This window comes from Gasterosteus aculeatus, unplaced genomic scaffold, assembly GCF_964276395.1.
Source record: "Gasterosteus aculeatus unplaced genomic scaffold, fGasAcu3.hap1.1 HAP1_SCAFFOLD_34, whole genome shotgun sequence".
Taxonomy (NCBI): domain Eukaryota; kingdom Metazoa; phylum Chordata; class Actinopteri; order Perciformes; family Gasterosteidae; genus Gasterosteus; species Gasterosteus aculeatus.
The window spans coordinates 1-124,793 of NW_027554892.1; the positions used below are offsets into that span (position 1 = coordinate 1).

A 124,793-nucleotide genomic window follows, 5' to 3' on the forward strand; every position below is an offset into this window, starting at 1 on the left:
ATCGGACCCAGATCTCTCGCATGGGAAGCGAGAATTCTACCATTGAACCACCAATGCTCATAAAACAATGTTGTGGGCAGGGGATTTAAAAATGGCCACCCATGGTCATGTTGACATTTTGGAATGATCTAAATAAAATATTCTAAATGTCATTCTTTGGGCAGAATTCTACTGCACTGGCTGGGAATCGGACCCAGATCTCTCGCATGGCAAGCGAGAATTCTACCATTGAACCACCAATGCTCATAAAACAATGTTGTGGGCAGGGGATTTAAAAATGGCCACCCATGGTCATGTTGACATTTTGGAATGATCTAAATAAAATATTCTAAATGTCATTTTTCAGGCAGAATTCTACTGCACTGGCTGGGAATCGGACCCAGATCTCTCGCATGGGAAGCGAGAATTCTACCATTGAACCACCAATGCTCATAAAACAATGTTGTGGGCAGGGGATTTAAAAATGGCCGCTTATGGTCAAGTTGAAATTTAGGAATGATTTAATTACATTATTCTAAATGTCATTTTTTAGACAGAATTCTACTGCAGTGGGTGGGAATAGGTCCCAGATCTCTCGCATGGCAAGCGAGAATTCTACCATTGAACCACTAATGCTCATAGAACTCCAATGTGGGAAGGGGATTTAAAAATGGCCGCTTATGGTCAAGTTGAAATTTTGGAATGATTTAATTACAATATTCTAAATGTCATTTTTTGGGCAGAATTCTACTGCACTGGCTGGAAATCGGACCCAGATCTCTCGCATGGGAAGCGAGAATTCTACCATTGAACCACCAATGCTCATAAAACAATGTTGTGGGCAGGGGATTTAAAAATGGCCACCCATGGTCATGTTGACATTTTGGAATGATCTAAATAAAATATTCTAAATGTCATTCTTTGGGCAGAATTCTACTGCACTGGCTGGGAATCGGACCCAGATCTCTCGCATGGCAAGCGAGAATTCTACCATTGAACCACCAATGCTCATAAAACAATGTTGTGGGCAGGGGATTTAAAAATGGCCACCCATGGTCATGTTGACATTTTGGAATGATCTAAATAAAATATTCTAAATGTCATTTTTCAGGCAGAATTCTACTGCACTGGCTGGGAATCGGACCCAGATCTCTCGCATGGGAAGCGAGAATTCTACCATTGAACCACCAATGCTCATAAAACAATGTTGTGGGCAGGGGATTTAAAAATGGCCACCCATGGTCATGTTGACATTTTGGAATGATCTAAATAAAATATTCTAAATGTCATTTTTCAGGCAGAATTCTACTGCACTGGCTGGGAATCGGACCCAGATCTCTCGCATGGGAAGCGAGAATTCTACCATTGAACCACCAATGCTCATACAACAATATTGTAGGCAGGGGATTTAAAAATGGCCACCTATGGACATGTTGATATTTTGGAATGATCTAAATAAAATATTCTATATGTCATTCTTTGGGCAGAATTCTACTGCACTGGCTGGGAATCGGACACAGATCTCTCGCATGGCAAGCGAGAATTCTACCATTGAACCATCAATGCTCATAGAACTCCAATGTGGGCAGGGGATTTCAAAATGGCCGCTTATGGTCAAGTTGAAATTTAGGAATGATTTAATTACATTATTCTAAATGTCATTTTTCAGACAGAATTCTACTGCACTGGGTGGGAATAGGTCCCAGATCTCTCGCATGGCAAGCGAGAATTCTACCATTGAACCACTAATGCTCATAGAACTCCAATGTGGGAAGGGGATTTAAAAATGGCCGCTTATGGTCAAGTTGAAATTTTGGAATGATTTAATTACAATATTCTAAATGTCATTTTTTGGGCAGAATTCTACTGCACTGGCTGGAAATCGGACCCAGATCTCTCGCATGGGAAGCGAGAATTCTACCATTGAACCACCAATGCTCATAAAACAATGTTGTGGGCAGGGGATTTAAAAATGGCCACCCATGGTCATGTTGACATTTTGGAATGATCTAAATAAAATATTCTAAATGTCATTCTTTGGGCAGAATTCTACTAAACTGGCTGGGAATCGGACCCAGATCTCTCGCATTGCAAGAGAGAATTCTACCATTGAACCACCAATGCTCATACAACAATATTGTAGGCAGGGGATTTAAAAATGGCCACCTATGGTCATGTTGACATTTTGGAATGATCTAAATAAAATATTCTAAATGTCATTCTTTGGGCAGAATTCTACTGCACTGGCTGGGAATCGGACCCAGATCTCTCGCATGGCAAGCGAGAATTCTACCATTGAACCACCAATGCTCATACAACAATATTGTAGGCAGGGGATTTAAAAATGGCCACCTATGGACATGTTGATATTTTGGAATGATCTAAATAAAATATTCTATATGTCATTCTTTGGGCAGAATTCTACTGCACTGGCTGGGAATCGGACACAGATCTCTCGCATGGCAAGCGAGAATTCTACCATTGAACCCCCAATGCTCTTAGAACTCCAATGTGGGCAGGGGATTTCAAAATGGCCGCTTATGGTCAAGTTGAAATTTAGGAATGATTTAATTACATTATTCTAAATGTCATTTTTCAGACAGAATTCTACTGCACTGGGTGGGAATAGGTCCCAGATCTCTCGCATGGCAAGCGAGAATTCTACCATTGAACCACCAATGCTCATAGAACTCCAATGTGGGAAGGGGATTTAAAAATGGCCGCTTATGGTCAAGTTGAAATTTTGGAATGATTTAATTACAATATTCTAAATGTCATTTTTTGGGCAGAATTCTACTGCACTGGCTGGGAATCGGACCCAGATCTCTCGCATGGGAAGCGAGAATTCTACCATTGAACCACCAATGCTCATAAAACAATGTTGTGGGCAGGGGATTTAAAAATGGCCACCCATGGTCATGTTGACATTTTGGAATGATCTAAATAAAATATTCTAAATGTCATTTTTCAGGCAGAATTCTACTGCACTGGCTGGGAATCGGACCCAGATCACTCGCATGGGAAGCGAGAATTCTACCATTGAACCACCAATGCTCATTGAACTCCCATGTGGGCAGGGGATTTAAAAATGGCCGCTTATGGTCATGTTGAAATCTTGGAATGATTTAGATACATTATTCTAAATGTCATTTTTCAGGCAGAATTCTACTGCACTGGCTGGGAATCGGACCCAGATCTCTCGCATGGCAAGCGAGAATTCTACCATTGAACCACCAATGCTCATAGACCTCCAATGTGGGAAGGGGAGTTAAAAATGGCCGCTTATGGTCAAGTTGAAATTTTGGAATGATTTAATTACAATATTCTAAATGTCATTTTTCAGGCAAAATTGTACTGCACTGGCTGGGAATCGGACCCAGATCTCTCGCATGGCAAGCGAGAATTCTACCATTGAACCACCAATGCTCATAGAACTCCAATGTGGGCAGGGGATTTAAAAATGGCCGCTTATGGTCATGTTGAAATCTTGGAATGATTTAGATACATTATTCTAAATGTCATTTTTCAAGCAGAATTCTACTGCACTGGCTGGGAATCGGACCCAGATCTCTCGCATGGCAAGCGAGAATTCTACCATTGAACCACCAATGCTCATAGACCTCTAATGTCGGAAGGGGATTTAAAAATGGCCGCTTATGGTCAAGTTGAAATTTTGGAATGATTTAATTACAATATTCTAAATGTCATTTTTCAGGCAAAATTCTACTGCACTGGCTGGGAATCAGACCCAGATCTCTCGCATGAGAAGCGAGAATTCTACCATTGAACCACCAATGCTCATAGAACTCCAATGTGGGAAGGGGAGTTAAAAATGGCCGCTCATGGTCAAGTTGAAATTTTGCAATGATTTAATTACAATATTCTAAATGTCATTTTTCAGGCAGAATTCTACTGCACTGGCTGGGAATCGGACCCAGACCTCTCGCATGGCAAGCGAGAATTCTACCATTGAACCACCAATGCTCATAGACCTCCAATGTCGGAAGGGGATTTAAAAATGGCCGCTTATGGTCAAGTTGAAATTTTGGAATGATTTAATTACAATATTCTAAATGTCATTTTTCAGGCAAAATTCTACTGCACTGGCAGGGAATCGGACCCAGATCACTCGCATGGGAAGCGAGAATTCTACCATTGAACCACCAATGCTCATTGAACTCCCATGTGGGCAGGGGATTTAAAAATGGCCGCTTATGGTCATGTGGAAATCTTGGAATGATTTAGATACATTATTCTAAATGTCATTTTTCAGGCAGAATTCTACTGCACTGGCTGGGAATCGGACCCAGATCTCTCGCATGGCAAGCGAGAATTCTACCATTGAACCACCAATGCTCATAGACCTCCAATGTGGGAAGGGGAGTTAAAAATGGCCGCTTATGGTCAAGTTGAAATTTTGGAATGATTTAATTACAATATTCTAAATGTCATTTTTCAGGCAAAATTCTACTGCACTGGCTGGGAATCGGACCCAGATCTCTCGCATGGCAAGCGAGAATTCTACCATTGAACCACCAATGCTCATAAAACTCCAATGTGGGAAGGGGAGTTAAAAATGGCCGCTTATGGTCAAGTTGAAATTTTGGAATGATTTAATTACAATATTCTAAATGTCATTTTTCAGGCAAAATTCTACTGCACTGGCTGGGAATCGGACCCAGATCTCTCGCATGGCAAGCGAGAATTCTACCATTGAACCACCAATGCTCATAGAACTCCAATGTGGGCAGGGGATTTAAAAATGGCCGCTTATGGTCATGTTGAAATCTTGGAATGATTTAGATACATTATTCTAAATGTCATTTTTCAGGCAGAATTCTACTGCACTGGCTGGGAATCGGACCCAGATCTCTCGCATGGCAAGCGAGAATTCTACCATTGAACCACCAATGCTCATAGACCTCCAATGTCGGAAGGGGATTTAAAAATGGCCGCTTATGGTCAAGTTGAAATTTTGGAATGATTTAATTACAATATTCTAAATGTCATTTTTCAGGCAGAATTCTACTGCACTGGCTGGGAATCGGACCCAGACCTCTCGCATGGCAAGCGAGAATTCTACCATTGAACCACCAATGCTCATACAACAATATTGTAGGCAGGGGATTTAAAAATGGCCACCTATGGTCATGTTGACATTTTGGAATGATCTAAATAAAATATTCTAAATGTCATTCTTTGGGCAGAATTCTACTGCACTGGCTGGGAATCGGACCCAGATCTCTCGCATGGCAAGCGAGAATTCTACCATTGAACCACCAATGCTCATAGAACTCCAATGTGGGAAGGGGATTTAAAAATGGCCGCTTATGGTCATGTTGACATTTTGGAATGATCTAAATAAAACATTCTAAATGTCATTCTTTGGGCAGAATTCTACTGCACTGGCTGGGAATCGGACCCAGATCTCTCGCATGGCAAGCGAGAATTCTACCATTGAACCACCAATGCTCATAGAGCTCCAATGTGGGAAGGGGATTTAAAAATGGCCGCTTATGGTCATGTTGAAATTTTGGAATGATTTATTTACAATATTCTAAATGTCATTTTTCAGGCAGAATTCTACTGCACTGGGTGGGAATAGGACCCAGATCTCTCGCATGGCAAGCGAGAATTCTACCATTGAATCACCAATGCTCATAGAACTCCAATGTGGGAAGGGGAGTTAAAAATGGCCGCTTATGGTCAAGTTGAAATTTTGGAATGATTTAATTACAATATTGTAAATGTCATTTTTCAGGCAGAATTCTACTGCACTGGCTGCGAATCGGACCCAGATCTCTCGCATGGCAAGCGAGAATTCTACCATTGAACCACCAATGCTCATACAACAATATTGTAGGCAGGGGATTTAAAAATGGCCACCTATGGTCATGTTGACATTTTGGAATGATCTAAATAAAATATTCTAAATGTCATTCTTTGGGCAGAATTCTACTAAACTGGCTGGGAATCGGACCCAGATCTCTCGCATTGCAAGAGAGAATTCTACCATTGAACCACCAATGCTCATAAAACAATATTGTAGGCAGGGGATTTAAAAATGGCCACCTATGGTCATGTTGACATTTTGGAATGATCTAAATAAAATATTCTAAATGTCATTCTTTGGGCAGAATTCTACTGCACTGGCTGGGAATCGGACCCAGATCTCTCGCATGGCAAGCGAGAATTCTACCATTGAACCACCAATGCTCATAGAACTCCAATGTGGGAAGGGGATTTAAAAATGGCCGCTTATGGTCATGTTGACATTTTGGAATGATCTAAAAAAAATATTCTAAATGTCATTCTTTGGGCAGAATTCTACTGCACTGGGTGGGAATAGGTCCCAGATCTCTCGCATGGCAAGCGAGAATTCTACCATTGAACCACTAATGCTCATAGAACTCCAATGTGGGAAGGGGATTTAAAAATGGCCGCTTATGGTCAAGTTGAAATTTTGGAATGATTTAATTACAATATTCTAAATGTCATTTTTTGGGCAGAATTCTACTGCACTGGCTGGAAATCGGACCCAGATCTCTCGCATGGGAAGCGAGAATTCTACCATTGAACCACCAATGCTCATAAAACAATGTTGTGGGCAGGGGATTTAAAAATGGCCACCCATGGTCATGTTGACATTTTGGAATGATCTAAATAAAATATTCTAAATGTCATTCTTTGGGCAGAATTCTACTGCACTGGCTGGGAATCGGACCCAGATCTCTCGCATGGCAAGCGAGATTTCTACCATTGAACCACCAATGCTCATAGAACTCCAATGTGGGAAGGGGATTTAAAAATGGCCGCTTATGGTCATGTTGAAATTTTGGAATGATTTATTTACAATATTCTAAATGTCATTTTTCAGGCAGAATTCTACTGCACTGGGTGGGAATAGGACCCAGATCTCTCGCATGGCAAGCGAGAATTCTACCATTGAATCACCAATGCTCATAGAACTCCAATGTGGGAAGGGGAGTTAAAAATGGCCGCTTATGGTCAAGTTGAAATTTTGGAATGATTTAATTACAATATTGTAAATGTCATTTTTCAGGCAGAATTCTACTGCACTGGCTGGGAATCGGACCCAGATCTCTCGCATGGCAAGCGAGAATTCTACCATTGAACCACCAATGCTCATACAACAATATTGTAGGCAGGGGATTTAAAAATGGCCACCTATGGTCATGTTGACATTTTGGAATGATCTAAATAAAATATTCTAAATGTCATTCTTTGGGCAGAATTCTACTGCACTGGCTGGGAATCGGACCCAGATCTCTCGCATGGCAAGCGAGAATTCTACCATTGAATCACCAATGCTCATAGAACTCCAATGTGGGAAGGGGAGTTAAAAATGGCCGCTTATGGTCAAGTTGAAATTTTGGAATGATTTAATTACAATATTGTAAATGTCATTTTTCAGGCAGAATTCTACTGCACTGGCTGGGAATCGGACCCAGATCTCTCGCATGGCAAGCGAGAATTCTACCATTGAACCACCAATGCTCATACAACAATATTGTAGGCAGGGGATTTAAAAATGGCCACCTATGGTCATGTTGACATTTTGGAATGATCTAAATAAAATATTCTAAATGTCATTCTTTGGGCAGAATTCTACTAAACTGGCTGGGAATCGGACCCAGATCTCTCGCATTGCAAGAGAGAATTCTACCATTGAACCACCAATGCTCATACAACAATATTGTAGGCAGGGGATTTAAAAATGGCCACCTATGGTCATGTTGACATTTTGGAATGATCTAAATAAAATATTCTAAATGTCATTCTTTGGGCAGAATTCTACTGCACTGGCTGGGAATCGGACCCAGATCTCTCGCATGGCAAGCGAGAATTCTACCATTGAACCACCAATGCTCATACAACAATATTGTAGGCAGGGGATTTAAAAATGGCCACCTATGGACATGTTGATATTTTGGAATGATCTAAATAAAATATTCTATATGTCATTCTTTGGGCAGAATTCTACTGCACTGGCTGGGAATCGGACACAGATCTCTCGCATGGCAAGCGAGAATTCTACCATTGAACCCCCAATGCTCTTAGAACTCCAATGTGGGCAGGGGATTTCAAAATGGCCGCTTATGGTCAAGTTGAAATTTAGGAATGATTTAATTACATTATTCTAAATGTCATTTTTCAGACAGAATTCTACTGCACTGGGTGGGAATAGGTCCCAGATCTCTCGCATGGCAAGCGAGAATTCTACCATTGAACCACCAATGCTCATAGAACTCCAATGTGGGAAGGGGATTTAAAAATGGCCGCTTATGGTCAAGTTGAAATTTTGGAATGATTTAATTACAATATTCTAAATGTCATTTTTTGGGCAGAATTCTACTGCACTGGCTGGGAATCGGACCCAGATCTCTCGCATGGGAAGCGAGAATTCTACCATTGAACCACCAATGCTCATAAAATAATGTTGTGGGCAGGGGATTTAAAAATGGCCACCCATGGTCATGTTGACATTTTGGAATGATCTAAATAAAATATTCTAAATGTCATTTTTCAGGCAGAATTCTACTGCACTGGCTGGGAATCGGACCCAGATCACTCGCATGGGAAGCGAGAATTCTACCATTGAACCACCAATGCTCATTGAACTCCCATGTGGGCAGGGGATTTAAAAATGGCCGCTTATGGTCATGTTGAAATCTTGGAATGATTTAGATACATTATTCTAAATGTTATTTTTCAGGCAGAATTCTACTGCACTGGCTGGGAATGGGACCCAGATCTCTCGCATGGCAAGCGAGAATTCTACCATTGAACCACCAATGCTCATAGACCTCCAATGTGGGAAGGGGAGTTAAAAATGGCCGCTTATGGTCAAGTTGAAATTTTGGAATGATTTAATTACAATATTCTAAATGTCATTTTTCAGGCAAAATTGTACTGCACTGGCTGGGAATCGGACCCAGATCTCTCGCATGGCAAGCGAGAATTCTACCATTGAACCACCAATGCTCATAGAACTCCAATGTGGGCAGGGGATTTAAAAATGGCCGCTTATGGTCATGTTGAAATCTTGGAATGATTTAGATACATTATTCTAAATGTCATTTTTCAGGCAGAATTCTACTGCACTGGCTGGGAATCGGACCCAGATCTCTCGCATGGCAAGCGAGAATTCTACCATTGAACCACCAATGCTCATAGACCTCCAATGTCGGAAGGGGATTTAAAAATGGCCGCTTATGGTCAAGTTGAAATTTTGGAATGATTTAATTACAATATTCTAAATGTCATTTTTCAGGCAAAATTCTACTGCACTGGCTGGGAATCAGACCCAGATCTCTCGCATGAGAAGCGAGAATTCTACCATTGAACCACCAATGCTCATAGAACTCCAATGTGGGAAGGGGAGTTAAAAATGGCCGCTCATGGTCAAGTTGAAATTTTGGAATGATTTAAATAAAATATTCTAAATGTCATTCTTTGGGCAGAATTCTACTAAACTGGCTGGGAATCGGACCCAGATCTCTCGCATTGCAAGAGAGAATTCTACCATTGAACCACCAATGCTCATACAACAATATTGTAGGCAGGGGATTTAAAAATGGCCACCTATGGTCATGTTGACATTTTGGAATGATCTAAATAAAATATTCTAAATGTCATTCTTTGGGCAGAATTCTACTGCACTGGCTGGGAATCGGACCCAGATCTCTCGCATGGCAAGCGAGAATTCTACCATTGAACCACCAATGCTCATACAACAATATTGTAGGCAGGGGATTTAAAAATGGCCACCTATGGACATGTTGATATTTTGGAATGATCTAAATAAAATATTCTATATGTCATTCTTTGGGCAGAATTCTACTGCACTGGCTGGGAATCGGACACAGATCTCTCGCATGGCAAGCGAGAATTCTACCATTGAACCCCCAATGCTCTTAGAACTCCAATGTGGGCAGGGGATTTCAAAATGGCCGCTTATGGTCAAGTTGAAATTTAGGAATGATTTAATTACATTATTCTAAATGTCATTTTTCAGACAGAATTCTACTGCACTGGGTGGGAATAGGTCCCAGATCTCTCGCATGGCAAGCGAGAATTCTACCATTGAACCACCAATGCTCATAGAACTCCAATGTGGGAAGGGGATTTAAAAATGGCCGCTTATGGTCAAGTTGAAATTTTGGAATGATTTAATTACAATATTCTAAATGTCATTTTTTGGGCAGAATTCTACTGCACTGGCTGGGAATCGGACCCAGATCTCTCGCATGGGAAGCGAGAATTCTACCATTGAACCACCAATGCTCATAAAATAATGTTGTGGGCAGGGGATTTAAAAATGGCCACCCATGGTCATGTTGACATTTTGGAATGATCTAAATAAAATATTCTAAATGTCATTTTTCAGGCAGAATTCTACTGCACTGGCTGGGAATCGGACCCAGATCACTCGCATGGGAAGCGAGAATTCTACCATTGAACCACCAATGCTCATTGAACTCCCATGTGGGCAGGGGATTTAAAAATGGCCGCTTATGGTCATGTTGAAATCTTGGAATGATTTAGATACATTATTCTAAATGTTATTTTTCAGGCAGAATTCTACTGCACTGGCTGGGAATCGGACCCAGATCTCTCGCATGGCAAGCGAGAATTCTACCATTGAACCACCAATGCTCATAGACCTCCAATGTGGGAAGGGGAGTTAAAAATGGCCGCTTATGGTCAAGTTGAAATTTTGGAATGATTTAATTACAATATTCTAAATGTCATTTTTCAGGCAAAATTGTACTGCACTGGCTGGGAATCGGACCCAGATCTCTCGCATGGCAAGCGAGAATTCTACCATTGAACCACCAATGCTCATAGAACTCCAATGTGGGCAGGGGATTTAAAAATGGCCGCTTATGGTCATGTTGAAATCTTGGAATGATTTAGATACATTATTCTAAATGTCATTTTTCAGGCAGAATTCTACTGCACTGGCTGGGAATCGGACCCAGATCTCTCGCATGGCAAGCGAGAATTCTACCATTGAACCACCAATGCTCATAGACCTCCAATGTCGGAAGGGGATTTAAAAATGGCCGCTTATGGTCAAGTTGAAATTTTGGAATGATTTAATTACAATATTCTAAATGTCATTTTTCAGGCAAAATTCTACTGCACTGGCTGGGAATCAGACCCAGATCTCTCGCATGAGAAGCGAGAATTCTACCATTGAACCACCAATGCTCATAGAACTCCAATGTGGGAAGGGGAGTTAAAAATGGCCGCTCATGGTCAAGTTGAAATTTTGGAATGATTTAATTACAATATTCTAAATGTCATTTTTCAGGCAGAATTCTACTGCACTGGCTGGGAATCGGACCCAGACCTCTCGCATGGCAAGCGAGAATTCTACCATTGAACCACCAATGCTCATAGACCTCCAATGTCGGAAGGGGATTTAAAAATGGCCGCTTATGGTCAAGTTGAAATTTTGGAATGATTTAATTACAATATTCTAAATGTCATTTTTCAGGCAAAATTCTACTGCACTGGCTGGGAATCGGACCCAGATCACTCGCATGGGAAGCGAGAATTCTACCATTGAACCACCAATGCTCATTGAACTCCCATGTGGGCAGGGGATTTAAAAATGGCCGCTTATGGTCATGTGGAAATCTTGGAATGATTTAGATACATTATTCTAAATGTCATTTTTCAGGCAGAATTCTACTGCACTGGCTGGGAATCGGACCCAGATCTCTCGCATGGCAAGCGAGAATTCTACCATTGAACCACCAATGCTCATAGACCTCCAATGTGGGAAGGGGATTTAAAAATGGCCGCTTATGGTCAAGTTGAAATTTTGGAATGATTTAATTACAATATTCTAAATGTCATTTTTTGGGCAGAATTCTACTGCACTGGCTGGAAATCGGACCCAGATCTCTCGCATGGGAAGCGAGAATTCTACCATTGAACCACCAATGCTCATAAAACAATGTTGTGGGCAGGGGATTTAAAAATGGCCACCCATGGTCATGTTGACATTTTGGAATGATCTAAATAAAATATTCTAAATGTCATTCTTTGGGCAGAATTCTACTGCACTGGCTGGGAATCGGACCCAGATCTCTCGCATGGCAAGCGAGATTTCTACCATTGAACCACCAATGCTCATAGAACTCCAATGTGGGAAGGGGATTTAAAAATGGCCGCTTATGGTCATGTTGAAATTTTGGAATGATTTATTTACAATATTCTAAATGTCATTTTTCAGGCAGAATTCTACTGCACTGGGTGGGAATAGGACCCAGATCTCTCGCATGGCAAGCGAGAATTCTACCATTGAATCACCAATGCTCATAGAACTCCAATGTGGGAAGGGGAGTTAAAAATGGCCGCTTATGGTCAAGTTGAAATTTTGGAATGATTTAATTACAATATTGTAAATGTCATTTTTCAGGCAGAATTCTACTGCACTGGCTGGGAATCGGACCCAGATCTCTCGCATGGCAAGCGAGAATTCTACCATTGAACCACCAATGCTCATACAACAATATTGTAGGCAGGGGATTTAAAAATGGCCACCTATGGTCATGTTGACATTTTGGAATAATCTAAATAAAATATTCTAAATGTCATTCTTTGGGCAGAATTCTACTAAACTGGCTGGGAATCGGACCCAGATCTCTCGCATTGCAAGAGAGAATTCTACCATTGAACCACCAATGCTCATACAACAATATTGTAGGCAGGGGATTTAAAAATGGCCACCTATGGTCATGTTGACATTTTGGAATGATCTAAATAAAATATTCTAAATGTCATTCTTTGGGCAGAATTCTACTGCACTGGCTGGGAATCGGACCCAGATCTCTCGCATGGCAAGCGAGAATTCTACCATTGAACCACCAATGCTCATACAACAATATTGTAGGCAGGGGATTTAAAAATGGCCACCTATGGACATGTTGATATTTTGGAATGATCTAAATAAAATATTCTATATGTCATTCTTTGGGCAGAATTCTACTGCACTGGCTGGGAATCGGACACAGATCTCTCGCATGGCAAGCGAGAATTCTACCATTGAACCACCAATGCTCATAAAACTCCAATGTGGGAAGGGGAGTTAAAAATGGCCGCTTATGGTCAAGTTGAAATTTTGGAATGATTTAATTACAATATTCTAAATGTCATTTTTCAGGCAAAATTCTACTGCACTGGCTGGGAATCGGACCCAGATCTCTCGCATGGCAAGCGAGAATTCTACCATTGAACCACCAATGCTCATAGAACTCCAATGTGGGCAGGGGATTTAAAAATGGCCGCTTATGGTCATGTTGAAATCTTGGAATGATTTAGATACATTATTCTAAATGTCATTATTCAGGCAGAATTCTACTGCACTGGCTGGGAATCGGACCCAGATCTCTCGCATGGCAAGCGAGAATTCTACCATTGAACCACCAATGCTCATACAACAATATTGTAGGCAGGGGATTTAAAAATGGCCACCTATGGACATGTTGATATTTTGGAATGATCTAAATAAAATATTCTATATGTCATTCTTTGGGCAGAATTCTACTGCACTGGCTGGGAATCGGACACAGATCTCTCGCATGGCAAGCGAGAATTCTACCATTGAACCACCAATGCTCATAAAACTCCAATGTGGGAAGGGGAGTTAAAAATGGCCGCTTATGGTCAAGTTGAAATTTTGGAATGATTTAATTACAATATTCTAAATGTCATTTTTCAGGCAAAATTCTACTGCACTGGCTGGGAATCGGACCCAGATCTCTCGCATGGCAAGCGAGAATTCTACCATTGAACCACCAATGCTCATAGAACTCCAATGTGGGCAGGGGATTTAAAAATGGCCGCTTATGGTCATGTTGAAATCTTGGAATGATTTAGATACATTATTCTAAATGTCATTATTCAGGCAGAATTCTACTGCACTGGCTGGGAATCGGACCCAGATCTCTCGCATGGCAAGCGAGAATTCTACCATTGAACCACCAATGCTCATAGACCTCCAATGTCGGAAGGGGATTTAAAAATGGCCGCTTATGGTCAAGTTGAAATTTTGGAATGATTTAATTACAATATTCTAAATGTCATTTTTCAGGCAAAATTCTACTGCACTGGCTGGGAATCGGACCCAGATCTCTCGCATGGGAAGCGAGAATTCTACCATTGAACCACCAATGCTCATAAAACAATGTTGTGGGCAGGGGATTTAAAAATGGCCACCCATGGTCATGTTGACATTTTGGAATGATCTAAATAAAATATTCTAAATGTCATTCTTTGGGCAGAATTCTACTGCACTGGCTGGGAATCGGACCCAGATCTCTCGCATGGCAAGCGAGATTTCTACCATTGAACCACCAATGCTCATAGAACTCCAATGTGGGAAGGGGATTTAAAAATGGCCGCTTATGGTCATGTTGAAATTTTGGAATGATTTATTTACAATATTCTAAATGTCATTTTTCAGGCAGAATTCTACTGCACTGGGTGGGAATAGGACCCAGATCTCTCGCATGGCAAGCGAGAATTCTACCATTGAATCACCAATGCTCATAGAACTCCAATGTGGGAAGGGGAGTTAAAAATGGCCGCTTATGGTCAAGTTGAAATTTTGGAATGATTTAATTACAATATTGTAAATGTCATTTTTCAGGCAGAATTCTACTGCACTGGCTGGGAATCGGACCCAGATCTCTCGCATGGCAAGCGAGAATTCTACCATTGAACCACCAATGCTCATACAACAATATTGTAGGCAGGGGATTTAAAAATGGCCACCTATGGTCATGTTGACATTTTGGAATGATCTAAATAAAATATTCTAAATGTCATTCTTTGGGCAGAATTCTACTAAACTGGCTGGGAATCGGACCCAGATCTCTCGCATTGCAAGAGAGAATTCTACCATTGAACCACCAATGCTCATACAACAATATTGTAGGCAGGGGATTTAAAAATGGCCACCTATGGTCATGTTGACATTTTGGAATGATCTAAATAAAATATTCTAAATGTCATTCTTTGGGCAGAATTCTACTGCACTGGCTGGGAATCGGACCCAGATCTCTCGCATGGCAAGCGAGAATTCTACCATTGAACCACCAATGCTCATACAACAATATTGTAGGCAGGGGATTTAAAAATGGCCACCTATGGACATGTTGATATTTTGGAATGATCTAAATAAAATATTCTATATGTCATTCTTTGGGCAGAATTCTACTGCACTGGCTGGGAATCGGACACAGATCTCTCGCATGGCAAGCGAGAATTCTACCATTGAACCCCCAATGCTCTTAGAACTCCAATGTGGGCAGGGGATTTCAAAATGGCCGCTTATGGTCAAGTTGAAATTTAGGAATGATTTAATTACATTATTCTAAATGTCATTTTTCAGACAGAATTCTACTGCACTGGGTGGGAATAGGTCCCAGATCTCTCGCATGGCAAGCGAGAATTCTACCATTGAACCACCAATGCTCATAGAACTCCAATGTGGGAAGGGGATTTAAAAATGGCCGCTTATGGTCAAGTTGAAATTTTGGAATGATTTAATTACAATATTCTAAATGTCATTTTTTGGGCAGAATTCTACTGCACTGGCTGGGAATCGGACCCAGATCTCTCGCATGGGAAGCGAGAATTCTACCATTGAACCACCAATGCTCATAAAATAATGTTGTGGGCAGGGGATTTAAAAATGGCCACCCATGGTCATGTTGACATTTTGGAATGATCTAAATAAAATATTCTAAATGTCATTTTTCAGGCAGAATTCTACTGCACTGGCTGGGAATCGGACCCAGATCACTCGCATGGGAAGCGAGAATTCTACCATTGAACCACCAATGCTCATTGAACTCCCATGTGGGCAGGGGATTTAAAAATGGCCGCTTATGGTCATGTTGAAATCTTGGAATGATTTAGATACATTATTCTAAATGTTATTTTTCAGGCAGAATTCTACTGCACTGGCTGGGAATCGGACCCAGATCTCTCGCATGGCAAGCGAGAATTCTACCATTGAACCACCAATGCTCATAGACCTCCAATGTGGGAAGGGGAGTTAAAAATGGCCGCTTATGGTCAAGTTGAAATTTTGGAATGATTTAATTACAATATTCTAAATGTCATTTTTCAGGCAAAATTGTACTGCACTGGCTGGGAATCGGACCCAGATCTCTCGCATGGCAAGCGAGAATTCTACCATTGAACCACCAATGCTCATAGAACTCCAATGTGGGCAGGGGATTTAAAAATGGCCGCTTATGGTCATGTTGAAATCTTGGAATGATTTAGATACATTATTCTAAATGTCATTTTTCAGGCAGAATTCTACTGCACTGGCCGGGAATCGGACCCAGATCTCTCGCATGGCAAGCGAGAATTCTACCATTGAACCACCAATGCTCATAGACCTCCAATGTCGGAAGGGGATTTAAAAATGGCCGCTTATGGTCAAGTTGAAATTTTGGAATGATTTAATTACAATATTCTAAATGTCATTTTTCAGGCAAAATTCTACTGCACTGGCTGGGAATCAGACCCAGATCTCTCGCATGAGAAGCGAGAATTCTACCATTGAACCACCAATGCTCATAGAACTCCAATGTGGGAAGGGGAGTTAAAAATGGCCGCTCATGGTCAAGTTGAAATTTTGGAATGATTTAATTACAATATTCTAAATGTCATTTTTCAGGCAGAATTCTACTGCACTGGCTGGGAATCGGACCCAGACCTCTCGCATGGCAAGCGAGAATTCTACCATTGAACCACCAATGCTCATAGACCTCCAATGTCGGAAGGGGATTTAAAAATGGCCGCTTATGGTCAAGTTGAAATTTTGGAATGATTTAATTACAATATTCTAAATGTCATTTTTCAGGCAAAATTCTACTGCACTGGCTGGGAATCGGACCCAGATCACTCGCATGGGAAGCGAGAATTCTACCATTGAACCACCAATGCTCATTGAACTCCCATGTGGGCAGGGGATTTAAAAATGGCCGCTTATGGTCATGTGGAAATCTTGGAATGATTTAGATACATTATTCTAAATGTCATTTTTCAGGCAGAATTCTACTGCACTGGCTGGGAATCGGACCCAGATCTCTCGCATGGCAAGCGAGAATTCTACCATTGAACCACCAATGCTCATAGACCTCCAATGTGGGAAGGGGAGTTAAAAATGGCCGCTTATGGTCAAGTTGAAATTTTGGAATGATTTAATTACAATATTCTAAATGTCATTTTTCAGGCAAAATTCTACTGCACTGGCTGGGAATCGGACCCAGATCTCTCGCATGGCAAGCGAGAATTCTACCATTGAACCACCAATGCTCATAAAACTCCAATGTGGGAAGGGGAGTTAAAAATGGCCGCTTATGGTCAAGTTGAAATTTTGGAATGATTTAATTACAATATTCTAAATGTCATTTTTCAGGCAAAATTCTACTGCACTGGCTGGGAATCGGACCCAGATCTCTCGCATGGCAAGCGAGAATTCTACCATTGAACCACCAATGCTCATAGAACTCCAATGTGGGCAGGGGATTTAAAAATGGCCGCTTATGGTCATGTTGAAATCTTGGAATGATTTAGATACATTATTCTAAATGTCATTTTTCAGGCAGAATTCTACTGCACTGGCTGGGAATCGGACCCAGATCTCTCGCATGGCAAGCGAGAATTCTACCATTGAACCACCAATGCTCATAGACCTCCAATGTCGGAAGGGGATTTAAAAATGGCCGCTTATGGTCAAGTTGAAATTTTGGAATGATTTAATTACAATATTCTAAATGTCATTTTTCAGGCAAAATTCTACTGCACTGGCTGGGAATCGGACCCAGATCTCTCGCATGGCAAGCGAGAATTCTACCATTGAACCACCAATGCTCATAGAACTCCAATGTGGGAAGGGGAGTTAAAAATGGCCACTCATGGTCAAGTTGAAATTTTGGAATGATTTAATTACAATATTCTAAATGTCATTTTTCAGGCAGAATTCTACTGCACTGGCTGGGAATCGGACCCAGACCTCTCGCATGGCAAGCGAGAATTCTACCATTGAACCACCAATGCTCATACAACAATATTGTAGGCAGGGGATTTAAAAATGGCCACCTATGGTCATGTTGACATTTTGGAATGATCTAAATAAAATATTCTAAATGTCATTCTTTGGGCAGAATTCTACTGCACTGGCTGGGAATCGGACCCAGATCTCTCGCATGGCAAGCGAGAATTCTACCATTGAACCACCAATGCTCATAGAACTCCAATGTGGGAAGGGGATTTAAAAATGGCCGCTTATGGTCATGTTGACATTTTGGAATGATCTAAATAAAACATTCTAAATGTCATTCTTTGGGCAGAATTCTACTGCACTGGCTGGGAATCGGACCCAGATCTCTCGCATGGCAAGCGAGAATTCTACCATTGAACCACCAATGCTCATAGAGCTCCAATGTGGGAAGGGGATTTAAAAATGGCCGCTTATGGTCATGTTGAAATTTTGGAATGATTTATTTACAATATTCTAAATGTCATTTTTCAGGCAGAATTCTACTGCACTGGGTGGGAATAGGACCCAGATCTCTCGCATGGCAAGCGAGAATTCTACCATTGAATCACCAATGCTCATAGAACTCCAATGTGGGAAGGGGAGTTAAAAATGGCCGCTTATGGTCAAGTTGAAATTTTGGAATGATTTAATTACAATATTGTAAATGTCATTTTTCAGGCAGAATTCTACTGCACTGGCTGCGAATCGGACCCAGATCTCTCGCATGGCAAGCGAGAATTCTACCATTGAACCACCAATGCTCATACAACAATATTGTAGGCAGGGGATTTAAAAATGGCCACCTATGGTCATGTTGACATTTTGGAATGATCTAAATAAAATATTCTAAATGTCATTCTTTGGGCAGAATTCTACTAAACTGGCTGGGAATCGGACCCAGATCTCTCGCATTGCAAGAGAGAATTCTACCATTGAACCACCAATGCTCATAAAACAATATTGTAGGCAGGGGATTTAAAAATGGCAACCTATGGTCATGTTGACATTTTGGAATGATCTAAATAAAATATTCTAAATGTCATTCTTTGGGCAGAATTCTACTGCACTGGCTGGGAATCGGACCCAGATCTCTCGCATGGCAAGCGAGAATTCTACCATTGAACCACCAATGCTCATAGACCTCCAATGTCGGAAGGGGATTTAAAAATGGCCGCTTATGGTCAAGTTGAAATTTTGGAATGATTTAATTACAATATTCTAAATGTCATTTTTCAGGCAAAATTCTACTGCACTGGCTGGGAATCGGACCCAGATCTCTCGCATGGGAAGCGAGAATTCTACCATTGAACCACCAATGCTCATTGAACTCCCATGTGGGCAGGGGATTTAAAAATGGCCGCTTATGGTCATGTTGAAATCTTGGAATGATTTAGATACATTATTCTAAATGTCATTTTTCAGGCAGAATTCTACTGCACTGGCTGGGAATCGGACCCAGATCTCTCGCATGGCAAGCGAGAATTCTACCATTGAACCACCAATGCTCATTGACCTCCAATGTGGGAAGGGGAGTTAAAAATGGCCACCTATGGTCATGTTGACATTTTGGAATGATCTAAATAAAATATTCTAAATGTCATTCTTTGGGCAGAATTCTACTGCACTGGCTGGGAATCGGACCCAGATCTCTCGCATGGCAAGCGAGAATTCTACCATTGAACCACCAATGCTCATAGAACTCCAATGTGGGAAGGGGATTTAAAAATGGCCGCTTATGGTCATGTTGACATTTTGGAATGATCTAAATAAAATATTCTAAATGTCATTCTTTGGGCAGAATTCTACTGCACTGGCTGGGAATCGGACCCAGATCTCTCGCATGGCAAGCGAGAATTCTACCATTGAACCACCAATGCTCATAGAACTCCAATGTGGGAAGGGGATTTAAAAATGGCCGCTTATGGTCATGTTGAAATTTTGGAATGATTTATTTACAATATTCTAAATGTCATTTTTCAGGCAGAATTCTACTGCACTGGGTGGGAATAGGACCCAGATCTCTCGCATGGGAAGCGAGAATTCTACCATTGAACCACCAATGCTCATAAAACAATGTTGTGGGCAGGGGATTTAAAAATGGCCACCCATGGTCATGTTGACATTTTGGAATGATCTAAATAAAATATTCTAAATGTCATTTTTCAGGCAGAATTCTACTGCACTGGCTGGGAATCGGAGCCAGATCTCTCGCATGGGAAGCGAGAATTCTACCATTGAACCACCAATGCTCATAAAACAATGTTGTGGGCAGGGGATTTAAAAATGGCCACCCATGGTCATGTTGACATTTTGGAATGATCTAAATAAAATATTCTAAATGTCATTTTTCAGGCAGAATTCTACTGCACTGGCTGGGAATCGGACACAGATCTCTCGCATGGGAAGCGAGAATTCTACCATTGAACCATCAATGCTCATAGAACTCCAATGTGGGCAGGGGATTTCAAAATGGCCGCTTATGGTCAAGTTGAAATTTAGGAATGATTTAATTACATTATTCTAAATGTCATTTTTCAGACAGAATTCTACTGCACTGGGTGGGAATAGGTCCCAGATCTCTCGCATGGCAAGCGAGAATTCTACCATTGAACCACCAATGCTCATAGAACTCCAATGTGGGAAGGGGATTTAAAAATGGCCGCTTATGGTCAAGTTGAAATTTTGGAATGATTTAATTACAATATTCTGAATGTCATTTTTTGGGCAGAATTCTACTGCACTGGCTGGAAATCGGACCCAGATCTCTCGCATGGGAAGCGAGAATTCTACCATTGAACCACCAATGCTCATAAAACAATGTTGTGGGCAGGGGATTTAAAAATGGCCACCCATGGTCATGTTGACATTTTGGAATGATCTAAATAAAATATTCTAAATGTCATTCTTTGGGCAGAATTCTACTGCACTGGCTGGGAATCGGACCCAGATCTCTCGCATGGCAAGCGAGAATTCTACCATTGAACCACCAATGCTCATAGAACTCCAATGTGGGAAGGGGATTTAAAAATGGCCGCTTATGGTCATGTTGAAATTTTGGAATGATTTATTTACAATATTCTAAATGTCATTTTTCAGGCAGAATTCTACTGCACTGGGTGGGAATAGGACCCAGATCTCTCGCATGGCAAGCGAGAATTCTACCATTGAATCACCAATGCTCATAGAACTCCAATGTGGGAAGGGGAGTTAAAAATGGCCGCTTATGGTCAAGTTGAAATTTTGGAATGATTTAATTACAATATTGTAAATGTCATTTTTCAGGCAGAATTCTACTGCACTGGCTGGGAATCGGACCCAGATCTCTCGCATGGCAAGCGAGAATCCTACCATTGAACCACCAATGCTCATACAACAATATTGTAGGCAGGGGATTTAAAAATGGCCACCTATGGTCATGTTGACATTTTGGAATGATCTAAATAAAATATTCTAAATGTCATTCTTTGGGCAGAATTCTACTAAACTGGCTGGGAATCGGACCCAGATCTCTCGCATTGCAAGAGAGAATTCTACCATTGAACCACCAATGCTCATACAACAATATTGTAGGCAGGGGATTTAAAAATGGCCACCTATGGTCATGTTGACATTTTGGAATGATCTAAATAAAATATTCTAAATGTCATTCTATGGGCAGAATTCTACTGCACTGGCTGGGAATCGGACCCATATCTCTCGCATGGCAAGCGAGAATTCTACCATTGAACCACCAATGCTCATTGAACTCCCATGTGGGCAGGGGATTTAAAAATGGCCGCTTATGGTCATGTTGAAATCTTGGAATGATTTAGATACATTATTCTAAATGTCATTTTTCAGGCAGAATTCTACTGCACTGGCGGGGAATCGGACCCAGATCTCTCGCATGGCAAGCGAGAATTCTACCATTGAACCACCAATGCTCATAGACCTCCAATGTGGGAAGGGGAGTTAAAAATGGCCGCTTATGGTCAAGTTGAAATTTTGGAATGATTTAATTACAATATTCTAAATGTCATTTTTCAGGCAAAATTCTACTGCACTGGCTGGGAATCGGACCCAGATCTCTCGCATGGCAAGCGAGAATTCTACCATTGAACCACCAATGCTCATAGAACTCCAATGTGGGAAGGGGATTTAAAAATGGCCGCTTATGGTCAAGTTGAAATTTTGGAATGATTTAATTACAATATTCTAAATGTCATTTTTTGGGCAGAATTCTACTGCACTGGCTGGGAATCGGACCCAGATCTCTCGCATGGGAAGCGAGAATTCAACCATTGAACCACCAATGCTCATAAAACAATGTTGTGGGCAGGGGATTTAAAAATGGCCACCCATGGTCATGTTGACATTTTGGAATGATCTAAATAAAATATTCTGAATGTCATTTTTCAGGCAGAATTCTACTGCACTGGCTGGGAATCGGACCCAGATCTCTCGCATGGCAAGCGAGAATTCTACCATTGAACCACCAATGCTCATAGACCTCCAATGTGGGAAGGGGAGTTAAAAATGGCCGCTTATGGTCAAGTTGAAATTTTGGAATGATTTAATTACAATATTCTAAATGTCATTTTTCAGGCAAAATTCTACTGCACTGGCTGGGAATCGGACCCAGATCTCTCGCATGGCAAGCGAGAATTCTACCATTGAACCACCAATGCTCATAGAACTCCAATGTGGGAAGGGGATTTAAAAATGGCCGCTTATGGTCAAGTTGAAATTTTGGAATGATTTAATTACAATATTCTAAATGTCATTTTTTGGGCAGAATTCTACTGCACTGGCTGGGAATCGGACCCAGATCTCTCGCATGGGAAGCGAGAATTCAACCATTGAACCACCAATGCTCATAAAACAATGTTGTGGGCAGGGGATTTAAAAATGGCCACCCATGGTCATGTTGACATTTTGGAATGATCTAAATAAAATATTCTGAATGTCATTTTTCAGGCAGAATTCTACTGCACTGGCTGGGAATCGGACCCAGATCTCTCGCATGGGAAGCGAGAATTCTACCATTGAACCACCAATGCTCATAAAACAATGTTGTGGGCAGGGGATTTAAAAATGGCCACCCATGGTCATGTTGACATTTTGGAATGATCTAAATAAAATATTCTAAATGTCATTCTTTGGGCAGAATTCTACTGCACTGGCTGGGAATCGGACCCAGATCTCTCGCATGGCAAGCGAGAATTCTACCATTGAACCACCAATGCTCATAGACCTCCAAAGTCGGAAGGGGATTTAAAAATGGCCGCTTCTGGTCAAGTTGAAATTTTGGAATGATTTAATTACAATATTCTAAATGTCATTTTTCAGGCAAAATTCTACTGCACTGGCTGGGAATCGGACCCAGATCTCTCGCATGGGAAGCGAGAATTCTACCATTGAACCACCAATGCTCATAGAACTCCAATGTGGGAAGGGGAGTTAAAAATGGCCGCTTATGGTCAAGTTGAAATTTTGGAATGATTTAATTACAATATTCTAAATGTCATTTTTCAGGCAGAATTCTACTGCACTGGCTGGGAATCGGACCCAGACCTCTCGCATGGCAAGCGAGAATTCTACCATTGAACCACCAATGCTCATACAACAATATTGTAGGCAGGGGATTTAAAAATGGCCACCTATGGTCATGTTGACATTTTGGAATGATCTAAATAAAATATTCTAAATGTCATTCTTTGGGCAGAATTCTACTGCACTGGCTGGGAATCGGACCCAGATCTCTCGCATGGCAAGCGAGAATTCTACCATTGAACCACCAATGCTCATAGAACTCCAATGTGGGAAGGGGATTTAAAAATGGCCGCTTAGGGTCATGTTGAAATTTTGGAATGATTTATTTACAATATTCTAAATGTCATTTTTCAGGCAGAATTCTACTGCACTGGGTGGGAATAGGACCCAGATCTCTCGCATGGCAAGCGAGAATTCTACCATTGAATCACCAATGCTCATAGAACTCCAATGTGGGAAGGGGAGTTAAAAATGGCCGCTTATGGTCAAGTTGAAATTTTGGAATGATTTAATTACAATATTGTAAATGTCATTTTTCAGACAGAATTCTACTGCACTGGGTGGGAATAGGTCCCAGATCTCTCGCATGGCAAGCGAGAATTCTACCATTGAACCACCAATGCTCATAGAACTCCAGTGTGGGAAGGGGATTTAAAAATGGCCGCTTATGGTCAAGTTGAAATTTTGGAATGATTTAATTACAATATTCTAAATGTCATTCTTTGGGCAGAATTCTACTAAACTGGCTTGGAATCGGACCCAGATCTCTCGCATTGCAAGAGAGAATTCTACCATTGAACCACCAATGCTCATACAACAATATTGTAGGCAGGGGATTTAAAAATGGCCACCTATGGTCATGTTGACATTTTGGAATGATCTAAATAAAATATTCTAAATGTCATTCTATGGGCAGAATTCTACTGCACTGGCTGGGAATCGGACCCATATCTCTCGCATGGCAAGCGAGAATTCTACCATTGAACCACCAATGCTCATACAACAATATTGTAGGCAGGGGTTTTAAAAATGGCCACCTATGGACATGTTGATATTTTGGAATGATCTAAATAAAATATTCTATATGTCATTCTTTGGGCAGAATTCTACTGCACTGGCTGGGAATCGGACACAGATCTCTCGCATGGCAAGCGAGAATTCTACCATTGAACCACCAATGCTCATAGAACTCCAATGTGGGTAGGGGATTTCAAAATGGCCGCTAATGGTCAAGTTGAAATTTAGGAATGATTTAATTACATTATTCTAAATGTCATTTTTCAGACAGAATTCTACTGCACTGGGTGGGAATAGGTCCCAGATCTCTCGCATGGCAAGCGAGAATTCTACCATTGAACCACCAATGCTCATAGAACTCCAATGTGGGAAGGGGATTTAAAAATGGCCGCTTATGGTCAAGTTGAAATTTTGGAATGATTTAATTACAATATTCTAAATGTCATTTTTTGGGCAGAATTCTACTGCACTGGCTGGGAATCGGACCCAGATCTCTCGCATGGCAAGCGAGAATTCTACCATTGAACCACCAATGCTCATAAAACAATGTTGTGGGCAGGGGATTTAAAAATGGCCACCCATGGTCATGTTGACATTTTGGAATGATCTAAATAAAATATTCTAAATGTCATTTTTCAGGCAGAATTCTACTGCACTGGCTGGGAATCGGACCCAGATCTCTCGCATGGGAAGCGAGAATTCTACCATTGAACCACCAATGCTCATTGAACTCCCATGTGGGCAGGGGATTTAAAAATGGCCACTTATGGTCAAGTTGAATTTTTGGAATGATTTAATTACAATATTCTAAATGTCATTTTTCAGGCAAAATTCTACTGCACTGGCTGGGAATCGGACCCAGATCTCTCGCATGGCAAGCGAGAATTCTACCATTGAACCACCAATGCTCATACAAAAATATTGTAGGCAGGGGATTTAAAAATGGCCACCTATGGTCATGTTGACATTTTGGAATGATCTAAATAAAATATTCTAAATGTCATTCTTTGGGCAGAATTCTACTGCACTGGCTGGGAATCGGACCCAGATCTCTCGCATGGGAAGCGAGAATTCTACCATTGAACCACCAATGCTCATTGAACTCCCATGTGGGCAGGGGATTTAAAAATGGCCACTTATGGTCAAGTTGAATTTTTGGAATGATTTAATTACAATATTCTAAATGTCATTTTTCAGGCAAAATTCTACTGCACTGGCTGGGAATCGGACCCAGATCTCTCGCATGGCAAGCGAGAATTCTACCATTGAACCACCAATGCTCATAGAACTCCAATGTGGGCAGGGGATTTAAAAATGGCCGCTTATGGTCAAGTTGAAATTTTGGAATGATTTAATTACAATATTCTAAATGTCATTTTTCAGGCAAAATTCTAGTGCACTGGCTGGGAATCGGACCCAGATATCTCGCATGGCAAGCGAGAATTCTACCATTGAACCACCAATGCTCATAGAACTCCAATGTGGGCAGGGGATTTAAAAATGGCCGCTTATGGTCAAGTTGAAATTTTGGAATGATTTAATTACAATATTTGAAATGTCATTTTTCTGGCAGAATTATACTGCACTGGCTGGGAATCGGACCCAGATCTCTCGCATGGGAAGCATGAATTCTACCATTGAACCACCAATGCTCATAGATCTCCAATGTCGGCAGGGGATTTGAAAATGGCCACCTATGGTCATGTTGAAATTTTGGAATGATTTAATTACAATATTCTAAATGTCATTTTTCAGGCAGAATTCTACTGCACTGGCTGGGAAGCGGACCCAGATCTCTCGCATGGCAAGCGAGAATTCTACCATTGAACCACCAATGCTCATAGAACTCCAATGTGGGTAGGGGATTTCAAAATGGCCGCTTATGGTCAAGTTGAAATTTAGGAATGATTTAATTACATTATTCTAAATGTCATTTTTCAGACAGAATTCTACTGCACTGGGTGGGAATAGGTCCCAGATCTCTCGCATGGCAAGCGAGAATTCTACCATTGAACCACCAATGCTCATAGAACTCCAATGTGGGAAGGGGATTTAAAAATGGCCGCTTATGGTCAAGTTGAAATTTTGGAATGATTTAATTACAATATTCTAAATGTCATTTTTTGGGCAGAATTCTACTGCACTGGCTGGGAATCGGACCCAGATCTCTCGCATGGCAAGCGAGAATTCTACCATTGAACCACCAATGCTCATAAAACAATGTTGTGGGCAGGGGATTTAAAAATGGCCACCCATGGTCATGTTGACATTTTGGAATGATCTAAATAAAATATTCTAAATGTCATTTTTCAGGCAGAATTCTACTGCACTGGCTGGGAATCGGACCCAGATCTCTCGCATGGGAAGCGAGAATTCTACCATTGAACCACCAATGCTCATTGAACTCCCATGTGGGCAGGGGATTTAAAAATGGCCGCTTATGGTCAAGTTGAATTTTTGGAATGATTTAATTACAATATTCTAAATGTCATTTTTCAGGCAAAATTCTACTGCACTGGCTGGGAATCGGACCCAGATCTCTCGCATGGCAAGCGAGAATTCTACCATTGAACCACCAATGCTCATAGAACTCCAATGTGGGCAGGGGATTTAAAAATGGCCGCTTATGGTCATGTTGAAATCTTGGAATGATTTAGATACATTATTCTAAATGTCATTTTTCAGGCAGAATTCTACTGCACTGGCTGGGAATCGGACCCAGATCTCTCGCATGGCAAGCGAGAATTCTACCATTGAACCACCAATGCTCATAGAACTCCAATGTGGGAAGTGGAGTTAAAAATGGCCGCTTATGGTCAAGTTGAAATTTTGGAATGATTTAATTACAATATTCTAAATGTCATTTTTCAGGCAAAATTCTAGTGCACTGGCTGGGAATCGGACCCAGATATCTCGCATGGCAAGCGAGAATTCTACCATTGAACCACCAATGCTCATAGAACTCCAATGTGGGCAGGGGATTTAAAAATGGCCGCTTATGGTCAAGTTGAAATTTTGGAATGATTTAATTACAATATTCTAAATGTCATTTTTCTGGCAGAATTATACTGCACTGGCTGGGAATCGGACCCAGATCTCTCGCATGGGAAGCATGAATTCTACCATTGAACCACCAATGCTCATAGATCTCCAATGTGGGCAGGGGATTTGAAAATGGCCACCTATGGTCATGTTGAAATTTTGGAATGATTTAATTACAATATTCTAAATGTCATTTTTCAGGCAGAATTCTACTGCACTGGGTGGGAATAGGTCCCAGATCTCTCGCATGGCAAGCGAGAATTCTACCATTGAACCACCAATGCTCATAGAACTCCAATGTGGGAAGGGGATTTAAAAATGGCCGCTTATGGTCAAGTTGAAATTTTGGAATGATTTAATTACAATATTCTAAATGTCATTTTTTGGGCAGAATTCTACTGCACTGGCTGGGAATCGGACCCAGATCTCTCGCATGGGAAGCGAGAATTCTACCATTGAACCACCAATGCTCATAAAACAATGTTGTGGGCATGGGATTTAAAAATGGCCACCCATGGTCATGTTGACATTTTGGAATGATCTAAATAAAATATTCTAAATGTCATTTTTCAGGCAGAATTCTACTGCACTGGCTGGGAATCGGACCCAGATCTCTCGCATGGCAAGCGAGAATTCTACCATTGAACCACCAATGCTCATAGAATTCCAATGTGGGTAGGGGATTTCAAAATGGCCGCTTATGGTCAAGTTGAAATTTAGGAATGATTTAATTACATTATTCTAAATGTCATTTTTCAGACAGAATTCTACTGCACTGGGTGGGAATAGGTCCCAGATCTCTCGCATGGCAAGCGAGAATTCTACCATTGAACCACCAATGCTCATACAACAATATTGTAGGCAGGGGATTTAAAAATGGCCACCTATGGTCATGTTGACATTTTGGAATGATCTAAATAAAATATTCTAAATGTCATTCTTTGGGCAGAATTCTACTGCACTGGCTGGGAATCGGACCCAGATCTCTCGCATGGCAAGCGAGAATTCTACCATTGAACCACCAATGCTCATAGAACTCCAATGTGGGAAGGGGATTTAAAAATGGCCGCTTAGGGTCATGTTGAAATTTTGGAATGATTTATTTACAATATTCTAAATGTCATTTTTCAGGCAGAATTCTACTGCACTGGGTGGGAATAGGACCCAGATCTCTCGCATGGCAAGCGAGAATTCTACCATTGAACCACCAATGCTCATAGAACTCCAGTGTGGGAAGGGGATTTAAAAATGGCCGCTTATGGTCAAGTTGAAATTTTGGAATGATTTAATTACAATATTCTAAATGTCATTCTTTGGGCAGAATTCTACTAAACTGGCTTGGAATCGGACCCAGATCTCTCGCATTGCAAGAGAGAATTCTACCATTGAACCACCAATGCTCATACAACAATATTGTAGGCAGGGGATTTAAAAATGGCCACCTATGGTCATGTTGACATTTTGGAATGATCTAAATAAAATATTCTAAATGTCATTCTTTGGGCAGAATTCTACTGCACTGGCTGGGAATCGGACCCATATCTCTCGCATGGCCAGCGAGAATTCTACCATTGAACCACCAATGCTCATACAACAATATTGTAGGCAGGGGTTTTAAAAATGGCCACCTATGGACATGTTGATATTTTGGAATGATCTAAATAAAATATTCTATATGTCATTCTTTGGGCAGAATTCTACTGCACTGGCTGGGAATCGGACACAGATCTCTCGCATGGCAAGCGAGAATTCTACCATTGAACCACCAATGCTCATAGAACTCCAATGTGGGTAGGGGATTTCAAAATGGCCGCTAATGGTCAAGTTGAAATTTAGGAATGATTTAATTACATTATTCTAAATGTCATTTTTCAGACAGAATTCTACTGCACTGGGTGGGAATAGGTCCCAGATCTCTCGCATGGCAAGCGAGAATTCTACCATTGAACCACCAATGCTCATAGAACTCCAATGTGGGAAGGGGATTTAAAAATGGCCGCTTATGGTCAAGTTGAAATTTTGGAATGATTTAATTACAATATTCTAAATGTCATTTTTTGGGCAGAATTCTACTGCACTGGCTGGGAATCGGACCCAGATCTCTCGCATGGCAAGCGAGAATTCTACCATTGAACCACCAATGCTCATAAATCAATGTTGTGGGCAGGGGATTTAAAAATGGCCACCCATGGTCATGTTGACATTTTGGAATGATCTAAATAAAATATTCTAAATGTCATTTTTCAGGCAGAATTCTACTGCACTGGCTGGGAATCGGACCCAGATCTCTCGCATGGGAAGCGAGAATTCTACCATTGAACCACCAATGCTCATTGAACTCCCATGTGGGCAGGGGATTTAAAAATGGCCACTTATGGTCAAGTTGAATTTTTGGAATGATTTAATTACAATATTCTAAATGTCATTTTTCAGGCAAAATTCTACTGCACTGGCTGGGAATCGGACCCAGATCTCTCGCATGGCAAGCGAGAATTCTACCATTGAACCACCAATGCTCATACAACAATATTGTAGGCAGGGGATTTAAAAATGGCCACCTATGGTCATGTTGACATTTTGGAATGATCTAAATAAAATATTCTAAATGTCATTCTTTGGGCAGAATTCTACTGCACTGGCTGGGAATCGGACCCAGATCTCTCGCATGGGAAGCGAGAATTCTACCATTGAACCACCAATGCTCATTGAACTCCCATGTGGGCAGGGGATTTAAAAATGGCCACTTATGGTCAAGTTGAATTTTTGGAATGATTTAATTACAATATTCTAAATGTCATTTTTCAGGCAAAATTCTACTGCACTGGCTGGGAATCGGACCAGATCTCTCGCATGGCAAGCGAGAATTCTACCATTGAACCACCAATGCTCATAGAACTCCAATGTGGGCAGGGGATTTAAAAATGGCCGCTTATGGTCAAGTTGAAATTTTGGAATGATTTAATTACAATATTCTAAATGTCATTTTTCAGGCAAAATTCTAGTGCACTGGCTGGGAATCGGACCCAGATATCTCGCATGGCAAGCGAGAATTCTACCATTGAACCACCAATGCTCATAGAACTCCAATGTGGGCAGGGGATTTAAAAATGGCCGCTTATGGTCAAGTTGAAATTTTGGAATGATTTAATTACAATATTTGAAATGTCATTTTTCTGGCAGAATTATACTGCACTGGCTGGGAATCGGACCCAGATCTCTCGCATGGGAAGCATGAATTCTACCATTGAACCACCAATGCTCATAGATCTCCAATGTGGGCAGGGGATTTGAAAATGGCCACCTATGGTCATGTTGAAATTTTGGAATGATTTAATTACAATATTCTAAATGTCATTTTTCAGGCAGAATTCTACTGCACTGGCTGGGAAGCGGACCCAGATCTCTCGCATGGCAAGGGAGAATTCTACCATTGAACCACCAATGCTCATAGAACTCCAATGTGGGTAGGGGATTTCAAAATGGCCGCTTATGGTCAAGTTGAAATTTAGGAATGATTTAATTACATTATTCTAAATGTCATTTTTCAGACAGAATTCTACTGCACTGGGTGGGAATAGGTCCCAGATCTCTCGCATGGCAAGCGAGAATTCTACCATTGAACCAACAATGCTCATAGAACTCCAATGTGGGAAGGGGATTTAAAAATGGCCGCTTATGGTCAAGTTGAAATTTTGGAATGATTTAATTACAATATTCTAAATGTCATTTTTTGGGCAGAATTCTACTGCACTGGCTGGGAATCGGACCCAGATCTCTCGCATGGCAAGCGAGAATTCTACCATTGAACCACCAATGCTCATAAAACAATGTTGTGGGCAGGGGATTTAAAAATGGCCACCCATGGTCATGTTGACATTTTGGAATGATCTAAATAAAATATTCTAAATGTCATTTTTCAGGCAGAATTCTACTGCACTGGCTGGGAATCGGACCCAGATCTCTCGCATGGGAAGCGAGAATTCTACCATTGAACCACCAATGCTCATTGAACTCCCATGTGGGCAGGGGATTTAAAAATGGCCGCTTATGGTCAAGTTGAATTTTTGGAATGATTTAATTACAATATTCTAAATGTCATTTTTCAGGCAAAATTCTACTGCACTGGCTGGGAATCGGACCCAGATCTCTCGCATGGCAAGCGAGAATTCTACCATTGAACCACCAATGCTCATAGAACTCCAATGTGGGCAGGGGATTTAAAAATGGCCGCTTATGGTCATGTTGAAATCTTGGAATGATTTAGATACATTATTCTAAATGTCATTTTTCAGGCAGAATTCTACTGCACTGGCTGGGAATCGGACCCAGATCTCTCGCATGGCAAGCGAGAATTCTACCATTGAACCACCAATGCTCATAGAACTCCAATGTGGGAAGTGGAGTTAAAAATGGCCGCTTATGGTCAAGTTGAAATTTTGGAATGATTTAATTACAATATTCTAAATGTCATTTTTCAGGCAAAATTCTAGTGCACTGGCTGGGAATCGGACCCAGATATCTCGCATGGCAAGCGAGAATTCTACCATTGAACCACCAATGCTCATAGAACTCCAATGTGGGCAGGGGATTTAAAAATGGCCGCTTATGGTCAAGTTGAAATTTTGGAATGATTTAATTACAATATTCTAAATGTCATTTTTCTGGCAGAATTATACTGCACTGGCTGGGAATCGGACCCAGATCTCTCGCATGGGAAGCATGAATTCTACCATTGAACCACCAATGCTCATAGATCTCCAATGTGGGCAGGGGATTTGAAAATGGCCACCTATGGTCATGTTGAAATTTTGGAATGATTTAATTACAATATTCTAAATGTCATTTTTCAGGCAGAATTCTACTGCACTGGGTGGGAATAGGTCCCAGATCTCTCGCATGGCAAGCGAGAATTCTACCATTGAACCACCAATGCTCATAGAACTCCAATGTGGGAAGGGGATTTAAAAATGGCCGCTTATGGTCAAGTTGAAATTTTGGAATGATTTAATTACAATATTCTAAATGTGATTTTTTGGGCAGAATTCTACTGCACTGGCTGGGAATCGGACCCAGATCTCTCGCATGGGAAGCGAGAATTCTACCATTGAACCACCAATGCTCATAAAACAATGTTGTGGGCAGGGGATTTAAAAATGGCCACCCATGGTCATGTTGACATTTTGGAATGATCTAAATAAAATATTCTAAATGTCATTTTTCAGGCAGAATTCTACTGCACTGGCTGGGAATCGGACCCAGATCTCTCGCATGGCAAGCGAGAATTCTACCATTGAACCACCAATGCTCATAGAACTCCAATGTGGGTAGGGGATTTCAAAATGGCCGCTTATGGTCAAGTTGAAATTTAGGAATGATTTAATTACATTATTCTAAATGTCATTTTTCAGACAGAATTCTACTGCACTGGGTGGGAATAGGTCCCAGATCTCTCGCATGGCAAGCGAGAATTCTACCATTGAACCACCAATGCTCATAGAACTCCAATGTGGGAAGGGGATTTAAAAATGGCCGCTTATGGTCAAGTTGAAATTTTGGAATGATTTAATTACAATATTCTAAATGTCATTTTTTGGGCAGAATTCTACTGCACTGGCTGGGAATCGGACCCAGATCTCTCGCATGGCAAGCGAGAATTCTACCATTGAACCACCAATGCTCATAAAACAATGTTGTGGGCAGGGGATTTAAAAATGGCCACCCATGGTCATGTTGACATTTTGGAATGATCTAAATAAAATATTCTAAATGTCATTTTTCAGGCAGAATTCTACTGCACTGGCTGGGAATCGGACCCAGATCTCTCGCATGGGAAGCGAGAATTCTACCATTGAACCACCAATGCTCATTGAACTCCCATGTGGGCAGGGGATTTAAAAATGGCCACTTATGGTCAAGTTGAATTTTTGGAATGATTTAATTACAATATTCTAAATGTCATTTTTCAGGCAAAATTCTACTGCACTGGCTGGGAATCGGACCCAGATCTCTCGCATGGCAAGCGAGAATTCTACCATTGAACCACCAATGCTCATACAACAATATTGTAGGCAGGGGATTTAAAAATGGCCACCTATGGTCATGTTGACATTTTGGAATGATCTAAATAAAATATTCTAAATGTCATTCTTTGGGCAGAATTCTACTGCACTGGCTGGGAATCGGACCCAGATCTCTCGCATGGGAAGCGAGAATTCTACCATTGAACCACCAATGCTCATTGAACTCCCATGTGGGCAGGGGATTTAAAAATGGCCACTTATGGTCAAGTTGAATTTTTGGAATGATTTAATTACAATATTCTAAATGTCATTTTTCAGGCAAAATTCTACTGCACTGGCTGGGAATCGGACCCAGATCTCTCGCATGGCAAGCGAGAATTCTACCATTGAACCACCAATGCTCATAGAACTCCAATGTGGGCAGGGGATTTAAAAATGGCCGCTTATGGTCAAGTTGAAATTTTGGAATGATTTAATTACAATATTCTAAATGTCATTTTTCAGGCAAAATTCTAGTGCACTGGCTGGGAATCGGACCCAGATATCTCGCATGGCAAGCGAGAATTCTACCATTGAACCACCAATGCTCATAGAACTCCAATGTGGGCAGGGGATTTAAAAATGGCCGCTTATGGTGAAGTTGAAATTTTGGAATGATTTAATTACAATATTTGAAATGTCATTTTTCTGGCAGAATTATACTGCACTGGCTGGGAATCGGACCCAGATCTCTCGCATGGGAAGCATGAATTCTACCATTGAACCACCAATGCTCATAGATCTCCAATGTGGGCAGGGGATTTGAAAATGGCCACCTATGGTCATGTTGAAATTTTGGAATGATTTAATTACAATATTCTAAATGTCATTTTTCAGGCAGAATTCTACTGCACTGGCTGGGAAGCGGACCCAGATCTCTCGCATGGCAAGCGAGAATTCTACCATTGAACCACCAATGCTCATAGAACTCCAATGTGGGTAGGGGATTTCAAAATGGCCGCTTATGGTCAAGTTGAAATTTAGGAATGATTTAATTACATTATTCTAAATGTCATTTTTCAGACAGAATTCTACTGCACTGGGTGGGAATAGGTCCCAGATCTCTCGCATGGCAAGCGAGAATTCTACCATTGAACCACCAATGCTCATAGAACTCCAATGTGGGAAGGGGATTTAAAAATGGCCGCTTATGGTCAAGTTGAAATTTTGGAATGATTTAATTACAATATTCTAAATGTCATTTTTTGGGCAGAATTCTACTGCACTGGCTGGGAATCGGACCCAGATCTCTCGCATGGCAAGCGAGAATTCTACCATTGAACCACCAATGCTCATAAAACAATGTTGTGGGCAGGGGATTTAAAAATGGCCACCCATGGTCATGTTGACATTTTGGAATGATCTAAATAAAATATTCTAAATGTCATTTTTCAGGCAGAATTCTACTGCACTGGCTGGGAATCGGACCCAGATCTCTCGCATGGGAAGCGAGAATACTACCATTGAACCACCAATGCTCATTGAACTCCCATGTGGGCAGGGGATTTAAAAATGGCCGCTTATGGTCAAGTTGAATTTTTGGAATGATTTAATTACAATATTCTAAATGTCATTTTTCAGGCAAAATTCTACTGCACTGGCTGGGAATCGGACCCAGATCTCTCGCATGGCAAGCGAGAATTCTACCATTGAACCACCAATGCTCATAGAACTCCAATGTGGGCAGGGGATTTAAAAATGGCCGCTTATGGTCATGTTGAAATCTTGGAATGATTTAGATACATTATTCTAAATGTCATTTTTCAGGCAGAATTCTACTGCACTGGCTGGGAATCGGACCCAGATCTCTCGCATGGCAAGCGAGAATTCTACCATTGAACCACCAATGCTCATAGAACTCCAATGTGGGAAGTGGAGTTAAAAATGGCCGCTTATGGTCAAGTTGAAATTTTGGAATGATTTAATTACAATATTCTAAATGTCATTTTTCAGGCAAAATTCTAGTGCACTGGCTGGGAATCGGACCCAGATATCTCGCATGGCAAGCGAGAATTCTACCATTGAACCACCAATGCTCATAGAACTCCAATGTGGGCAGGGGATTTAAAAATGGCCGCTTATGGTCAAGTTGAAATTTTGGAATGATTTAATTACAATATTCTAAATGTCGTTTTTCTGGCAGAATTATACTGCACTGGCTGGGAATCGGACCCAGATCTCTCGCATGGGAAGCATGAATTCTACCATTGAACCACCAATGCTCATAGAACTCCAATGTGGGCAGGGGATTTAAAAATGGCCGCTTATGGTCATGTTGAAATCTTGGAATGATTTAGATACATTATTCTAAATGTCATTTTTCAGGCAGAATTCTACTGCACTGGCTGGGAATCGGACCCAGATCTCTCGCATGGCAAGCGAGAATTCTACCATTGAACCACCAATGCTCATAGAACTCCAATGTGGGAAGTGGAGTTAAAAATGGCCGCTTATGGTCAAGTTGAAATTTTGGAATGATTTAATTACAATATTCTAAATGTCATTTTTCAGGCAAAATTCTAGTGCACTGGCTGGGAATCGGACCCAGATATCTCGCATGGCAAGCGAGAATTCTACCATTGAACCACCAATGCTCATAGAACTCCAATGTGGGCAGGGGATTAAAAATGGCCGCTTATGGTCAAGTTGAAATTTTGGAATGATTTAATTACAATATTCTAAATGTCATTTTTCTGGCAGAATTATACTGCACTGGCTGGGAATCGGACCCAGATCTCTCGCATGGGAAGCATGAATTCTACCATTGAACCACCAATGCTCATAGATCTCCAATGTGGGCAGGGGATTTGAAAATGGCCACCTATGGTCATGTTGAAATTTTGGAATGATTTAATTACAATATTCTAAATGTCATTTTTCAGGCAGAATTCTACTGCACTGGGTGGGAATAGGTCCCAGATCTCTCGCATGGCAAGCGAGAATTCTACCATTGAACCACCAATGCTCATAGAACTCCAATGTGGGAAGGGGATTTAAAAATGGCCGCTTATGGTCAAGTTGAAATTTTGGAATGATTTAATTACAATATTCTAAATGTCATTTTTTGGGCAGAATTCTACTGCACTGGCTGGGAATCGGACCCAGATCTCTCGCATGGCAAGCGAGAATTCTACCATTGAACCACCAATGCTCATAAAACAATGTTGTGGGCAGGGGATTTAAAAATGGCCACCCATGGTCATGTTGACATTTTGGAATGATCTAAATAAAATATTCTAAATGTCATTTTTCAGGCAGAATTCTACTGCACTGGCTGGGAATCGGACCCAGATCTCTCGCATGGGAAGCGAGAATTCTACCATTGAACCACCAATGCTCATTGAACTCCCATGTGGGCAGGGGATTTAAAAATGGCCGCTTATGGTCAAGTTGAATTTTTGGAATGATTTAATTACAATATTCTAAATGTCATTTTTCAGGCAAAATTCTACTGCACTGGCTGGGAATCGGACCCAGATCTCTCGCATGGCAAGCGAGAATTCTACCATTGAACCACCAATGCTCATAGAACTCCAATGTGGGCAGGGGATTTAAAAATGGCCGCTTATGGTCATGTTGAAATCTTGGAATGATTTAATTACAATATTGTAAATGTCATTTTTCAGGCAGAATTCTACTGCACTGGCTGGGAATCGGACCCAGATCTCTCGCATGGCAAGCGAGAATTCTACCATTGAACCACCAATGCTCATAGAACTCCAATGTGGGAAGTGGAGTTAAAAATGGCCGCTTATGGTCAAGTTGAAATTTTGGAATGATTTAATTACAATATTCTAAATGTCATTTTTCAGGCAAAATTCTAGTGCACTGGCTGGGAATCGGACCCAGATATCTCGCATGGCAAGCGAGAATTCTACCATTGAACCACCAATGCTCATAGAACTCCAATGTGGGCAGGGGATTTAAAAATGGCCGCTTATGGTCAAGTTGAAATTTTGGAATGATTTAATTACAATATTCTAAATGTCATTTTTCTGGCAGAATTATACTGCACTGGCTGGGAATCGGACCCAGATCTCTCGCATGGGAAGCATGAATTCTACCATTGAACCACCAATGCTCATAGATCTCCAATGTGGGCAGGGGATTTGAAAATGGCCACCTATGGTCATGTTGAAATTTTGGAATGATTTAATTACAATATTCTAAATGTCATTTTTCAGGCAGAATTCTACTGCACTGGGTGGGAATAGGTCCCAGATCTCTCGCATGGCAAGCGAGAATTCTACCATTGAACCACCAATGCTCATAGAACTCCAATGTGGGAAGGGGATTTAAAAATGGCCGCTTATGGTCAAGTTGAAATTTTGGAATGATTTAATTACAATATTCTAAATGTCATTTTTTGGGCAGAATTCTACTGCACTGGCTGGGAATCGGACCCAGATCTCTCGCATGGGAAGCGAGAATTCTACCATTGAACCACCAATGCTCATAAAACAATGTTGTGGGCAGGGGATTTAAAAATGGTCACCCATGGTCATGTTGACATTTTGGAATGATCTAAATAAAATATTCTAAATGTCATTTTTCAGGCAGAATTCTACTGCACTGGCTGGGAATAGGTCCCAGATATCTCGCATGGCAAGCGAGAATTCTACCATTGAACCACCAATGCTCATAGAACTCCAATGTGGGCAGGGGATTTAAAAATGGCCGCTTATGGTCAAGTTGAAATTTTGGAATGATTTAATTACAATATTCTAAATGTCATTTTTCTGGCAGAATTATACTGCACTGGCTGGGAATCGGACCCAGATCTCTCGCATGGGAAGCGAGAATTCTACCATTGAACCACCAATGCTCATTGAACTCCCATGTGGGCAGGGGATTTAAAATGGCTGCTTATGGTCATGTTGAAATCTTGGAATGATTTAGATACATTATTCTAAATGTCATTTTTCAGGCAGAATTCTACTGCACTGGCTGGGAATCGGACCCAGATCTCTCGCATGGCAAGCGAGAATTCTACCATTGAACCACCAATGCTCATAGAACTCCAATGTGGGAAGGGGATTTAAAAATGGCCGCTTATGGTCATGTTGAAATTTTGGAATGATTTATTTACAATATTCTAAATGTCATTTTTCAGGCAGGATTCTACTGCACTGGGTGGGAATAGGACCCAGATCTCTCGCATGGCAAGCGAGAATTCTACCATTGAATCACCAATGCTCATAGAACTCCAATGTGGGAAGGGGAGTTAAAAATGGCCGCTTATGGTCAAGTTGAAATTTTGGAATGATTTAATTACAATATTGTAAATGTCATTTTTCAGGCAGAATTCTACTGCACTGGCTGGGAATCGGACCCTGATCTCTCGCATGGCAAGCGAGAATTCTACCATTGAACCACCAATGCTCATACAACAATATTGTAGGCAGGGGATTTAAAAATGGCCACCTATGGTCATGTTGACATTTTGGAATGATCTAAATAAAATATTCTAAATGTCATTCTTTGGGCAGAATTCTACTGCACTGGCTGGGAATCGGACCCAGATCTCTCGCATGGCAAGCGAGAATTCTACCATTGAACCACCAATGCTCATAGAACTCCAATGTGGGCAAGGGATTTAAAAATGGCCGCTTATGGTCATGTTGAAATTTTGGAATGATTTATTTACAATATTCTAAATGTCATTTTTCAGGCAGAATTCTACTGCACTGGGTGGGAATAGGACCCAGATCTCTCGCATGACAAGCGAGAATTCTACCATTGAACCACCAATGCTCATAGAAGTCCAATGTGGGAAGGGGAGTTAAAAATGGCCGCTTATGGTCAAGTTGAAATTTTGGAATGATTTAATTACAATATTGTAAATGTCATTTTTCAGGCAGAATTCTACTGCACTGGCTGGGAATCGGACCCAGATCTCTCGCATGGCAAGCGAGAATTCTACCATTGAACCACCAATGCTCATAGAACTCCAATGTGGGAAGGGGATTTAAAAATGGCCGCTTATGGTCATGTTGAAATTTTGGAATGATTTATTTACAATATTCTAAATGTCATTTTTCAGGCAGAATTCTACTGCACTGGGTGGGAATCGGACCCAGATCTCTCGCATGGCAAGCGAGAATTCTACCATTGAACCACCAATGCTCATAGAACTCCAATGTGGGAAGGGGAGTTAAAAATGGCCGCTTATGGTCAAGTTGAAATTTTGGAATGATTTAATTACAATATTGTAAATGTCATTTTTCAGGCAGAATTCTACTGCACTGGCTGGGAATCGGACCTAGATCTCTCGCATGGCAAGCGAGAATTCTACCATTGAACCACCAATGCTCATACAACAATATTGTAGGCAGGGGATTTAAAAATGGCCACCTATGGTCATGTTGACATTTTGGAATGATCTAAATAAAATATTCTAAATGTCATTCTTTGGGCAGAATTCTACTGCACTGGCTGGGAATCGGACCCAGATCTCTCGCATGGGAAGCGAGAAATCTACCATTGAACCACCATTGCTTATTTAACTCCAATGTTGGAAGGGGATTTAGAAATGGCCGCTTATGGTCAAGTTGAAATTTTGGAATGATTTAATTACAATATTCTAAATGTCATTTTTCAGGCAGAATTCTACTGCACTGGCTGGGAATCGGACACAGATCTCTCGCATGGCAAGCGAGAATTCTACCATTGAACCATCAATGCTCATAGAACTCCAATGTGGGCAGGAGATTTCAAAATGGCCGCTTATGGTCAAGTTGAAATTTTGGAATGATTTAATTACATTGTTCTAAATGTCATTTTTCAGACAGAATTCTACTGCACTGGGTGGGAATAGGTCGCAGATCTCTCGCATGGCAAGGGAGAATTCTACCATTGAACCACCAATGCTCATAGAACTCCAATGTGGGAAGGGGATTTAAAAATGGCCGCTTATGGTCAAGTTGAAATTTTGGAATGATTTAATTACAATATTCTAAATGTCATTTTTTGGGCAGAATTCTACTGCACTGGCTGGGAATCGGACCCAGATCTCTCGCATGGGAAGCGAGAATTCTACCATTGAACCACCAATGCTCATACAACAATATTGTAGGCAGGGGATTTAAAAATGGCCACCTATGGTCATGTTGACATTTTGGAATGATCTAAATAAAATATTCTAAATGTCATTCTTTGGGCAGAATTCTACTGCACTGGCTGGGAATCGGACCCAGATCTCTTGCATGGCAAGCGAGAATTCTACCATTGAACCACCAATGCTCATAGAACTCCAATGTGGGCAAGGGATTTAAAAATGGCCGCTTATGGTCATGTTGAAATTTTGGAATGATTTATTTACAATATTCTAAATGTCATTTTTCAGGCAGAATTCTACTGCACTGGGTGGGAATAGGACCCAGATCTCTCGCATGGCAAGCGAGAATTCTACCATTGAATCACCAATGCTCATAGAACTCCAATGTGGGAAGGGGAGTTACAAATGGCCGCTTATGGTCAAGTTGAAATTTTGGAATGATTTATTTACAATATTCTAAATGTCATTTTTCAGGCAGAATTCTACTGCACTGGGTGGGAATAGGACCCAGATCTCTCGCATGGCAAGCGAGAATTCTACCATTGAATCACCAATGCTCATAGAACTCCAATGTGGGAAGGGGAGTTAAAAATGGCCGCTTATGGTCAAGTTGAAATTTTGGAATGATTTATTTACAATATTCTAAATGTCATTTTTCAGGCAGAATTCTACTGCACTGGGTGGGAATAGGACCCAGATCTCTCGCATGGCAAGCGAGAATTCTACCATTGAACCACCAATGCTCATAGAAGTCCAATGTGGGAAGGGGAGTTAAAAATGGCCGCTTATGGTCAAGTTGAAATTTTGGAATGATTTAATTACAATATTGTAAATGTCATTTTTCAGGCAGAATTCTACTGCACTGGCTGGGAATCGGACCTAGATCTCTCGCATGGCAAGCGAGAATTCTACCATTGAACCACCAATGCTCATACAACAATATTGTAGGCAGGGGATTTAAAAATGGCCACCTATGGTCATGTTGACATTTTGGAATGATCTAAATAAAATATTCTAAATGTCATTCTTTGGGCAGAATTCTACTGCACTGGCTGGGAATCGGACCCAGATCTCTCGCATGGGAAGCGAGAAATCTACCATTGAACCACCAATGCTCATAAAACAATGTTGTGGGCAGGGGATTTAAAAATGGTCACCCATGGTCATGTTGACATTTTGGAATGATCTAAATAAAATATTCTAAATGTCATTTTTCAGGCAGAATTCTACTGCACTGGCTGGGAATAGGTCCCAGATATCTCGCATGGCAAGCGAGAATTCTACCATTGAACCACCATTGCTTATTTAACTCCAATGTTGGAAGGGGATTTAGAAATGGCCGCTTATGGTCAAGTTGAAATTTTGGAATGATTTAATTACAATATTTTAAATGTCATTTTTCAGGCAGAATTCTACTGCACTGGCTGGGAATCGGACACAGATCTCTCGCATGGCAAGCGAGAATTCTACCATTGAACCATCAATGCTCATAGAACTCCAATGTGGGCAGGAGATTTCAAAATGGCCGCTTATGGTCAAGTTGAAATTTTGGAATGATTTAATTACATTGTTCTAAATGTCATTTTTCAGACAGAATTCTACTGCACTGGGTGGGAATAGGTCGCAGATCTCTCGCATGGCAAGGGAGAATTCTACCATTGAACCACCAATGCTCATAGAACTCCAATGTGGGAAGGGGATTTAAAAATGGCCGCTTATGGTCAAGTTGAAATTTTGGAATGATTTAATTACAATATTCTAAATGTCATTTTTTGGGCAGAATTCTACTGCACTGGCTGGGAATGGGACCCAGATCTCTCGCATGGGAAGCGAGAATTCTACCATTGAACCACCAATGCTCATAAAACAATGTTGTGGGCAGGGGATTTAAAAATGGCCACCCATGGTCATGTTGACATTTTGGAATGATCTAAATAAAATATTCTAAATGTCATTTTTCAGGCAGAATTCTACTGCACTGGCTGGGAATCGGACCCAGATCTCTCGCATGGGAAGCGAGAATTCTACCATTGAACCACCAATGCTCATAGAACTCCAATGTGGGAAGGGGAGTTAAAAATGGCCGCTTATGGTCAAGTTGAAATTTTGGAATGATTTAATTACAATATTGTAAATGTCATTTTTCAGGCAAAATTCTACTGCACTGGCTGGGAATCGGACCCAGATCTCTCGCATGGCAAGCGAGAATTCTACCATTGAACCACCAATGCTCATACAACAATATTGTAGGCAGGGGATTTAAAAATGGCCACCTATGGTCATGTTGACATTTTGGAATGATCTAAATAAAATATTCTAAATGTCATTCTTTGGGCAGAATTCTACTAAACTGGCTGGGAATCGGACCCAGATCTCTCGCATTGCAAGAGAGAATTCTACCATTGAACCACCAATGCTCATACAACAATATTGTAGGCAGGGGATTTAAAAATGGCCACCTATGGTCATGTTGACATTTTGGAATGATCGAAATAAAATATTCTAAATGTCATTCTTTGGGCAGAATTCTACTGCACTGGCTGGGAATCGGACCCAGATCTCTCGCATGGCAAGCGAGAATTCTACCATTGAACCACCAATGCTCATACAACAATATTGTAGGCAGGGGATTTAAAAATGGCCACCTATGGACATGTTGATATTTTGGAATGATCTAAATAAAATATTCTATATGTCATTCTTTGGGCAGAATTCTACTGCACTGGCTAGGAATCGGACACAGATCTCTCGCATGGAAAGCGAGAATTCTACCATTGAACCATCAATGCTCATAGAACTCCAATGTGGGAAGGGGAGTTAAAAATGGCCGCTTATGGTCAAGTTGAAATTTTGGAATGATTTAATTACATTATTCTAAATGTCATTTTTCAGGTCGAATTCTACTGCACTGGCTGGGAATAGGTCCCAGATCTCTCGCATGGCAAGCGAGAATTCTACCATTGAACCACCAATGCTCATAAAACAATGTTGTGGGCAGGGGATTTAAAAATGGCCACCCATGGTCATGTTGACATTTTGGAATGATCTAAATAAAATATTCTAAATGTCATTTTTCAGGCAGAATTCTACTGCACTGGCTGGGAATCGGACCCAGATCTCTCGCATGGGAAGCGAGAATTCTACCATTGAACCACCAATGCTCATACAACAATATTGTAGGCAGGGGATTTAAAAATGGCCATCTATGGACATGTTGATATTTTGGAATGATCTAAATAAAATATTCTATATGTCATTCTTTGGGCAGAATTCTACTGCACTGGCTGGGAATCGGACCCAGATCTCTCGCATGGCAAGTGAGAATTCTACCATTGAACCACCAATGCTCATAGAACTCCAATGTGGGAAGGGGATTTAAAAATGGCCGCTTATGGTCATGTTGAAATTTTGGAATGATTTATTTACAATATTCTAAATGTCATTTTTTAGGCAGAATTCTACTGCACTGGGTGGGAATAGGACCCAGATCTCTCGCATGGCAAGCGAGAATTCTACCATTGAACCACCAATGCTCATAGAACTCCAATGTGGGCAGGGGATTTAAAAATGGCCGCTTATGGTCATGTTGAAATCTTGGAATGATTTAGATACATTATTCTAAATGTCATTTTTCAGGCAGAATTCTACTGCACTGGCTGGGAATCTGACCCAGATCTCTCGCATGGCAAGCGAGAATTCTACCATTGAACCACCAATGCTCATAGAACTCCAATGTGGGAAGTGGAGTTAAAAATGGCCGCTTATGGTCAAGTTGAAATTTTGGAATGATTTAATTACAATATTCTAAATGTCATTTTTCAGGCAAAATTCTAGTGCACTGGCTGGGAATCGGACCCAGATATCTCGCATGGCAAGCGAGAATTCTACCATTGAACCACCAATGCTCATAGAACTCCAATGTGGGCAGGGGATTTAAAAATGGCCGCTTATGGTCAAGTTGAAATTTTGGAATGATTTAATTACAATATTCTAAATGTCGTTTTTCTGGCAGAATTATACTGCACTGGCTGGGAATCGGACCCAGATCTCTCGCATGGGAAGCATGAATTCTACCATTGAACCACCAATGCTCATAGAACTCCAATGTGGGCAGGGGATTTAAAAATGGCCGCTTATGGTCATGTTGAAATCTTGGAATGATTTAGATACATTATTCTAAATGTCATTTTTCAGGCAGAATTCTACTGCACTGGCTGGGAATCGGACCCAGATCTCTCGCATGGCAAGCGAGAATTCTACCATTGAACCACCAATGCTCATAGAACTCCAATGTGGGAAGTGGAGTTAAAAATGGCCGCTTATGGTCAAGTTGAAATTTTGGAATGATTTAATTACAATATTCTAAATGTCATTTTTCAGGCAAAATTCTAGTGCACTGGCTGGGAATCGGACCCAGATATCTCGCATGGCAAGCGAGAATTCTACCATTGAACCACCAATGCTCATAGAACTCCAATGTGGGCAGGGGATTAAAAATGGCCGCTTATGGTCAAGTTGAAATTTTGGAATGATTTAATTACAATATTCTAAATGTCATTTTTCTGGCAGAATTATACTGCACTGGCTGGGAATCGGACCCAGATCTCTCGCATGGGAAGCATGAATTCTACCATTGAACCACCAATGCTCATAGATCTCCAATGTGGGCAGGGGATTTGAAAATGGCCACCTATGGTCATGTTGAAATTTTGGAATGATTTAATTACAATATTCTAAATGTCATTTTTCAGGCAGAATTCTACTGCACTGGGTGGGAATAGGTCCCAGATCTCTCGCATGGCAAGCGAGAATTCTACCATTGAACCACCAATGCTCATAGAACTCCAATGTGGGAAGGGGATTTAAAAATGGCCGCTTATGGTCAAGTTGAAATTTTGGAATGATTTAATTACAATATTCTAAATGTCATTTTTTGGGCAGAATTCTACTGCACTGGCTGGGAATCGGACCCAGATCTCTCGCATGGCAAGCGAGAATTCTACCATTGAACCACCAATGCTCATAAAACAATGTTGTGGGCAGGGGATTTAAAAATGGCCACCCATGGTCATGTTGACATTTTGGAATGATCTAAATAAAATATTCTAAATGTCATTTTTCAGGCAGAATTCTACTGCACTGGCTGGGAATCGGACCCAGATCTCTCGCATGGGAAGCGAGAATTCTACCATTGAACCACCAATGCTCATTGAACTCCCATGTGGGCAGGGGATTTAAAAATGGCCGCTTATGGTCAAGTTGAATTTTTGGAATGATTTAATTACAATATTCTAAATGTCATTTTTCAGGCAAAATTCTACTGCACTGGCTGGGAATCGGACCCAGATCTCTCGCATGGCAAGCGAGAATTCTACCATTGAACCACCAATGCTCATAGAACTCCAATGTGGGCAGGGGATTTAAAAATGGCCGCTTATGGTCATGTTGAAATCTTGGAATGATTTAATTACAATATTGTAAATGTCATTTTTCAGGCAGAATTCTACTGCACTGGCTGGGAATCGGACCCAGATCTCTCGCATGGCAAGCGAGAATTCTACCATTGAACCACCAATGCTCATAGAACTCCAATGTGGGAAGTGGAGTTAAAAATGGCCGCTTATGGTCAAGTTGAAATTTTGGAATGATTTAATTACAATATTCTAAATGTCATTTTTCAGGCAAAATTCTAGTGCACTGGCTGGGAATCGGACCCAGATATCTCGCATGGCAAGCGAGAATTCTACCATTGAACCACCAATGCTCATAGAACTCCAATGTGGGCAGGGGATTTAAAAATGGCCGCTTATGGTCAAGTTGAAATTTTGGAATGATTTAATTACAATATTCTAAATGTCATTTTTCTGGCAGAATTATACTGCACTGGCTGGGAATCGGACCCAGATCTCTCGCATGGGAAGCATGAATTCTACCATTGAACCACCAATGCTCATAGATCTCCAATGTGGGCAGGGGATTTGAAAATGGCCACCTATGGTCATGTTGAAATTTTGGAATGATTTAATTACAATATTCTAAATGTCATTTTTCAGGCAGAATTCTACTGCACTGGGTGGGAATAGGTCCCAGATCTCTCGCATGGCAAGCGAGAATTCTACCATTGAACCACCAATGCTCATAGAACTCCAATGTGGGAAGGGGATTTAAAAATGGCCGCTTATGGTCAAGTTGAAATTTTGGAATGATTTAATTACAATATTCTAAATGTCATTTTTTGGGCAGAATTCTACTGCACTGGCTGGGAATCGGACCCAGATCTCTCGCATGGGAAGCGAGAATTCTACCATTGAACCACCAATGCTCATAAAACAATGTTGTGGGCAGGGGATTTAAAAATGGTCACCCATGGTCATGTTGACATTTTGGAATGATCTAAATAAAATATTCTAAATGTCATTTTTCAGGCAGAATTCTACTGCACTGGCTGGGAATAGGTCCCAGATATCTCGCATGGCAAGCGAGAATTCTACCATTGAACCACCAATGCTCATAGAACTCCAATGTGGGCAGGGGATTTAAAAATGGCCGCTTATGGTCAAGTTGAAATTTTGGAATGATTTAATTACAATATTCTAAATGTCATTTTTCTGGCAGAATTATACTGCACTGGCTGGGAATCGGACCCAGATCTCTCGCATGGGAAGCGAGAATTCTACCATTGAACCACCAATGCTCATTGAACTCCCATGTGGGCAGGGGATTTAAAATGGCTGCTTATGGTCATGTTGAAATCTTGGAATGATTTAGATACATTATTCTAAATGTCATTTTTCAGGCAGAATTCTACTGCACTGGCTGGGAATCGGACCCAGATCTCTCGCATGGCAAGCGAGAATTCTACCATTGAACCACCAATGCTCATAGAACTCCAATGTGGGAAGGGGATTTAAAAATGGCCGCTTATGGTCATGTTGAAATTTTGGAATGATTTATTTACAATATTCTAAATGTCATTTTTCAGGCAGGATTCTACTGCACTGGGTGGGAATAGGACCCAGATCTCTCGCATGGCAAGCGAGAATTCTACCATTGAATCACCAATGCTCATAGAACTCCAATGTGGGAAGGGGAGTTAAAAATGGCCGCTTATGGTCAAGTTGAAATTTTGGAATGATTTAATTACAATATTGTAAATGTCATTTTTCAGGCAGAATTCTACTGCACTGGCTGGGAATCGGACCCTGATCTCTCGCATGGCAAGCGAGAATTCTACCATTGAACCACCAATGCTCATACAACAATATTGTAGGCAGGGGATTTAAAAATGGCCACCTATGGTCATGTTGACATTTTGGAATGATCTAAATAAAATATTCTAAATGTCATTCTTTGGGCAGAATTCTACTGCACTGGCTGGGAATCGGACCCAGATCTCTCGCATGGCAAGCGAGAATTCTACCATTGAACCACCAATGCTCATAGAACTCCAATGTGGGCAAGGGATTTAAAAATGGCCGCTTATGGTCATGTTGAAATTTTGGAATGATTTATTTACAATATTCTAAATGTCATTTTTCAGGCAGAATTCTACTGCACTGGGTGGGAATAGGACCCAGATCTCTCGCATGACAAGCGAGAATTCTACCATTGAACCACCAATGCTCATAGAAGTCCAATGTGGGAAGGGGAGTTAAAAATGGCCGCTTATGGTCAAGTTGAAATTTTGGAATGATTTAATTACAATATTGTAAATGTCATTTTTCAGGCAGAATTCTACTGCACTGGCTGGGAATCGGACCCAGATCTCTCGCATGGCAAGCGAGAATTCTACCATTGAACCACCAATGCTCATAGAACTCCAATGTGGGAAGGGGATTTAAAAATGGCCGCTTATGGTCATGTTGAAATTTTGGAATGATTTATTTACAATATTCTAAATGTCATTTTTCAGGCAGAATTCTACTGCACTGGGTGGGAATCGGACCCAGATCTCTCGCATGGCAAGCGAGAATTCTACCATTGAACCACCAATGCTCATAGAACTCCAATGTGGGAAGGGGAGTTAAAAATGGCCGCTTATGGTCAAGTTGAAATTTTGGAATGATTTAATTACAATATTGTAAATGTCATTTTTCAGGCAGAATTCTACTGCACTGGCTGGGAATCGGACCTAGATCTCTCGCATGGCAAGCGAGAATTCTACCATTGAACCACCAATGCTCATACAACAATATTGTAGGCAGGGGATTTAAAAATGGCCACCTATGGTCATGTTGACATTTTGGAATGATCTAAATAAAATATTCTAAATGTCATTCTTTGGGCAGAATTCTACTGCACTGGCTGGGAATCGGACCCAGATCTCTCGCATGGGAAGCGAGAAATCTACCATTGAACCACCATTGCTTATTTAACTCCAATGTTGGAAGGGGATTTAGAAATGGCCGCTTATGGTCAAGTTGAAATTTTGGAATGATTTAATTACAATATTCTAAATGTCATTTTTCAGGCAGAATTCTACTGCACTGGCTGGGAATCGGACACAGATCTCTCGCATGGCAAGCGAGAATTCTACCATTGAACCATCAATGCTCATAGAACTCCAATGTGGGCAGGAGATTTCAAAATGGCCGCTTATGGTCAAGTTGAAATTTTGGAATGATTTAATTACATTGTTCTAAATGTCATTTTTCAGACAGAATTCTACTGCACTGGGTGGGAATAGGTCGCAGATCTCTCGCATGGCAAGGGAGAATTCTACCATTGAACCACCAATGCTCATAGAACTCCAATGTGGGAAGGGGATTTAAAAATGGCCGCTTATGGTCAAGTTGAAATTTTGGAATGATTTAATTACAATATTCTAAATGTCATTTTTTGGGCAGAATTCTACTGCACTGGCTGGGAATCGGACCCAGATCTCTCGCATGGGAAGCGAGAATTCTACCATTGAACCACCAATGCTCATACAACAATATTGTAGGCAGGGGATTTAAAAATGGCCACCTATGGTCATGTTGACATTTTGGAATGATCTAAATAAAATATTCTAAATGTCATTCTTTGGGCAGAATTCTACTGCACTGGCTGGGAATCGGACCCAGATCTCTTGCATGGCAAGCGAGAATTCTACCATTGAACCACCAATGCTCATAGAACTCCAATGTGGGCAAGGGATTTAAAAATGGCCGCTTATGGTCATGTTGAAATTTTGGAATGATTTATTTACAATATTCTAAATGTCATTTTTCAGGCAGAATTCTACTGCACTGGGTGGGAATAGGACCCAGATCTCTCGCATGGCAAGCGAGAATTCTACCATTGAATCACCAATGCTCATAGAACTCCAATGTGGGAAGGGGAGTTACAAATGGCCGCTTATGGTCAAGTTGAAATTTTGGAATGATTTATTTACAATATTCTAAATGTCATTTTTCAGGCAGAATTCTACTGCACTGGGTGGGAATAGGACCCAGATCTCTCGCATGGCAAGCGAGAATTCTACCATTGAATCACCAATGCTCATAGAACTCCAATGTGGGAAGGGGAGTTAAAAATGGCCGCTTATGGTCAAGTTGAAATTTTGGAATGATTTATTTACAATATTCTAAATGTCATTTTTCAGGCAGAATTCTACTGCACTGGGTGGGAATAGGACCCAGATCTCTCGCATGGCAAGCGAGAATTCTACCATTGAACCACCAATGCTCATAGAAGTCCAATGTGGGAAGGGGAGTTAAAAATGGCCGCTTATGGTCAAGTTGAAATTTTGGAATGATTTAATTACAATATTGTAAATGTCATTTTTCAGGCAGAATTCTACTGCACTGGCTGGGAATCGGACCTAGATCTCTCGCATGGCAAGCGAGAATTCTACCATTGAACCACCAATGCTCATACAACAATATTGTAGGCAGGGGATTTAAAAATGGCCACCTATGGTCATGTTGACATTTTGGAATGATCTAAATAAAATATTCTAAATGTCATTCTTTGGGCAGAATTCTACTGCACTGGCTGGGAATCGGACCCAGATCTCTCGCATGGGAAGCGAGAAATCTACCATTGAACCACCAATGCTCATAAAACAATGTTGTGGGCAGGGGATTTAAAAATGGTCACCCATGGTCATGTTGACATTTTGGAATGATCTAAATAAAATATTCTAAATGTCATTTTTCAGGCAGAATTCTACTGCACTGGCTGGGAATAGGTCCCAGATATCTCGCATGGCAAGCGAGAATTCTACCATTGAACCACCATTGCTTATTTAACTCCAATGTTGGAAGGGGATTTAGAAATGGCCGCTTATGGTCAAGTTGAAATTTTGGAATGATTTAATTACAATATTTTAAATGTCATTTTTCAGGCAGAATTCTACTGCACTGGCTGGGAATCGGACACAGATCTCTCGCATGGCAAGCGAGAATTCTACCATTGAACCATCAATGCTCATAGAACTCCAATGTGGGCAGGAGATTTCAAAATGGCCGCTTATGGTCAAGTTGAAATTTTGGAATGATTTAATTACATTGTTCTAAATGTCATTTTTCAGACAGAATTCTACTGCACTGGGTGGGAATAGGTCGCAGATCTCTCGCATGGCAAGGGAGAATTCTACCATTGAACCACCAATGCTCATAGAACTCCAATGTGGGAAGGGGATTTAAAAATGGCCGCTTATGGTCAAGTTGAAATTTTGGAATGATTTAATTACAATATTCTAAATGTCATTTTTTGGGCAGAATTCTACTGCACTGGCTGGGAATGGGACCCAGATCTCTCGCATGGGAAGCGAGAATTCTACCATTGAACCACCAATGCTCATAAAACAATGTTGTGGGCAGGGGATTTAAAAATGGCCACCCATGGTCATGTTGACATTTTGGAATGATCTAAATAAAATATTCTAAATGTCATTTTTCAGGCAGAATTCTACTGCACTGGCTGGGAATCGGACCCAGATCTCTCGCATGGGAAGCGAGAATTCTACCATTGAACCACCAATGCTCATAGAACTCCAATGTGGGAAGGGGAGTTAAAAATGGCCGCTTATGGTCAAGTTGAAATTTTGGAATGATTTAATTACAATATTGTAAATGTCATTTTTCAGGCAAAATTCTACTGCACTGGCTGGGAATCGGACCCAGATCTCTCGCATGGCAAGCGAGAATTCTACCATTGAACCACCAATGCTCATACAACAATATTGTAGGCAGGGGATTTAAAAATGGCCACCTATGGTCATGTTGACATTTTGGAATGATCTAAATAAAATATTCTAAATGTCATTCTTTGGGCAGAATTCTACTAAACTGGCTGGGAATCGGACCCAGATCTCTCGCATTGCAAGAGAGAATTCTACCATTGAACCACCAATGCTCATACAACAATATTGTAGGCAGGGGATTTAAAAATGGCCACCTATGGTCATGTTGACATTTTGGAATGATCGAAATAAAATATTCTAAATGTCATTCTTTGGGCAGAATTCTACTGCACTGGCTGGGAATCGGACCCAGATCTCTCGCATGGCAAGCGAGAATTCTACCATTGAACCACCAATGCTCATACAACAATATTGTAGGCAGGGGATTTAAAAATGGCCACCTATGGACATGTTGATATTTTGGAATGATCTAAATAAAATATTCTATATGTCATTCTTTGGGCAGAATTCTACTGCACTGGCTAGGAATCGGACACAGATCTCTCGCATGGAAAGCGAGAATTCTACCATTGAACCATCAATGCTCATAGAACTCCAATGTGGGAAGGGGAGTTAAAAATGGCCGCTTATGGTCAAGTTGAAATTTTGGAATGATTTAATTACATTATTCTAAATGTCATTTTTCAGGTCGAATTCTACTGCACTGGCTGGGAATAGGTCCCAGATCTCTCGCATGGCAAGCGAGAATTCTACCATTGAACCACCAATGCTCATAAAACAATGTTGTGGGCAGGGGATTTAAAAATGGCCACCCATGGTCATGTTGACATTTTGGAATGATCTAAATAAAATATTCTAAATGTCATTTTTCAGGCAGAATTCTACTGCACTGGCTGGGAATCGGACCCAGATCTCTCGCATGGGAAGCGAGAATTCTACCATTGAACCACCAATGCTCATACAACAATATTGTAGGCAGGGGATTTAAAAATGGCCATCTATGGACATGTTGATATTTTGGAATGATCTAAATAAAATATTCTATATGTCATTCTTTGGGCAGAATTCTACTGCACTGGCTGGGAATCGGACCCAGATCTCTCGCATGGCAAGTGAGAATTCTACCATTGAACCACCAATGCTCATAGAACTCCAATGTGGGAAGGGGATTTAAAAATGGCCGCTTATGGTCATGTTGAAATTTTGGAATGATTTATTTACAATATTCTAAATGTCATTTTTTAGGCAGAATTCTACTGCACTGGGTGGGAATAGGACCCAGATCTCTCGCATGGCAAGCGAGAATTCTACCATTGAACCACCAATGCTCATACAAGAATATTGTAGGCAGGGGATTTAAAAATGGCCACCTATGGTCATGTTGACATTTTGGAATGATCTAAATAAAATATTCTAAATGTCATTCTTTGGGCAGAATTCTACTGCACTGGCTGGGAATCGGACCCAGATCTCTCGCATTGCAAGAGAGAATTCTACCATTGAACCACCAATGCTCATAGACCTCCAATGTCGGAAGGGGATTTAAAAATGGCCGCTTATGGTCATGTTGAAATCTTGGAAAGATTTAGATACATTATTCTAAATGTCATTTTTCAGGCAGAATTCTACTGCACTGGGTGGGAATAGGTCCCAGATCTCTCGCATGGCAAGCGAGAATTCTACCATTGAACCACCAATGCTCATACAACAATATTGTAGGCAGGGGATTTAAAAATGGCCACCTATGGTCATGTTGACATTTTGGAATGATCTAAATAAAATATTCTAAATGTCATTCTTTGGGCAGAATTCTACTAAACTGGCTGGGAATCGGACCCAGATCTCTCGCATTGCAAGAGAGAATTCTACCATTGAACCACCAATGCTCATACAACAATATTGTAGGCAGGGGATTTAAAAATGGCCACCTATGGTCATGTTGACATTTTGGAATGATCGAAATAAAATATTCTAAATGTCATTCTTTGGGCAGAATTCTACTGCACTGGCTGGGAATCGGACCCAGATCTCTCGCATGGCAAGCGAGAATTCTACCATTGAACCACCAATGCTCATACAACAATATTGTAGGCAGGGGATTTAAAAATGGCCACCTATGGACATGTTGATATTTTGGAATGATCTAAATAAAATATTCTATATGTCATTCTTTGGGCAGAATTCTACTGCACTGGCTAGGAATCGGACACAGATCTCTCGCATGGCAAGCGAGAATTCTACCATTGAACCATCAATGCTCATAGAACTCCAATGTGGGAAGGGGAGTTAAAAATGGCCGCTTATGGTCAAGTTGAAATTTTGGAATGATTTAATTACATTATTCTAAATGTCATTTTTCAGGTCGAATTCTACTGCACTGGCTGGGAATAGGTCCCAGATCTCTCGCATGGCAAGCGAGAATTCTACCATTGAACCACCAATGCTCATAAAACAATGTTGTGGGCAGGGGATTTAAAAATGGCCACCCATGGTCATGTTGACATTTTGGAATGATCTAAATAAAATATTCTAAATGTCATTTTTCAGGCAGAATTCTACTGCACTGGCTGGGAATCGGACCCAGATCTCTCGCATGGGAAGCGAGAATTCTACCATTGAACCACCAATGCTCATACAACAATATTGTAGGCAGGGGATTTAAAAATGGCCATCTATGGACATGTTGATATTTTGGAATGATCTAAATAAAATATTCTATATGTCATTCTTTGGGCAGAATTCTACTGCACTGGCTGGGAATCGGACCCAGATCTCTCGCATGGCAAGTGAGAATTCTACCATTGAACCACCAATGCTCATAGAACTCCAATGTGGGAAGGGGATTTAAAAATGGCCGCTTATGGTCATGTTGAAATTTTGGAATGATTTATTTACAATATTCTAAATGTCATTTTTTAGGCAGAATTCTACTGCACTGGGTGGGAATAGGACCCAGATCTCTCGCATGGCAAGCGAGAATTCTACCATTGAACCACCAATGCTCATACAAGAATATTGTAGGCAGGGGATTTAAAAATGGCCACCTATGGTCATGTTGACATTTTGGAATGATCTAAATAAAATATTCTAAATGTCATTCTTTGGGCAGAATTCTACTGCACTGGCTGGGAATCGGACCCAGATCTCTCGCATTGCAAGAGAGAATTCTACCATTGAACCACCAATGCTCATAGACCTCCAATGTCGGAAGGGGATTTAAAAATGGCCGCTTATGGTCATGTTGAAATCTTGGAAAGATTTAGATACATTATTCTAAATGTCATTTTTCAGGCAGAATTCTACTGCACTGGGTGGGAATAGGTCCCAGATCTCTCGCATGGCAAGCGAGAATTCTACCATTGAACCACCAATGCTCATAGAACTCCAATGTGGGAAGGGGATTTAAAAATGGCCGCTTATGGTCAAGTTGAAATTTTGGAATGATTTAATTACAATATTCTAAATGTCATTTTTTGGGCAGAATTCTACTGCACTGGCTGGGAATCGGACCCAGATCTCTCGCATGGGAAGCGAGAATTCTACCATTGAACCACCAATGCTCATTGAACTCCCATGTGGGCAGGGGATTTAAAAATGGCCGCTTATGGTCATGTTGAAATCTTGGAATGATTTAGATACATTATTCTAAATGTCATTTTTCAGGCAGAATTCTACTGCACTGGCTGGGAATCGGACCCAGATCTCTCGCATGGCAAGCGAGAATTCTACCATTGAACCACCAATGCTCATAGACCTCCAATGTCGGAAGGGGATTTAAAAATGGCCGCTTATGGTCAAGTTGAAATTTTGGAATGATTTAATTACAATATTCTAAATGTCATTTTTCAGGCAAAATTCTACTGCACTGGCTGGGAATCGGACCCAGATCTCTCGCATGGGAAGCGAGAATTCTACCATTGAACCACCAATGCTCATTGAACTCCCATGTGGGCAGGGGATTTAAAAATGGCCGCTTATGGTCAAGTTGAAATTTTGGAATGATTTAATTACAATATTCTAAATGTCATTTTTCAGGCAAAATTCTACTGCACTGGCTGGGAATCGGACCCAGATCTCTCGCATGGGAAGCGAGAATTCTACCATTGAACCACCAATGCTCATAGACCTCCAATGTCGGAAGGGGATTTAAAAATGGCCGCTTATGGTCAAGTTGAAATTTTGGAATGATTTAATTACAATATTCTAAATGTCATTTTTCAGGCAAAATTCTACTGCACTGGCTGGGAATCGGACCCAGATCTCTCGCATGGCAAGCGAGAATTCTACCATTGAACCACCAATGCTCATTGAACTCCCATGTGGGCAGGGGATTTAAAAATGGCCGCTTATGGTCATGTTGAAATCTTGGAATGATTTAGATACATTATTCTAAATGTCATTTTTCAGGCAGAATTCTACTGCACTGGCGGGGAATCGGACCCAGATCTCTCGCATGGCAAGCGAGAATTCTACCATTGAACCACCAATGCTCATAGACCTCCAATGTGGGAAGGGGAGTTAAAAATGGCCGCTTATGGTCAAGTTGAAATTTTGGAATGATTTAATTACAATATTCTAAATGTCATTTTTCAGGCAAAATTCTACTGCACTGGCTGGGAATCGGACCCAGATCTCTCGCATGGCAAGCGAGAATTCTACCATTGAACCACCAATGCTCATAGAACTCCATTGTGGGAAGGGGATTTAAAAATGGCCGCTTATGGTCAAGTTGAAATTTTGGAATGATTTAATTACAATATTCTAAATGTCATTTTTTGGGCAGAATTCTACTGCACTGGCTGGGAATCGGACCCAGATCTCTCGCATGGGAAGCGAGAATTCAACCATTGAACCACCAATGCTCATAAAACAATGTTGTGGGCAGGGGATTTAAAAATGGCCACCCATGGTCATGTTGACATTTTGGAATGATCTAAATAAAATATTCTGAATGTCATTTTTCAGGCAGAATTCTACTGCACTGGCTGGGAATCGGACCCAGATCTCTCGCATGGGAAGCGAGAATTCTACCATTGAACCACCAATGCTCATAAAACAATGTTGTGGGCAGGGGATTTAAAAATGGCCACCCATGGTCATGTTGACATTTTGGAATGATCTAAATAAAATATTCTAAATGTCATTCTTTGGGCAGAATTCTACTGCACTGGCTGGGAATCGGACCCAGATCTCTCGCATGGCAAGCGAGAATTCTACCATTGAACCACCAATGCTCATAGACCTCCAAAGTCGGAAGGGGATTTAAAAATGGCCGCTTCTGGTCAAGTTGAAATTTTGGAATGATTTAATTACAATATTCTAAATGTCATTTTTCAGGCAAAATTCTACTGCACTGGCTGGGAATCGGACCCAGATCTCTCGCATGGGAAGCGAGAATTCTACCATTGAACCACCAATGCTCATAGAACTCCAATGTGGGAAGGGGAGTTAAAAATGGCCGCTTATGGTCAAGTTGAAATTTTGGAATGATTTAATTACAATATTCTAAATGTCATTTTTCAGGCAGAATTCTACTGCACTGGCTGGGAATCGGACCCAGACCTCTCGCATGGCAAGCGAGAATTCTACCATTGAACCACCAATGCTCATACAACAATATTGTAGGCAGGGGATTTAAAAATGGCCACCTATGGTCATGTTGACATTTTGGAATGATCTAAATAAAATATTCTAAATGTCATTCTTTGGGCAGAATTCTACTGCACTGGCTGGGAATCGGACCCAGATCTCTCGCATGGCAAGCGAGAATTCTACCATTGAACCACCAATGCTCATAGAACTCCAATGTGGGAAGGGGATTTAAAAATGGCCGCTTAGGGTCATGTTGAAATTTTGGAATGATTTATTTACAATATTCTAAATGTCATTTTTCAGGCAGAATTCTACTGCACTGGGTGGGAATAGGACCCAGATCTCTCGCATGGCAAGCGAGAATTCTACCATTGAATCACCAATGCTCATAGAACTCCAATGTGGGAAGGGGAGTTAAAAATGGCCGCTTATGGTCAAGTTGAAATTTTGGAATGATTTAATTACAATATTGTATATGTCATTTTTCAGGCAGAATTCTACTGCACTGGCTGGGAATCGGCACAGATCTCTCGCATGGCAAGCGAGAATTCTACCATTGAACCACCAATGCTCATACAACAATATTGTAGGCAGGGGATTTAAAAATGGCCACCTATGGTCATGTTGACATTTTGGAATGATCTAAATAAAATATTCTAAATGTCATTCTTTGGGCAGAATTCTACTGCACTGGCTGGGAATCGGACACAGATCTCTCGCATGGCAAGCGAGAATTCTACCATTGAACCACCAATGCTCATACAACAATATTGTAGGCAGGGGATTTAAAAATGGCCACCTATGGACATGTTGATATTTTGGAATGATCTAAATAAAATATTCTATATGTCATTCTTTGGGAAGAATTCTACTGCACTGGCTGGGAATCGGACACAGATCTCTCGCATGGCAAGCGAGAATTCTACCATTGAACCACCAATGCTCATAGAACTCCAATGTGGGCAGGGGATTTCAAAATGGCCGCTTATGGTCAAGTTGAAATTTAGGAATGATTTAATTACATTATTCTAAATGTCATTTTTCAGACAGAATTCTACTGCACTGGGTGGGAATAGGTCCCAGATCTCTCGCATGGCAAGCGAGAATTCTACCATTGAACCACCAATGCTCATAGAACTCCAGTGTGGGAAGGGGATTTAAAAATGGCCGCTTATGGTCAAGTTGAAATTTTGGAATGATTTAATTACAATATTCTAAATGTCATTCTTTGGGCAGAATTCTACTAAACTGGCTTGGAATCGGACCCAGATCTCTCGCATTGCAAGAGAGAATTCTACCATTGAACCACCAATGCTCATACAACAATATTGTAGGCAGGGGATTTAAAAATGGCCACCTATGGTCATGTTGACATTTTGGAATGATCTAAATAAAATATTCTAAATGTCATTCTTTGGGCAGAATTCTACTGCACTGGCTGGGAATCGGACCCATATCTCTCGCATGGCAAGCGAGAATTCTACCATTGAACCACCAATGCTCATACAACAATATTGTAGGCAGGGGTTTTAAAAATGGCCACCTATGGACATGTTGATATTTTGGAATGATCTAAATAAAATATTCTATATGTCATTCTTTGGGCAGAATTCTACTGCACTGGCTGGGAATCGGACACAGATCTCTCGCATGGCAAGCGAGAATTCTACCATTGAACCACCAATGCTCATAGAACTCCAATGTGGGTAGGGGATTTCAAAATGGCCGCTTATGGTCAAGTTGAAATTTAGGAATGATTTAATTACATTATTCTAAATGTCATTTTTCAGACAGAATTCTACTGCACTGGGTTGGAATAGGTCCCAGATCTCTCGCATGGCAAGCGAGAATTCTACCATTGAACCACCAATGCTCATAGAACTCCAATGTGGGAAGGGGATTTAAAAATGGCCGCTTATGGTCAAGTTGAAATTTTGGAATGATTTAATTACAATATTCTAAATGTCATTTTTTGGGCAGAATTCTACTGCACCGGCTGGGAATCGGACCCAGATCTCTCGCATGGCAAGCGAGAATTCTACCATTGAACCACCAATGCTCATAAAACAATGTTGTGGGCAGGGGATTTAAAAATGGCCACCCATGGTCATGTTGACATTTTGGAATGATCTAAATAAAATATTCTAAATGTCATTTTTCAGGCAGAATTCTACTGCACTGGCTGGGAATCGGACCCAGATCTCTCGCATGGGAAGCGTGAATACTACCATTGAACCACCAATGCTCATTGAACTCCCATGTGGGCAGGGGATTTAAAAATGGCCGCTTATGGTCAAGTTGAATTTTTGGAATGATTTAATTACAATATTCTAAATGTCATTTTTCAGGCAAAATTCTACTGCACTGGCTGGGAATCGGACCCAGATCTCTCGCATGGCAAGCGAGAATTCTACCATTGAACCACCAATGCTCATAGAACTCCAATGTGGGCAGGGGATTTAAAAATGGCCGCTTATGGTCATGTTAAAATCTTGGAATGATTTAGATACATTATTCTAAATGTCATTTTTCAGGCAGAATTCTACTGCACTGGCTGGGAATCGGACCCAGATCTCTCGCATGGCAAGCGAGAATTCTACCATTGAACCACCAATGCTCATAGAACTCCAATGTGGGAAGTGGAGTTAAAAATGGCCGCTTATGGTCAAGTTGAAATTTTGGAATGATTTAATTACAATATTCTAAATGTCATTTTTCAGGCAAAATTCTAGTGCACTGGCTGGGAATCGGACCCAGATATCTCGCATGGCAAGCGAGAATTCTACCATTGAACCACCAATGCTCATAGAACTCCAATGTGGGCAGGGGATTTAAAAATGGCCGCTTATGGTCAAGTTGAAATTTTGGAATGATTTAATTACAATATTCTAAATGTCATTTTTCTGGCAGAATTATACTGCACTGGCTGGGAATCGGACCCAGATCTCTCGCATGGGAAGCATGAATTCTACCATTGAACCACCAATGCTCATAGATCTCCAATGTGGGCAGGGGATTTGAAAATGGCCACCTATGGTCATGTTGAAATTTTGGAATGATTTAATTACAATATTCTAAATGTGATTTTTCAGGCAGAATTCTACTGCACTGGGTGGGAATAGGTCCCAGATCTCTCGCATGGCAAGCGAGAATTCTACCATTGAACCACCAATGCTCATAGAACTCCAATGTGGGAAGGGGATTTAAAAATGGCCGCTTATGGTCAAGTTGAAATTTTGGAATGATTTAATTACAATATTCTAAATGTCATTTTTTGGGCAGAATTCTACTGCACTGGCTGGGAATCGGACCCAGATCTCTCGCATGGCAAGCGAGAATTCTACCATTGAACCACCAATGCTCATAAAACAATGTTGTGGGCAGGGGATTTAAAAATGGCCACCCATGGTCATGTTGACATTTTGGAATGATCTAAATAAAATATTCTAAATGTCATTTTTCAGGCAGAATTCTACTGCACTGGCTGGGAATCGGACCCAGATCTCTCGCATGGGAAGCGAGAATTCTACCATTGAACCACCAATGCTCATTGAACTCCCATGTGGGCAGGGGATTTAAAAATGGCCGCTTATGGTCAAGTTGAATTTTTGGAATGATTTAATTACAATATTCTAAATGTCATTTTTCAGGCAAAATTCTACTGCACTGGCTGGGAATCGGACCCAGATCTCTCGCATGGCAAGCGAGAATTCTACCATTGAACCACCAATGCTCATAGAACTCCAATGTGGGCAGGGGATTTAAAAATGGCCGCTTATGGTCATGTTTAAATCTTGGAATGATTTAATTACAATATTGTAAATGTCATTTTTCAGGCAGAATTCTACTGCACTGGCTGGGAATCGGACCCAAATCTCTCGCATGGCAAGCGAGAATTCTACCATTGAACCACCAATGCTCATAGAACTCCAATGTGGGCAGGGGATTTAAAAATGGCCGCTTATGGTCATGTTGAAATCTTGGAATGATTTAATTACAATATTCTAAATGTCATTTTTCAGGCAAAATTCTAGTGCACTGGCTGGGAATCGGACCCAGATATCTCGCATGGCAAGCGAGAATTCTACCATTGAACCACCAATGCTCATAGAACTCCAATGTGGGCAGGGGATTTAAAAATGGCCGCTTATGGTCAAGTTGAAATTTTGGAATGATTTAATTACAATATTCTAAATGTCATTTTTCTGGCAGAATTATACTGCACTGGCTGGGAATCGGACCCAGATCTCTCGCATGGGAAGCATGAATTCTACCATTGAACCACCAATGCTCATAGATCTCCAATGTGGGCAGGGGATTTGAAAATGGCCACATATGGTCATGTTGAAATTTTGGAATGATTTAATTACAATATTCTAAATGTCATTTTTCAGGCAGAATTCTACTGCACTGGGTGGGAATAGGTCCCAGATCTCTCGCATGGCAAGCGAGAATTCTACCATTGAACCACCAATGCTCATAGAACTCCAATGTGGGAAGGGGATTTAAAAATGGCCGCTTATGGTCAAGTTGAAATTTTGGAATGATTTAATTACAATATTCTAAATGTCATTTTTTGGGCAGAATTCTACTGCACTGGCTGGGAATCGGACCCAGATCTCTCGCATGGGAAGCGAGAATTCTACCATTGAACCACCAATGCTCATAAAACAATGTTGTGGGCAGGGGATTTAAAAATGGTCACCCATGGTCATGTTGACATTTTGGAATGATCTAAATAAAATATTCTAAATGTCATTTTTCAGGCAGAATTCTACTGCACTGGCTGGGAATCGGACCCAGATCTCTCGCATGGGAAGCGAGAATTCTACCATTGAACCACCAATGCTCATTGAACTCCCATGTGGGCAGGGGATTTAAAATGGCTGCTTATGGTCATGTTGAAATCTTGGAATGATTTAGATACATTATTCTAAATGTCATTTTTCAGGCAGAATTCTACTGCACTGGCTGGGAATCGGACCCAGATCTCTCGCATGGCAAGCGAGAATTCTACCATTGAACCACCAATGCTCATAGAACTCCAATGTGGGAAGGGGATTTAAAAATGGCCGCTTATGGTCATGTTGAAATTTTGGAATGATTTATTTACAATATTCTAAATGTCATTTTTCAGGCAGGATTCTACTGCACTGGGTGGGAATAGGACCCAGATCTCTCGCATGGCAAGCGAGAATTCTACCATTGAATCACCAATGCTCATAGAACTCCAATGTGGGAAGGGGAGTTAAAAATGGCCGCTTATGGTCAAGTTGAAATTTTGGAATGATTTAATTACAATATTGTAAATGTCATTTTTCAGGCAGAATTCTACTGCACTGGCTGGGAATCGGACCCTGATCTCTCGCATGGCAAGCGAGAATTCTACCATTGAACCACCAATGCTCATACAACAATATTGTAGGCAGGGGATTTAAAAATGGCCACCTATGGTCATGTTGACATTTGGGAATGATCTAAATACAATATTGTAAATGTCATTCTTTGGGCAGAATTCTACTGCACTGGCTGGGAATCGGACCCAGATCTCTCGCATGGCAAGCGAGAATTCTACCATTGAACCACCAATGCTCATAGAACTCCAATGTGGGCAACGGATTTAAAAATGGCCGCTTATGGTCATGTTGAAATTTTGGAATGATTTATTTACAATATTCTAAATGTCATTTTTCAGGCAGAATTCTACTGCACTGGGTGGGAATAGGACCCAGATCTCTCGCATGGCAAGCGAGAATTCTACCATTGAACCACCAATGCTCATAGAAGTCCAATGTGGGAAGGGGAGTTAAAAATGGCCGCTTATGGTCAAGTTGAAATTTTGGAATGATTTAATTACAATATTGTAAATGTCATTTTTCAGGCAGAATTCTACTGCACTGGCTGGGAATCGGACCCAGATCTCTCGCATGGCAAGCGAGAATTCTACCATTGAACCACCAATGCTCATAGAACTCCAATGTGGGAAGGGGATTTAAAAATGGCCGCTTATGGTCATGTTGAAATTTTGGAATGATTTATTTACAATATTCTAAATGTCATTTTTCAGGCAGAATTCTACTGCACTGGGTGGGAATCGGACCCAGATCTCTCGCATGGCAAGCGAGAATTCTACCATTGAACCACCAATGCTCATAGAACTCCAATGTGGGAAGGGGAGTTAAAAATGGCCGCTTATGGTCAAGTTGAAATTTTGGAATGATTTAATTACAATATTGTAAATGTCATTTTTCAGGCAGAATTCTACTGCACTGGCTGGGAATCGGACCTAGATCTCTCGCATGGCAAGCGAGAATTCTACCATTGAACCACCAATGCTCATACAACAATATTGTAGGCAGGGGATTTAAAAATGGCCACCTATGGTCATGTTGACATTTTGGAATGATCTAAATAAAATATTCTAAATGTCATTCTTTGGGCAGAATTCTACTGCACTGGCTGGGAATCGGACCCAGATCTCTCGCATGGGAAGCGAGAAATCTACCATTGAACCACCATTGCTTATTTAACTCCAATGTTGGAAGGGGATTTAGAAATGGCCGCTTATGGTCAAGTTGAAATTTTGGAATGATTTAATTACAATATTCTAAATGTCATTTTTCAGGCAGAATTCTACTGCACTGGCTGGGAATCGGACACAGATCTCTCGCATGGCAAGCGAGAATTCTACCATTGAACCATCAATGCTCATAGAACTCCAATGTGGGCAGGAGATTTCAAAATGGCCGCTTATGGTCAAGTTGAAATTTTGGAATGATTTAATTACATTGTTCTAAATGTCATTTTTCAGACAGAATTCTACTGCACTGGGTGGGAATAGGTCGCAGATCTCTCGCATGGCAAGGGAGAATTCTACCATTGAACTACCAATGCTCATAGAACTCCAATGTGGGAAGGGGATTTAAAAATGGCCGCTTATGGTCAAGTTGAAATTTTGGAATGATTTAATTACAATATTCTAAATGTCATTTTTTGGGCAGAATTCTACTGCACTGGCTGGGAATCGGACCCAGATCTCTCGCATGGGAAGCGAGAATTCTACCATTGAACCACCAATGCTCATACAACAATATTGTAGGCAGGGGATTTAAAAATGGCCACCTATGGTCATGTTGACATTTTGGAATGATCTAAATAAAATATTCTAAATGTCATTCTTTGGGCAGAATTCTACTGCACTGGCTGGGAATCGGACCCAGATCTCTCGCATGGCAAGCGAGAATTCTACCATTGAACCACCAATGCTCATAGAACTCCAATGTGGGCAAGGGGATTTAAAAATGGCCGCTTATGGTCAAGTTGAAATTTTGGAATGATTTAATTACAATATTCTAAATGTCATTTTTTGGGCAGAATTCTACTGCACTGGCTGGGAATCGGACCCAGATCTCTCGCATGGGAAGCGAGAATTCTACCATTGAACCACCAATGCTCATAAAACAATGTTGTGGGCAGGGGATTTAAAAATGGCCACCCATGGTCATGTTGACATTTTGGAATGATCTAAATAAAATATTCTAAATGTCATTCTTTGGGCAGAATTCTACTGCACTGGCTGGGAATCGGACTCAGATCTCTCGCATGGCAAGCGAGAATTCTACCATTGAATCACCAATGCTCATAGAACTCCAATGTGGGAAGGGGAGTTACAAATGGCCGCTTATGGTCAAGTTGAAATTTTGGAATGATTTATTTACAATATTCTAAATGTCATTTTTCAGGCAGAATTCTACTGCACTGGGTGGGAATAGGACCCAGATCTCTCGCATGGCAAGCGAGAATTCTACCATTGAATCACCAATGCTCATAGAACTCCAATGTGGGAAGGGGAGTTAAAAATGGCCGCTTATGGTCAAGTTGAAATTTTGGAATGATTTATTTACAATATTCTAAATGTCATTTTTCAGGCAGAATTCTACTGCACTGGGTGGGAATAGGACCCAGATCTCTCGCATGGCAAGCGAGAATTCTACCATTGAACCACCAATGCTCATAGAAGTCCAATGTGGGAAGGGGAGTTAAAAATTGCCGCTTATGGTCAAGTTGAAATTTTGGAATGATTTAATTACAATATTGTAAATGTCATTTTTCAGGCAGAATTCTACTGCACTGGCTGGGAATCGGACCCAGATCTCTCGCATGGCAAGCGAGAATTCTACCATTGAACCACCAATGCTCATAGAACTCCAATGTGGGAAGGGGATTTAAAAATGGCCGCTTATGGTCATGTTGAAATTTTGGAATGATTTATTTACAATATTCTAAATGTCATTTTTCAGGCAGAATTCTACTGCACTGGGTGCGAATCGGACCCAGATCTCTCGCATGGCAAGCGAGAATTCTACCATTGAACCACCAATGCTCATAGAACTCCAATGTGGGAAGGGGAGTTAAAAATGGCCGCTTATGGTCAAGTTGAAATTTTGGAATGATTTAATTACAATATTGTAAATGTCATTTTTCAGGCAGAATTCTACTGCACTGGCTGGGAATCGGACCTAGATCTCTCGCATGGCAAGCGAGAATTCTACCATTGAACCACCAATGCTCATACAACAATATTGTAGGCAGGGGATTTAAAAATGGCCACCTATGGTCATGTTGACATTTTGGAATGATCTAAATAAAATATTCTAAATGTCATTCTTTGGGCAGAATTCTACTGCACTGGCTGGGAATCGGACCCAGATCTCTCGCATGGCAAGCGAGAATTCTACCATTGAACCACCAATGCTCATAGAACTCCAATGTGGGAAGGGGATTTAAAAATGGCCGCTTATGGTCATGTTGAAATTTTGGAATGATTTATTTACAATATTCTAAATGTCATTTTTCAGGCAGAATTCTACTGCACTGGGTGCGAATCGGACCCAGATCTCTCGCATGGCAAGCGAGAATTCTACCATTGAACCACCAATGCTCATAGAACTCCAATGTGGGAAGGGGAGTTAAAAATGGCCGCTTATGGTCAAGTTGAAATTTTGGAATGATTTAATTACAATATTGTAAATGTCATTTTTCAGGCAGAATTCTACTGCACTGGCTGGGAATCGGACCTAGATCTCTCGCATGGCAAGCGAGAATTCTACCATTGAACCACCAATGCTCATACAACAATATTGTAGGCAGGGGATTTAAAAATGGCCACCTATGGTCATGTTGACATTTTGGAATGATCTAAATAAAATATTCTAAATGTCATTCTTTGGGCAGAATTCTACTGCACTGGCTGGGAATCGGACCCAGATCTCTCGCATGGGAAGCGAGAAATCTACCATTGAACCACCATTGCTTATTTAACTCCAATGTTGGAAGGGGATTTAGAAATGGCCGCTTATGGTCAAGTTGAAATTTTGGAATGATTTAATTACAATATTCTAAATGTCATTTTTCAGGCAGAATTCTACTGCACTGGCTGGGAATCGGACACAGATCTCTCGCATGGCAAGCGAGAATTCTACCATTGAACCATCAATGCTCATAGAACTCCAATGTGGGCAGGAGATTTCAAAATGGCCGCTTATGGTCAAGTTGAAATTTTGGAATGATTTAATTACATTGTTCTAAATGTCATTTTTCAGACAGAATTCTACTGCACTGGGTGGGAATAGGTCGCAGATCTCTCGCATGGCAAGGGAGAATTCTACCATTGAACCACCAATGCTCATAGAACTCCAATGTGGGAAGGGGATTTAAAAATGGCCGCTTATGGTCAAGTTGAAATTTTGGAATGATTTAATTACAATATTCTAAATGTCATTTTTTGGGCAGAATTCTACTGCACTGGCTGGGAATCGGACCCAGATCTCTCGCATGGGAAGCGAGAATTCTACCATTGAATCACCAATGCTCATAGAACTCCAATGTGGGAAGGGGAGTTAAAAATGGCCGCTTATGGTCAAGTTGAAATTTTGGAATGATTTAATTACAATATTGTAAATGTCATTTTTCAGGCAGAATTCTACTGCACTGGCTGGGAATCGGACCCAGATCTCTCGCATGGCAAGCGAGAATTCTACCATTGAACCACCAATGCTCATAGAACTCCAATGTGGGAAGGGGATTTAAAAATGGCCGCTTATGGTCATGTTGAAATTTTGGAATGATTTATTTACAATATTCTAAATGTCATTTTTCAGGCAGAATTCTACTGCACTGGGTGGGAATAGGACCCAGATCTCTCGCATGGCAAGCGAGAATTCTACCATTGAACCACCAATGCTCATAGAACTCCAATGTGGGAAGGGGAGTTAAAAATGGCCGCTTATGGTCAAGTTGAAATTTTGGAATGATTTAATTACAATATTGTAAATGTCATTTTTCAGGCAGAATTCTACTGCACTGGCTGGGAATCGGACCTAGATCTCTCGCATGGCAAGCGAGAATTCTACCATTGAACCACCAATGCTCATACAACAATATTGTAGGCAGGGGATTTAAAAATGGCCACCTATGGTCATGTTGACATTTTGGAATGATCTAAAAAAATTATATTTTAAATGTCATTCTTTGGGCAGAATTCTACTGCACTGGCTGGGAATCGGACCCAGATCTCTCGCATTGCAAGAGAGAATTCTACCATTGAACCACCAATGCTCATACAACAATATTGTAGGCAGGGGATTTAAAAATGGCCACCTATGGTCATGTTGACATTTTGGAATGATCTAAATAAAATATTCTAAATGTCATTCTTTGGGCAGAATTCTACTGCACTGGCTGGGAATCGGACCCAGATCTCTCGCATGGCAAGCGAGAATTCTACCATTGAACCACCAATGCTCATAGAACTCCAATGTGGGAAGGGGAGTTAAAAATGGCCGCTTATGGTCAAGTTGAAATTATGGAATGATTTAATTACAATATTCTAAATGTCATTTTTCAGGCAAAATTCTACTGCACTGGCTGGGAATCGGACCCAGATCTCTCGCATGGCAAGCGAGAATTCTACCATTGAACCACCAATGCTCATAGAACTCCAATGTGGGAAGGGGATTTAAAAATGGCCGCTTATGGTCATGTTGAAATTTTGGAATGATTTATTTACAATATTCTAAATGTCATTTTTCAGGCAGAATTCTACTGCACTGGGTGGGAATAGGACCCAGATCTCTCGCATGGCAAGCGAGAATTCTACCATTGAACCACCAATGCTCATAGAACTCCAATGTGGGAAGGGGAGTTAAAAATGGCCGCTTATGGTCAAGTTGAAATTTTGGAATGATTTAATTACAATATTGTAAATGTCATTTTTCAGGCAGAATTCTACTGCACTGGCTGGGAATCGGACCTAGATCTCTCGCATGGCAAGCGAGAATTCTACCATTGAACCACCAATGCTCATACAACAATATTGTAGGCAGGGGATTTAAAAATGGCCACCTATGGTCATGTTGACATTTTGGAATGATCTAAAAAAATTATATTTTAAATGTCATTCTTTGGGCAGAATTCTACTGCACTGGCTGGGAATCGGACCCAGATCTCTCGCATTGCAAGAGAGAATTCTACCATTGAACCACCAATGCTCATACAACAATATTGTAGGCAGGGGATTTAAAAATGGCCACCTATGGTCATGTTGACATTTTGGAATGATCTAAATAAAATATTCTAAATGTCATTCTTTGGGCAGAATTCTACTGCACTGGCTGGGAATCGGACCCAGATCTCTCGCATGGCAAGCGAGAATTCTACCATTGAACCACCAATGCTCATAGAACTCCAATGTGGGAAGGGGAGTTAAAAATGGCCGCTTATGGTCAAGTTGAAATTATGGAATGATTTAATTACAATATTCTAAATGTCATTTTTCAGGCAAAATTCTACTGCACTGGCTGGGAATCGGACCCAGATCTCTCGCATGGCAAGCGAGAATTCTACCATTGAACCACCAATGCTCATAGAACTCCAATGTGGGCAGGGGATTTAAAAATGGCCACCTATGGTCATGTTGACATTTTGGAATGATCTATATAAAATATTCTAAATGTCATTTTTCAGGCAGAATTCTACTGCACTGGCTGGGAATCAGAACCCAGATCTCTCGCATGGCAAGCGAGAATTCTACCATTGAACCACCAATGCTCATCGAACTCCAATGTGGGCAGGGGATTTAAAAATGGCCGCTTATGGTCAAGTTGAAATTTAGGAATGATTTAATTAAATTATTCTAAATGTCATTTTTCAGACAGAATTCTACTGCACTGGCTGGGAATCAGACCCAGATCTCTCGCATGGGAAGCATGAATTCTACCATTGAACCACCAACGCTCATAGATCTCCAATGTGGGCAGGGGATTTGAAAATGGCCACCTATGGTCATGTTGACATTTTGGAATGATCTATATAAAATATTCTAAATGTCATTTTTCAGGCAGAATTCTACTGCACTGGCTGGGAATCGGACCCAGATCTCTCGCATGGCAAGCGAGAATTCTACCATTGAACCACCAATGCTCATAGAACTCCAATGTGGGAAGGGGAGTTAAAAATGGCCGCTTATGGTCATGTTGAAATTTTGGAATGATTTAATTACAATATTCTAAATGTCATTTTTCAGGCAGAATTCTACTGCACTGGCTGGGAATCGGACCCAGATCTCTCGCATGGCAAGCTAGAATTCTACCATTGAACCACCAATGCTCATAGAACTCCAATGTGGGAAGGGGATTTAAAAATGGCCGCTTATGGTCATGTTGAAATTTTGGAATGATTTAATTACAATATTCTAAATGTCATTCTTTGGGCAGAATTCTACTGCACTGGCTGGGAATCGGACCCAGATCTCTCGCATGGCAAGCGAGAATTCTACCATTGAACCACCAATGCTCATAGATCTCCAATGTGGGCAGGGGATTTGAAAATGGCCACCTATGGTCATGTTGACATTTTGGAATGATCTATATAAAATATTCTAAATGTCATTTTTCAGGCAGAATTCTACTGCACTGGCTGGGAATCGGACCCAGATCTCTCGCATGGGAAGCGAGAATTCTACCATTGAACCACCAATGCTCATACAACAATGTTGTGGGCAGGGGATTTAAAAATGGCCACCCATGGTCATGTTGACATTTTGGAATGATCTAAATAAAATATTCTAAATGTCATTTTTTGGGCAGAATTCTACCGCACTGGCTGGGAATCGGACCTAGATCTCTCGCATGGGAAGCGAGAATTCTACCATTGAACCACCAATGCTCATAGAACTCCAATGTGGGAAGGGGATTTAAAAATGGCCGCTTATGGTCAAGTTGAAATTTTGGAATGATTTAATTACAATATTCTAAATGTCATTTTTTGGGCAGAATTCTACTGCACTGGCTGGGAATCGGACCCAGATCTCTCGCATGGGAAGCGAGAATTCTACCATTGAACCACCAATGCTCATACAACAATATTGTAGGCAGGGGATTTAAAATTGGCCACCTATGGTCATGTTGACATTTTGTAATGATTTAAATAAAATATTCATCTCATTTTTTGGGCAAAATTCTACTGCACTGGCTGGGAATCGGACCCAGATCTCTCGCATGGCAAGCGAGAATTCTACCATTGAACCACCAATGCTCATAGAACTCCAATGTGGGCAGGGGATTTAAAAATGGCCGCCTACGGTCAAGTTGAAATTTTGGAATGATTTAAATACATTATTCTAAATGTTTTTTTTCAGGCAGAATTCTACTGCACTGGCTGGGAATCGGACCAGAGGCTGCCTTGGAGAACCGGTCAACCACAGTCAGTATAACGGTGTTGCCTTCCGAGGGGGGTAAGCCAGTGATGAAATCGACCACCACATGCGACCACGGGCGGTGAGGGATGGGAAGGGGGTGCAGCAATCCGGCGGGGGCCTGGTGTGAGGCCTTACTCCGGGCGCAGACGGAACAGGCAGCGACGAATCCCCTGGTATCCGTTGTCATGGAAGGCCACCAGAACCGTTGTTGCAGGAGAGCCAGTGTTCTACAAAAACCAGGATGGCAGGCAATCCGGGAGGCGTGTCCCCATTGCAGGACAGGAGACCTCACCACCTCTGGAACAAACAACCGGCCCGGAGGACAACCCTGTGGAACCGGCTGGTCCCCCTGGGCCCCCTGGACCACACCCTCGATCTCCCACCCGGCTACTCCAACCACACAGGCCGACGGCAGGATGGTGCTTCCAGCGGTGTCCTCAACTGGGGGAGCAAACTGACGTGACAGTGCATCCGGGTTGATGTTCTTGGATCCTGGACGATAGGTGAGGGTGAATTGAAATCGCCTCAGGAACAAAGCCCATCGGGACCGGCGTAAGTTGAGCTTCCGAGCCGATCTGAGGTAGGAGAGGTTCTTGTGATCCGACCACACAATGAAAGGATGAGTGGATCCCTCCAGCCAGTGCCTCCACCCCTGCAGAGCTAGGATGACCGCCAGCAGCTGCCGATTCCCCACGTCATAGTTCCTCTCTGCTGGGGAGAGCTGGCGGGAGAAAAAGGCACTAGGGTGCTGCTTCTGATCAGCCGAGGAGCGCTGTGAAAGTACAGCTCCCACCCCAGAGTCGGAAGCATCCACCTCCACAATAAACTGTAGCGCGGGGTCAGGGTGAATAAGGACAGGTGCAGAAGAAAATAACAATTTCAATTTAGCAAACGAGGCCTCTGCCACAGGGGACCACACAAATGGGACTTTAACAGAAGTCAATTGCGTAAGGGGTGTGGCAACTCTGCTATAGTCCCAGATGAACCTGCGGTAGAAATTGGCAAACCCGAGAAACCTCTGTAGTTGCTTCCTTGATGTAGGAGTAGGCCAGTCGGCCACTGCCATAACCTTGGCAGGGTCGGTCTTGATTTGCCCCTTCTCCACAATGAAACCCAAAAAACTCACAGAAGACACATGAAACTCACACTTCTCCGCCTTAACATATAAACGATTCTCCAGGAGTCTCTTCAGGACTAAACTAACATGTTGCACATGTTCCTGGAGATTGCGCGAGAAAATCAAAATATCGTCTAAATAAACAAACACAAAACAGTTCAACATGTCCCGTAGCACGTCATTGATCAGGTTTTGGAAAACCGCAGGTGCATTTGTGAGACCAAAGGGCATCACCAAGTACTCGAAATGTCCCAGAGGTGTGTTAAACCCAGTCTTCCACTCGTCTCCTTTCTTGATCCTCACTAGGTGGTAAGCGTTTCGGAGGTCCAACTTCATAAAGATAGAGGCCTCATGGAGGGGTCCGAACGCCGAGTCTATAAGCGGGAGGGGGTATCTGTTCTTAACAGTAATGTCATTTAGGCCCCGAAAGTCAATACAAGGGCGCAGCGACTTGTCCTTTTCCACAAAAAAAAACCCCTGCCCCTAGCGGAGAAGACGAAGGTCGAATTAGTCCAGTGGCCAAGGAGTCAGAAATATATGTCTCCATGGCCACTCTTTCCGGCTTAGATGAGTTATACAGCTTACTGGAAGGATAAGGAGCGTCCGGAACTAAATCAATGGAGCAGTCATAAGGTCTGTGAGGGGGGAGAGAGAGCGTGGTCCTTACTAAACACCTCCCGGAGGTGGTGATAGACTGCGGGCACAGAGCTGACATCCACTGATTGGGGGGGTGGCGGTGTTGAAGACATGGTTGACGGAATGGCAGAATGTAAACAATGAGAATGACAGAAAAGACTCCAGTTGAAAATGGAGACGGAGGGCCAGTCAATTTGAGGGTTATGCAACTGCAACCAAGGAAGCCCTAGCACTACAGGGGAAGCCGGAGAAGGAATTAAAAAAAAAAAGGAAATAATCTCCCGGTGGTTACCGGATAGCATCAGGTTCACGGGCGCCGTGCGGTGGGTGACCTGAGCTAACAGCCTGCCATCTAAAGCAAAAACCCTATTAGGGTGAGAAAGCAGCTGGCAGGTGATACCTGCCCGAGAAGCAAAACTAGAGTCAATAAAATTGTCATCGGCCCCTGAGTCCACTAAAATGGACAGGGAACGGGAGGACTGATCCCAAGACACAGTCCCCTTAATTGTCAACCGGGAAGGAGACGAACAAACAGAGGAAAGGCTCACCAACGCTCCTCCCGAAATTGGTGAGCCCCCCCTTTTGGCAGCAGCGGGCAGTGCATTTGCAGATGTCCATCCTGCCCGCAGCAAAGACAGAGGCCAAGGCGCCGGCGACGTTGATGCTCCCGTGGAGTGAGTCTGGTCCTTCCAAGCTGCATGGGTTCATCGGGAACGGAGGGAGGAAACGCGGTCTGGGAAAACCTCCTGTCGGGACAAGGAGGAGGCACAAGTCCACACTGGGGAGGATTCACGCTCTGAGTCACGGGAGGGGTGAGACTAACTCTCCCTAGTCTCTCCCTGCGGCGCTCGTAAGGACGAGAATCTAAACAAATAGCTAACAAAATTAACTAATCTAGAGAGGATGTCTCATCCTGAGAAGCCAATTCGTCCCTCAACTCCTCTCTCAATCCCCGGAGAAAAACCCCCTGCAACGCTCTTTCATCCCACCCGGTCTCAAGCGCTAGAATCCAAAAATTCACTGAGTGCTTAGCTACGGAGTCCCCTCCTTGCCGTAGCGACAGGAGCCGGCTGCTAGCCTCCTTGCTACGCAGCGGGTGGTCAAACACTTTAAGAAACTCCTCGGAGAAGGAGGAAAAGGAAAAACAAACCGGGGACTGGCTAAACGAGAGCGCTACAGCCCAAGACGCGGCTTTCTCCGATAGGAGACTCATAACAAACGCTACCCGTGATTTGTCGGTAGCGTAAGTGAGGGGCTGTTGTTCAAAAACAAGATTACATTGAAAAAGGAATTCTCTACCTGACCCTGACTGACCCGAAAACCTAGCGGGTGTGGGGACGACGGGTTCCCGGGGTTGAGTGGAGGAAGAGCTCGGCGGAGCCGCTGGGGGTGGTGGAGCAAGATCCGGAGCTGGAGTGGGAGACGAAGCAGTCAGCGTGAAGAGGTGAGTAGACACTTTGCGTAGATTTGCGCCACTGTGGAGGTAAGCCTGTTGAGCGTCTCCATCACCTCGTCTAAGGCTGCCTTATGCTGCCCCACTCGTCTGCCTTGGGAGGAAAGCGCCAGTCTGAATCTCTCCACGTCTGCGGGGTCCATGTTATGGCCAGATTATTCTGTTAGGTTTAGGTGAAGGTTCGGACCCCAAAGCAGACACGGAGAGGTTAGTGATTGGATATACGGACAAAAGTTTATTGGCTGGCAAGGATCCTGGCGACGGGGAGGACGAAGAGCCGGGCGGTGACGCACACGAGCGTTCATAGTAGACTGAATAATCTGGCGTCGCCGCGATGAGACGCCCAGGTTTATATGGAGGAGGATGATTGGATGCAGGTGTGTCTCGTCCAGTCCAGTTGCCGCCAACAGCCAGCCACACCCCCTGCCGCACACAAACACAAGAGAACACAGCCAAAACCCAAACAAACAGAAACACAATCACCAACAAGATCTAATTTTCAAAGATATTTTATGCATACACACAAAATAAAGAAAGGTTGAATCAGTTGGACTATATTTCCGAAATGAATATATATTTTTTGTGCACTTGTCTTAAAAGAAACCTCAGTGAGGTTTCCTGTTAGTTTATTTTGGGATTGAAGAAGTTCAGTGGAAGTAAATTTTCTATATTACTTTAAAATGTTTGTCAATTTAATAATTTTTCAGGATTGAGCGGCTGTGGAGAGACTTGTGGGTTGCTGTAACAAGCATCCACTACGATGTTCTCCACTACCTTGAAGAAGAGGGTTTCCTCAGCATCGACAACGCTACACACCTCTTCTGCTGCCACTTTGTGTTCCTCCCACGCCTGCAGGATGACCTCAATACTTTTCGCAGTGGTTGGGACGATCATCTGATAAGAACTGAGAGCCAGATGACCCCTAACCAGTTGTGGGTGCTGGGTCGTGCACATCACCCTGTCATACATGTTGGTGAAGTTTGTGTTTGTGTCCCGTCTTACGTCTGATTTTGAGACTTCCTGTTTTATTGTGGCGTCTAAACCCCCTCTCGTTTCAGGTGTCTTGCCCTTCCTCAGGTGTCTCCTGTCGATTGTCTCCCCTGATTCCTAATTGTCTCCACCTGTTCCCTCACCTCCCTCATGGATACTTATTGTCTGCGTCTCCCTTTGTCCTGTGCCAGTGTGTCTTGTAGTTTTGCATGTTCACCCGCGTTAGTATTGTGATGTGAAAAGGATCGTTGTTATTAGATATATGATATTATTTGAATAAATCTCCTGCAGTCAAGCCTCTCTGCGTCCTTGTCCTCCTCCCCGGCTCCGGCCCGACTGACACACCCAATTCCTGGGCCAGATAACACAGAGGTATGTGCAAAGTATAATGTGATTTTAATAAGTAATGTGGTTCACATGTGTAAGCAATGAAATTAGAAGTCAAATTTGAAAATGTGCCTACTGTTTATCCAGATAATACTGCATGTAATTCAAAAATTGTTCTGTTGTAGGATATGGACATTCCAGATATTGAGTGGGAAAACTGGACTTCCCCATGATGACCACTCAAGCAGCATTGACCCAGATGCAGATTGCCCACTGACTGATGAACAAATGACATCATTAGGAGATGCAGTTAACCCAGGAGCTGCATCCCAGTCCTTTGGCTGTGATATTTACATTGCTACTGTTCAGTTCTGTGAGCAATTTCTTTCTCTGTAAAAGAACTGAATTGAGAGTTGCACAGAGACATCAACCCACACTCAAACAAGCCAAATGCATGTTGTTAAAGCTTTGATGTGAGCACTGATTTAGAGAAGAAACCCTTAATGGCTGGGCTTCATTAGCCACTAAAGACTGAGTCAGCAAGAGAAAGAGAATTACCTCTGCAACCGTACCTCCACAAATCAAAGTAATATCTTGCAATATATTGTATCCTGTGTTTCGAGCTGTTAAAAAGGAAACAAGATACAAAAGATTCAAAATGACTTAGCTACAGTATTAAGCTTTAAACTATTTTAGACTCTCAAAGGGAATTTGAATTGTCACATTTCATTTCATTCTAGATATTTTATGCTGTTATTTGTACACCAGAGTTTTATGTGAAAGCTGAAAATTGAAATTTATTTTGTAATACAGCTTAAGATTTCAAGTCTTTGCAGTAACAGTGAAACCAGTACAGTCATGTCCACATAACTCCTAGATTAAGTATTTATTTCAGTGCACAGATTGTTTACAGTGAACATCCATATCTGTTGCATAACAGTTAACATTTTGAACAGCCAACAAACAAAGTTAGATCAACGTTTAGTACAAATCTAGTCTCTCACACAAGGCCAAATCCTGTTTGGCAAGAGCAAATACAGGCCTAAATATCACTTTGAAAAGATTGATAATCCTTGTAATGCCCTGGGATGCGCAACATCTCAAAGCAGGTGGAGGCTGTGGGGTATCTGCCCATGACCACCTCTACAGAGGGGCTCGTTGGGAGAATCTCCCACCCGGTCCAGAATTTGACCAGATTGGTCAATTCAGTTGGTGTTGCTATGGAGGAGATGAAAAAACAATGAAACAAATCAAATGACCCAAAAAAATCTAATTTGACTTTACCATCATCAGGATAAATAGCAGAGTCTGGCACTAACAGCTTGCACTCAATAGAAGAGAAGACTAACCCGCAATGTGAAGTTAACGTTGAACATTTAAACAGCCAAGTAGACAAATTATAATTTAATAGCACTTTCAAATGTATTTTGTAAACCTACCATTCACAATGAACTGTCGAAATAGCCTGACATGCGGCATCTGGTGTCAACTGAAAAATCATCGTCATCATCTTCATCCTCACGGGGCCATGTGATTCGCTGAAGAAGTACCTGCATTGAAAATAACATGGGAGAGCATTTTTCTATTAAGGGTTACCACACATTTGTCCCAGTGAAAAACCCCGTAAGAAGGATATTACAAATCAGTAGTACACGTATAATATACATGATTTTAAAATAATCAGACAGGCAATATCCTTTGTACTAAGTTTGGCTACAGCACCAGAATCATATCCAGCATGAACTTAGCGGCCAGGGCATTCTTCTGATAATTGATCCATGCTGTAGGTGGTACGGGACACCTTACCCAGGATATAGTCGGAGTTCTCATAACCCGGTTACTACCTTCACGCACGTGGTTACCAGACCAAGAGAACTCCATCAGTACCCCGGTTATTCCTGCATGTACTGTCGGGGTTATGCGTCTGCACACGCGCCGCTAAAGCCGCTGCCCCCCCACTACGCTGCAGCGGCTCCTATGCTCTACAAGCGCGTTCCTGGTTTCAAAACTCCGCCAATCACTCCTAATAGCTTGTCGAAGCATCACAGCATCATTAACTTTATTCAAAACTAGAAGAAAATGTGTAGTTCATGTCCTATGCAGTCTGTTAATGTACAAATGTTAGCTGTCTATTACTGAACCTTACAGACACAAACCACACTGATGGCATAAAGTCATAAAGTTAAAGTTAAAACACTCACCGAAGCTCCATTGTTAACGGACATGGCTAAAATCCCATTATCATTCTAGCCGACAGCCGAAGTTGTGTTGGGGCGCTCGCTCCTTTTGCTTGACGCACGCTCCCGATCTTGACTCTAGAATCGATTGCTTTTCCTTGGGTTCCCGGATGTTGCGGTTGAATTTTTTTGCATTGAATTATTTGCGGTTGAATATTTTAACGTTGAAAAACATTCAGATACATGATTTCAATGCATAAATATTCAGTGCTGGCAATTCAATCACCTTTTTCTTTCAAAATCCGATGACACAGATTTACTTCCATACATCTTCCTAATCCTTTAAAATTTGTCAAAAGATTTGGAGTTTTGATTATCAAAAGGAGTCACTTTCTAATGCATTCTCGATTTCTTCCAGAGAGAGAAATGAAAAAGCTTACGGCACCTGGGATTCCCAGGCGGTCTTCCATCCAGATACTAACCAGGTCCTACTCTGCTTAGCTTCTGAGATTAGATGAGATCAGGCGGAGCCAGAGAGGTATGGCCGTAAGCAACTTTTTAGCTTCTTCGTAATCCTTTAAAATTTGTCAAAAGATTTGGAGTTTTGATAATCAAAAGTCACTTTCTAATGCTTTCTCGATGTCTTTCAGAGAGACACTGCATGAAAAGTGGGATTTTCGGCAGTATGCGGCACTGTAAATTGTCGTGGAATTTCAGGTTTGCGGCAATTTGCGGGCAACGCCGAAAACTGGCGTAAATTGTCAGAAATTGATGTGGGCCTCCCTTGGCAGTTGTCCCCCCATAACCCTCCTCCTCCTAATTCTAGGGGAGGCTTTGACATGTACATGAAAATGCTGTGAGCTATACAAATGCAAATCAGGGTCGCAGAGGGAGTTTTAGCCCAGGTGACATTTTTTTAAAAGGTAAGAAAATCTCTGGTACAAATAGATCAGGCTCAGTAGCCTAATTATAGACTCTTACATTTTAGCTAGAATTGATTTATTTAATTCAAATATGCTAGATTACTGTGTACGCCATTAGCAATGGCAAATGTTATGTAAAAGTGTGTTTTCTTTGCCGTGTCGTCCCTCCCTCACTGAGAGCAAAACACTCGACTAGGTCTCGACTCTTTGCTGTCCTTGCGCCGAAATGGTGGAACGCGCTCTCTGAAGACATCAGGACCGCAGAGAGCCTTCACATCTTCCGCCGCAAACTAAAGACACACCTCTTCAGACTCTACCTCGACTAAACACTAACGAATTATAGCACTTAAATTGTACTTGTAACGTCACTCATCTATAGCAAATTGTAAATTCGCTTATTTGAGGAAATTGCACTTTCTTGTTTCTTGTTCTCCTGAGTTTGTACCCTATGGTTGAATGCACTTATTGTACGTCGCTTTGGATAAAAGTGTCAGCTAAATGACATGTAAAAAAAAATGTAATGTAAAAAAGATACACAAAATAACTTCTTTAAAAAATTAGTTTTACTCAAGGTAAAATGAGCATTCCATGCAAACAACATTTGAATCAGCATGAGGGGTCTGCAGAGATCACAGTCTCCTAGAGCTCAACTACAGTGCATAGTGGCAGGACTACAGTGACCTTTTCTTTGGTCTTACTTAAATGCACAGAGGATGTATTACCCACACATCTTCTAGCAATGCGCTCAACTGGCAGAAATGATGCTGGGTATGACGTGTCTGTTCCCTGCAAGCCCCAAACTTCTATTGGCTTTCCATAAAAATGTCTGTCCGGGTGGAGATGAAGCCAGGAAACTTGTGCAAGAACATGTTTAAATGCCGTACCCTTTGACCCAACATTAACAACTATAAACTGCTTTATAATGGCTGGTCGTAGTTCTGCTAGAGGGTCAAGGACGGGTTCCTCAAAACTGTTAGCGTTTCCACACCACTTAGCATGAACACATGCTGACCTTTATGCTCTGCATCTATCGATTGAGTAAGTTACATTCATATATGTTACCCGTTTACATGTCATGGCAAAACATTCAACCTCCGTGACACAAGGGTACATGTGATGATACATTGTCAACATTGCACGTATGTCAGACTCAAGAGTGTCTGGTGGAATGGATAAAGAGGCACCACTGTACAGTTTTCTAGGGAAAATCGTTCTGCTGACACCAAAACAACCATTTGTCTTCCTAAAATACTGGTCCTTCCGTATAACAATAACCTCGTATGTGATTGGAGGACCCTTAGACTCCTCGTCCAATCACGTGTGAGGTCATAGGCATGACTGATACAGCAGTACTTGCAAGACGAGCACACAAACAGACACGTGTGTTACTATATTCAGAAGAACTGTATCTCCAGTTCCTTTGTTTGGTTTTTGCTGCTTCGTGAATAATGGCGGGACGACGTCTCGCGTTCAACTCGCCTTCAACTCCTCTCCGCGGTCACCAACGTTCGGCCAGTCCGCAGACAGACAGAAGAAGCTGCTGAAAGCTCTCAGTGGATCGTCTCGTCAACTCCAACAACAAACTGTCGATATCAACGAGCGGTTCCCTGCACTGGAGCGTTCGGGACTCTGCGGGTTTCTGTCCATGGAGGAGAGGAACTGACTCAAAGAAGAGGAGACGGGCGCACAATCCAAAGATAGCGGTAAGAATATGTTCGATGACTGTAAGCTAAGCTAAGAGTAGCGTAGCCTCAAGCTAAGCTAAGAGTAGCCTAGTAGCCTTACAAGTGAGCAGAAACAGCTTTATTAAAGTGTGTTTTCTTTGCCGTGTCGTTTACAGGAAGCGGTACATTTTGTTTTCACAGACTATTCTCGCCTCATAATGAGGTGGTGACCTCGTATTTGCTCCGGGAAAAGTCCAGATTTAGACGACGTCATTGTGTGTAAGTGACACTGTTTCTCCTTCCTTGTTAAATGTTACTGTGACTTGATTTTGATTTTTTTTTGTATTCATACCACACTCATTTAATTGTTTTCCAGCCGCCTGTGAGACGTATTGTGAGACGGGACGCAGGAGCTGCGAAGGATTCAGCGCGGAGTCGAGCGAGAAGAAAGAGGGTCAGAGTTTATTTGCTGACTTGTTTCAGGTGCATTGATCGATGTGTTGTGTCCGTACGCATCGCACAGTACTGATTCATTGTTGTTTTTACAGCTGCTGGAATCGAGACAAAGTGTGCTGGCTGATGACGAGGTAGAAATCCGCCACCGTGGAGCTCACGTCGGACGGAGGGGACGGCGTTGTTGGCGGGGTCTCGGGGTGGATTGTACGGTCGCCACACACACGAGGCGCCTGCACAACAGACCTGCCTCGGAAAATACGGCGCCAGTGACGGTCTACGACCCCGAGGAGGCAAACGGACAGTTTACTGAGCTGTAGTTTTTAAACCGCCGTTACCCAAGTGTGGGCAGATCCTCACTTTGTATGTAGTAGTTGTTTGTGTGTTGTTAATAAAGCTCTTTCTTTGCATAAACATGTGGCAAATGTTCATTTTCTCTATAAATTCATTGATGTCCTGGTTGGTATCCTAATAATAGTGTAGTAGCCTACATAGGATAACCATGAAATGAATATACAGCATAATATGAATATATAAATAAAATGAGGCGGGTGACCAATAGCGACAGATCTGCCAACCAATCACGAGTGATTGAAAGTTGTGGTTTCATCCAATGATGAACAAGGAAACTCAAGCCTGGCCTGCCCACGTGTGGTTTTGCTGCCAATCACGAGTGATTTTATTTGTTAGTAAGTTGTGGTTTCCTCCAATAAGGAGTAAGGATGTTCAAGCCCACTCGGCTCGGCCACCCGCGGTTTCGCTGCATTCATATGCTAATTCGGGCCATTCGCACCTCCGCCAGCTCTCCGCCTACGTCATGGTTCGTTTCCAACAATTTGTGGCACAGACAAACGCGACGTGCGCGGGTTGCAAATTGTCGGAAATTAGAGAGATTTCCGGGCGTTTACGGGGACGAAAATCTCACTTTTCATGCAGTGAGAGAAATGAAAAAGCTTACGGCACCTAGGGTCTCAGGCGGTCTTCCATCCAAGTACTAACCAGGCCCTACTTTAGCTTCTGCAATCAGACGAGATCAGGCGGAGCCAGAAAGGTATGGCCGTCTGCAAATTTTGGGATTCTTCCTAATCCTTTAAAATTTAAAAATTATTTTTATTTAACCAGGTAAAAGTCCGATTGAGATCGAGATCTCATTTTCAAGGGCGACCTGGCCAAGAGGGCAGCAGCACACGTCGTTAAAAAACAGCCATAAAATACATATAGATGACATGAGTAAAACCACAATACAAATTAAGTTAAAAACTAAAATACAAAGAAAAAATGGTCAAAAGCAGAGGCACCGTTCAATTGATTTTTGTTGTCTGTCCATTTGGAGACGTCGGAAAACATTAAAAGATACAAGTTGAGGCAATTTCAGTTCAGCCTTGAGATTGTTCCATGTTGATGGGGCGGCAAAACTGAATGCTTTTTTCCCCAATTCAGTCCGCACTCGTGGAATGTACAAGCAGTAAATGTCGCTGGACCTTAAAGCGTACCGGTTTTCTGCTCCACGGAGGAGTGAACATAGATAAGATGGGACCATATAGAGCCTTGTAGATCAAGGACAACCAGTGAGTTTCTCTCCGAGTGCTCAAAGATGCAGACATCATATAAAGCTTATTTTAGGGAGTAAACTCCTGACATTATGTGGATAATCCCAAATCCAGACCGTGCCCTAAATTCATCAGGTGTATCAATAGTATTTAATTGAGGGCCTGGGTTTGGCTGGATGTTGCCTGATAATAAGAGTAGAAGTAGAATAAAACACTTCACCTCTTAACCACTGATGTTTTAACAGTAGCCTCATTATCTGGTTTGGTGAGATTAATAATTGAGGATTCTGTAGGTCTAAAATTATTTTCCAGAACTGAAAGGCACAACAAACGAACAGGGCAAATGTCAATTAAAACCAGCACATAATGGGACTTCAACATTTGACTGGTCAAGTCAGTAGAAGTCAAGGATGTGGTGGAAGACTTTGCACAGACAATCGTTAAGTAAGAATCAAAGGCTCTGAGTCAAGTATGTCTTTTCTCCGTTTATTTCCTTGCAAGGGAAAAAGGGTCACAACAGCTACGTGGTCAGTAGACTGTCAACAACCTCCTTTTCTTCCCAACACATCGAGGCAGTTCTTATACCTAAACTTAGATATCGGTGGCGTCAACAGAAACCGTTAACCATCTTGTTGAGTCTCTACAGCCAGGGTACTGGGAACACCTTGTCAATGTGAGACACATCAGTTCTTTGACCGTGTCCTTGCTCTCCCAACATGCTTAAACAAAGGTGGTCATAGACATAACAAACACTTTGTTCAGTCTCTACAGCTATGCCGCTGGAAACATCTAATCCAAGTGGGAGACATCAGTTCGTATGTCAGGGCCTTTGTGACCTAAGCACTTGCAACTAATAAACTGGTTATACGAATGAAGCATTTAAAAGGGTCACATATCATTTTCCCATTACAAGGACCAGATGAGCGTCTCTGTCCTGAGTGAACCAAGAGGGAGGCGTGGCACATCGCTGTGTGCACTGCCAGAGTTCTGGAGTACAGGTCCACACGACCAGTGCAAGAATGACAGGAGTAAGGCAAAGAGAAGCTTCATTGTCAAACGGTTCGTAAGTTTGAGGACCCCTAAGAAGACCCTCAGCCGCTGCTCTCCAGGAATGCGCGAGACGCCACACGCGGCTAATGGCAGCGGCTGGCGGCAGATAGAGCTAACGGCTAGTAGCCAGTGATTGTGGTACTGACTATTTCCCAATAGCCAATAAATTACTGCTGTTAGCGCATTCCAGTGAAATTATTGCATTTAGTGGTTGAAACTTCCAAGATATTTGTAAGAAGTCTTTCATCAGGTATAAGCATCGTTGCTCCCAACAAAATTTACTTCCATTATATTTGAATTGATTATTTTCACCCTCTATTGTAATGGGTAAATTAAAGGTGATAGGCACTCACAATTGACAATTATTTACTGCCTACATTTTAGAAGTTCTTATTTGGCATGAAATCTTGATTTACTGTTGTTGGAAAAAATCAAGAGAAAAGGGCTGGTTAGCTCAGATGGTCAGAGTGTGGTGCTAATAACGCCACTGTCACGAACAGGAGACAGGAAACAGCCGTGAGGTGAGTTAGATGGTTTATTGACACTATAATGGAAGCAGACGGAGATATGAGGAATAGGCAGGCAGAAGATCAGGATGGGACGTTAACAGGAGGGTTGTCAGAGTTCCCGGTTACGGACTGGAGGAGAGTCTCTTGGATCAGCCAGTAGGGATTTCAGGAACGTTGCTTGGAGTCTGTGGTGTCCTGTAGAGACGAGACCAGACACTGAGTGAGTGAGGAGGAGCCAAATATAAAGGGAGGTGAGCTTATTAGGTGCAGGTGACGATGATTAGAATTCAGGGGACTGTGAACGAGTGGGAGGAGTGATTGAAGCTGGTGGGATCCTGACAGTACCCCCCTCCTCCGAGGCGGCTCTTGACGCCCAAGAAGAGGGGCGAACACGGCGCCGAGGTCTACCACGACCCCTGGGAGCAGGGCGACCCGGATGGTCGGCGTGAAACTGAGTAAGGAGGGACGGATCCAGGATGTCATTGCGGGGGACCCACGACCGTTCCTCTGGACCATAATCCTCCCAGTCGACCAGGTATTCCACCCGTGGACCTCGACGCCGTGAGTCCATGATGGTGTGGACTCTAAAGATGGGCTCTGGTTCGAATGGAACTGGAGGAGGTCTGTCATCCGGAACGGTTTCTGAGGGAGGAGCAGAGACAGGTTCAATGAAGGGTTTCAACAGTGACACATGAAAAGATGGTGAAATCCTGTATTCTGGAGGAAGAGCCAGCCTGTAGGTTACTTCGTTCAGCTGCTTCTGCACAGGGAACGGACCAGTGTATCGGGGACTTAGCTTACGGCTGGGCAGACGAAGACCCATGTCCCGGGTTGAAAGCCTCACCTTTTGTCCAGGCTGGTACTGTGGAGGGTCAGCACGGCGACGATCCGCTTGGTCTTTGTGCCTTCGCACTGCCTGCTGGAGGTGCACCTGAGCCAAATCCCATGCCCTTTTGCTCTGATGGAACCAGTAATCGACAGCCGGGACCTCTGCGGGATCACCGGACCACGGAAAGAGTGGAGGTTGATAACCCAGGACACACTGAAAGGGGGTGAGCCCCGTGGTAGACCGCTGAAGGGAGTTCTGGGCGTACTCTGCCCAGGGGAGGAACTGGCTCCAGCTGTCCTGGTGCTGGTGGCAGTAGGTTCGGAGATAGCGACCAATCTCCTGAATCTTCCACTCAGTCTGACCGTTTGTCTGGGGGTGGTATCCGGAAGATAGGCTGACAGTGACCCAGAGGAGTTTGAAGAACGCCCGGCAAACCCTAGAGATGAACTGAGGACCTCTGTCCGACACAATGTCCTCAGGGATGCCGAAGTTTCGGAAGACGTGATTAAAAAGGGCCTCCGCGGCCTCAAGTGCAGTGGGAAGCCTCTGCAAGGGGCTCAGTTTGCAAGCCTTTGAAAAGCGATCCACAACGACGAGGACACAAGTGTGGTTACTGGATCTGGGAAGGTCCGTCATGAAGTCAATTCCAATGTGGGACCACGGTTGTTGTGGGATTGGAAGTGGCACAAGCTTGCCCTCCGGAAGTCCCCTCGGGGTGTTGGAGATGGCGCAGACCGAGCATACCCGAACGAACCGGGAAACATCCTGCGCGATGGACGGCCACCAATACCGATTTCTGAGGAGCGAGAGGGTACGCCTGCTACCTGGATGTCCGGAGCTTGAACACCCCCTATTATTTTTCTTCTTTCATCCTTTCAGCCTCCCATCTCTGTTTTTCTTTCTCAAAGAAAGCAGACCCCTGGAACCCTCTCCCTGTCATTTCCTTGTCTATGCCCTGGTTTTTATATAGTGAAAAGACTTTAGCGGGGCAGGAAATGTACTTCCCTGTTACTCCAGGGAACCCAGTGTGAATGTGACGACTGTTTGGGCCGTGCTTCAGTTCTATCTTACAACTCACACTTGCGACCTGTGGACTGGGAATCAGTTCTCTTCCTCTTCTGATGTCCTTTCTCTGCCACCTTTTCCTGTGTGGCATCCAGTTCTAGCTGAAAGAACTTTGTCTCAGCAAAATCTACAAACGGCATTTTGGGGTTTGTCAGACCTTCAGCACCATAAGTTTTAAAAACTTAAGTGGAGCAGTAGAAATATCGGACCGGGCCCTGCTGGTAGAAGAAATGGATTAAAGAACCATTCACAGCATGGTACGTGAGCACCAATGTTTTGAACTGGATGCGGGCGGCCACCGGTAGCCAGTGAAGAGGGCGGAGGAATGGAGCAGTGTGGGAGAACTTAGGAAGATTAAAGACCAGTCGAGCTGCTGCATTCTGAATGAGCTGCAGAGGTCGAATGGCGGTGGCAGGGAGACCTGCCAGGAGGGAGTTGCAGTAGTCCAGGCGGGAGATGACAAGAGCCTGAATCAGTACCTGGGCGGCCTTTTGAGTGAGAGGGGGACGTATTCTCCTGATGTTGTAGAGCGTGTATCTACAGGATTGTGTTGTTGCAGTAATGTTGGGAGTCAGGGAGAGTTGGCTGTCGAGTGTGACGCCGAGGTTCCTAGCGGTCAAAGTGGGCGTTAGCAAGCAGTTTCCAAAGTTGACCGTCAGGTCCTGGGTCGGAGAATCTTTTCCCGGTAAGAGAAGTAGTTCAGTCTTTTTGGGGTTGATTTTCAGATGGTGGGCGGACATCCACTGAGAGATGTCAGTTAGACAGGCAGAGATCCGTGCCGCCACCTAGGTGTCCGAGTGAGGGAAGGAGAGAATTAGTTGGGTGTCATCGGCATAGCTGTGGTAGGAGAAGCCATGCGAGCAAATGACAGCGCCGAGAGAGTTGGTGTTGAGCGAGAAGAGGAGGGGACCCAGGACGGAACCCTGAGGAACTCCAGTAGTAAGAGGACATGGTTCCGACACGGATCCTCGCCAGGTTACCCGGTAGGTGCGGCTGTCAAGGTAGGACGAGAGAAGGGAGAGAGCAGAGCCTGAGACACCAAGTTCCTGAACCGAAAAAATAAGGATCTGGTGGTTGACTGTGTCATATGCAGCAGAGAGGTCCAGAAGGATGAGGACAGAGAGGCAGGTCTAGCAGTGTGGAGTTGCTCTGAGACAGCAAGGAGAGCCGTCTCTGTGGAATGGCCTGCCTTGAAGCCTGACTGGTGGGGGTCAAGGAGGTTGTTACGGTGGAGATAGGAGGAGAGTTGGTTAAAGATTGCACATTCAAGAGTTTTGGACAAAAAGGGATGAAGAGAGACCGGTCTGTAGTTTTCTTCAGAAGGGTTGAGGGTAGGTTTCTTCAGGAAGAAGGTCAGGTGCGATAGATTGTAGAAGATGTGATGGAATGGGGTCAAGAGGGCAGGTGGTCGGATGGGCAGAGGTTACTAGGGTAAGAATTTGGTTAGGAGACAGGGGGGTGAAAGAGGAAAGTGAGGGCGATAGAGGTGAAGCCAGTGGGACGCAAGAAGTAGGATGTGGGTTTGAGAAAGAGGAGCATATGTCAGCTATTTTCAGAGAGAGTAGAGAGTCTAGAGAGGAGGAAAGAGTTGAGAGGACTCTCTGCAGCAGCGTTCGGATGCAAGAGTGAGAAGGAGTCAGTAGGGAAAGCTGATAGAATAGAGGAGGCCAGAAGGCCATTTTCAGGGAAGTTGGAGAGGAGAATGTCCAGTTCTTTCAAGAAATGACCATAGGAGCCTGGCGGACGGTAAAGGACAACAATGGTTAATTGCACCGGGTGAGTAACTGTTACAGCATGGGATTCGAAAGCCAGTGGCGTGGACGGTGGAAGAGGGTAAATAGAAAAGCTCCATTTGGGTGAAATGACTAGACCTGTGCCACCACCCCTACCAGTGGGCCTGAGTGTATGGCTGAAGGAGAAGGCGGAGCAGAGAGCTACTGGGGTGGATGTGTTCTCAGGTGTGATCCAGGTCTCGGTGAGAGCGAGGATGTCAAGCGACTGCTGGATAGGGAAGCCGGAGATGAAGTCTGCCTTGCAAGTAGCTGACCGGCAGTTCCAGAGGCCTCCTGTGTAGAGGTGCTGGACGTGTGTGGAGCGGGTGGGATTGGTGAGAGGAGAGCGGATCTAGCCCGAGGCCTGTAGTATCTGCGGGAAGAGATTCGAACAGGTACAGGTAAAGGGGTCAAACACATTATTGAAAATAGCAGAAGGAGGCGCCGCATTCAGCCGCCCCGAAGACTCCCACGAAAGACTCCCTGGTCTTTGTCCTGCTCGTCTTCGTGCTGCGAGATTATGCTAACGCATCACTCAACCTGTAGTTACAGTAAGTACTTCCTCGTTAGTGGAAGTCAGCGACGGCAGCCCTGACCACTCCCCCGTCGTTTAGGAGACAAAAGGTTGATTGCCCTCGACAGAAACACCTCAAATTGCAAAACACCAATTGGTTGACACCCTAAATCAGTGAACAATCCCCATGTGGTGTTTTGACAAACAGAGTTTAAGGATTCAAGTCTTATTTGATTCAGAAGAGAAGGCAAAACAGACTTAGATCAGGTCAAACCCAGCAGAGTTAGGAGGGCACACTGGCAGTTAACTTAATAGTACAGTCTAGGACACCAACTGGCACTAAAAAAGTGAGCTTAAGCTCACTTAAGAGCTTAAAAGCTTAAGCAAACTAGCAACCAAGATAACTTCAAACAGATATAACTGGCAGTAAAACGGCAAGAACTAAAGCAAATCAGCAATCAAATTAACTTAAGCCACTAGAATCAACAACAAATTTAGCAGACTAGCTTGGTTTAAAGTCCCAGCTGATCCAGTTCCACAGGAGGAGGCAACCATCACCCTTTTTAACGCATTGAGACTCAGGGGTTACTCGAGGCGCTTCCTTAGAACGATCAAGGTGGAGGTTGCCGAATCCTTCAGGAGCGGCAGCAGCAACCTACGACCATCAACCCAGTCCCTCGTCCCTTTTAACATAGAACAGTTGCACACACAACTTTTTTAAATACTATTAAACAGAACTTTCAGGGGACGAGGGGACACTGTCCCGCCCTGGAGGACACTCGAGTGATCTCCGCCTTTCGTCAAAACAAGAACCTCAAAGACATCCTGGTCCACACCAACTTAAACGAGAGAACAGAAAGGAAGCTCTTCGAGATCTGCTTTATTCGTCTCCCCCACATTTTTAACCACCAATCTAGAATCGGTTATAACATTGGGCAGGTCCTGCGACAGGACCTTTAGCAGACGCTTTTATCCAAAGCGACTTACATTACACTTTAAACCCATGGCTTTTTCACATTTTTGCCCGGGGAGCAATGACCGTTTATGGCACTCATTCTTAACCCAGTGTTCCCTACGCTTGCATATTTTCTTACCCCCTCCACCTTTTCAGCACTTATTTTATTTATTTACAGATTACAAATTTTCATTTTTAAGATGTGGTGTATTTATATTCATGTATTTTTTTAAGGGAACACCGGTGTTTCACTTCGTCTATCTTTTTCCCATCCCACTTTTATTCTTTATCCTACCAAAACGTCCAGATTCCCCCGTTCCCCCCACCTTTTGTTTGAACTATTTCCTTTAATTTTCTACCGCTCAATTTGTTTTCCCTCTCCTCCTGCCCTGCCATCACTGCCCTGCCATGCCACGGTCCTTTTTAACCTCCATCTAAATCAGGGGTGGGCAATTATTTTTCCCAGGGGGCCAAATGAGAAACTAAGAACTCAATTATGCGTAATATACATTTTATTTCTATATAAAAATCAGAAAATGGCATTCTTTTGACCGCTAGTAAGAGTGTATGTTATTATTTGGCAATTAAAAGGTGAGGTTAGCTTTCAAAAATATAGTTTATAATTTAAACAATGTGAAACATTTGACTCATTTTCAGAATCAACCCGCGGGCCATACAATGCCCAGGTCTGATCTAAAATGATTCAAATTTATTTTACCTCCTTGTTTTATACCTTTTTGTTTTAGGTTTTTAAACCATCCTTTAATCACAGTCCCCCTTGTGCCAGTACCCCCGTGGCCCTCTTCACCATATAACCTAACCCTTTTTGTTTATTTATTAATATATATTTGTGTGTGTGCATGTATATATTTTTTGGAATAATTGTACCGTTGGACTATACGGTTTTGATTATTGTGACGTCATTATACTGGAGATTGGGACGGGTGTTTATAACCGCTTGATCGACTTATTTCATCTGTGTATCCTACCGTAAATTATGGCGCAGGGATTGGTCACGCCCGCCATCTTTGCTACCGCTAAATGGACCGGACTCTCTTTTTCACGACCGTAGGTGTAACACTTGCGCTCAGTATTCCAGTTTTCTGAACAAGTGTTTAGCCTGAAGAAGGATACTATTGTATCTGAAACGTTTCTATTTTTATGACTTCTTCAGTTTGTTGATTTTAGTTTTGCTCGCGATGCTGCTATGATGACGTCCAAGACAACAGGAATGCGTGGCGTCCCATCAACCGGGGATCCCATCAAAGACCGACCGAGCCCCGTCTTTTTGCCCCCCGATTCCAACGGCCTACATACAATTTTAATAACAATGACATTATTTAAGACAATCATCAGAACCAAAAAATGAGGGCGCTCCTGAGAAGCCCAGATCTGATGACCCGCTCTTCACACATGAATGCCGTATTCTGCACAAGATCGCTAAGATGACTCAGCAGCTAGCCACATCAAACCAACCATCCCTACTACAGCTACCCAGGTGCTTATAGATGGAAATGCTAAGAACTGGTAGCACACCACGCTGGTCATCTTACAAGACCATTATGAGGCGGTGATAAAGGGGGAAATCTTGAACCTGTACAGACTTGTAATGTGCGGTCCTTGGGGGAACGTGGAAAGACGAGGAAACAGCGTGGCGTTTTAAAAGGTCTTTATTTCACAGGTCTCTATATTACCTTAACCGACGTGCGTCCGGCTCCAGCTTCTCCGCCAGACTCTGTCTGCAACAGTGACCCAGACCGACCCGGTGAGGCATCCTTTGATGCGCTTGAGACCCGTCGATGCAGTACAGCCGTCAGGTATGCCACCCACACACACAGTCGGGGCCCAGCCACGCTCAGAACCAGCACCGCTCAACGTAGCAGCATCAGAGCCCCGTGCTGTCGTGGCTCAGGTCCATGCAGAGCCAGCGCAGCCCCTCGGAGCAGCGGTAACGCCCGTGACAGCTGCCACTCAAACTGTGGGGGCCCAAGTCCACTCAGAACCGAGGGGCGCAGAATTGATCGTGGTGACGCCCCTTCTCCTGCGGCATCACCTCGGGCCCCCAGCACTCCGCCAGTGACCAAACGACCCTATGAAAGACACAGGAGTGGAGTCTCCATGTGACCAAATAATCATAGGAGATTCAAACGTCTGCAAACCCCCAGCCCACGACTACGAGCATCTCCAGATTGATGCTTTTCCAGGGGCCACGTTCAGGAATGCTGAACTCCTGATGGAGAAGACCACCTGTGAGGTAACTGTGGAAAAGGTCATTTTGGATTTGGGATTAATAACTGGGTCCAAAAGACCCGCGAGACTGACACTTTGTCAACATAATTGAAAAGGACTCCAAATCCCAGACAATTCGATTTTAATTACTATTGATATAGACAGTCTTTATACAAACATTGACATAAAAGAAGGCATACAGGCCGTGAAGAATGCAGAATCACCCCAACCAAAAGAGACCAGATAAAAAGCTCCTACAGGTACTGGAATTAAATTTGACCCAAAATGATTTTGAATTTAATGGGGAATTCTTCCTTCAAATCAAAGGGACAGCAATGGGGAAGAAGTTTGCTCCTGCATATGCAAATAGTTTTAAGGCTGAGTGGGAGGACACAGTCCTGAAAAAAAACACTATTATTACAGATATTTGGACGACATCTGGCCTCACTCTAGAGACGGTTTTGAGACCTGATAATCAAAAGTTATTTTCATGGGCTTAGTTGGGGGTTCGCTGTCTTGTCTTGATTGAAGAGTTAGGTAAGGGGGGAGGCAGGATCTGCCAAGCAGGCAGACACGAGTCTGACAGGATGGGGAGTCAGTTTATGTCCTGGCTGAGGAATGTAAGGTCAGCAGGTCAACTAGCAGATTTACCAGCCAAAGGGGGGTTAGAGACACACCAACACTATTCAACATACACACTCTGTTTACGATGTTTACGTTAAGTCAGGAGTCTGGACATTTGATGTGACGGATCTTAGATGCGGGAGGTGGAAGGTCCTCCTCTACGCCAGTTTAGGGCCAATAGAAATCTTTCCTTCTCTGTCTTTCAAGGGTTATAAAACATGATGTTCTTGCTGATGTTAGTTAGTTGTTCTTCCGGCCTGTGTGCTGCCTGAACTGCTCCTGCCTTTGCAAACGCAGCGCTGATACTTGACCTGTGATCTGACAAATACATTTTCCAGAACGAGAGAAGTTATTCGGCTGAATTTTTGATAACCCCGACCAGGCTCCAAATCTTGAACACGTATTCTTACAGACCTTTCTGTGCATCCTCAACAATCATAACCCATCAGTCAAGATTAAATCAGAGCAATTCGCCTCTGTTGACTTTTTGGACACCACTACATTTAAAAGTAACACATTTAATCAAACCCACACACTAAAGTTTTTTAAGGAGACGGACACACACGCTCTGCTCTTTAAGACAAGCTTTCACCCTAAACACACACATGCAGGCTTAATCAAGTCACAATTGTTGAGGTTTCACAGCACATGCAGCAGAGAGGAGGACTTTCATGCAGCACTCAAGGTGCTTTTTCACGCTCACTGGTGGGCCGCAAAGGTACTGCAGGTGGGCCGCGAGAGGTCATTTACAACTAGAAAATGCATTCCCTGCTGAAAATGCGTTGGAATGCAAATGGAAGCAATTATTTAAAATAGCTGAAATTACAGAAAGTTGAAGTGAATTTGAATACATTTGCTGAAAATACAGATTTGGGAGAAGCTGCATGGAATTTCAATAGATTTGCTGAAAAAGCAGAAATGAAAACAGCTGAAATAAATGTGAAATATTGTAAAAAATACAGAAATTAATATTAAAACATTGCTGTTAATACAGGCATAAGAAAAGCTGAAATTATTTTAAAGACCTGCTGAAAATACAGAAAGTGGGAAAGCTACATTTCAATAGAATTTCAAAAAAATAAATATAAATAACAAAAGCTGAGATGAATAAAAATAGGTTTTAAATGGTTTGTAGTAATATTAGTAGTGTATTAGTTATAGTTGTAATTGTGGTAGTAGTAGTACTAGCAGTAGAAGTCGGTTTAGTATCAATAGCAGTAGAAACAGCTGGAATACTAATACTATTAGCCATAGTAGTAATTGTAATAACATTAGTAGTAGTTGTAGTATTAATAGCAGTAGAAATACTAGTAGTATGGTAGAAGTATCAGTTGTAGTACTAGAAGTACTAGTAATATTTGTAGTGGTTGTAGTAGTATTTGGAAGAGCAATACGTATTTCAACAAACCACTTCATTCTGAGCTTCATGGTTAAGGTACAGATAATCATTGAGGCTTTTATTTTGTAATTAGAAAATGCATTTCCTGCTGAAAATGTGTTAGAATTCAAAAAGCTGAAAGCTGAAATGAATATTTAAAAATAGCTGAAGATACAGAAAGTTGAAGGGAATTGGAATACATCTGCTGAAAAGCTGAAAATAATTGCTGAAAATACAGAAATGGGAGAAGCTGAAGAGAAAAGAAGACAGAAATAATAAGCTAAAATTCATTTAAAAAACCCGAAATGTACCAGCAAGCCAAAAAACTGAAATGAATTTAAAAAATGCTAATGGTATAGAAATGATAAAGTACCAGCAAGCTCAAAGATTAAATTAATTGAAATTTCCAATGGCTTTGCTGAAAAAGTGTTAATGCCAAGAAGTCAAGACCAGCACTCCACTAACCAGCACCAAGGAAACATAATATTTGAATTTCAAAAGTGGCAGTGTGGAAGATGAACTGCAGCATTTAACAAAGCTAAGAGCTGAAATACAACACAAAAGCAGCCGAAGGCTGCACTGTTAAACTGTAGAAGTACTTGAAGAAGTGAAACTGAACTGAAATCTAGCATCAGAATCAGCAGAAATAGCATGCAGGAGTAATATTAGCATTATTAGTATCAAGGGCTGCAGTAGTAGCAGTCGCAGTAGCAGCATTTGTTTATCAATAGTAACTGTAGCAGCAGCAGGTGTAGTCGTGAAAATCAGTAGTAGTCTCAGTGTTGTATCGAGTATAAAGCAGACAGTGACCTCATTGCAAACATTTTATTTGTTTACATTTAGAATACAATTTTGTGAATAAATATTAAAAAAATAATTAAAACAGTAATTAGTATTAGCATGTCAAGACTAACATACAGAACAGCCTAATATATTGCTCATGCAAAAATATAAATCACTCGATTTTATTGAGGAAAAACAATAGCAGTTATAAAAATGTCAATAAAGATTCTCTGTACACGTGGAAATGAAAACTGCCAAAGTAAAAATGGTTTTCTCTTTGTATATTTAATTTTTCAAGTGAGGATGACTTATTAATCTGGAATAGGTTACAGTTAAATTGATTCATCATAATTTAAGTGCTCTCAAGTGAATTAAAAACAAAGAATTGGAAATAAAAAAAAGGAAATTTATCAACACAGTTTTGTTAACTGGAGACGATGCCCCGGCCCCCGCGAAGCGCATGTTCTCTCACCCTCCGCATCGCCTCGCCTCGATGCAGCGTCCGGTCACGGCGCCGCGGCTGGAGCAGTGGCTCGCGGTGGGATACCTGGTTGATCCTGCCAGTAGCATATGCTTGTCTCAAAGATTAAGCCATGCAAGTGTAAGTACACACGGACTGTACAGTGAAACTGCGAATGGCTCATTAAATCAGTTATGGTCCCTTTGATCGCTCTCACGTTACTCGAATAACTGTGGCAATTCTAGAGCTAATACATGCAAACGAGCGCTGACCCTCCGGGGATGCGTGCATTTATCAGATCCAAAACCCAAGCAGCAAACCCCGGCCCGACTGAAGATGCCCATCCGCCAAAAATACATCGCATGGAGGAAAGTCCAACACCAACACCTCGCAGGGATCCAAGCAGCAGATGAGGAGGCTCCACTACGCCCGGATGCAGGCCCTCTACGCAAGGAGGCGCTCTGAAGCAGCGAAGACCGCCATCGAGTGCACGTGGGATAAGCAATGTGCCGAAGTTCGCACCTGATGAAATTATCTCTTACTGGAGAGGAATTCTAGAGGGCCCTAAAGTTGAGGACGGGAGGTGCCCTAACAGGCGTCACCCAATCATCCGAGAGGCAGTGGCACCAGTAACTGAGCTTGGGGCCACTGCCCTCCTGAAGGAGCTACCACTATCTGCCCCCGGGCCCGACGGAATCTCCAACGCGGAATTGAAGCTGAAGGATCCCGGAGGACATTGCCACCCTGCTTAATGCGGTGCTCTACATGGGGAGGCCCCCTAGCACGTTCCCGGAGAGCAGATCAATCTTGTTGTCAAAGAATGATAACCCTGCGAACCCTGGAGAATATCGCCCCATCTCAGTCAGCAATGCCTACTGCCGCCTATTCCATCGGCTCATGGCCCAAAGACTCGGCTGCCATTACACCAGTCGCAAAAGGCGTTTAGGAAAGTTGCCGGAACTGCTGCCAACTTGGCGATCCTGCAGACGGTTATGAGGGAGGCTAAAAGGAGGGTCCAAGGCCTATACCTTGCCTTCATCGACCCAAGAAAGGCTTTTGACAGTGTCGCCCACCTCCTAAGGGTGGCACTGGAGGCCCCACTTCTGCGAATACCTAAAGGCTTACTATGCCCAAGGCTCTACAATATTGTATGGTGCCAAGATACAACTGGTGAATGGAGTGTGGCAGGGGGACCCCTTGTCCCCAGTGCTATTCAATCTGATTGTGCGCGAAGCCCTGGTAAGGGCGGAGGGCACTGGTGTTGGCTTCTGAATGTGCTCAGGGTACCTTCTGCAGACCATGGCCTTCGCAGACGACCTGGTCCTGTTCGCCTCTAGCAAAAGGGGCCTACAAACCTCCACGGACGAGGTCCTAGCCTGGCTGGCCACAGCTGGCCTGAAAGCTAACCCAGGGAAGTGCGCGACATTGGCCATGATAGCTGATGGGAGGAATAACAGGACACTGGTCGACGAGAGGCCATGCCTGCAGATTGATGGCGAGGACGTCCCTGGTATGAAGCCAAGCCACCTTTGCAAGTACCTGGCCGTCAAGGTCAGCGCAGCAGGAAAGGTCCAGACGCCAGAGGCTCGTATACGTCTCATGCTGGCAAACCTCCGGAGGGCGCCGCTTAAGCCGCAACAGCGCATTCACATCTTGAAGAACCACTTGATCCCGAAGGTAGCCCATCAGTTAGTGCTGCAGAGGGTAACTGCCAAATTACTGCTCGGACTGGACCGCATCGTGCGCGGGGAACTTCGGGGTGCGCTGAGGCTCCCAAAGGATACGCCCCTCGGGTACATGTATGCCCACCCCGCCGATGGAGGTCTAGGAACCCTGTGCCTACGCACGCTAATCCCAAGGCTCAGAGCGGCCCGAAAGGGCAAACTAGCCCAGTCTCAGGATGAAGACATACAAGCACTGTCGGGCCACCCGGACTTCCAATTCCTGGCACGGAGTGATCTCTCTAGATACCAGCATACGCTGATTAAGAACAAGGCAGACGAGAGACGGTTCTGGAAGGGCAGACTTTTAGACAGCCGGGATGGAGCAGGCCTAAGAAACATCGGCGAGGTGCCTGCTGCCAACCAATGGGTCACAGATGGGACCCGACTGATGTCCGGAGTCAACTACATAAAGGCCCTGAAGATCCGGGGAAACCTCTGGCACACCGGTGCTAGGGGATCCCGAGGAAGACCGCAGGAAACCCCCATGTGTGATGCCGGATGAAATGCCCGCGAGACGCTGGGCCACCAAGTGCAAAGCTGCACGAGGTCCCACGACGAGCGTTTCAAAAAGCATGACTGGGTCCACAAATGCTGCCTTAGGAAAGGAGCAAAGTGCCTGGTCGAGCCGTGGATCCCAACCATCGAGGGCCTGAGGAAACCTGACCTGTTAGTCAACACGGACCAACAAGTGATCGTCCTCGACACCACCATCGTGCCGGACGCATGCATTACTACCATGGCGGCCGCATACAAGCAAAAGCCTGACTATTATGATAAGGAAGACCTCAGGGCCTGGGTAGGAGGTCGTTGGAGCACGAACCCCTCTGATGTACGTTTTGGAGCGGTGGTCCCTGTCTAATACGATTACCAGGAGCTCCATGTCAGAAGCAACTGTAGCTCTTGGGAAGAGCCTTGAGTTGGGGATGGAATGATCGGACGATCGAGCCTGCCTCCGTGCAAAGTTTGAAGCGTGATTCCTTAAATGTCAATCCGGTTTTGGTGCACTGTTTTGGGATCTCTATTCTCAAATGTCCCTGTCTAATATGAGTTCCAGGAGCTCCATGTCAGCAGCAAGCGTGGCTCTTGGGCAGAGCCTTGGGTTGGGGATGGAACGATCGGACGTTCGCGGCTGCCTCCCGGCAAAGTTTGAAACGGCAAATCATCCCAATGGAATCCGACGAGGGTGCATCGTTTTGGGGTAAGTCCAGCAACAGAAGTGGTTCGTGGAGGTAAGCAAAGAGCTGTGTCCCTAAGCCGGGTTAGAGCCAGTTGTTAACTCAAGGTTAGGACACAAGCTTTGTAGGATTTGTTTTCCTATTAAATCTTTTGACAAGGCTCTTTGCACCAAGTCATGTTTTAGCAGCTGAAGATGACACACTTGATGGATTTCACAGTCTTTAACACTGGGCAGTCTCAGAAGAGTTTAGGTTATCCTAAGGATCGGTGTACACATGTGAAAAACCTTGAATAGACCTACCAGCTGAAACCCCATACTAATGACTCATTGGGATACAAATATGTCATTTCTTCAAGGTTAATTTGTTCGTATGCACGAGGCAATCAAACCGACTTTGACTAAGATTTTCATCCTTAATTTTCTCATATATCTGTTTTCTCATAAACTGACTGAAAAGGGACGGATGACATAAATAAATACAATCAACTAAAAAAAAAAATGGGACAAATCAAATACAGTAGAGATGAAACAAACAAAATAGACAGGTGTCCTGTAGTAATACTGTTCATGAGTTAGTAGTGTATGCTTTGAAGACCTGTAACATTATGACCTTTGACCTGTGCAGTGGCTGTAGATCCACTGCTCCAGTCATCACGTCAGGATAGTGTTACTATAGCTACATGGAGGAGGAGAGGCCTTAAAGACAGAAACAGGAGAAAATGTATTCATGTAGTTAAAAATGTAAATAGCACATTCAAGTAGTAAGACCACCAGGGGATTGTTTTGTTGTGGTCAGAGATATATTTAAAAAAATATCTAATAACAATTGTTACCATTTACAGCTGGTTTAGGGATGAGCTTGAAGCTGCATAAAGGTGGGGCTGTCACTGGGACAGTGATGACTGACTGATGACTCTTCCTTGCAGTCACACACCTGATGCTGACAAAAATAAAACAGGAAGTTATTGTTAGAAACTCAACTTTGTAAAAAGGTTTATAATTCACAGTAATGAAATACCTTGAACTCTGCTGCAGAGCAGATCAACATATACGTCCAGTGCAACTGAATACGCTGCGTGATGTTGAGCTTCTTTTATATGTTCAGCCCTCTCTGCAGTCCTGAGTGTCTTCACTGTGAAGTGGAGAAATCACAGAGGAGGAAGACCTGAAGGAAGAAGTGGATATAACATTAGAACGTTATATTGGATGAACAATTAGTGTTATTAAGAACATTGCATTCATACAAAATGAATACGTGAATGAACAAAATTAAAACAAAACATTAGAAATCACATATGAAATAAGAAAACAACACCTTATCATCTGTTGTGAAGAAACCTCAACACTGGCAGGGAGAACACACATCTCTGTGGTCCAGCAAGTGTCCACTGATGATGAACAGTTAACACGGTGCTTCAACATCTGCTCTGCTGCTGCAGTGGTGGTAGGATGTCCTGGTCGGTATGAGCTGAGCCAGACAGGAAGTGAGGCAAATACAGGCAGGTGTTTTCTCGTCCTTTGCTTTGAAGAATGACGGGGACAGGCAGGAAGTCAAATGTGTCCCTATGAGGTCTAACTGTGATGGGTCCAAGGTTGATTGACAGTTCAGTTGGTGCTGCAGTCTTTGGCATGTCTTAGATGCTGTGAGCTGATCCTCACAGTGCAGAAGGAGGTGAGGCCAAGACTGGAAGGTGTTTTTACAGAGGACAAGGGAGGACTGTGTCTCCTGTCCATCAGAAAGGAAACTTAACACTACGGAGAACACATGATAATTCAAATTAAATTAATGGGGATGGAAGTGTGGGGTTTCAGCTGGTAGGTGCATCAGAAAGTATGTGTTACATCTAGAACACATACTTTCTGATGTGCGTCTGCTACACTAAATGTCAGCAGCTGTGTACAATGCATTTTACATTGTATACAGCTGCTGAAAGAGTTTTGGCCTGTGCATTTATCAACCCTGAACCAAACCCACCCTGATAAATGCACAGGCCAAAGTGTTAGAAATGTTGTTAAAAATAACATGGTTACCTGGAAAACTATATGACAAATAATATTTTCCAATACTGTGAACACTAAAATTAGACCATTCTACAATCTTATTACAGTGCAACAACTAGTTTGACCAGATGATTCAGTTTTCTTTACATTGATGATTACATAATCCCAGACTAACAACAATGTGGTATTGTTAAAAAAAAAAAAAGTACATGATTCTCAGTAGATTTTGGTCTTACCTGACATGACAAGACCTGTTGGAGGAATGTAGACAGAAAACATAATTATGACTGTTGAAGTGAATATTTTTACTGTACCAGAATGAAGGCCCTGCTTTGGTGGAGAGATGTAAATGGCTGCACAGAGGATCCCCCTCCCCTGGGTAACTGGAATAAAATCACTGTATATACAATAAAATAAAGGTTAAGTACATTATTTTATTTTTTTAAAACTCAGCTGATACCTTCGTGGACTGTTAGATGACATGACACAGTAGACAGGGTTGTGATAACTGTAATAAGTTCTCATCACACCAGAGTGGAGACAGCGTTGTGGTTGAGAGATGAAAATGAGGTCCAGCAGTGTGTTCTTGTCAGTGGTTGCATTAGTGATGACTTGTGCAAATCCTCTGGACTGGAAGAGCTCAAGGATTGGCTTACCAGTGTTGGAGAAGAGATTCTCGTTGAAATCACCACAGACAATGATGGGCTGACACTCCATGATCTCCAATGAGTCCAGCAGGCTCCCCAGGTTGGACAGGAATGATCTCACACTGTACTCTGGAGGTCTGTACACAGCTGCAATCAGGGCTCTCACTGGGGCTTCTACCTTCAGAGCCACAAACTCAAGATCGGTCACATTATGTACGTACTGTTTCTCACGCACCTGAATGTGGCTTTTCACATAAACAGTAACTCCACCACCACCTCTGTTGGCTATTTGTGGAACATTTGTGTAGGACAGGTGTCTATTGCGTTTGAACATGTTGTAGCCCTCTAAATGGAGACTCTCTGCAACAAAGGAGCCTTGAAGGTGAGTTTCTGTGAGACACAAAACATCTGCAAGACACATTTCATGATGGTTCCTGATGTCATTGATGTGCGCTGGCAAACCTTCCGTGTTATGGTGAACAATGGTCAGTGTCACGTCTGCTCGAGGTCTCTTTGATACGAAGAAGAGGCATCATGTCGTCCAATTTGACTTGTCTCATGGTCTCGAGGGCTCCAGTGATTTCTGGGTTGGCATAGATTTTACTCTCATCCAGATCCAGCATGTGCAGTCCACTGAGAGAGGTCACTCTACTGATAGCTACGTAAGCCATGCCAGGTTCAAAAATGTGTTTCAGTGACACTAAAGCTGATGTCCTTGTCATACCCTGGACCTTGTGTATCGTGCAGGCAAAGGCAAGTTTAACAGGAAACTGTCTGCGTACCACTCCTTTCTGTTTCAGATTGTCCTCTGCTCTCTCTATGTACACCACATCATCAGGGCCGCCTGGTGCTCTATTACGGTAATTCCTTCCAGCAGTTTGATCATCCATCTTGAGCCTGAGCATAGTGACATGTGCAACACAACTCTGTTCTGAGGTTATTACCCTGACTAGTGTAGCAAACGATCCATTCACCCATCCCTGAGACACTTCTATGTTTCTGATGAGCATGACTCGAGCACCTTCAGCTACGTTTAGTGTGTCTGGTAACTCATTTCTGGTTCCTTTGTATGGTTGGGCTTGTCGGAGCCATTCTTCCAGTTCGTGGGTCCTTCTTGTAGTCATCTGCATCGATCTTGGTGATATTAGAATGCAGCAGAGCTAATGTTACTGAGTTGTGTGAATCAACCTGTTTATTAGTTGCAAAGATGTGCAGGACATCAGGTGGACAAAGTGATGGTTCAGTGATGGTCTGTGACAACAAGGCTCTGTCTGCTTGAGACAACTCATCTGACTTTCCTTTCACACAGATCTTGTTCAACATCTGTGCAAAGGCAACATCATCCTTCTGCCGCATAATCTCAGTCAGGGTGATTGTCTGAAAGTGTTCCTGCCATAGGTCAATCTCACATGGCTTGTACACACAGAGGCTCTTGGACTGTCGCACTGGTGGTAGCTGATAAAAGTCTCCAACAGCTATTACTGACATTCCTCCAAAGGGTTTGGGACTACCTTTGATCTGTTTCAGTCTTGCATCTACATAGGCAAACAGGGGTTTTGACACCATGGACACTTCATCAATGATGAGGATTTCAGCATTTAAAAGTTCTGATCTGACTTCATCCAGTTGGTTACCAAGTCCTTGAAATGGAGGTTTCAGACTTTGTGGAAGCTTGAGCAGAGAGTGCAGTGTTGATCCTGATATATTAAAGGCTGCAGTTCCAGTGAAAGCTGTCAACAGGACCGTGGGGTTTGATATGTCGACCTCCTCAGAATGGCTGGGCAGTTTGCACAGTATCTTAGATGCTTCTGAGTAGATGCATTTAATGAGATGTGACTTTCCTGTTCCAGCACCACCATTGACATAAAAGAAAAACTGCTCAGGATTTAGGCCACAGACACGCTTTACGCACCAGTCTCTAACTGCATAGAACACACATGCTTGTTTCTGGTCCAGGTTCTGATACATTTGCCGTAGCAGTGTAGGGTCAAAGGCAGGAGGCTCTCTGATGGCTCTGGCTTCTGTTGCAGCATTAGCTTGCTTAGTGTATTCTGGAACATTTTCTTGAACATTTTCATGATCTGGCTCTCTTGCCTCCAGTTTTTCGATACATTCCAACCTTTCCACTTCAGATTCTGGAGCCATATTGCACCATTCATCAATCACTCCTCTGTTCTGTTCAAATTCTTCCACTGCATTCTCAATGTCCTCGCTGTTTTTCTCATATTTGTCTTTGTTTCGTTTCACAATGGATCAGGAATCAGGAAACATTTATTAGTAAAATATGCCAAACATACAAGGAATTTGTCTTGGCGGTTAGTGCGTGACAGTAGACAGACGAGACAGCAGTGCACAAGTAATAAAATAAAGTAAAATGAAATGCTAATGCAATGGGTTAGTAGAATAAGGCTATGGGTTAGTATAAAACAAGGGAATAAAGTTAAAAATTTTAAATATTAAAAAAGTTAAAAAGAAAAATATTAAGCATAAAGTGCACTAACGAACAAGTAACAAACAAGTAACAAAGTGACGAGTGACGACAAAGTGATGAATTACAGTTAAAGTGACATGTGCAGTGTGAAGGGGAGTGACCGGTGGGATGTTATAGTCAGTCAGTGGGGGACCGGGCTCTGTTGATGAGCCCGACTGCCGACGGGAAATGTGATGGACATACTCCATAGGATGGTCAGAACCTGGCAGTTGGACACAACAACTCTTGTAGAAGGACTCGTACGTGGGGAAATGCCGTCTTTACAGTTCCAGGTCTGATCGGTGAGGAATGTACAGTTTCAGTAATGTGCCATAGAACTTCTCAGGATATTTTTCCTGTGAGCAGCGGTAAAATCTGATGATGGCGGGCTTATCGGTTTTACGCTTTTGCACAAATCCCATGTCATTGAGGAGGGGCAACACATCTTTTCCTTTTTTCTGCTGGCCATAGACAATTCTGCAAGTAGCTGCGAAATCAGCCAAACACATCTGCTCAAACTCTGGTGTTTCTGGTCTGTATTTGTATTTGTCAGTCAAAGATGTCATCCACACATTTACACCACTAATGTGGTGTTCTCCAGGTAAGACATGGGGCGACTCATTTTCAGTGCGTTGTCATCTGTCGGTACGAATATGACACCAACACTTCATGTTTATTCCACATGCACGAGTCACACACTCCTGAGCACTGACCTCTCTCTTTTTAGAGTACGCCTAAATGATTTCCCTCATTTCATCACATTCATTGACGTGGTCTCTGATGGAGTTTTCAATGACTGTTTTGAGGTACTCAGAAAGTCCAGATTCCTTTTTGGTGATGTAGCTGGTGAGATACATGATGCACAAATATGCATTGAGAATATAACTGACATCAATATTGGCATCCCAGGCTTCCAGTAGATGTGCATTATATCCATTTACCCAGCAGTCTTTTGGTTCACGTTTCAGGATCACCGCACTGGATTTGTTGATGACGTTGAGCCGTGGATTCCTTTGGACCTCACTAGTAACGACTTCATGAACTTCTTCAATGATAAGATTCTGACTATCAAAGAGAAAATTGATGGTCTCCTGCCTTCAACCAGTGCCGACCTGTCCTCCGATGTAGGAACCTTGGATGCAGCAGTGGGCCCTGATGCCTGTTTGGATGCCTTCTCTTCCATCAACCTTGATCAACTGACTTCTTTATTTTCAAAGTCTAAATCTTCTACCTGTCTCTTGGATCCGATTCCGACCAAGCTGCTTAAGGAAGTTTTTCCTTTAGTTAACACATCCTTATTAGATATTATGAATCTGTCTTTGTTGACAGGACATGTACCACAGTCCTTCAAGGTAGCTGTAATTAAACCTCTTCTTAAGAAACCTACTCTTGCTCCGGAGGTGTTGGCTAACTACAGACCTATCTCTAATCTTCCCTTCCTCTCTAAGATCCTTGAGAAATCCGTCGCAAATCAATTATGTGACTTTCTACAAAACAATGCTTTGATCGAGGATTTCCAGTCAGGATTTCAAGCGCATCACAGTACAGAAACAGTGCTGGTGAAAATTACGAATGATCTTCTACTTGCATCGGACCAAGGACTCATCTCTTTTCTTGTCTTGCTGGACCTCAGTGCCGCATTTGATACCATAGACCATTGTATCCTGTTGCAGAGACTAGAACATTTAATTGGTATCAAAGGAACTGCACTCAGCTGGTTTAAATCCTACTTATCGGATCGATCCCAGTTTGTGCTTGTAAACGGTGAATCCTCAAAGACTACCAATGTTGGTCACGGAGTCCCACAAGGTTCTGTACTTGGACCGATTTTATTTACCCTCTATATGCTTCCTTTGGGCGATCTTATCAGGAAACACCGCATAAACTTCCATTGTTATGCAGACGATACTCAACTGTATCTGTCGATCAAGCCAGAAGAGACGGACCAGCTAGTTAGACTTCAAGAATGTCTTAGAGACATCAAAACTTGGATGACCGGCAACTTCCTGATGCTAAACTCAGAAAAACGGAAGTTATCCTGATAGGTCCAGAGCGCCTTCGAAGCCAGCTGTCACGTGATACAATTTTCATGGATGGAATTGCTCTGGTACCCAGCAGCACCGTCAGGAACCTGGGAGTTCTCTTCGACCAGGATATGACCTTCAACTCGCATATAAAGAAGAGTTCAAGGACTGCCTATTTTCATCTACGTAAAATATAAAAAATCAGGAACTTCCTGTCTCAAAGTGATGCAGAAAAATTAGTTCATGCGTTTGTCACTTCCAGACTGGACTACTGTAATTCTCTGTTATCAGGCTGCTCTTGTAAATCTCTTACATTACATTACATGTCATTTAGCTGACGCTTTTATCCAAAGCGACGTACAATAAGTGCATTCAACCATAGGGTACAAACTCAGGAGAAGAAAGTGCAATTTCCTCAAATAAGCCAATTTACAATTTGCTATAGATGAGTGACGTTACAAGTACAATTTAAGTGCTACAATTCGTTAGTGTTTAGTCGAGGTAGAGTCTGAAGAGGTGTGTCTTTAGTTTGCGGCGGAAGATGTGAAGGCTCTCTGCGGTCCTGGTGTCTTCAGAGAGCTCGTTCCACCATTTCGGCGCAAGGACAGCAAAGAGTCGAGATCTAGTTGAGTGTTTTGCTCTCAGTGAGGGAGGGACGAGTAGTTTTGCAGATGCAGAGCGGAGAGTGCGGGTTGGGATGTAGGGTTTGACCATGTCCTGGATGTAAGCTGGACCCGATCCATTCACAGCATGGTACGTGAGCACCAGTGTTTTGAACTGGATGCGGGCAGCCACCGGTAGCCAGTGAAGAGAGCGGAGGAGTGGAGTAGTGTGGGAGAATTTCGGAAGGTTGAAGACCAGTCGAGCTACTGCATTTTGAATGAGCTGGTCGAATGGCGGTGGCAGGGAGACCTGCCAGGAGGGAGTTGCAGTAGTCCAGGCGGGAGATGACAAGAGCCTGAATCAGTACCTGCGCTGCCTTCTGAGTGAGAAGGGGACGTATTCTCCTGATGTTGTAGAGCGTGTATCTACAGGATCGCGTTGTCGCGGCAATGTTGGGAGTCAGGGAGAGTTGGCTGTCGAGTGTGACGCCGAGGTTCTTAGCGGTCGAAGTGGGCGTTAGTACGGAGTTCCCAAAGTTGACTGTCAGGTCCTGGGTAAGCGAATCTTTTCCGGGAAAGAGAAGTAGTTCAGTCTTGTCGGGGTTGATTTTCAGATGGTGGGCGGACATCCACTGAGAGATGTCAGTTAGACAGGCAGAGATCCGAGCCGCCGCCTGGGTGTCCGAGTGAGGGAAGGAGAGAATTAGTTGGGTGTCATCGGCATAGCTGTGGTAAGAGAAGCCATGCGAGCGAATGACAGCGCCAAGAGAGTTTGTGTAAAGCGAAAACAGGAGGGGACCCAGCACGGAACCCTGAGGAACTCCAGTAGTAAGAGGACAAGGTTCCGACACAGATCCTCGCCAGGTTACCCGGTAGGTGCGACCATCGAGGTCGGACGAGAGAAGGGAGAGAGCAGAGCCTGTGACACCAAGTTCCTGAAGGGAGGAAATAAGGATCTGGTGGTTGACCGTGTCAAATGCAGCAGAGAGGTCCAGAAGGATGAGGACAGAGGAGAGAGAGGCAGCTCTAGCAGTGTGGAGTTGCTCAGAGACAGCAAGGAGAGCAGTCTCTGTGGAGTGGCCTTGAAACCTGACTGGTGGGGGTCAAGGAGGTTGTTACAGTGGAGATAAGAGGAGAGTTGATTAAAGATAGCACGTTCAAGGGTTTTGGACAAAAAGGTAAGAAGAGAGACCGGTCTGTAGTTGTTTTCTTCAGAAGGGTTGAGGGTGGGTTTCTTCAGGAGAGGGTTGACTCTTGCCTCCTTCAGAGAATTGGGAAAAGGAGGAGATTGGAGAAGATCGAGAAGAGTTTTTTGGGGTTAGAGAATGAGGATTCGATTTTGGATTGGTAGAAAGAGCTTTAGGCAGCAGAGATAGAAAACGAGGAGAGGAGAGATTGAAATTCGAGCAGGTCTTCAGGTCGTTTATATTTACGCCATTTCCTTTCCGACGCTCGCATGGTGGCTCTCATGGCACGGACCGGTTGAGACAGCCACGGAGCCGGAGGGGATTTGCCAGTCCGTCGTGTCGTAAGAGGGCAGAGAGAGTCTAGAGAGGAGGAAAGAGTTGAGAGGAGAGTCTCTGCAGCAGCGTTTGGATGCAAGAGTGAGAAGGAGTCAGTTGAAGGGAGAGCTGATAGAACAGAGGATGCCAGCGAGGAGGGAGAGAGGGAGCGAATATTGCGACGAGCCGGTATAGAGTTAGTCAATGAGGGAGGTTTGTTAGTTATAGAGTGTGGAAGGGAGTAAGAGATGAAGAAGTGATCAGACACATGAAGTGGAGTTACAGAGAGGTTAGTGGTAGAGCAGTTTCTAGTGAAGATGTAGTCAAGGTGATTGCCGGCTTTGTGAGTAGGAGGAGAGGGACTGAGTGACAGAGCGAAGGAAGAAAGTAGGTGTAAGAGGTCAGATGACTTCTCTGTCTGGATGTTGAAGTCACCCAGGAGGATGAGCGGAGGTCCATTTTCGGGGAAATTAGACAGGAGAATGTCCAGTTCTTCCAAGAAATGACCTAAGGAGCCTGGCGGACGGTAGAGGACAATGATGGTTAATTGTACCGGGTGAGTGATTGTTACAGCATGGAATTCAAAGGACAATGGGGTGGATGGTGGTAGAGGGTAGAGAGAAAAGCTCCATTTGGGTGAAATGAGTAGACCTGTGCCACCACCCCTACCAGTGGGCCTGGGAGTGTGGCTGAAGGAGAAGGCGGAGGAGAGAGCGGCTGGGGTGGATGTGTTCTCAGGTGTGATCCAGGTCTCGGTCAGAGCGAGGAAGTCAAGTGGCTGCTGGATAGCAAAGCCGGAGATGAAGTCAGCCTTGCGAGTCGCTGACTGGCAGTTCCAGAGACCTCCTGTGACGAGGTGCTGGACGTGTGTGGAGCGGGTGGGATAGGAGAGAGAGGAGAGGTTACGATAGAGAGCAGATCTAGCCCGAGGCCTGTAGTATCTGCGGGATGAGATTCGAACAGGTACAGGTAAAGGGGTCAAACACATTATTAAAAATAGCAGAAGAAGGCGCCGCATTCAGCCGCCCCGAAGACTCCACGAAAGACTCCCTGGTCTTTGTTCTGCTCGTCTTCGTGCTGCGAGGATAAGCTAACGCTTCCCACGATTTCTAGTTGAATACTCCCTCGTTAGTGGAAGTCGGCTGCGGCTGCGCTGGCCGCTCCCCCGTCGTTTAGGAGACAAAAGGTCGATTGGCCTCGACAGAAACTCCTCAAAATGCAAAGCACCAATAGCTTGACACCCTAATCAGTGAACAAACACCATGTGGTGTTTTGACAAAGTGAGAGTTTAAGGATACAAGTCTTATTTGCTTCAGAAAACAAGGCAAAACAAACTTAGATCAGGTCAAAACCTAGCAGAGTTAGGAGGGCACACTGGCAGTTAACTTAATAGTAGAATCTAGAACACAAACTGGCACTAAAAGACTGAAAGAGCTTGAGCAAACTAGCAACCAAGATTACTTCAAACAAAGAGAACTGGTCGTGAGACGACAAAAAGTAAAGCAAATCAGGAATCAAATTAACTTAAGACACTAGAATCAACAGCAAATTTAGCAGGCTAGCTTGGTTTAAAGAAAGAGATACTTAGTCCGATTTCAGGTCGCCTGGATGTCTGGTGGCCTTGTAGAAGAGATGCACACTTAAGCCTCTCATGTTGATTCAGAATGCTGCAGCATGTGAATTAACAAGAACTTAGAAAAGGGATCATATCACTCCTGTATTTACTTCTCTGCACTGGCTCCCTGTTAAATCAAGAATAGATTTTAAGGTACTTCTCCTCACCTACAAGGCACTTGCTGGTGAGGCACAGTCGTATCTTAAAGAGCTTGTAACACCTTATTGCCCTACAAGGCAACTGCGCTCCATAGATGCTGGGTTACTTGTTGTTCCTATGGTTTTAAAAAGTAGGCTGGGGGCCAGAGCCTTCAGTTATCAAGCTCCTCTTTTGTGGAACCAGGTTCCACTTTCAGTCCGGGGGGCAGATTTGGTCAGCTCTTTTAAAGTAAAACTTTCCTCTTTGATTGTGCCTATAGTTAGGGCTGGCTCAGGTTAGCCCGGACCAGCCCTTAGTTAAGCTGCTATAGGCTTATTATGCCGGGGGAATTCTTAGGACACACCGAGCTCCTCTCTCACGCTCTCGTTCTACCATAATTCACGTTTTATTAATGCACATGACTAATTCAGCTTCTTTCCGGGAGTTTTTTTTGTGCTTTCTCCCCTATCAGGTCTCCGTAGATCGTGGTTCCTTCTGGACCCTGGTCCTGACACCTACCGTGGCCCTGCTGACGCCTGCTGCGGCCATCATCATCATCATTATTATTTTAGATATTAATCATATTACTGTACTCGTAAACCAACATTACCGTCTCCTAAAGTCTCTGTGCTCTGCCTCCCCACAGGCTCCTGTGGATGGTGGTTCTATGTGATGGTGGTTGTATGTGATGGTGGTTCTATGTGATGGTGGTTGTCCCTGCAGTGGTCCTGCTGTGCGCCTGGTTTACTACTCACAGTTACTTGAATCATTTGTCATATAATTGCATGTATTATACATTGTTCATTCTGTACACATGGCATCCATTGTAGTCTGTCCATCCCGGGAGTGGGATCCTCCTCTGACGTTCTCCCTAAGGTTTCTTCCCTTTTTTCCCTCTTGGAAGGGTTTTTTCATTTTTTGGGGAGTTTTTCCTGTGCCGATGGAGGGTTTCGGGACAGAGGATGTTGTATGTGTACAGACTGTAAAGCCCTCTGAGGCAAATTTGTAATTTGCGATTATGGGCTATACAAAATGAATTGAATTGAATCCTTCATACTCTTGGGAGTGTTAAGTTGCATTTAGCGAGTAGCTGCTGCAAACTGAGTGAGGCAGTTTCAGGTTCATTCAGCAACAAGTTCAGTGGCTGGAGCTTGGACTTTGCTATTTGCAGTTGCAGTGGAGCAACGCCCTCACCAGGTCTCGATATCATTGTCTTTCTGGAAGGTGGTTTAGGAAAAACAAATCTGCAACCAGAGCAGGGGCTTCTGAAACATGTCCGAGAGTGTTTTTTGCTGTGTATTTGCACCTTCTTGTACAGTTCAGGTTGTGTGAGTTGGTCAGGTAGCTGAGCTGTGATGTATTTGGAAACAAAAGCTGACACAGTGTGATCATCATCCTCCTCAAACACAGGTGCACCTTCTACCCATATGAGACAGTGAATGTGTGGACTTCCTCTGTGCTGAAACTCAACTCGGTAAAAGTAGTCAACGACTTTGCCAAGAGGCTGTGCAGGAGATAAGAGCACATCTCTGAATAAGGCCTCAACACGCTTATCAAACATGCACATTGTTGTCACAGGATTGCTTCTCAGAATGTCACACTTTGCTGACCAGTCGAGCCCTTCAAAGTTCACCACCTCACCTTGCTGTCTTTTTATTGCCTCAATCACTTCATGCCAACGCATCTCAGCTGCAGAAAATGTACAAAAAAATGTGGGAGTTCCCAACTGTCTGATCATGGCAAAAAGGTCTCGTGTGGTTTTCTCCCAGTAGGCTGGTGTTCCTCTCAGCGGCTGCATGAATCTGACTGCATCTTTGTTCCTCACCAGTTTCTCTACCTCTCGTTTGTTTTGCAGCATACCAGACGTTATTTTCCGTCCATCTCGAGTCATTGGCTTTCCTTTCCTCAACTATATCGTCATGCTGGATGTGGCCAAGTGTATTTCAGTCACAAACTGAGCAAAGAACAAGTAGTTTGTATCTCTGGCAAAACGATCATCCACACAGAAAAGCCTCGCTTTGAAATAACTGCTGGGTGTTACTTTCATACGTCTCCCTTCATCCAGTGTGTTTTGGCCTGTAGGGAACTGCACAGGGAAAGCCATCGCCTCAAGTTTAGGATTTTTGAAGAAACCAACTGGACTGTTACTTTCTGCAGGGGCAACAGAGTAGATTCCTTCACTGAAACATAAGATCTCCTCTGAAACATCACACGGCTGAAGACATGATTCTAGAGCAAAACCACCGTTAAGCATTTCACCTTCCTGTTCTTCATCATCTCTCTGCTGCTCTGGCTGTTCACCATCACAAGACAACATGTCAACATCCTGCTCTCCATCAAGCTCAGTTTCTGTCTCACACAGTGCACTTATCTCACACATGTCAATTTCCTTTAAATCAGCATCATCATAGTCGTTGTCATCCATAGTGGCATCCTCGCCATCATCCTCATGCTCATCAGGGAGTGTTGGGTCACAAAGCTCGGCCTCATCTCTGATAGTGATGTCCTGATGTTGTGGATGAATGCGTTTGAGTTTATGCAGCGCCTGCACTAGTTTAGACCAGGTGACAGTCTGGAACAGCTGATGTCCTCTGTAACACAATCGTCTCTTCAGCTTTACTCTCATCACTTGAGACTCACTTCTCAGTCTGGGTAACGCTTCCACTGTTTCCTGCACCTCAGACGGGACACAAACCACGTTGCCATGTATCGCTCTCTGGCGTCCTTTGGGAAGAGGAACGATCTTTGCAAACGCTATGCACTTGGCGATGAGATGTCTCTCCAATATGTTGAGGTCACACAGTTCAGGTGGAATGTCAGCGAGCTCCAAGTTGTTGGCTACAGCGAGTGTCGGCATGACTCCATCTTTAAGATGATTGTGGCAGGTGTGACAGATCCACTCTTCCTTTCTCTCATCAGGCACATTGCACTGCTGTTCATCTCTGCACTCGTCATCACACACATGGACGTACTTTCCCGTCAGGCATGCTGCAACCACGTCTGGATTACGTACATAGTTTAACCTTTTACAGGGTTTCACTTGGTTTGGAAATGATGCTTTGTGACAGACGGTGCAAACATAAGTGGGACCGGACTTTATTTGTGACCTGAAAACAGATCTGGATGCATACTCTTATATGTAGGATTGTTTTTATATCTGTCTTTCATTCGTTGTTTCATTAGTTGTTTGTGTCTTATTCTGAATGCCTGGTCATGAGCGTATTGCTGAATAATGTGAGATCTCTTCTTTTGTCTAAAATCAATGCTGTTTTTATAAAAAGCAGTGAAGTAGAGTTTTCTTTCTCCTTTCTAAACTCAGCATTGTCTCTGTGGCGGCCCACAAAGTGCTGTTTTTGTTTCTCCCTAAATACAGGATCATTTCTGTAACGAGAGACCAAGATTTGTTTTTGTTTCTCTCTAAATTCAGGATTATTTCTGTAACGAGAGACCAAGATTTGTTTTTGTTTCTCTCTAAATTCAGGATTATTTCTGTAACGAGAGACCAAGATTTTTTTTTTTTTCTTTCTAAAATCAGCATTTTCTCTGTACTGGGAGGAAATGTACTCTTTCCGTTTTTGTTGAAAATCAACATTGTCTTTTGTATTATTTATTTTCTTTTGTCTAAATTCAGGGTTGTTCTGATATTGCATTCTTGCATGAGATCTTTTTTCTGCTTTATACGCTTTATTTGAGGCATATTTTTCCCTTTCTTTGCTTTTTTTAATCTCTTGCCTTTGTTGATTTTTCTCTGAGATCAGTCTTCTCTTTAATTTTCTCCTTTTGTTTTTATCACACTTTGTTAGTTTGCATGAGATTCCCTGTAATAGAACACCAGGTAGATCACTAGCAACAGTATTTTCTACTGAGGAAGAAATACTTGGTTCATTGAGAGAAGCATCATGTGATGGAAGGGAAGTGGATTGACTTGATAGTTCTGGTTCATTGGAGTTTATGACCTCTTTTTGTCTCACCGATGATGTGAAGATGATGTCATTGGACTCTGCTGTCAATATGTTGTCAGATGGATCACTGAGGTTTATCACTTGAGCAGTTGATTCTGATTCATTGTGAGGAGCATCATGTGATGATATTGTGATGAAGACCTCTGGTTGTTTTACAGCTGGAGTGTGAGGAGTCGTTTCAGGTGAACTGGTCTGATCAGTGGCTGTAGGTGAGTTTGATTCATCCACAGGGACAGCTGTAGGTCTGCAGTCTGTGTTTGGGAGACCATCGTTCAGGTTTACTGTGTTCACATTGTAGAACTCCACAGGTTTCAACTCATAGTTACAGGAGGACTGTGTGTCCATCATTCTGTGGGACTTCTTGAGCCTGTCAATCATGTCACTGAGACGTGAGAATGTCACCATGACAGCAGTACCTGGTGTGCGTGAACCGGCTGGTAGGGGCAAACCTCTGGCTGTTCTGGAGTGTGGGTCAAAGAAACCGTATCTGCCTGACTTGGTTCTGAACACTGCGATACACAAGAGTCTCATCAACAGCAGAGCGTACTTCACATCTGACAACAAGCAGCTGAGTCCTGACTCCAGGTCCAGAAAGCTGTCCACAGCTCCAGGTAAAGGTTCTCCTAATGTGCCGTACCTTGAAAGCTGAGTCATGTCTGCATGGTGTGTAGCGCTGCGTGCAGGAACTTCATCAGTGAGCTCGTCGGTGGTCAGATAGATGTGATTAGTGACTAGTTTCCTGGTCTCTCTATACATCGTGTTACCTTTATCCAAAACATGGTCCAGGTCTGCTCCGGTGATGCTTTCATTCTCATGGAGGAATGCAAGAAAGGTCAGTGAGTTACAGGTGCACTGCCGATTTCTGGATCTGCCGTATCTGATTGAAGCCTGGCTGTGGGATGCACGGACATGTTGTTCAGAAGGCTGATCTTCAGGGTCTACACGGTCTGCATTAGAAGGTCCTGCTGTACATGGATCCTCACTGTGACGTCCACTCTTTACTGCGTCTGCATATGATACCTGTGACTCACTTGGAACTCCCTGTTTCACACTTCCAGGATGAGACTCTGCAGACATCTTTACCGCTCCACTGCTCTCAGGACCAACACATTCTGCTCCGTCAGTCGTTGTTGCACAGGGATTCTCTTTGGTCCGCTGCCAGCGCAGGCTCTGAGCTTGTGACCTCTTACTCTTTCTTGGCATTGTTGTGTGTCAAAACCAAAAATGTTATTGTTTTACTTGTATTGTACACAACCAAGGTACTAAACACAATATTAATGGTAAAATAGTATTATTAACAAAGCGGGATGTAAGGATAAATTAAACGTATGTCTGCTTTTTGGTAACACTTAGCAGTTTAAATGCTTCAAAACTATACTATTTGTTATGATATACCAAAAGCCATTTCAGTATCCAAGTAAATGACTTTGTAGAAAATCCCAGCCAGGAAAATGTGATGTCAAACGTAACACTATAAAGAGATCAATATCAATGCTCAAATTTGACTGTTCCTGAAATACTATATTATTTATGTTTTGGTGTATGTCAAAAAATCTATATTTGATTGTCAAATCCAGTGACAGCAACTTTGAGTATATTCCTTAGTCTTATTATATTAAGGCTATATCTAAAACCCTAAATCAAACAATTTTAGTTCATAAATACTGTGAGCAGGTATATACTGGATCTGTGAACTTACTGACAGTATATATTTGTTAAATATACTTCTAGAAGAAACCTTGACAAATCTTTGGAAATATTTATTCAATATAAAATCTAAAGTTTAACACTGGACAACAACCAAATAAAAATAGGCTATTTTAAATGATTGTGAGCCACCTAAATCTCTTTTTAATAATGAAATGTACTTAATTAAAACTCTTAAGACTTGACAAAGTTAGAAATGACTCTGATAAAAAAGTTAAAATGATTTACTGAGGGAACCAAATCTACAGTGCAGAAATGGTATGTAGTACAATTCTAGACGCACTAGGACGAAAATATTCTGTTCACTTCAAAGTTTTGTGGAATATGTCAATTTAATTACACATTTTGCACCAATCCACAACCAGTAGTCCAATGCCAGATCTCTTCTGATCCTTAACTGTTTGCACTTACCAGCAAGGAATATCTTCTATAATTATCTAATATTATTACTATGATATGGTTTATATTCAAATCGGGAACAGTTGTCGTGGCAGCTGAATCCTTCTGAAGAATGTTGGGTCTGTAGACAGGAAGCAGCAATTCCAAATAAATCCTTTTCCTCCTTATAGATGCTTGTATTTTATTTCAGGATGTTAGACATCAAAATGCATAGACTGAATGATTGAAACAATGTAAGTTTACATGAAAAAAATACTTAACACACTAAATAATTATTAATAATAGTGAAATTCTTTTTATTCGTATGTAGACTAGTCAAGTTAACAGTGTAAAGGTGTCAGCTAGCAAAACAAACCAACGGAGTCCACAGCAACTAAAAACTCTTCTCTAATATGGATTTTCACTCCAATGTATTTTTGTGTATTAAGAGTACACGTCTTGTGAATTATGCACCTTTTATAAGAAATTATATATTTTGAAAATCACCAGATTAAATTCTTAAGTATAAAATGTGTAACCGTTGTCAATTACAACCAAAGATTGTGGACGTTGTACGGTTTCTTTACAGTTTATAATCTCAAAAGAAAAATATATCAAATGTTTTCTCCAATTTGTAAAAGCAGTAATAGTAGTCTACAGATAGGTGTATGTGTTGTAGATAGGAGATTGAAAGAGGTGAGCAAGAGAATCTCTCAGATTGTCCAAAAAAGATAGATCAGGTACCAATAACCCGAGTCAAGGTGAGTCATCAGAGGAGAGACAGAGAGTATTCATCAACAGACAGGTACTTGTAACCATAGCAAAACCAAATCAATTTGGTTATTAGTCAGGGTTCCAGGTTTTGGTGCAGAATCAGGTTCCTCAAGGTTTTTCAGAAATGTTTCAAAGTTTCATCACAGATCAGAGTGGGATAGAGGGGGACACAAAGAATGAATTTCCAAATGCAAAGACAGAGCGGTAGATTTGACAGGAAAGCTTGAGGCACCAATGTTTAGACAGAGTGGATAGAAGGTAAAGGAAAGACAGAGAGGCAATATGATGGGGGAGAGAGACCCTGGACAGCAGGACACCTGCAAGACACAATGAAACACCCATTAGACAGCAGGTTGAACAACAATTTAAGTAACTTCTCAAGGTGAAAGATCAGTGAAGGTTTTGCTCACATAACCAAAATATAAACCAGGTAATAGTGCAGATATTTATATGAAAAACATGTTTGTTCTTAAATGTATCAATTGAGTGCTGTTGTCTAGATCTCTCACACGAGTAGTTTAAGTGTTGCCGCTGCTGCCAGATCTCTTTTCCATGTGGTTTTCCTTTTATGATAGCCATACTGATTCATTTAATAAACAGAATTTGTATTTCAGAAAAGGGTTAGAAGTTCTCATTCCTAGTATATTAATAATCCACAATTAAAAGCTGGTACTCTATGAATTTATGGAGCTACGAAAGTCTTTCCAGTTTCTCTCAATGTCCTGCAAATATTTCCCAATATAAGGCCTGTGTTACCGGAAGGGATTCTGGGATGGGAATCCAGCTGAGTCAAGACGCTGCACTGCCTGTGTGAGCAACACACCAGGAAGAGTCCGGAACCTGAAAATAAAATTACATTGCGCTGATTTAATTGCACTAAACGAATCTTGGTAGGATCAGCTCGCTCACCCATAACGTGTTGTTAGTGGTACATGTACTTAAAATAATAACTTGCTCAATTTTCAATCGATTTTTAACAGATGTAGTTATGACACTGCATACATCATAATAATAATGTTATGTTCTAAAATTAGAATAATGTTCTAAAGTAGTAAAGAGTAGTGTAAAGATTAGTAGTGTAAGTATTTTCCTTTACACATATTCATCAAGAAATGCTGCATGTAAAAAGAGATGTATTTATGACACTGCATACGTATGAATAATTATAACCATGGGTTTTCATACAAAAATGATATTAAACAGAGCATTATTCATAAGTATCCAGTATCAGAACTACATCTCTGACGTTTATAACAAACCGTTTAAAATTAAGTTAATTTAAGTACATGTACCACTGGCAACACAACGTTATGGGTGAGCGAGCTGACTGTACCAAGATGGCCACCATGTGCGGACGTTCTATACTCCGCCGTAAGACAAATAGCCTTTATATATATATATATATATATATATATATATATATATATATATATATATATATATATATATGCTCCAAATAACGTCACACGTTTGTACTATATGGTTCATATAACTAACGTTATTTTCGTACCTTTGCGGTGCTTTAAGTGTGAACATGACGCTAACCATTGGCTAACACTAGCATTGCGGCTAACGCTGACTTTGTTGTAACGCTAACGTAACTTGTTAATGTTTAACATTAACTTCTCTTAGATAGAGCAGTACGGTGTCACATCAACCACAAAGCTTACTTCAGAGTCAGCCAGCTTATTTCATTAATAATAAAACCGCACATATCCTTAACCCTTACACAATGTTCATATTGCATACCTTCACAATAGGTTTCAGGTCCATTTTTACCCGGTCCAAGAATTACCTCATGTCTGTACCACATTTTAAGCTACACGTCTATTTTTTTAGATTAGATTCAACTTTATTGTCATTGCACAGGGTACAAGTACTGAGGCAACGAAATGCAGTTAGAATGTCTAAATAGCCTGTCTCATAAATGAATGTACAATTAGCCCCTAATAAATGTTTAAGAGCAGGGAGAGTTTTTTTTAACACATGATCATGTGCTGTTTTACATTATACATAAAATCCCTGTGTGGGGAAGGTGTTGTCGCTTTGGCATGTAAAGAGTCACAAGAGCCTCTCTGAGCTCCTCCAAGAAAAACTTCCTCCAGTTCCTTTTGCCCCCCATGTAAGATCCAGCTTGCTGCATACAACAAAGGCATTGTAGGTTGATGCTGTGGTTTGAAGATTACAAAAGGCCATCGGGCGGTTCTCCTTTGGCAGTATCGTTGGAGTGTCAAGGACGATGGCTGGACCTCTTCCCACCTCCCTTTGTGCACCGTATATGATCACTCCTATCTTGTTTTACTATGTCACTCTTTGGAGACCCCCGTGCCCCTTGAAAGACCGCAGGTGTCTCTGCGGGAAGCTGGAGAAATGTTGTGTGAACTGTGGAGTCTCTACCCTAGGCTGCCCCCGATCAGGTGAGAGTCTCTATTGCAGCACTGGTGTACGCAGAGGGGGCCGGGTGCAGCTCTTGGGGCGGGTCATCGATGGGAGGTATGTCCCCAGATCCATCCTTGATCAGGGTGATATGCTCCCAGCCCCGCCTGCAGGAGCACGGCTGTGCTGAATTGCCAATCAGGGTGTCGGCATAACAGGAGCTGCACCCTGGCCTCTCTGTGTGTGCCTGGCTCGTATCCAGAGCAGAGCTCTCACCATCGGGCGGTAAGTTGAGACTCCACGTTGTTCGACCCTGTTAGTCATGTTGTGATCACCCCCTGACTAACGACCACCCTTTTTGTCCCAGGCAACGACGGGAAACCGAGGACGTTTTAAGTTGGTCTTTGATACGTGTTTGAGCCGGAGGGACCGGCAGCACGCGGACGGCGTCCTCATCCTATTGTTTTTTTGTTTTGTTGGAAATAAAGCCACGCTGACGGCGTGTTCACTCTTCCCCTCCTAAACTTTGTGGTTGTTTTGGACCCAGACGCATCACAAGTGGAGGAGAATGCGGGCGGTCTGACCCAAGCAAACCACAGCATGGAGCATACGGCTGCGTTAGCCGCTTTGCTAAAAAGCCAAGCCGAGCTACAGAATGCTGCGAAGGAATTGGTGGGAAGAATAGACAAAGAGGGGAATGCCCCACGGCCTCCAGGCGCCGTTCTCTCCAAACAAAGTCCAGAAGATGATATAGAAGCGTATATTGAAGTATTTGAACGCACCGCTGCTCATGAGCGTTGGCCGGCGGCCGAGTGGGCTAGTATCCTCGCACCCTTCCTCACTGGTGAAGCACAGCGAGCCTGCCGTGACCTGTCCACCGCCGATGCCCGGGACTTCCAGAAGCTGAAGACGGCCATTTTGTCGAGCCATGGCTACAGCCTGCCAGCCCGGGCCCAGCGGTTCCATGCTTGGACCTACCAGCCGGGAGAGGCACCTCGGGCCCAAGTCGCAGGGCTCCGCCGCCTCGCACACCGATGGCTCAACTCGGGCGAGGGACCGCCATGGATCGAGAGACTTGTGATAGATCGTTGCATACGTGCACTGCCGCCCGATGCTCGCAAGTATGCCGCCCAGGTGAGCCCCTTATCGTTGGATGCGCTGGTCGCGCTCCTCGAAAATCACCAGGTGAGCACGGAAATGATGAGGGCAAGCAGGAGCGAGCCACCCAGGGTCACCCCGAGAGAGCCAGCCAGCCGCGACCGCCGCAGAGCGCTGCCGCCACCCAACACAAGCCAGCCGAGGCCCCCTCCCCATGCTGCGAGAGCCCACCAGGCCCCCCGGAGGTGCTACGTATGTGGTCAGGAAGACCACATCTCCTGGGACTGCCCGGCCCGAGACCAGGATGTCTCCATGGCTTCCGCCACCAGCACAGACGCTGCTCGGCCCTGTCTTCACACCGGCGGTCCCGACCAGCGACATGCCTACGTGCCAGTGAAGATTGGAGACGCCGACGCCCACGCCCTCGTTGATTCTGGAAGTGTCATCACCCTGGTCCATGCTGACTACGCTGACAACCTGACTACCGAGACCGTCCCAGTAACCTGTGTTCACGGGGACGTGAAGCAATATCCAGTGAGCTACGTTGCAGTCCGGACGCCTAAGGGAAATGTCGTCGTCCCCGCTGGAGTGGTCCCCAATCTGCCGGTGCCACTACTCCTCGGCACAGACTTCCCCCTCTTCCCCCGGTTCTGGGGAAGTGGCAAAAGAGACTTACCTGCTGCACCTCGCCGAAGGGGACATCGGCGTCGGCCGGCCAGCCCCCCAGTGCGCAGAGTCGCCTGCCCCACCTTCCGGCCCAGCACAGAGGGGACCCCCGGGTCGAGCTCCGGGCCGGAGGAGGAGGATGGCGGGACCCCGCCGCCTGACCAGGATGCCTTCGCGGAGTTCCCGGTGGTTGACGCAGTGGCGACCGGCCAAAGGGGTGAGTTCGCCACCGCCCAGTGGGAAGATCCAAACTTAGAGGCGCCTCGTCTGAATGTGATGGCGATCGATGGTAATTTGTGCCCTGGGGTGAATGAGCTACCAAACCCACATTTCTGCATAAGGAACGGTCTGTTGTATAGGGGGGTCCAAGCTAAGGGGGGGGATCTAGTCGAGCAGTTATTGGTGCCAAAGAAGTATGTCTCCCGAGTATTGTATCTAGCACACACGCACCAGCTGGGGGCTCACTTGGGAGTTCAAAAGACATTTGACCGGGTGGTGGCCAGGTTCTACTGGCCGGGGGTGAAAGGTGCCATTGAACAATTTTGCCGTGAATGTCCGGAATGTCAGAAGACGGCACCCCGCCCAAACTTCCGAAACCCCTTAGTACCACTCCCCATCATAGGCACCCCGTTTTCACGCATTGCAATGGATATAGTGGGTCCGTTATCCAAATCCAGCCGGGGCCACAAATATATTTTGGTGATAGTTGACTATGCTACGCGGTACCCGGAAGCCATTCCCCTGCGTACGGCCAATGCGAAGAATGTGGCCCACGAACTCATGATGTTATTTAGCCGGGTAGGGATCGCGGACGAAGTTTTAACGGACCAGGGTACATGTTTTATGTCAAGAGTAATGAGTTCCCTGTACAGATGGCTGAAGGTAAAGCGAATACGCACGTCCGTTTACCACCCACAAACGGACGGCCTCGTGGAGAGATTCAACCAGACCCTGAAGAAGATGCTGAAGAAACTGGTGGAGGTAGACGGCAGAGACTGGGACCAGCTCATCCCCTACGTCCTCTTTGCCATTCGAGAGGTTCCCCAGGCGTCCACGGGTTACTCCCCGTTCGAACTACTCTATGGCCGGCGGCCCCGAGGACTTCTAGACCTGGCCAAGGAGGTGTGGGAAAGCCAGCCTTCACCACATCGCAGCGTGATCGAGCATGTGGAGCGGCTTCAGGAGAGGGCTAAAAAGGTGTGGCCAACTGTCCGGGAACACATGGAAAAGGCCCAGGCGGCCCAAGCCCGCACCTACAACCGAGGCGCCAGCGTACGGGAGTTCCAGCCTGGAGAGAAGGTCCTGGTGTTGGTCCCCACGACGGAATGCAAGTTCCTGGCAAAATGGCAAGGCCCGTTTGAGGTAGTTGAGCGGGTGGGTCCCGTCAACTACCGGGTAAGTCAGCCGGGCCGGCGAAAAGGCCTTCAGATCTACCACGTGAACATTCTAAAGAAGTGGCATACGGCCGAGCCGCTGCCGTACCCGGCTCTTCTGTCCCCTGTCTCTCCCCAGACTCCAGAGGTGGCCCTTGGAGAGGACCTTGCACCAGGACAGGTCCAGGATATGAAGGAGCTCCTAAGTCGCAGCCGGGACATCTTCTCCGAGCTACCGGGACGCACAAAAGTTGTCCAGCATGACATCGAAACCAGACCAGGGCAAGTGGTCAGACAGAGGCCCTACAGGATACCGGAGGCCCGGCGGACAGCCATACGGGAGGAGGTGAAAAGGATGCTTGACCTCGGCGTGATCGAAGAGTCCTACAGCCCCTGGTCCAGCCCCATTGTCATAGTCCCAAAGCCGGATGGGACCCTGCGGTTCTGCAACGACTTCAGGAAACTGAATGACATTTCAACCTTCGACGCGTATCCCATGCCCCGGGTCGATGAGCTGATTGAGCGATTGGGGCCGGCCAGGTACGTCAGCACCCTGGACCTGACGAAGGGGTACTGGCAGGTCCCTCTGACCCCAAGGGCAAGGCCTAAGACCGCCTTTGCCACCCCAGACGGACTGTTCCAGTACCGGGTCCTACCCTTCGGCGTCCATGGTGCTCCCGCGACCTTCCAGAGGCTTATGGATCAAGTCCTCAGGCCCCTGCGATCATTCGCCGCCGCCTACCTAGATGACATCGTGGTCCACAGCGCAACCTGGGTCCAACACCTGGAGCACCTGGAGGCGGTGCTGGGCGCACTACGACGGGCCGGGCTAACGGCCAACGCAAAGAAGTGCCGACTAGGATGGACCGAAACTGACTACCTGGGCTACACAATAGGGAGGGGCTGCGTGAAGCCCCAGGTACGGAAGATCGAGAAGATCCAACAGTGGCCACACCCAGTGACGAAGAAGCAAGTGAAGTCCTTCCTGGGGTTAGTGGGCTACTACCAGAAATTTGTGAAAAACTTCGCCACAGTCGCAGCCCCCCTCCACGAACTGACCCGGAAGAATCTGCCCCACCATGTGAAGTGGACCAGGGAGGCTGAAGAGGCGTTCCAGACCCTGAAGAAAGCCCTGTGTGAGGAACCGGTGTTGGTGGCCCCTGACTTCTCGAAGCCCTTTGTCCTCCACACGGACGCCTCTGGGACCGGCATTGGAGCAGTCTTGGCCCAGAACGTCGACGGGGACGAACACCCGGTGACCTACATCAGCCGGAAGCTGCTGCCACATGAGAAGACCTATGCCACGGTCGAGAAGGAAGGCCTGGCCGTGAAATGGGCCATCCATCACCTACGGTACTACTTGTGGGGCAGGGAATTCACCCTCATTACAGACCACGCACCCCTGTAGTGGATGGCCCTCAATAAGGATCGGAACGAGCGGGTCACGCGGTGGTTTGTGGAGCTGCAGAACTATAAGTTCAGGGTCGAACACCGGCCTGGAAAAGAGATGCAGCATGCAGATGCCATGTCCCGCATGCACGAAGATGATGACCATGAAGCTCCTGGACCAAGCAAGGAGCTTAGGGGGGGGAAATGTGGAGTCTCTACCCTAGGCTGCCCCCGATCAGGTGAGAGTCTCTATTGCAGCACTGGTGTACGCAGAGGGGGCCGGGTGCAGCTCTTGGGGCGGGTCATCGATGGGAGGTATGTCCCCAGATCCATCCTTGATCAGGGTGATATGCTCCCAGCCCCGCCTGCAGGAGCACGGCTGTGCTGAATTGCCAATCAGGGTGTCGGCATAACAGGAGCTGCACCCTGGCCTCTCTGTGTGTGCCTGGCTCGTATCCAGAGCAGAGCTCTCACCATCGGGCGGTAAGTTGAGACTCCACGTTGTTCGACCCTGTTAGTCATGTTGTGATCACCCCCTGACTAACGACCACCCTTTTTGTCCCAGGCAACGACGGGAAACCGAGGACGTTTTAAGTTGGTCTTTGATACGTGTTTGAGCCGGAGGGACCGGCAGCACGCGGACGGCGTCCTCATCCTATTGTTTTTTTGTTTTGTTGGAAATAAAGCCACGCTGACGGCGTGTTCACCCTTCCCCTCCTAAACTTTGTGGTTGTTTTGGACCCAGACGCATCACAGAACACAGACAGTTCTTGTCACGGTGTGGAGTTCCCCCTTGACCTCTGTCACCTTTGTCCCAGGAAAATTACACACAAGCATCGCCTGTACAGTTCAACATATTAAAGATTCCCTAAAACCATCATTTTCTTGTTTTCATCGACACTGGGAGATCTCAAATAAATTGATAGATTCAGATCAATTTGACCCAAAACAGCCTCAGTGAATAAAAATGTGTATCACCTGTACAAAAGTACAAAACAGAGTTGAAGTGAACTAAGTGCACTATGGAGATAAAATGCGCACCAACTGAGTGTTTTTCATCTCACCGCATTGGACCTTTCATGTGTGCGCATGTGTCTGTGTTTGTTAGTTTACCAATCACTGTCAGTATTGAACATTTCTCTCCTATGAAGAGCCGAAACTCACCTGTTGCTACGTCCAAAGCGACAATATAAAAAGCCTTAGCGAGCAGACGGACGATCTTTGACACGCAAAGTTGAGAGAGGTAAGTGCTGTTCCTCCTATATGCGATATGTAATATGAATAATATTAACAATACTGACATGAATTAAGTCCACGTTTATATGTATATGTATCGTTTTATAATATGCTAAAGAGGCAACCCATTGTGAAATATAAGACTTTTAAAAACTGGCCTATTGTTTAACGTATTGTTCAATTAACTGAACACAATTTAACTTGTGTTTCTTGTATTATTTCAGAATAATGGCCCTACACGATCTTTTGTGGACCAAGCCCCCGACTCCTTACCACAGACCCCCAGTTATCCACCTGTGCGTGGTGGCGCTCGTGGAGCAGCGCAAGGTGGTCGCTTGGGAGTTCGACTCCACTGGCGCGAGACCGGTGACAATCAAAAATAACGTCTTGGCATCGGTGTCGGACCGGAAGACGGTGGCCAAATTTACGGCCTACGGAGAATTTGCCCACAAATTTAAAGCGGGCGGGCATTACATGCTGCGGGGGCATTCCCTGAGAGGGGGGTCTCCCCCGTACATGATTAATATCACCAAGGAGACGGTGTTTTAGGAGGAGCGCTCCTCTCACCGTCTCCCAAGAGCTCAGAGCGCAGGCGGAGGCTTTAATCCGTCCCCCGTCCCTGCAGGGACGCCAAGGACCTCCTGACTGTGCAGGGGGAAGTGGTCGAAGTAAGTACATTTTTCGATTATGCTAGATTAACTACGGGAAATGGCGCATATTGGCATGCGATTTTAATGAACCCATAAATCATCTTGTTCAGATGTCCACGGTGAAAAAGATCACCAAGGGAAGGGAGAGCTTCCCGATGCGCCAGCGAAGCTGCAGCAGGTAAGCGATCTACTTTATATTGAGAGAGCGACGCAGACAGACCATTAGACAGACATTTAAAATATTATTTTACTTCACAGGGGGAAACGCAAATGCCGGTGTGTCTGTGGAGGGAGGCAGCGGTGGAAAAGAAGCTCCAGATCGGGACGCACGTAGAGATTTCCCATCTCAAAGCCACCAGCTCGGACTACGGAGAACAACTCCAATCCACGGCGTTCACACTCGTCGAGGTCGGCCTACTTGGTAGTTGCTGATGTACAGGCATTCATTAAAAAAAAAAGATTTAAAGTGACAATAAAAAAACAAATTAAAAAAGAGCGTACACATATGTAGTTTAATTGGATCAATAAAAAAGGGTATAGGAGTATGATTAATGTTTT

The 124,793-nt window shown here is 43.2% G+C and overlaps 1 protein-coding gene, 2 long non-coding RNA genes and 167 other non-coding genes across 170 annotated transcripts; 2 read left to right on the forward strand and 168 right to left on the reverse strand.

The window, feature by feature from the left end:
* Positions 1-172: 172 nt before the first annotated feature.
* trnag-gcc (transfer RNA glycine (anticodon GCC)) lies at positions 173-243 on the reverse strand. The gene has a single exon. It is a non-coding gene; the product is annotated as a tRNA-Gly (tRNA).
* A 115-nt stretch (positions 244-358) lies between these two features.
* On the reverse strand, positions 359-429 carry trnag-ccc (transfer RNA glycine (anticodon CCC)). Its single transcript has one exon. It is a non-coding gene; the product is annotated as a tRNA-Gly (tRNA).
* A 301-nt stretch (positions 430-730) lies between these two features.
* Positions 731-801, reverse strand: trnag-ccc (transfer RNA glycine (anticodon CCC)). The gene has a single exon. It is a non-coding gene; the product is annotated as a tRNA-Gly (tRNA).
* Positions 802-916: 115 nt separating this feature from the next.
* trnag-gcc (transfer RNA glycine (anticodon GCC)) lies at positions 917-987 on the reverse strand. The gene has a single exon. It is a non-coding gene; the product is annotated as a tRNA-Gly (tRNA).
* Positions 988-1,102: 115 nt separating this feature from the next.
* On the reverse strand, positions 1,103-1,173 carry trnag-ccc (transfer RNA glycine (anticodon CCC)). The gene has a single exon. It is a non-coding gene; the product is annotated as a tRNA-Gly (tRNA).
* Positions 1,174-1,288: 115 nt separating this feature from the next.
* trnag-ccc (transfer RNA glycine (anticodon CCC)) lies at positions 1,289-1,359 on the reverse strand. Its single transcript has one exon. It is a non-coding gene; the product is annotated as a tRNA-Gly (tRNA).
* Positions 1,360-1,846: 487 nt separating this feature from the next.
* trnag-ccc (transfer RNA glycine (anticodon CCC)) lies at positions 1,847-1,917 on the reverse strand. The gene has a single exon. It is a non-coding gene; the product is annotated as a tRNA-Gly (tRNA).
* Positions 1,918-2,218: 301 nt separating this feature from the next.
* On the reverse strand, positions 2,219-2,289 carry trnag-gcc (transfer RNA glycine (anticodon GCC)). The gene has a single exon. It is a non-coding gene; the product is annotated as a tRNA-Gly (tRNA).
* Positions 2,290-2,776: 487 nt separating this feature from the next.
* On the reverse strand, positions 2,777-2,847 carry trnag-ccc (transfer RNA glycine (anticodon CCC)). Its single transcript has one exon. It is a non-coding gene; the product is annotated as a tRNA-Gly (tRNA).
* Positions 2,848-2,962: 115 nt separating this feature from the next.
* Positions 2,963-3,033, reverse strand: trnag-ccc (transfer RNA glycine (anticodon CCC)). Its single transcript has one exon. It is a non-coding gene; the product is annotated as a tRNA-Gly (tRNA).
* A 115-nt stretch (positions 3,034-3,148) lies between these two features.
* trnag-gcc (transfer RNA glycine (anticodon GCC)) lies at positions 3,149-3,219 on the reverse strand. The gene has a single exon. It is a non-coding gene; the product is annotated as a tRNA-Gly (tRNA).
* A 115-nt stretch (positions 3,220-3,334) lies between these two features.
* trnag-gcc (transfer RNA glycine (anticodon GCC)) lies at positions 3,335-3,405 on the reverse strand. Its single transcript has one exon. It is a non-coding gene; the product is annotated as a tRNA-Gly (tRNA).
* Positions 3,406-3,520: 115 nt separating this feature from the next.
* On the reverse strand, positions 3,521-3,591 carry trnag-gcc (transfer RNA glycine (anticodon GCC)). Its single transcript has one exon. It is a non-coding gene; the product is annotated as a tRNA-Gly (tRNA).
* A 301-nt stretch (positions 3,592-3,892) lies between these two features.
* trnag-gcc (transfer RNA glycine (anticodon GCC)) lies at positions 3,893-3,963 on the reverse strand. The gene has a single exon. It is a non-coding gene; the product is annotated as a tRNA-Gly (tRNA).
* Positions 3,964-4,078: 115 nt separating this feature from the next.
* On the reverse strand, positions 4,079-4,149 carry trnag-ccc (transfer RNA glycine (anticodon CCC)). Its single transcript has one exon. It is a non-coding gene; the product is annotated as a tRNA-Gly (tRNA).
* A 115-nt stretch (positions 4,150-4,264) lies between these two features.
* trnag-gcc (transfer RNA glycine (anticodon GCC)) lies at positions 4,265-4,335 on the reverse strand. The gene has a single exon. It is a non-coding gene; the product is annotated as a tRNA-Gly (tRNA).
* Positions 4,336-4,450: 115 nt separating this feature from the next.
* On the reverse strand, positions 4,451-4,521 carry trnag-gcc (transfer RNA glycine (anticodon GCC)). The gene has a single exon. It is a non-coding gene; the product is annotated as a tRNA-Gly (tRNA).
* Positions 4,522-4,636: 115 nt separating this feature from the next.
* Positions 4,637-4,707, reverse strand: trnag-gcc (transfer RNA glycine (anticodon GCC)). The gene has a single exon. It is a non-coding gene; the product is annotated as a tRNA-Gly (tRNA).
* Positions 4,708-4,822: 115 nt separating this feature from the next.
* trnag-gcc (transfer RNA glycine (anticodon GCC)) lies at positions 4,823-4,893 on the reverse strand. Its single transcript has one exon. It is a non-coding gene; the product is annotated as a tRNA-Gly (tRNA).
* A 115-nt stretch (positions 4,894-5,008) lies between these two features.
* trnag-gcc (transfer RNA glycine (anticodon GCC)) lies at positions 5,009-5,079 on the reverse strand. The gene has a single exon. It is a non-coding gene; the product is annotated as a tRNA-Gly (tRNA).
* A 115-nt stretch (positions 5,080-5,194) lies between these two features.
* trnag-gcc (transfer RNA glycine (anticodon GCC)) lies at positions 5,195-5,265 on the reverse strand. Its single transcript has one exon. It is a non-coding gene; the product is annotated as a tRNA-Gly (tRNA).
* A 115-nt stretch (positions 5,266-5,380) lies between these two features.
* On the reverse strand, positions 5,381-5,451 carry trnag-gcc (transfer RNA glycine (anticodon GCC)). The gene has a single exon. It is a non-coding gene; the product is annotated as a tRNA-Gly (tRNA).
* A 673-nt stretch (positions 5,452-6,124) lies between these two features.
* Positions 6,125-6,195, reverse strand: trnag-gcc (transfer RNA glycine (anticodon GCC)). Its single transcript has one exon. It is a non-coding gene; the product is annotated as a tRNA-Gly (tRNA).
* A 301-nt stretch (positions 6,196-6,496) lies between these two features.
* On the reverse strand, positions 6,497-6,567 carry trnag-ccc (transfer RNA glycine (anticodon CCC)). The gene has a single exon. It is a non-coding gene; the product is annotated as a tRNA-Gly (tRNA).
* A 487-nt stretch (positions 6,568-7,054) lies between these two features.
* Positions 7,055-7,125, reverse strand: trnag-gcc (transfer RNA glycine (anticodon GCC)). The gene has a single exon. It is a non-coding gene; the product is annotated as a tRNA-Gly (tRNA).
* Positions 7,126-7,426: 301 nt separating this feature from the next.
* On the reverse strand, positions 7,427-7,497 carry trnag-gcc (transfer RNA glycine (anticodon GCC)). Its single transcript has one exon. It is a non-coding gene; the product is annotated as a tRNA-Gly (tRNA).
* A 301-nt stretch (positions 7,498-7,798) lies between these two features.
* Positions 7,799-7,869, reverse strand: trnag-gcc (transfer RNA glycine (anticodon GCC)). The gene has a single exon. It is a non-coding gene; the product is annotated as a tRNA-Gly (tRNA).
* A 487-nt stretch (positions 7,870-8,356) lies between these two features.
* Positions 8,357-8,427, reverse strand: trnag-ccc (transfer RNA glycine (anticodon CCC)). Its single transcript has one exon. It is a non-coding gene; the product is annotated as a tRNA-Gly (tRNA).
* A 115-nt stretch (positions 8,428-8,542) lies between these two features.
* Positions 8,543-8,613, reverse strand: trnag-ccc (transfer RNA glycine (anticodon CCC)). The gene has a single exon. It is a non-coding gene; the product is annotated as a tRNA-Gly (tRNA).
* A 301-nt stretch (positions 8,614-8,914) lies between these two features.
* trnag-gcc (transfer RNA glycine (anticodon GCC)) lies at positions 8,915-8,985 on the reverse strand. The gene has a single exon. It is a non-coding gene; the product is annotated as a tRNA-Gly (tRNA).
* Positions 8,986-9,100: 115 nt separating this feature from the next.
* Positions 9,101-9,171, reverse strand: trnag-gcc (transfer RNA glycine (anticodon GCC)). The gene has a single exon. It is a non-coding gene; the product is annotated as a tRNA-Gly (tRNA).
* A 487-nt stretch (positions 9,172-9,658) lies between these two features.
* Positions 9,659-9,729, reverse strand: trnag-gcc (transfer RNA glycine (anticodon GCC)). Its single transcript has one exon. It is a non-coding gene; the product is annotated as a tRNA-Gly (tRNA).
* A 487-nt stretch (positions 9,730-10,216) lies between these two features.
* On the reverse strand, positions 10,217-10,287 carry trnag-ccc (transfer RNA glycine (anticodon CCC)). Its single transcript has one exon. It is a non-coding gene; the product is annotated as a tRNA-Gly (tRNA).
* A 115-nt stretch (positions 10,288-10,402) lies between these two features.
* On the reverse strand, positions 10,403-10,473 carry trnag-ccc (transfer RNA glycine (anticodon CCC)). Its single transcript has one exon. It is a non-coding gene; the product is annotated as a tRNA-Gly (tRNA).
* A 115-nt stretch (positions 10,474-10,588) lies between these two features.
* On the reverse strand, positions 10,589-10,659 carry trnag-gcc (transfer RNA glycine (anticodon GCC)). Its single transcript has one exon. It is a non-coding gene; the product is annotated as a tRNA-Gly (tRNA).
* Positions 10,660-10,774: 115 nt separating this feature from the next.
* Positions 10,775-10,845, reverse strand: trnag-gcc (transfer RNA glycine (anticodon GCC)). Its single transcript has one exon. It is a non-coding gene; the product is annotated as a tRNA-Gly (tRNA).
* A 115-nt stretch (positions 10,846-10,960) lies between these two features.
* On the reverse strand, positions 10,961-11,031 carry trnag-gcc (transfer RNA glycine (anticodon GCC)). Its single transcript has one exon. It is a non-coding gene; the product is annotated as a tRNA-Gly (tRNA).
* Positions 11,032-11,332: 301 nt separating this feature from the next.
* Positions 11,333-11,403, reverse strand: trnag-gcc (transfer RNA glycine (anticodon GCC)). The gene has a single exon. It is a non-coding gene; the product is annotated as a tRNA-Gly (tRNA).
* Positions 11,404-11,518: 115 nt separating this feature from the next.
* Positions 11,519-11,589, reverse strand: trnag-ccc (transfer RNA glycine (anticodon CCC)). Its single transcript has one exon. It is a non-coding gene; the product is annotated as a tRNA-Gly (tRNA).
* Positions 11,590-11,704: 115 nt separating this feature from the next.
* On the reverse strand, positions 11,705-11,775 carry trnag-gcc (transfer RNA glycine (anticodon GCC)). The gene has a single exon. It is a non-coding gene; the product is annotated as a tRNA-Gly (tRNA).
* Positions 11,776-11,890: 115 nt separating this feature from the next.
* Positions 11,891-11,961, reverse strand: trnag-ccc (transfer RNA glycine (anticodon CCC)). The gene has a single exon. It is a non-coding gene; the product is annotated as a tRNA-Gly (tRNA).
* A 487-nt stretch (positions 11,962-12,448) lies between these two features.
* On the reverse strand, positions 12,449-12,519 carry trnag-gcc (transfer RNA glycine (anticodon GCC)). Its single transcript has one exon. It is a non-coding gene; the product is annotated as a tRNA-Gly (tRNA).
* A 301-nt stretch (positions 12,520-12,820) lies between these two features.
* On the reverse strand, positions 12,821-12,891 carry trnag-gcc (transfer RNA glycine (anticodon GCC)). Its single transcript has one exon. It is a non-coding gene; the product is annotated as a tRNA-Gly (tRNA).
* Positions 12,892-13,192: 301 nt separating this feature from the next.
* trnag-gcc (transfer RNA glycine (anticodon GCC)) lies at positions 13,193-13,263 on the reverse strand. Its single transcript has one exon. It is a non-coding gene; the product is annotated as a tRNA-Gly (tRNA).
* Positions 13,264-13,378: 115 nt separating this feature from the next.
* trnag-gcc (transfer RNA glycine (anticodon GCC)) lies at positions 13,379-13,449 on the reverse strand. The gene has a single exon. It is a non-coding gene; the product is annotated as a tRNA-Gly (tRNA).
* Positions 13,450-13,750: 301 nt separating this feature from the next.
* On the reverse strand, positions 13,751-13,821 carry trnag-gcc (transfer RNA glycine (anticodon GCC)). Its single transcript has one exon. It is a non-coding gene; the product is annotated as a tRNA-Gly (tRNA).
* A 115-nt stretch (positions 13,822-13,936) lies between these two features.
* On the reverse strand, positions 13,937-14,007 carry trnag-gcc (transfer RNA glycine (anticodon GCC)). The gene has a single exon. It is a non-coding gene; the product is annotated as a tRNA-Gly (tRNA).
* Positions 14,008-14,122: 115 nt separating this feature from the next.
* Positions 14,123-14,193, reverse strand: trnag-ccc (transfer RNA glycine (anticodon CCC)). The gene has a single exon. It is a non-coding gene; the product is annotated as a tRNA-Gly (tRNA).
* Positions 14,194-14,680: 487 nt separating this feature from the next.
* trnag-gcc (transfer RNA glycine (anticodon GCC)) lies at positions 14,681-14,751 on the reverse strand. Its single transcript has one exon. It is a non-coding gene; the product is annotated as a tRNA-Gly (tRNA).
* Positions 14,752-15,052: 301 nt separating this feature from the next.
* On the reverse strand, positions 15,053-15,123 carry trnag-gcc (transfer RNA glycine (anticodon GCC)). Its single transcript has one exon. It is a non-coding gene; the product is annotated as a tRNA-Gly (tRNA).
* Positions 15,124-15,610: 487 nt separating this feature from the next.
* Positions 15,611-15,681, reverse strand: trnag-ccc (transfer RNA glycine (anticodon CCC)). The gene has a single exon. It is a non-coding gene; the product is annotated as a tRNA-Gly (tRNA).
* A 115-nt stretch (positions 15,682-15,796) lies between these two features.
* On the reverse strand, positions 15,797-15,867 carry trnag-ccc (transfer RNA glycine (anticodon CCC)). Its single transcript has one exon. It is a non-coding gene; the product is annotated as a tRNA-Gly (tRNA).
* Positions 15,868-15,982: 115 nt separating this feature from the next.
* trnag-gcc (transfer RNA glycine (anticodon GCC)) lies at positions 15,983-16,053 on the reverse strand. Its single transcript has one exon. It is a non-coding gene; the product is annotated as a tRNA-Gly (tRNA).
* Positions 16,054-16,168: 115 nt separating this feature from the next.
* On the reverse strand, positions 16,169-16,239 carry trnag-gcc (transfer RNA glycine (anticodon GCC)). Its single transcript has one exon. It is a non-coding gene; the product is annotated as a tRNA-Gly (tRNA).
* A 487-nt stretch (positions 16,240-16,726) lies between these two features.
* trnag-gcc (transfer RNA glycine (anticodon GCC)) lies at positions 16,727-16,797 on the reverse strand. The gene has a single exon. It is a non-coding gene; the product is annotated as a tRNA-Gly (tRNA).
* Positions 16,798-16,912: 115 nt separating this feature from the next.
* On the reverse strand, positions 16,913-16,983 carry trnag-ccc (transfer RNA glycine (anticodon CCC)). The gene has a single exon. It is a non-coding gene; the product is annotated as a tRNA-Gly (tRNA).
* Positions 16,984-17,098: 115 nt separating this feature from the next.
* trnag-gcc (transfer RNA glycine (anticodon GCC)) lies at positions 17,099-17,169 on the reverse strand. The gene has a single exon. It is a non-coding gene; the product is annotated as a tRNA-Gly (tRNA).
* A 115-nt stretch (positions 17,170-17,284) lies between these two features.
* On the reverse strand, positions 17,285-17,355 carry trnag-gcc (transfer RNA glycine (anticodon GCC)). Its single transcript has one exon. It is a non-coding gene; the product is annotated as a tRNA-Gly (tRNA).
* A 115-nt stretch (positions 17,356-17,470) lies between these two features.
* Positions 17,471-17,541, reverse strand: trnag-gcc (transfer RNA glycine (anticodon GCC)). Its single transcript has one exon. It is a non-coding gene; the product is annotated as a tRNA-Gly (tRNA).
* A 115-nt stretch (positions 17,542-17,656) lies between these two features.
* trnag-gcc (transfer RNA glycine (anticodon GCC)) lies at positions 17,657-17,727 on the reverse strand. Its single transcript has one exon. It is a non-coding gene; the product is annotated as a tRNA-Gly (tRNA).
* Positions 17,728-17,842: 115 nt separating this feature from the next.
* Positions 17,843-17,913, reverse strand: trnag-gcc (transfer RNA glycine (anticodon GCC)). Its single transcript has one exon. It is a non-coding gene; the product is annotated as a tRNA-Gly (tRNA).
* Positions 17,914-18,028: 115 nt separating this feature from the next.
* trnag-gcc (transfer RNA glycine (anticodon GCC)) lies at positions 18,029-18,099 on the reverse strand. Its single transcript has one exon. It is a non-coding gene; the product is annotated as a tRNA-Gly (tRNA).
* Positions 18,100-18,214: 115 nt separating this feature from the next.
* On the reverse strand, positions 18,215-18,285 carry trnag-gcc (transfer RNA glycine (anticodon GCC)). The gene has a single exon. It is a non-coding gene; the product is annotated as a tRNA-Gly (tRNA).
* A 115-nt stretch (positions 18,286-18,400) lies between these two features.
* trnag-gcc (transfer RNA glycine (anticodon GCC)) lies at positions 18,401-18,471 on the reverse strand. The gene has a single exon. It is a non-coding gene; the product is annotated as a tRNA-Gly (tRNA).
* Positions 18,472-19,144: 673 nt separating this feature from the next.
* Positions 19,145-19,215, reverse strand: trnag-gcc (transfer RNA glycine (anticodon GCC)). The gene has a single exon. It is a non-coding gene; the product is annotated as a tRNA-Gly (tRNA).
* A 115-nt stretch (positions 19,216-19,330) lies between these two features.
* On the reverse strand, positions 19,331-19,401 carry trnag-ccc (transfer RNA glycine (anticodon CCC)). The gene has a single exon. It is a non-coding gene; the product is annotated as a tRNA-Gly (tRNA).
* Positions 19,402-19,516: 115 nt separating this feature from the next.
* trnag-gcc (transfer RNA glycine (anticodon GCC)) lies at positions 19,517-19,587 on the reverse strand. Its single transcript has one exon. It is a non-coding gene; the product is annotated as a tRNA-Gly (tRNA).
* Positions 19,588-19,702: 115 nt separating this feature from the next.
* On the reverse strand, positions 19,703-19,773 carry trnag-gcc (transfer RNA glycine (anticodon GCC)). The gene has a single exon. It is a non-coding gene; the product is annotated as a tRNA-Gly (tRNA).
* Positions 19,774-19,888: 115 nt separating this feature from the next.
* trnag-gcc (transfer RNA glycine (anticodon GCC)) lies at positions 19,889-19,959 on the reverse strand. Its single transcript has one exon. It is a non-coding gene; the product is annotated as a tRNA-Gly (tRNA).
* A 301-nt stretch (positions 19,960-20,260) lies between these two features.
* On the reverse strand, positions 20,261-20,331 carry trnag-ccc (transfer RNA glycine (anticodon CCC)). The gene has a single exon. It is a non-coding gene; the product is annotated as a tRNA-Gly (tRNA).
* Positions 20,332-20,818: 487 nt separating this feature from the next.
* On the reverse strand, positions 20,819-20,889 carry trnag-ccc (transfer RNA glycine (anticodon CCC)). Its single transcript has one exon. It is a non-coding gene; the product is annotated as a tRNA-Gly (tRNA).
* Positions 20,890-21,004: 115 nt separating this feature from the next.
* trnag-gcc (transfer RNA glycine (anticodon GCC)) lies at positions 21,005-21,075 on the reverse strand. The gene has a single exon. It is a non-coding gene; the product is annotated as a tRNA-Gly (tRNA).
* Positions 21,076-22,120: 1,045 nt separating this feature from the next.
* trnag-gcc (transfer RNA glycine (anticodon GCC)) lies at positions 22,121-22,191 on the reverse strand. The gene has a single exon. It is a non-coding gene; the product is annotated as a tRNA-Gly (tRNA).
* A 115-nt stretch (positions 22,192-22,306) lies between these two features.
* trnag-ccc (transfer RNA glycine (anticodon CCC)) lies at positions 22,307-22,377 on the reverse strand. Its single transcript has one exon. It is a non-coding gene; the product is annotated as a tRNA-Gly (tRNA).
* A 115-nt stretch (positions 22,378-22,492) lies between these two features.
* trnag-gcc (transfer RNA glycine (anticodon GCC)) lies at positions 22,493-22,563 on the reverse strand. Its single transcript has one exon. It is a non-coding gene; the product is annotated as a tRNA-Gly (tRNA).
* Positions 22,564-22,678: 115 nt separating this feature from the next.
* Positions 22,679-22,749, reverse strand: trnag-gcc (transfer RNA glycine (anticodon GCC)). Its single transcript has one exon. It is a non-coding gene; the product is annotated as a tRNA-Gly (tRNA).
* A 115-nt stretch (positions 22,750-22,864) lies between these two features.
* On the reverse strand, positions 22,865-22,935 carry trnag-ccc (transfer RNA glycine (anticodon CCC)). The gene has a single exon. It is a non-coding gene; the product is annotated as a tRNA-Gly (tRNA).
* A 115-nt stretch (positions 22,936-23,050) lies between these two features.
* Positions 23,051-23,121, reverse strand: trnag-ccc (transfer RNA glycine (anticodon CCC)). The gene has a single exon. It is a non-coding gene; the product is annotated as a tRNA-Gly (tRNA).
* Positions 23,122-23,236: 115 nt separating this feature from the next.
* On the reverse strand, positions 23,237-23,307 carry trnag-gcc (transfer RNA glycine (anticodon GCC)). The gene has a single exon. It is a non-coding gene; the product is annotated as a tRNA-Gly (tRNA).
* Positions 23,308-23,422: 115 nt separating this feature from the next.
* Positions 23,423-23,493, reverse strand: trnag-ccc (transfer RNA glycine (anticodon CCC)). Its single transcript has one exon. It is a non-coding gene; the product is annotated as a tRNA-Gly (tRNA).
* A 115-nt stretch (positions 23,494-23,608) lies between these two features.
* Positions 23,609-23,679, reverse strand: trnag-gcc (transfer RNA glycine (anticodon GCC)). The gene has a single exon. It is a non-coding gene; the product is annotated as a tRNA-Gly (tRNA).
* Positions 23,680-23,794: 115 nt separating this feature from the next.
* trnag-gcc (transfer RNA glycine (anticodon GCC)) lies at positions 23,795-23,865 on the reverse strand. The gene has a single exon. It is a non-coding gene; the product is annotated as a tRNA-Gly (tRNA).
* Positions 23,866-25,096: 1,231 nt separating this feature from the next.
* trnag-gcc (transfer RNA glycine (anticodon GCC)) lies at positions 25,097-25,167 on the reverse strand. Its single transcript has one exon. It is a non-coding gene; the product is annotated as a tRNA-Gly (tRNA).
* A 115-nt stretch (positions 25,168-25,282) lies between these two features.
* On the reverse strand, positions 25,283-25,353 carry trnag-ccc (transfer RNA glycine (anticodon CCC)). Its single transcript has one exon. It is a non-coding gene; the product is annotated as a tRNA-Gly (tRNA).
* A 115-nt stretch (positions 25,354-25,468) lies between these two features.
* On the reverse strand, positions 25,469-25,539 carry trnag-gcc (transfer RNA glycine (anticodon GCC)). The gene has a single exon. It is a non-coding gene; the product is annotated as a tRNA-Gly (tRNA).
* A 115-nt stretch (positions 25,540-25,654) lies between these two features.
* On the reverse strand, positions 25,655-25,725 carry trnag-ccc (transfer RNA glycine (anticodon CCC)). The gene has a single exon. It is a non-coding gene; the product is annotated as a tRNA-Gly (tRNA).
* A 115-nt stretch (positions 25,726-25,840) lies between these two features.
* On the reverse strand, positions 25,841-25,911 carry trnag-gcc (transfer RNA glycine (anticodon GCC)). Its single transcript has one exon. It is a non-coding gene; the product is annotated as a tRNA-Gly (tRNA).
* Positions 25,912-26,770: 859 nt separating this feature from the next.
* trnag-gcc (transfer RNA glycine (anticodon GCC)) lies at positions 26,771-26,841 on the reverse strand. The gene has a single exon. It is a non-coding gene; the product is annotated as a tRNA-Gly (tRNA).
* A 115-nt stretch (positions 26,842-26,956) lies between these two features.
* On the reverse strand, positions 26,957-27,027 carry trnag-ccc (transfer RNA glycine (anticodon CCC)). The gene has a single exon. It is a non-coding gene; the product is annotated as a tRNA-Gly (tRNA).
* Positions 27,028-27,142: 115 nt separating this feature from the next.
* trnag-gcc (transfer RNA glycine (anticodon GCC)) lies at positions 27,143-27,213 on the reverse strand. Its single transcript has one exon. It is a non-coding gene; the product is annotated as a tRNA-Gly (tRNA).
* A 115-nt stretch (positions 27,214-27,328) lies between these two features.
* On the reverse strand, positions 27,329-27,399 carry trnag-gcc (transfer RNA glycine (anticodon GCC)). Its single transcript has one exon. It is a non-coding gene; the product is annotated as a tRNA-Gly (tRNA).
* A 673-nt stretch (positions 27,400-28,072) lies between these two features.
* On the reverse strand, positions 28,073-28,143 carry trnag-ccc (transfer RNA glycine (anticodon CCC)). Its single transcript has one exon. It is a non-coding gene; the product is annotated as a tRNA-Gly (tRNA).
* Positions 28,144-28,258: 115 nt separating this feature from the next.
* On the reverse strand, positions 28,259-28,329 carry trnag-gcc (transfer RNA glycine (anticodon GCC)). Its single transcript has one exon. It is a non-coding gene; the product is annotated as a tRNA-Gly (tRNA).
* Positions 28,330-28,630: 301 nt separating this feature from the next.
* trnag-gcc (transfer RNA glycine (anticodon GCC)) lies at positions 28,631-28,701 on the reverse strand. The gene has a single exon. It is a non-coding gene; the product is annotated as a tRNA-Gly (tRNA).
* Positions 28,702-29,746: 1,045 nt separating this feature from the next.
* trnag-gcc (transfer RNA glycine (anticodon GCC)) lies at positions 29,747-29,817 on the reverse strand. The gene has a single exon. It is a non-coding gene; the product is annotated as a tRNA-Gly (tRNA).
* A 115-nt stretch (positions 29,818-29,932) lies between these two features.
* Positions 29,933-30,003, reverse strand: trnag-ccc (transfer RNA glycine (anticodon CCC)). The gene has a single exon. It is a non-coding gene; the product is annotated as a tRNA-Gly (tRNA).
* A 115-nt stretch (positions 30,004-30,118) lies between these two features.
* trnag-gcc (transfer RNA glycine (anticodon GCC)) lies at positions 30,119-30,189 on the reverse strand. Its single transcript has one exon. It is a non-coding gene; the product is annotated as a tRNA-Gly (tRNA).
* Positions 30,190-30,304: 115 nt separating this feature from the next.
* trnag-ccc (transfer RNA glycine (anticodon CCC)) lies at positions 30,305-30,375 on the reverse strand. The gene has a single exon. It is a non-coding gene; the product is annotated as a tRNA-Gly (tRNA).
* Positions 30,376-31,419: 1,044 nt separating this feature from the next.
* Positions 31,420-31,490, reverse strand: trnag-gcc (transfer RNA glycine (anticodon GCC)). The gene has a single exon. It is a non-coding gene; the product is annotated as a tRNA-Gly (tRNA).
* A 115-nt stretch (positions 31,491-31,605) lies between these two features.
* trnag-ccc (transfer RNA glycine (anticodon CCC)) lies at positions 31,606-31,676 on the reverse strand. Its single transcript has one exon. It is a non-coding gene; the product is annotated as a tRNA-Gly (tRNA).
* A 115-nt stretch (positions 31,677-31,791) lies between these two features.
* On the reverse strand, positions 31,792-31,862 carry trnag-gcc (transfer RNA glycine (anticodon GCC)). Its single transcript has one exon. It is a non-coding gene; the product is annotated as a tRNA-Gly (tRNA).
* Positions 31,863-31,977: 115 nt separating this feature from the next.
* trnag-gcc (transfer RNA glycine (anticodon GCC)) lies at positions 31,978-32,048 on the reverse strand. Its single transcript has one exon. It is a non-coding gene; the product is annotated as a tRNA-Gly (tRNA).
* A 673-nt stretch (positions 32,049-32,721) lies between these two features.
* Positions 32,722-32,792, reverse strand: trnag-ccc (transfer RNA glycine (anticodon CCC)). Its single transcript has one exon. It is a non-coding gene; the product is annotated as a tRNA-Gly (tRNA).
* A 115-nt stretch (positions 32,793-32,907) lies between these two features.
* trnag-gcc (transfer RNA glycine (anticodon GCC)) lies at positions 32,908-32,978 on the reverse strand. The gene has a single exon. It is a non-coding gene; the product is annotated as a tRNA-Gly (tRNA).
* Positions 32,979-33,279: 301 nt separating this feature from the next.
* trnag-gcc (transfer RNA glycine (anticodon GCC)) lies at positions 33,280-33,350 on the reverse strand. Its single transcript has one exon. It is a non-coding gene; the product is annotated as a tRNA-Gly (tRNA).
* A 115-nt stretch (positions 33,351-33,465) lies between these two features.
* On the reverse strand, positions 33,466-33,536 carry trnag-ccc (transfer RNA glycine (anticodon CCC)). Its single transcript has one exon. It is a non-coding gene; the product is annotated as a tRNA-Gly (tRNA).
* Positions 33,537-33,651: 115 nt separating this feature from the next.
* Positions 33,652-33,722, reverse strand: trnag-gcc (transfer RNA glycine (anticodon GCC)). The gene has a single exon. It is a non-coding gene; the product is annotated as a tRNA-Gly (tRNA).
* A 115-nt stretch (positions 33,723-33,837) lies between these two features.
* trnag-ccc (transfer RNA glycine (anticodon CCC)) lies at positions 33,838-33,908 on the reverse strand. Its single transcript has one exon. It is a non-coding gene; the product is annotated as a tRNA-Gly (tRNA).
* Positions 33,909-34,023: 115 nt separating this feature from the next.
* trnag-gcc (transfer RNA glycine (anticodon GCC)) lies at positions 34,024-34,094 on the reverse strand. The gene has a single exon. It is a non-coding gene; the product is annotated as a tRNA-Gly (tRNA).
* An 859-nt stretch (positions 34,095-34,953) lies between these two features.
* On the reverse strand, positions 34,954-35,024 carry trnag-gcc (transfer RNA glycine (anticodon GCC)). The gene has a single exon. It is a non-coding gene; the product is annotated as a tRNA-Gly (tRNA).
* Positions 35,025-35,139: 115 nt separating this feature from the next.
* trnag-ccc (transfer RNA glycine (anticodon CCC)) lies at positions 35,140-35,210 on the reverse strand. The gene has a single exon. It is a non-coding gene; the product is annotated as a tRNA-Gly (tRNA).
* Positions 35,211-35,325: 115 nt separating this feature from the next.
* On the reverse strand, positions 35,326-35,396 carry trnag-gcc (transfer RNA glycine (anticodon GCC)). The gene has a single exon. It is a non-coding gene; the product is annotated as a tRNA-Gly (tRNA).
* A 115-nt stretch (positions 35,397-35,511) lies between these two features.
* Positions 35,512-35,582, reverse strand: trnag-gcc (transfer RNA glycine (anticodon GCC)). Its single transcript has one exon. It is a non-coding gene; the product is annotated as a tRNA-Gly (tRNA).
* Positions 35,583-36,069: 487 nt separating this feature from the next.
* trnag-gcc (transfer RNA glycine (anticodon GCC)) lies at positions 36,070-36,140 on the reverse strand. Its single transcript has one exon. It is a non-coding gene; the product is annotated as a tRNA-Gly (tRNA).
* Positions 36,141-36,812: 672 nt separating this feature from the next.
* Positions 36,813-36,883, reverse strand: trnag-gcc (transfer RNA glycine (anticodon GCC)). The gene has a single exon. It is a non-coding gene; the product is annotated as a tRNA-Gly (tRNA).
* Positions 36,884-36,998: 115 nt separating this feature from the next.
* On the reverse strand, positions 36,999-37,069 carry trnag-ccc (transfer RNA glycine (anticodon CCC)). Its single transcript has one exon. It is a non-coding gene; the product is annotated as a tRNA-Gly (tRNA).
* Positions 37,070-37,184: 115 nt separating this feature from the next.
* trnag-gcc (transfer RNA glycine (anticodon GCC)) lies at positions 37,185-37,255 on the reverse strand. The gene has a single exon. It is a non-coding gene; the product is annotated as a tRNA-Gly (tRNA).
* A 115-nt stretch (positions 37,256-37,370) lies between these two features.
* Positions 37,371-37,441, reverse strand: trnag-gcc (transfer RNA glycine (anticodon GCC)). Its single transcript has one exon. It is a non-coding gene; the product is annotated as a tRNA-Gly (tRNA).
* A 673-nt stretch (positions 37,442-38,114) lies between these two features.
* Positions 38,115-38,185, reverse strand: trnag-ccc (transfer RNA glycine (anticodon CCC)). The gene has a single exon. It is a non-coding gene; the product is annotated as a tRNA-Gly (tRNA).
* A 301-nt stretch (positions 38,186-38,486) lies between these two features.
* Positions 38,487-38,557, reverse strand: trnag-ccc (transfer RNA glycine (anticodon CCC)). The gene has a single exon. It is a non-coding gene; the product is annotated as a tRNA-Gly (tRNA).
* Positions 38,558-38,671: 114 nt separating this feature from the next.
* Positions 38,672-38,742, reverse strand: trnag-gcc (transfer RNA glycine (anticodon GCC)). Its single transcript has one exon. It is a non-coding gene; the product is annotated as a tRNA-Gly (tRNA).
* Positions 38,743-39,229: 487 nt separating this feature from the next.
* On the reverse strand, positions 39,230-39,300 carry trnag-gcc (transfer RNA glycine (anticodon GCC)). Its single transcript has one exon. It is a non-coding gene; the product is annotated as a tRNA-Gly (tRNA).
* A 301-nt stretch (positions 39,301-39,601) lies between these two features.
* Positions 39,602-39,672, reverse strand: trnag-gcc (transfer RNA glycine (anticodon GCC)). Its single transcript has one exon. It is a non-coding gene; the product is annotated as a tRNA-Gly (tRNA).
* A 1,045-nt stretch (positions 39,673-40,717) lies between these two features.
* trnag-ccc (transfer RNA glycine (anticodon CCC)) lies at positions 40,718-40,788 on the reverse strand. Its single transcript has one exon. It is a non-coding gene; the product is annotated as a tRNA-Gly (tRNA).
* Positions 40,789-41,833: 1,045 nt separating this feature from the next.
* Positions 41,834-41,904, reverse strand: trnag-ccc (transfer RNA glycine (anticodon CCC)). The gene has a single exon. It is a non-coding gene; the product is annotated as a tRNA-Gly (tRNA).
* A 673-nt stretch (positions 41,905-42,577) lies between these two features.
* trnag-ccc (transfer RNA glycine (anticodon CCC)) lies at positions 42,578-42,648 on the reverse strand. The gene has a single exon. It is a non-coding gene; the product is annotated as a tRNA-Gly (tRNA).
* A 115-nt stretch (positions 42,649-42,763) lies between these two features.
* Positions 42,764-42,834, reverse strand: trnag-ccc (transfer RNA glycine (anticodon CCC)). The gene has a single exon. It is a non-coding gene; the product is annotated as a tRNA-Gly (tRNA).
* Positions 42,835-42,949: 115 nt separating this feature from the next.
* On the reverse strand, positions 42,950-43,020 carry trnag-gcc (transfer RNA glycine (anticodon GCC)). The gene has a single exon. It is a non-coding gene; the product is annotated as a tRNA-Gly (tRNA).
* A 301-nt stretch (positions 43,021-43,321) lies between these two features.
* Positions 43,322-43,392, reverse strand: trnag-gcc (transfer RNA glycine (anticodon GCC)). Its single transcript has one exon. It is a non-coding gene; the product is annotated as a tRNA-Gly (tRNA).
* Positions 43,393-43,879: 487 nt separating this feature from the next.
* On the reverse strand, positions 43,880-43,950 carry trnag-ccc (transfer RNA glycine (anticodon CCC)). The gene has a single exon. It is a non-coding gene; the product is annotated as a tRNA-Gly (tRNA).
* A 1,045-nt stretch (positions 43,951-44,995) lies between these two features.
* trnag-gcc (transfer RNA glycine (anticodon GCC)) lies at positions 44,996-45,066 on the reverse strand. The gene has a single exon. It is a non-coding gene; the product is annotated as a tRNA-Gly (tRNA).
* Positions 45,067-45,738: 672 nt separating this feature from the next.
* Positions 45,739-45,809, reverse strand: trnag-gcc (transfer RNA glycine (anticodon GCC)). The gene has a single exon. It is a non-coding gene; the product is annotated as a tRNA-Gly (tRNA).
* Positions 45,810-45,924: 115 nt separating this feature from the next.
* Positions 45,925-45,995, reverse strand: trnag-ccc (transfer RNA glycine (anticodon CCC)). Its single transcript has one exon. It is a non-coding gene; the product is annotated as a tRNA-Gly (tRNA).
* A 115-nt stretch (positions 45,996-46,110) lies between these two features.
* Positions 46,111-46,181, reverse strand: trnag-gcc (transfer RNA glycine (anticodon GCC)). The gene has a single exon. It is a non-coding gene; the product is annotated as a tRNA-Gly (tRNA).
* Positions 46,182-46,296: 115 nt separating this feature from the next.
* Positions 46,297-46,367, reverse strand: trnag-gcc (transfer RNA glycine (anticodon GCC)). Its single transcript has one exon. It is a non-coding gene; the product is annotated as a tRNA-Gly (tRNA).
* Positions 46,368-47,040: 673 nt separating this feature from the next.
* On the reverse strand, positions 47,041-47,111 carry trnag-ccc (transfer RNA glycine (anticodon CCC)). The gene has a single exon. It is a non-coding gene; the product is annotated as a tRNA-Gly (tRNA).
* Positions 47,112-47,412: 301 nt separating this feature from the next.
* trnag-ccc (transfer RNA glycine (anticodon CCC)) lies at positions 47,413-47,483 on the reverse strand. The gene has a single exon. It is a non-coding gene; the product is annotated as a tRNA-Gly (tRNA).
* Positions 47,484-47,597: 114 nt separating this feature from the next.
* On the reverse strand, positions 47,598-47,668 carry trnag-gcc (transfer RNA glycine (anticodon GCC)). The gene has a single exon. It is a non-coding gene; the product is annotated as a tRNA-Gly (tRNA).
* Positions 47,669-48,155: 487 nt separating this feature from the next.
* trnag-gcc (transfer RNA glycine (anticodon GCC)) lies at positions 48,156-48,226 on the reverse strand. Its single transcript has one exon. It is a non-coding gene; the product is annotated as a tRNA-Gly (tRNA).
* Positions 48,227-49,643: 1,417 nt separating this feature from the next.
* trnag-ccc (transfer RNA glycine (anticodon CCC)) lies at positions 49,644-49,714 on the reverse strand. Its single transcript has one exon. It is a non-coding gene; the product is annotated as a tRNA-Gly (tRNA).
* Positions 49,715-50,759: 1,045 nt separating this feature from the next.
* On the reverse strand, positions 50,760-50,830 carry trnag-ccc (transfer RNA glycine (anticodon CCC)). The gene has a single exon. It is a non-coding gene; the product is annotated as a tRNA-Gly (tRNA).
* Positions 50,831-51,503: 673 nt separating this feature from the next.
* Positions 51,504-51,574, reverse strand: trnag-ccc (transfer RNA glycine (anticodon CCC)). Its single transcript has one exon. It is a non-coding gene; the product is annotated as a tRNA-Gly (tRNA).
* A 115-nt stretch (positions 51,575-51,689) lies between these two features.
* Positions 51,690-51,760, reverse strand: trnag-ccc (transfer RNA glycine (anticodon CCC)). The gene has a single exon. It is a non-coding gene; the product is annotated as a tRNA-Gly (tRNA).
* A 1,045-nt stretch (positions 51,761-52,805) lies between these two features.
* On the reverse strand, positions 52,806-52,876 carry trnag-ccc (transfer RNA glycine (anticodon CCC)). Its single transcript has one exon. It is a non-coding gene; the product is annotated as a tRNA-Gly (tRNA).
* A 487-nt stretch (positions 52,877-53,363) lies between these two features.
* On the reverse strand, positions 53,364-53,434 carry trnac-gca (transfer RNA cysteine (anticodon GCA)). The gene has a single exon. It is a non-coding gene; the product is annotated as a tRNA-Cys (tRNA).
* Positions 53,435-54,479: 1,045 nt separating this feature from the next.
* On the reverse strand, positions 54,480-54,550 carry trnag-ccc (transfer RNA glycine (anticodon CCC)). Its single transcript has one exon. It is a non-coding gene; the product is annotated as a tRNA-Gly (tRNA).
* A 487-nt stretch (positions 54,551-55,037) lies between these two features.
* trnac-gca (transfer RNA cysteine (anticodon GCA)) lies at positions 55,038-55,108 on the reverse strand. The gene has a single exon. It is a non-coding gene; the product is annotated as a tRNA-Cys (tRNA).
* Positions 55,109-55,409: 301 nt separating this feature from the next.
* trnag-ccc (transfer RNA glycine (anticodon CCC)) lies at positions 55,410-55,480 on the reverse strand. Its single transcript has one exon. It is a non-coding gene; the product is annotated as a tRNA-Gly (tRNA).
* Positions 55,481-55,781: 301 nt separating this feature from the next.
* trnag-ccc (transfer RNA glycine (anticodon CCC)) lies at positions 55,782-55,852 on the reverse strand. The gene has a single exon. It is a non-coding gene; the product is annotated as a tRNA-Gly (tRNA).
* Positions 55,853-55,967: 115 nt separating this feature from the next.
* Positions 55,968-56,038, reverse strand: trnag-ccc (transfer RNA glycine (anticodon CCC)). Its single transcript has one exon. It is a non-coding gene; the product is annotated as a tRNA-Gly (tRNA).
* Positions 56,039-56,711: 673 nt separating this feature from the next.
* trnag-ccc (transfer RNA glycine (anticodon CCC)) lies at positions 56,712-56,782 on the reverse strand. The gene has a single exon. It is a non-coding gene; the product is annotated as a tRNA-Gly (tRNA).
* Positions 56,783-56,897: 115 nt separating this feature from the next.
* Positions 56,898-56,968, reverse strand: trnag-ccc (transfer RNA glycine (anticodon CCC)). The gene has a single exon. It is a non-coding gene; the product is annotated as a tRNA-Gly (tRNA).
* Positions 56,969-57,269: 301 nt separating this feature from the next.
* trnag-ccc (transfer RNA glycine (anticodon CCC)) lies at positions 57,270-57,340 on the reverse strand. The gene has a single exon. It is a non-coding gene; the product is annotated as a tRNA-Gly (tRNA).
* Positions 57,341-57,455: 115 nt separating this feature from the next.
* trnag-gcc (transfer RNA glycine (anticodon GCC)) lies at positions 57,456-57,526 on the reverse strand. Its single transcript has one exon. It is a non-coding gene; the product is annotated as a tRNA-Gly (tRNA).
* Positions 57,527-60,988: 3,462 nt separating this feature from the next.
* Positions 60,989-61,059, reverse strand: trnag-ccc (transfer RNA glycine (anticodon CCC)). Its single transcript has one exon. It is a non-coding gene; the product is annotated as a tRNA-Gly (tRNA).
* A 1,045-nt stretch (positions 61,060-62,104) lies between these two features.
* On the reverse strand, positions 62,105-62,175 carry trnag-ccc (transfer RNA glycine (anticodon CCC)). Its single transcript has one exon. It is a non-coding gene; the product is annotated as a tRNA-Gly (tRNA).
* A 115-nt stretch (positions 62,176-62,290) lies between these two features.
* trnag-ccc (transfer RNA glycine (anticodon CCC)) lies at positions 62,291-62,361 on the reverse strand. The gene has a single exon. It is a non-coding gene; the product is annotated as a tRNA-Gly (tRNA).
* A 2,160-nt stretch (positions 62,362-64,521) lies between these two features.
* trnag-ccc (transfer RNA glycine (anticodon CCC)) lies at positions 64,522-64,592 on the reverse strand. Its single transcript has one exon. It is a non-coding gene; the product is annotated as a tRNA-Gly (tRNA).
* Positions 64,593-64,894: 302 nt separating this feature from the next.
* On the reverse strand, positions 64,895-64,965 carry trnag-ccc (transfer RNA glycine (anticodon CCC)). The gene has a single exon. It is a non-coding gene; the product is annotated as a tRNA-Gly (tRNA).
* Positions 64,966-67,312: 2,347 nt separating this feature from the next.
* Positions 67,313-67,383, reverse strand: trnag-ccc (transfer RNA glycine (anticodon CCC)). The gene has a single exon. It is a non-coding gene; the product is annotated as a tRNA-Gly (tRNA).
* A 675-nt stretch (positions 67,384-68,058) lies between these two features.
* On the reverse strand, positions 68,059-68,129 carry trnac-gca (transfer RNA cysteine (anticodon GCA)). The gene has a single exon. It is a non-coding gene; the product is annotated as a tRNA-Cys (tRNA).
* An 861-nt stretch (positions 68,130-68,990) lies between these two features.
* trnac-gca (transfer RNA cysteine (anticodon GCA)) lies at positions 68,991-69,061 on the reverse strand. The gene has a single exon. It is a non-coding gene; the product is annotated as a tRNA-Cys (tRNA).
* A 487-nt stretch (positions 69,062-69,548) lies between these two features.
* Positions 69,549-69,620, reverse strand: trnag-gcc (transfer RNA glycine (anticodon GCC)). The gene has a single exon. It is a non-coding gene; the product is annotated as a tRNA-Gly (tRNA).
* An 859-nt stretch (positions 69,621-70,479) lies between these two features.
* trnag-ccc (transfer RNA glycine (anticodon CCC)) lies at positions 70,480-70,550 on the reverse strand. The gene has a single exon. It is a non-coding gene; the product is annotated as a tRNA-Gly (tRNA).
* A 115-nt stretch (positions 70,551-70,665) lies between these two features.
* Positions 70,666-70,736, reverse strand: trnag-ccc (transfer RNA glycine (anticodon CCC)). The gene has a single exon. It is a non-coding gene; the product is annotated as a tRNA-Gly (tRNA).
* A 115-nt stretch (positions 70,737-70,851) lies between these two features.
* trnag-ccc (transfer RNA glycine (anticodon CCC)) lies at positions 70,852-70,922 on the reverse strand. Its single transcript has one exon. It is a non-coding gene; the product is annotated as a tRNA-Gly (tRNA).
* A 7,479-nt stretch (positions 70,923-78,401) lies between these two features.
* Positions 78,402-78,520, reverse strand: LOC144394044 (5S ribosomal RNA). Its single transcript, XR_013456878.1, has one exon. It is a non-coding gene; the product is annotated as a 5S ribosomal RNA (ribosomal RNA).
* A 2,217-nt stretch (positions 78,521-80,737) lies between these two features.
* Positions 80,738-81,394, forward strand: LOC144394042 (uncharacterized). The gene is made up of 3 exons (XR_013456876.1): positions 80,738-80,834; positions 80,932-81,009; positions 81,104-81,394. It is a non-coding gene; the product is annotated as an uncharacterized LOC144394042 (long non-coding RNA).
* Positions 81,395-106,730: 25,336 nt separating this feature from the next.
* Positions 106,731-108,133, reverse strand: LOC144394035 (uncharacterized). The gene is made up of 2 exons (XM_078098026.1): positions 107,543-108,133; positions 106,731-107,389 (listed from the first exon to the last, which is right to left on the reverse strand). The coding sequence occupies exons 1-2, from the start codon at positions 107,889-107,891 to the stop codon at positions 106,731-106,733; spliced, it is 1,008 nt and encodes a 335-aa protein (XP_077954152.1). The 5' UTR covers positions 107,892-108,133.
* A 15,833-nt stretch (positions 108,134-123,966) lies between these two features.
* On the forward strand, positions 123,967-124,696 carry LOC144394043 (uncharacterized). Its single transcript, XR_013456877.1, has 3 exons — positions 123,967-124,253; positions 124,346-124,413; positions 124,494-124,696. It is a non-coding gene; the product is annotated as an uncharacterized LOC144394043 (long non-coding RNA).
* The last annotated feature ends 97 nt before the right edge of the window (positions 124,697-124,793 follow it).

What these genes read in the sequence shown, in the direction of transcription:
- LOC144394035 (XM_078098026.1), bottom strand. Translation starts at nt 107,891, where the DNA reads ATGCGGCGCCTTCTTCTGCTATTTTTAATAATGTGTTTGACCCCTTTA. An exon ending in CCACACTCCCAGGCCCACTG is followed by an intron (nt 107,390 to 107,542) that starts GTAGGGGTGGTG and finishes ACCGTCCGCCAG; the next exon opens with GCTCCTTAGGTCATTTCTTG.